The 114,298-nt window shown below is 43.9% G+C and overlaps 1 protein-coding gene across 1 annotated transcript; it reads left to right on the forward strand.

The window, feature by feature from the left end:
- Positions 1-18,909: 18,909 nt before the first annotated feature.
- On the forward strand, positions 18,910-113,755 carry LOC149463082 (transmembrane protein 178B). Its single transcript, XM_089675798.1, has 4 exons — positions 18,910-19,418; positions 91,804-91,917; positions 98,634-98,771; positions 112,481-113,755. The coding sequence occupies exons 1-4, from the start codon at positions 18,992-18,994 to the stop codon at positions 112,723-112,725; spliced, it is 924 nt and encodes a 307-aa protein (XP_089531924.1). The 5' UTR covers positions 18,910-18,991; the 3' UTR covers positions 112,726-113,755.
- The last annotated feature ends 543 nt before the right edge of the window (positions 113,756-114,298 follow it).

Here is a 114,298-nt window from a genome sequence, read left to right on the forward strand (position 1 = left end):
TTTCCCAGCAGACTGTATGAGAAGGGGAAAACAGCAGCCAGAGGACAGACCTCATTGGAGGCCAGCTGTGAGAACCTGGAAGAGTCCACCATCTCCAATGATGTAACATGGCATGCGACAGCAAAGCAGCAGATCGCAGCAGGACAATGCTGGATTCGATGGGCTTGTGAGTATGTTTTTTGAAGGTAAACCTTCAAGTGGAGGATTGGTGAAATTCCTGTTTATGGTGTTTTATGGTGTTTTTTTGAGGGCACAATGAGCTTTAAAGGCAAAGTCCACCTTGGGGGACAAAGTTAATAAATGCACTGACAATGATAAAATAAAAAATTGTTCATTTACTAAATGTTTGCATACTGGCCATTGCAGCTGTAATCGGTGCGACCCAGAGACCTTCCCATCGCTTACCCCCAGCATGAGGGGTAAGGATCTTCTGTGTTGAGACTGGAGAAAGACCCAAGTGGAGTGAGGTCACCACCCATGGTTCATGTTACACCCTAAATATGAGTATACGTAGATTAGAGGAACTGAATTTATTCTTTCTTGAGAAGAGGAGATTGAGGGGGAATATGATCTCCATGTATAATACATAAGGGGGGATATGATCTCCATGTATAATATATAAGGGGGGATATGATCTCCATGTATAATACATAAGGGGGATATGATCTCCATGTATAATACATACGGAGGGATATGATCTCCATGTATAATACATAAGGGGGGGATATGATCTCCATGTATAATACATACGGAGGGATATGATCTCCATGTATAATACATAAGGGGGGGATATGATCTCCATGTATAATACATACGGAGGGATATGTGATCTCCATGTATAATACATACGGAGGGATATGATCTCCATGTATAATACATAAGGGGGGATTTGATCTCCATGTATAATACATAAGGGGGGATATGATCACCATGTATAATACATAAGGGGGGATATGATCTCCATGTATAATACATAAGGGGGGGATATGATCTCCATGTATAATACATAAGGGGGGATGTGATCACCATGTATAATACATAAGGGGGGTATGATCACCATGTATAATACATAAGGGGGGATATGATCTCCATGTATAATACATACGGAGGGATATGATCTCCATGTATAATACATAAGGGGGGATATGATCTCCATGTATAATACATAAGGGGGATATGATCTCCATGTATAATACATAAGGGGGGGATATGATCTCCATGTATAATACCTAAGGGGGATATGATCTCCATGTATAATACATAAGGAGGAATATGATCTCCATGTATAATACATAAGGGGGGATATGATCTCCATGTATAATACATAAGGGGGGATATGATCACCATGTATAATACATAAGGGGGATATGATCACCATATATAATACATAAGGGGGGATATGATCACCATGTATAATACATAAGGGGGGATATGATCTCCATGTATAATACATAAGGGGGGATATGATCTCCATGTATAATACATAAGGGGGGAAATGATGTCCATGTATAATACATAAGGGGGGATATGATCTCCATGTATAATACATAAGGGGGGATATGATCTCCATGTATAATACATACGGAGGGATATGATCTCCATGTATAATACATAAGGGGGGGATATGATCTCCATGTATAATACATAAGGGGGGATATGATCTCCATGTATAATACATAAGGGGGGATATGATCTCCATGTATAATACATAAGGGGGGGATATGATCTCCATGTATAATACCTAAGGGGGATATGATCTCCATGTATAATACACAAGGAGGAATATGATCTCCATGTATAATACATAAGGGGGGGATATGATCTCCATGTATAATACCTAAGGGGGATATGATCTCCATGTATAATACATAAGGGGGGGATATGATCTCCATGTATAATACCTAAGGGGGATATGATCTCCATGTATAATACATAAGGGGGGATATGATCTCCATGTATAATACATAAGGGGGGGATATGATCACCATGTATAATACATAAGGGGGGATATGATCTCCATGTATAATACATAAGGGGGGATATGATCTCCATGTATAATACATACGGAGGGATATGATCTCCATGTATAATACATAAGGGGGGATATGATCTCCATGTATAATACATACGGAGGGATATGATCTCCATGTATAATACATAAGGGGGGATTTGATCTCCATGTATAATACATAAGGGGGGATATGATCACCATGTATAATACATAAGGGGGGATATGATCTCCATGTATAATACATAAGGGGGGGATATGATCTCCATGTATAATACATAAGGGGGGATGTGATCACCATGTATAATACATAAGGGGGGTATGATCACCATGTATAATACATAAGGGGGGATATGATCTCCATGTATAATACATACGGAGGGATATGATCTCCATGTATAATACATAAGGGGGGATATGATCTCCATGTATAATACATAAGGGGGATATGATCTCCATGTATAATACATAAGGGGGGGATATGATCTCCATGTATAATACCTAAGGGGGATATGATCTCCATGTATAATACATAAGGAGGAATATGATCTCCATGTATAATACATAAGGGGGGATATGATCTCCATGTATAATACATAAGGGGGGATATGATCACCATGTATAATACATAAGGGGGATATGATCACCATATATAATACATAAGGGGGGATATGATCACCATGTATAATACATAAGGGGGGATATGATCTCCATGTATAATACATAAGGGGGGATATGATCTCCATGTATAATACATAAGGGGGGAAATGATGTCCATGTATAATACATAAGGGGGGATATGATCTCCATGTATAATACATAAGGGGGGATATGATCTCCATGTATAATACATACGGAGGGATATGATCTCCATGTATAATACATAAGGGGGGGATATGATCTCCATGTATAATACATAAGGGGGGATATGATCTCCATGTATAATACATAAGGGGGGATATGATCTCCATGTATAATACATAAGGGGGGGATATGATCTCCATGTATAATACCTAAGGGGGATATGATCTCCATGTATAATACACAAGGAGGAATATGATCTCCATGTATAATACATAAGGGGGGGATATGATCTCCATGTATAATACCTAAGGGGGATATGATCTCCATGTATAATACATAAGGGGGGGATATGATCTCCATGTATAATACCTAAGGGGGATATGATCTCCATGTATAATACATAAGGGGGGATATGATCTCCATGTATAATACATAAGGGGGGGATATGATCACCATGTATAATACATAAGGGGGGATATGATCACCATATATAATACATAAGGGGGGATATGATCACCATGTATAATACATAAGGGGGGATATGATCTCCATGTATAATACATAAGGGGGGATATGATCTCCATGTATAATACATAAGGGGGGATATGATCTCCATGTATAATACATACGGAGGGATATGATCTCCATGTATAATACATAAGGGGGGGATATGATCTCCATGTATAATACATAAGGGGGGATATGATCTCCATGTATAATACATAAGGGGGGATATGATCTCCATGTATAATACATAAGGGGGGGATATGATCTCCATGTATAATACCTAAGGGGGATATGATCTCCATGTATAATACATACGGAGGGATATGATCTCCATGTATAATACATAAGGGGGGGATATGATCTCCATGTATAATACATACGGAGGGATATGATCTCCATGTATAATACATACGGAGGGATATGATCTCCATGTATAATACATAAGGGGGGGATATGATCTCCATGTATAATACATAAGGGGGGATATGATCTCCATGTATAATACATAAGGGGGGATATGATCTCCATGTATAATACATAAGGGGGGGATATGATCTCCATGTATAATACCTAAGGGGGATATGATCTCCATGTATAATACATAAGGAGGAATATGATCTCCATGTATAATACATAAGGGGGGATATGATCTCCATGTATAATACATAAGGGGGGATATGATCACCATGTATAATACATAAGGGGGGATATGATCTCCATGTATAATACATAAGGGGGGATATGATCTCCATGTATAATACATAAGGGGGGATATGATCTCCATGTATAATACATACGGAGGGATATGATCTCCATGTATAATACATAAGGGGGGGATATGATCTCCATGTATAATACATAAGGGGGGATATGATCTCCATGTATAATACATAAGGGGGGGATATGATCTCCATGTATAATACCTAAGGGGGATATGATCTCCATGTATAATACATAAGGAGGAATATGATCTCCATGTATAATACATAAGGGGGGATATGATCTCCATGTATAATACATAAGGGGGGATATGATCACCATGTATAATACATAAGGGGGGATATGATCACCATGTATAATACATAAGGGGGGATATGATCACCATGTATAATACATAAGGGGGGATATGATCACCATGTATAATACATAAGGGGGGATATGATCACCATGTATAATACATAAGGGGGATATGATCACCATATATAATACATAAGGGGGGATATGATCACCATGTATAATACATAAGGGGGGATATGATCTCCATGTATAATACATAAGGGGGGATATGATCTCCATGTATAATACATAAGGGGGGATATGATCTCCATGTATAATACATAAGGGGGGATATGATCTCCATGTATAATACATACGGAGGGACATGATCTCCATGTATAATACATAAGGGGGGGATATGATCTCCATGTATAATACATAAGGGGGGATATGATCACCATGTATAATACATAAGGGGGGATATGATCTCCATGTATAATACATAAGGGGGATATGGTCTCCATGTATAATACATAAGGAGGGATATGATCTCCATGTAAAATACATTAGGGGGGATATGATCTCCATGTATAATACATAAGGGGGGATATGATCTCCATGTATAATACATAAGGAGGGATATGATCTCCATGTATAATACATAGGGGGATATGATCTCCATGTATAATACATAAGGGGGGATATGATCTCCATGTATAATACATAAGGGGGGATATGATCTCCATGTATAATACATAAGGGGGGATATGATCACCATGTATAATACATAAGGAGGGATATGATCTCCATGTATAATACATAAGGGGGGATATGATCTCCATGTATAATACATAAGGGGGGATATGATCTCCATGTATAATACATAAGGGGGGATATGATCTCCATGTATAATACATAAGGAGGGATATGATCTCCATGTATAATACATAAGGGGGGATATGATCACCATGTATAATACATAAGGGGGGATATGATCTCCATGTATAATACATAAGGGGAGATATGATCTCCATGTATAATACATAAGGGGAGATATGATCTCCCTGTATAATACATAAGGGGGGATATGATCTCCATGTATAATACATAAGGGGGGATATGATCTCCATGTATAATACATAAGGGGGGATATGATCTCCATGTATAATACATAAGTGGGGATATGATCTCCATGTATAATACATAAGGGGGGATATGATCTCTATGTATAATACATAAGGGGGGGATATGATCTCCATGTATAATACATAAGGGGGGATATGATCACCATGTATAATACATAAGGGAGGATATGATCTCCATGTATAATACATAAGGGGGGATATGATCTCCATGTATAATACATAAGGGGGGATATGATCACCATGTATAATACATAAGGGGGGATGTGATCACCATGTATAATACATAAGGGGGATATGATCTCCATGTATAATACATAAGGGGGGATATGATCACCATGTATAATACATAAGGGGGGTATGATCACCATGTATAATACATAAGGGGGATTTGATCTCCATGTATAAATACATCAGTGGTTCATATAGTGAACTCGGTGTAGAGCTATTCACCCTGAGGTCATCACAGAGGACAAGGGGGCACTCTTTATGTCTGAAGGAAAAGAAATGTAATCTCCAAACATGGAAAGGTTTCTTCACAGTAAGAGTTGTGAAAATGTGGAATAGAGTCCCTCAAGAGTTGGTTCTGGTCAGCTCAGTGGATTGCTTTAAAAAAGTCCATTTTTAATGGTTGAACTGGATGGACTTTTGTCTTTTTTCAGCCAGACTAACTATGTAACTATGTACATTGTACCATGGTGTAAAAGTGAACTAAGCCTTTAAATAGCTTGTTAGAGTTACCAAAGCTCCTTCCACGTATCCTGATCCTTTCCTTGTGCTACAAAATTGCCCCTCATTAGCTGCGCTATTCCACTTTTTTTTCTCAGAAAGAACATTAGCAGGAATTAACAGTAAAATAAAAAGATTAAAGTAACAGTACACAAATAATAAAATGTGCAAAAAAAAAGGGAAAAAAACACAAATACAAAGAACACTAAGTGAAATAAGTAAAGTAAGTTAAGAAAAAAAGTAGATTTTTCAAGAACATTTTGCCTAAGGAACTCATTGCCCTAAATCCAGAGGTATTGCTTTGGTGAAAATTTACTGATAAAATCTAAATTTTTGTGGCAAATCACCTTTGCCAAAATCACTTTATCATACATATACTATATATATATATATATATATATATATACTAAATCTGACATTGTTCTGCAGATTAATATTTTACCCACAACAGTAAAATCAGTCTGTATATGCAGTAAAGCATGCTTGTTATACTCACTGTGGAACTTAAGGGGTTAACCCTCTGCATTGTGTAAAAAGGCTGTTTGATCCTGTCTTCTCTGTTGTTCCCCTTCTTTTACTTTCCCTAATCCATCTGCTAATAGTACAGAGCTCTAGGAGTCATTCTGCACATGCTCAGTTTAGTGTGTATTGCTAGAGTTTTTTTTTTTCTTTGGGAGGGTGCATGTGATCATCACAGGGCCAATCAGCACTGTCTAGACAGAGGGTCAGGGATTATGCAGCCTCATAGGGCAATCATAGGAGAGCCGTACTTTGAGATTTATGAAAGACACAAAAAGACTTACAAAGAAGGGTGACATTGTCCAGCAGTGATTGTTCTGTTAATGTTTCCTATGGACGATCCTTCTATCATTTTTTTCCAGATAAACAATTGATAGACTCATTGTCAGCCTGTTTTACTGTCAGATATTAATGGAGAAACATTGACTCACTGATGATGGCCGAACACTGTGACCCATAGGGGGGTTATCTACTAAAACTGGAGGGTGCAAAATTTGGTGCAGCTCTGCAGAGAAACCAATCAGCTTCCAGGATTCATTGTCAAACCTTAATTGAACAAGCTGAAGTTAGAAGCCGATTGGCTACCATGCACAGCAGCTCCAGATTCTGAGTGCTTCAATTTTAGTAAATCTGCCACATAGACAGACTGAAGTAAAGTGTACCTAAACCCAAAAAGCTGGAAGTCCTGTGAATAACATGCTCCTTATCTCTGGATGGCTACGCTCACTCTTCCACTGTATCTATAGAGTAGACCATGGCTGTCACACAGGCTGAACTTTAAACATGTCTTCCTTTGTTAATCTCCATTTTATGCAGGGGGGGGGGTTATTATGCCAGAAACGGAAACCTCCACATCAAAACACAGCTCCTTCGATGAAAGCAGAATATAGTTGCATAAAAACAGAAAATACACCCCTCACGGTGTAGATGATTGATTTAAAACACAATTTAATAGCATAGAATCCCACTTACAAGCATACATATCTTAAAAACATTCAATATAGTCACCAAATGGCATCAAAGTTCACAACTTCCGGTAAGGTTGTGCACGATGACGTCACAGGGAAGGCTCCGTCCAACACGTTTCGTCATAAGAGACGTCTTCCAGGGCTAAGTGCTTTTTCTATCCCATAGACAGCACTGCCGCATTGCAAGGGAATATTTGTACTTTTGCTGTCGTTGGGCTTTAAACTGTAATTTGTAACTTTCAGGCTGGATGACTATCTACCTTTTATGCTGCCTCTCCTGCTTTTTAAGCTTGACTTTATACCTGTTCCTTCCAGCCCCATGACTTTCCTGTTCTCAGGTGTTTCCTGTGCTCTTTGGGCTTCCATGTAGACACCCTTGATGTGTGATGTTGTGCACATGCTCCTTGGTATTGTGGCACTAGGGATGAAGGTGATCCATGTGACCATAACATGAAGGCATTTCCCAGCTGCTGGACGCACATACACTGTTGTATGTAAAGCTGATGTGGGAGGGCTGGAGGCATGCAAGGTGCTATCAGTTGGATGAGGGACCCAGTAATGCTGACGTGGGCAGTCATGTGACCACTACAGTGCATGCTATTCATACTCCCAAACTGGAAGTTGAAGTAGTAACCTGGCTCTATAAGAAAGAAGTGCCTTACAAAACAGTGAGATTGGGGATGTATTAACAAAAGTACTTGATGCAGAAGGTTGCCTCGGTTTTGTTCAGTGGCTTCCAAACTGTGGCCCCTGGGCCAGATGCAGCCCTTTGCTTGCCTTTATCTGGGCCCCGAGGCACCCCTGCTTCCACTAATAGGAGACACCATTCCTCTTACTGTGACCAACAATGAGACACTGTTCCTTCTACAGATACCAACAGTAGGACAAAATTCCTTCCACTCCCACTATTTAACATTGGGGCACTATTCCTTTCATTGACACCAATGATAGGGCAATATTCCTTTTAATGACACTGATGAAGGCATGCCATTTCTCCAAATGAACCAACGATGGGCCACTATTTCTTCCCCTGACACCAATGGTGGGACACTGTTTATCCCACTGACACCAAGGATAAGCCACTATTCCTTCCACTGACACCAATGATGGGGCACTATTTCTCCCACTGACACCAATGATGGGGCACTATTCCTTCCACTGACACCAATGATGGGGCACTATTCCTTCCACTGACACCAATGATGGGGCACTATTCCTCCCACTGACACCAATGATGGGGCACTATTCCTCCCACTGACACCAATGATGGGGCACTGTTTTGGCCACTAACATCAAGGATGAGCCATTAGTCCTTCCACTGGCACCAATTATGGGGCACTATTTCTCCCACTGACACCAATGATGGGGCACTATTCCTTCCACTGATACCAACGAGGCACTATTTCTTCCACTGACACCTATGATGGGGTAGTATTACTCCCAGTGATACCAATGGTGGTACAATACTACTGACACCAATTATGGGGCACTATTCCTCCCATTAATACCAATAGTGGGGCACTATTCCTCTCAGTAATATCAATGATGGGACACTATTCCTCCTCCAGGTGCTATATCATTTTATTACTCCCACTGACCACCAAGTTTGAGGAAGTGGGGTCAATTTACTGAAACTGGAGAGTGCAAAATCTGGTATAGCTCTACATAGAAACCAATCCGCTTCCAGGTTTTATTTCCAAACCTTTATTGAACAAGCTGAAGTTAGAAGCTGATTGGCTACCATGCACAGATGCACCAGATTTTGAGCAAACCAGTTTTAATAAATCTCCCCCACTGCTTACTCTTCCTGATGCTCGGCATTATCTACTCCCACTGGCCACGGTCTGGCACCCCCTAAAGTCTGAAGAACAAACTAACCCTTGCTTTAGGAGGCTTGGAGACCCCTGGTTTAGATGAATCCTTTCACATAAAATAAATAGAGGAGGGTTCAGATCAACTTTAATGGGTCAGTCCAGCTGAGATTGATATTTCGGTATTTGGTTGATTTTGGGGAGTTAAACAACGTGACCTTTTCTTAAACCTCTTGGGGACTCTATGGATGAGTAATTTCACCCAAATTTTAAAGACAAAATCTGTCTTTTTATTGTGAAGCCAAGTTAGGCAAAATCACCCAATCACCCTTACTGGAGAGAGGAGTTCCCACCATCCCTGATGAATTTATATAATACAGAGTGTCGGGAATGTAACAGGAGTAGCTGGAGCTAAAAAGGGTAATGAGCATGAACACCCAAAACTCCCAGGTGAACGGGAACAAATTCCCTCTGTTTACTTTCAATTTCTAAGGACTACATACCCCATGGTGCCTTGCTTCCTGCAAGCAGCAATTCCTGTACTGACGCCACCTCCTGAAACTCCTCCTCTCGGCACCTCTATAGTTCAGAAGGCAGGCTCTGTGAAAGGTGTGACACAGCAGTGCCTGCTACTAGACATAGGGAGAACATGTCACCGAATTCAAGGAATTACATGTGTCCTTGTTCCTTATCAGGACAGTTTACACTACTGCATTGTCCGGATGTGCATTGAAAAAAATACGACATGCAGTACCTTCTTTTTTTAGCGTGAGATGTGATGCAACCTACTGCATCAGCAACAAAAATGAATGAAATGGCACTCTTCAATAAAGTTCTAACGAAAAAAGAAAAAGTAAACAGTGCACTGTGAGACTAATATTCTATAGATAGTATACTTGATGATGTATAGGATAGACTGAGACTAGTATTCTACAGTATAGATAGTATAGCAGATGAAGTATAGAATACAGTGGGGAAAATAATTATTTGATCCCCTGAAGATTCTGTAAGGTTGCCCCCTTGAAATGAACGGTCTATCATTTTTATCATAGGAGTATTTAAATGGTAGTGACAGAATATCAACCAAAAATCCAGAAAAAACACACGATACAAATGTTATAAATTGAGTTGCAGTTCAGTGAGTAAAATAAGTATTTGATCCCCAAGCAAAACATGACTTAGTAGTTGGTGGAGAAACCCTTGTTGGCAAACACAGAGGTAAGACGCTTCTTGTCGTTGGTTGCCAGGTTTGCACACATCTCAGGAGGGATTTTGTTCCACTCTTCTTTACAGATCTCCTCTAAATCCTTAAGGTTTCTTGGCTGTCACTTAGCAACTCAAAGTTTCAGCTCCCTCCATAAATTCCTTATAGGATTAAGGTCTGGAGACTGGCTAGGCCACTCCATGACTTTAATGTGCTTCTTCTTGAGCCACTACTTTGTTACCTTGGTGGTATGTTTTGGGTCCTTGCCATGCTGGCAGAGCCATCCATGACCCATCTTCAGTGTTCTGGCTGAGGGAAGAAGGTTCTCAGCCAAGATTTTACAATACATGGCCCCGTCCATTGGCCTTTCAATGCAGCAAAGTTGGCCCCAAAGCATAATGTTTCCACCTTTTCCACCGAGTCAAGTTCATGTGAAAGAGCTCAATTTCAGTCTCATCTGACCACAGCACTTTCTCCCAATCCTATTCTGAATCATTTACATGTTAACTGGCAGACTTCAGATGGGCCTGTACATGTGCCTTCTTGAAGAGGGGGACCTTGCGGGCACTACAGGATTTCAATCCATGGTGGCGTATTGTGTTATCAATGGTTTGTTTGGTGACTGTGGTCCCAACTGCCTTGAGATCATTCACCAGCTCCTCCCATGTGGTTCTGGGCTGATCCATCACTTTTATCATAATCATCCTTACCCCATGAGGCGAAATCTTGCATGGAGGTCCAGACCAATGGCGACTGATGGTTATTTTGTATTTCTACCATTTGCAAATAATCGCTCCAACAGTTGTCTCCTTCTTCCTGTAGCCCATTCCAGCCTTGTGCAGGTCTACAATCTTGTCCCTGACATCCTTTGACAGCTCTTCGGTCTTGCCTATGATGGTGCCCAGGAAAGAGATTCTGTGAAGAGATGTTTTTTATACATATAACAAGTTGGCATTAGGAGAACCTTCTTAAATTGACAGGACTAACCTGTGTACCACATGAGCACATCATTCATCAGTCTGTAGGAGCCAGAATCATTGGTTGGAAGGGGATCAAATACTTATTTTACTCACTGAACTGCAACTAAGTTTATAACATTTGTATCATGTGTTGTTTTCTGGATTTGTGGTTGATATTCTTTTGCTATCATTTAAAATACATCTATGATAAAAATTATAGACCCTTCATTTCTTTGTAAGTGGGCAAACTTAAAAAATCTGCAGGGGATCAAATAATTATTTTCCCCACTGGAGATCATGCAGGGATGAGAGAATTCGGAATGCAGAGATATCCGGCAGATCCTGCACTGTTAGGAATGCAGAGATATCCGGCAGATCCTGCACTGTTGGAATGCAGAGATATCCGGCAGATCCTGCGCTGTTAGGAATGCAGATATATCCGGCAGATCCTGCGCTGTTAGGAATGCAGAGATATCCGGCAGATCCTGCGCTGTTAGGAATGCAGAGATATCCGGCAGATCCTGCGCTGTTAGGAATGCAGAGATATCCGGCAGATCCTGCGCTGTTAGGAATACAGAGATATCCGGCAGATCCTGCGCTGTTAGGAATGCAGAGATATCCGGCAGATCCTGCGCTGTTAGGAATACAGAGATATCCGGCAGATCCTGCGCTGTTAGGAATGCAGAGATATCCGGCAGATCCTGCGCTGTTAGGAATGCAGACATATCCGGCAGATCCTGCACTGTTAGGAATGCAGAGATATCCGGCAGATCCTGCACTGTTAGGAATACAGAGATATATCCGGCAGATCCTGCACTGTTGGAATGCAGAGATATCCGGCAGATCCTGCACTGTTAGGAATGCAGAGATATCCGGCAGATCCTGCACTGTTGGAATGCAGAGATATCCGGCAGATCCTGCACTGTTAGGAATACAGAGATATCCAGCAGATCCTGCGCTGTTAGGAATGCAGAGATATCCGGCAGATCCTGCGCTGTTAGGAATACAAAGATATCCAGCAGATCCTGCGCTGTTAGGAATGCAGAGATATCCAGCAGATTCTGCGCTGTTAGGAATGCAGAGATATCCGGCAGATCCTGCACTGTTAGGAATACAGAGATATCCGGCAGATCCTGCACTGTTAGGAATGCAGAGATATCCGGCAGATCCTGCACTGTTAGGAATACAGAGATATCCGGCAGATCCTGCACTGTTAGGAATGCAGAGATATCCGGCAGATCCTGCACTGTTAGGAATGCAGAGATATCCGGCAGATCCTGCACTGTTAGGAATACAGAGATATCCGGCAGATCCTGCACTGTTAGGAATGCAGAGATATCCGGCAGATCCTGCACTGTTAGGAATGCAGAGATATCCGGCAGATCCTGCACCTACCTCTACATGACACTTGGTGTGCCCCAACCCTCAATGGGCCGTCATTCACAGAACCATCTTCTTCATGGCTCATGGCAGAACATCTCTACAGGAACACAGTGAATGCTTGTACCTTACTTCCAAGCACAGGGTCCCCTCATTGTTTCTACTTTCCTAAAATATGGCCTCCCTGTCCCAGGAGATAAATAACACATGGGGGGGGGGGGGATTAGTGAATTGACATTAATGATTTATCGTTCTTTTTGCAGTATTTACCTCACATATGATATTTTACTGTACTTCTAAAAAAATAAAAATATTACATGCAATCATCGTTAGTGAATTGACCCCACAGCCATAAAGATGTAAAGACAACCATACACTATACAATCTAGGTGTACAGAGATATTTGGCAGATCTTCCAGTACAGGGCTATGTAGATAGGGTTGGAAATCTAGCTCAGAGAGACAGATGTCAGTGTATGATGGGACGGACAGGTGTCGTGTATGATGGGACGGACAGGTGTCGTGTATGATGGGACGGACAGGTGTCGTGTATGATGGGACGGACAGGTGTCGTGTATGATGGGACGGACAGGTGTCGTGTATGATGGGACGGACAGGTGTTGGTGTGTGATGGGACGGACAGGTGTCGGTGTATGATGGGAGGGACAGGTGTTGGTGTATGATGGGACGGACAGGTGTCGTGTATGATGGGAGGGACAGGTGTCGGTGTATGATGGGACGGACAGGTGTCGGTGTGTGATGGGACGGACAGGTGTCGGTGTGTGATGGGACGGACAGGTGTCGGTGTGTGATGGGACGGACAGGTGTCGGTGTACGATGGGACGGACAGGTGTCGGTGTACGATGGGACGGACAGGTGTCGGTGTGTGATGGGACGGACAGGTGTCGGTGTGTGATGGGACAGGTGTCGGTATATGATGGGACAGGTGTCGGTGTATGATGGGACGGACAGGTGTCGGTGTGTGATGGGACAGACAGGTGTCGTGTATGATGGGACGGACAGGTGTCGGTGTATGATGGGACGGACAGGTGTCGGTGTATGATGGGACGGACAGGTGTCGGTCTATGATGCGATGGACAGGTGTAGTGTATGATGGGACAGGTGTCGGTGTATGATGGGACAGACAGGTGTCGGTGTATGATGGGACGGACAGGCGTCAATGTATGATGGGACAGGTGTCGGTGTATGATGGGACGGACAGGTGTTGGTGTATGATGGGACGGACAGGTGTCGGTGTATGATGGGACGGACAGGTGTCGGTGTATGATGGGACGGGCAGGTGTCGGTGTATGATGGGACGGACAGGTGTCGTGTATGATGGGACGGACAGGTGTCGGTGTATGATGGGACGGACAGGTGTCGGTGTATGATGGGACGGACAGGTGTCGGTCTATGATGCGATGGACAGGTGTAGTGTATGATGGGACAGGTGTCGGTGTATGATGGGACAGACAGGTGTCGGTGTATGATGGGACGGACAGGTGTCAATGTATGATGGGACAGGTGTCGGTGTATGATGGGACGGACAGGTGTCGGTGTATGATGGGACGGACAGGTGTCGGTGTGTGATAAGACAGGTGTCGGTGTGTGATGGGATGGACAGGTGTCGGTGTATGATGGGACGGACAGGTGTCGGTGTATGATGGGACGGGCAGGTGTCGGTGTATGATGGGATGGACAGGTGTCGGTGTATGATGGGACGGACAGGTGTCGGTGTATGATGAGACAGGTGTCAGTGTATGATGGGACGGACAGGTGTCGGTGTATGATGGGACGGACAGGTGTCGGTGTATGATGAGACAGGTGTCAGTGTATGATGAGACAGGTATCAGTGTATGATGAGACAGGTGTCAGTGTATGATGAGACAGGTGTCGGTGTATGATGGGACGGACAGGTGTCGGTGTATGATGAGACAGGTGTCAGTGTATGATGAGACAGGTGTCGGTGTATGATGGGACAGGTGTCGGTGTATGATGAGACAGGTGTCAGTGTATGATGGGACGGACAGGTGTCGTGTATGATGGGACGGACAGATGTCGGTGTATGATGGGATGGACAGGTGTCGTGTATGATGGGACAGGTGTCGGTGTATGATGGGACGGACAGGTGTCGTTGTATGATGGGACGGACAGGTGTCGTTGTATGATGGGACGGACAGGTGTCGGTGTAATGATTTATCTTTTTTTTTTGCAGTATTTACCTCACATATGATATTTTACTGTACTTCTAAAAAAATACAAATATTACATGCAATCATCGTTAGTGAATTGACCCCACAGCCATAAAGATGTAAAGACAACCATACATGATGGGACGGACAGGTGTCGATGTATGATGGGACGGACAGGTGTCGTGTATGATGGGACGGACAGATGTCGGTGTATGATGGGACGGACAGGTGTCGGTGTATGATGGGACAGGTGTCGGTGTATGATGGGACGGACAGGTGTCGTTGTATGATGGGACGGACAGGTGTCGGTGTATGATGGGACGGACAGGTGTCGGTGTATGATGGGACAGACAGGTGTTATGTATGATGGGACAGACAGGTGTCGGTGTATGATGGGACGGACAGGTGTCGTGTATGATGGGACGGACAGGTGACGGTGTGTGATGGGACAGGTGTCAGTGTATGATGGGACAGACAGGTGTCGGTGTATGATGGGACAGACAGGTGTCGGTGCATGATGGGACGGACAGGTGTCGTGTATGATGGGACGGACAGGTGTCGGTGTGTGATGGGACGGACAGGTGTCAGTGTGTGATGGGACGGACAGGTGTCGGTGTATGATGGGACGGACAGGTGTCGGTGTGTGATAAGACAGGTGTCGGTGTATGATGAGACAGGTGTCGGTGTATGATGGGACGGACAGGTGTCGGTGTATGATGGGACGGACAGGTGTCGGTGTATGATGAGACAGGTGTCGGTGTATGATGGGACGGACAGGTGTCGGTGTATGATGGGACGGACAGGTGTCGGTGTATGATGGGACGGACAGGTGTCGGTGTGTGATGGGACAGGTGTAGTGTATGATGAGACAGGTGTCAGTGTATGATGAGACAGGTGTCAGTGTATGATGGGACAGGTGTCGGTGTATGATGGGACGGACAGGTGTCGGTGTGTGATGGGACGGGTGTCAGTGTATGATGAGACAGGTGTCAGTGTATGATGAGACAGGTGTCGGTGTATGATGGGACAGGTGTCGGTGTGTGATGGGACGGGTGTCAGTGTATGATGAGACAGGTGTCAGTGTATGATGAGACAGGTGTCGGTGTATGATGGGACAGGTGTCGGTGTATGATGAGACAGGTGTCAGTGTATGATGGGACGGACAGGTGTCGTGTATGATGGGACGGACAGATGTCGGTGTATGATGGGACGGACAGGTGTCGGTGTATGATGGGACAGGTGTCGGTGTATGATGGGACGGACAGGTGTCGTTGTATGATGGGACGGACAGGTGTCGGTGTAATGATTTATCTTTTTTTTTGCAGTATTTACCTCACATATGATATTTTACTGTACTTCTAAAAAAATACAAATATTACATGCAATCATCGTTAGTGAATTGACCCCACAGCCATAAAGATGTAAAGACAACCATACATGATGGGACGGACAGGTGTCGATGTATGATGGGACGGACAGGTGTCGGTGTATGATGGGACGGACAGATGTCGGTGTATGATGGGACGGACAGGTGTCGGTGTATGATGGGACAGGTGTCGGTGTATGATGGGACGGAAAGGTGTCGGTGTATGATGGGACAGACAGGTGTCGGTGTATGATGGGACGGACACGTGACGGTGTGTGATGGGACAGGTGTCAGTGTATGATGGGACAGACAGGTGTCGGTGTATGATGGGACAGACAGGTGTCGGTGCATGATGGGACGGACAGGTGTCGTGTATGATGGGACGGACAGGTGTCGGTGTGTGATGGGACGGACAGGTGTCGGTGTATGATGGGACGGACAGGTGTCGGTGTGTGATAAGACAGGTGTCGGTGTGTGATAAGACAGGTGTCGGTGTATGATGAGACAGGTGTCGGTGTATGATGGGACGGACAGGTGTCGGTGTATGATGAGACAGGTGTCGGTGTATGATGGGACGGACAGGTGTCGGTGTATGATGGGATGGACAGGTGTCGGTGTGTGATGGGACAGGTGTAGTGTATGATGAGACAGGTGTCAGTGTATGATGGAACAGGTGTCGGTGTATGATGGGACGGGTGTCAGTGTATGATGAGACAGGTGTCAGTGTATGATGGGACGGACAGGTGTCGGTGTATGATGGGACAGGTGTCGGTGTATGATGGGATGAACAGGTGTCAGTGTATGATGAGACAGGTGTCAGTGTATGATGAGACAGGTGTCGGTGTATGATGAGACAGGTGTCAGTGTATGATGGGACGGACAGGTGTCGGTGTGTGATGGGACAGGTGTCGGTGTATGATGGGACAGGTGTCAGTGTATGATGGGACGGACAGGTGTCGGTGTATGATGGGACAGGTGTCGGTGTATGATGGGACAGGTGTCGGTGTATGATGGGACGGACAGGTGTCAGTGTATGATGGGACAGGTGTCGGTGTATGATGGGACGGACAGGTGTCAGTGTATGATGGGACAGGTGTCGGTGTATGATGGGACGGACAGGTGTCAGTGTATGATGGGACAGGTGTCGGTGTATGATGGGACGGGTGTTGGTGTACAATGGGATGGACTGGCCGTTGGTCAGTGTATGATGTCGTGGACAGATGGGTGCCGGATGTATAAGTGATCCATGTGTCGAGTGTATAGGCAATCCATGTGTCGGGTGTGGAGTGTCGGTTGTATGGGTGATCCATGTTTTGGGTGTATGGGCGATCCATGTGTCGGGTGTACGGGCAATCCATGTGTTGGGTGTATGGGCGATCCATGTGTCCGGTCTATAGGTGTCGGGTGTATGGGTGATCCATGTGCCCGGTGTATAGGTGTCGGCTGTATGGGCGATCCATGTGCCCGGTGTATAGGTGTCGGGTGTATGGGCGATCCATGTGCCCGGTGTATAGGTGTCGGGTGTATGGGCGATCCATATGCCGGGTGTATAGGTGTCGGGTGTATGGGCGATCCATGTGTCGGGTGTATAGGTGTCGGGTGTATGGGCGATCCATGTGCCGGGTGTATAGGTGTCGGGTGTATGGGCGATCCATGTGTCGGGTGTATAGGTGTCGGGTGTATGGGCGATCCATGTGTCCGGTGTATAGGTGTCGGGTGTATGGGCGATCCATGTGCTGGGTGTATGGGCGATCCATGTGCCCGGTGTATAGGTGTCGGATGTATGGGCGATCCATGTGCCCGGTCTATAGGTGTCGGGTGTATGGGCGATCCATGTGCCTGGTCTATAGGTGTCGGGTGTATGGGCGATCCAAGTGCCCGGTATATAGGTGTCGGGTGTATGGGTGATCCATGTGTCGGGTGTATAGGTGATCCATGTGCCGGGTGTATAGGTGTCGGGTGTATGGGCGATCCATGTGCCGGGTGTATAGGTGTCGGGTGTATGGGCGATCCATGTGCCGGGTGTATAGGTGTCGGGTGTATGGGCGATCCATGTGCCGGGTGTATAGGTGTGGGGTGTATGGGCGATCTATGTGCCGGGTGTATAGGTGTCGGGCGTGTGGGCGATCCATGTGCCGGGTGTATAGGTGTCGGGTGTATGGGCGATCCATGTGCCCGGTGTATAGGTGTCGGGTGTACGGGCGATCCATGTGCCCGGTGTATAGGTGTCGGGTGTATGGGCGATCCATGTGCCCGGTGTATAGGTGTCGGGTGTATGGGCGATCCATGTGCCGGGGCTGCAGGCTCCTCCCCTCCCCCCTCCTCTCCATCCTCAGTGATCGAAGACGGTCGGTGGGGCTGAGGCTGAGGCCGGTGCCCGGGGTGTGATCCCCTCTCCTCCGGTGTGATGAGGCTGCTGGCCGGTGCCGGTCTGTGCCTCGCCCTGGCCGCCCTCGCCCTCCTGGCGGTGGCTCTCAGCACCGATCACTGGTATGAGACGGACGCCCGGAGACACCGGGACCGGTGCAGGAAGCCGGGGGGGAAGAGGAACGATCCGGGATACATGTACACCCCGGGCCAGCATCTCCCCCTCCGGGGGGAAAAATCACGGAGCGCCCGGGGAGGAGAGCCGCTGTCCAGAGGAGTCCGCCTGATCTCCAGGGTGGGGGAGGTGTCACACCGGGAGTACCGGCACCGAGAGATCCCCTCCCCCCGCCCGTACATGGCCATGGACAGCCACTGCACCCGCCGCTTCAACTCCACTGTCTCCGGGCTCTGGAGGAAATGTCACCGGGAGGGCTTCGACAAGGACACGGAGGAGCTCATCCTGAAAGGTGGGGAAACCGATGTACTACATACCGGAGACAGGGGACCACCTATAGTACATACCGGAGAATGGGGGGACCACCTATAGTACATACCGGAGAATGGGGGGACCACCTATAGTACATACCGGAGACAGGGGGACCACCTAGACTACATACCGGAGAATGGGGGGACCACCTAGACTACATACTGGAGACAGGGGGACCACCTAGACTACATACCTGAGAATGGGGGGACCACCTAGACTACATACGGGAGACAGGGGACCACCTATAGTACATACCGGAGAATGGGGGGACCACCTAGACTACATACGGGAGACAGGGGGACCACCTAGACTACATACTGGAGACAGGGGGACCACCTAGACTACATACCGGAGAATGGGGGGACCACCTAGACTACATACGGGAGACAGGGGGACCACCTAGACTACATACCGGAGAATGGGGGGACCACCTAGACTACATACCGGAGAATGGGGGGACCACCTAGACTACATACCGGAGACAGGGGGACCACCTAGACTACATACTGGAGACAGGGGGACCACCTAGACTACATACCGGAGACCGGGGGACCACCTGGACTACATACCGGAGACCGGGGGACCACCTGGACTACATACCGGAGACCGGGAGACCACCTAGACTACATACCGGAGACAGGGGGACCACCTAGACTACATACCGGAGACAGAGGGGCCACCTTGACTACATACCGGAGACGGGGACCACCTAGACTACATACGGGAGACAGGGGGACCACCTAGACTACATACCGGAGAATGGGGGGACCACCTAGACTACATACCGGAGACAGGGGGACCACCTAGACTACATACCGGAGACAGGGGGACCACCTAGAATACATACTGGAGACAGGGGGACCACCTAGACTACATACCGGAGACCGGGGGACCACCTGGACTACATACCGGAGACCGGGGGACCACCTGGACTACATACCGGAGACCGGGGGACCACCTGGACTACATACCGGAGACCGGGGGACCACCTAGACTACATACCAGAGACAGGGGGACCACCTAGACTACATACCGGAGACAGAGGGGCCACCTTGACTACATACCGGAGACGGGGACCACCTAGACTACATACCGGAGACGGGGACCACCTAGACTACATACCGGAGACAGGGGGACCACCTAGACTACATACCGGAGAATGGGGGGACCACCTAGATTACATACCGGAGACTGGGGGGACCACCTAGACTACATACCGGAGACAGGGGGACCACCTAGACTACATACCGGAGACAGGGGGACCACCTAGGCTACATACCGGAGACAGGGGGACCACCTAGGCTACATACCGGAGACAGGGGGACCACCTAGGCTACATACCGGAGACAGGAGGACCACCTAGGCTACATACCGGAGACAGGGGGACCACCTAGACTACATACCGGAGACAAGGGGACCACCTATAGTACATTCCGGAGACAGGGGGACCACCTAGACTACATACCGGAGACAGGGGGACCACTTAGACTACATACCGGAGACAGGACCACTTAGACTACATACCGGAGACAAGGGGACCACCTAGACTACATACTGGAAAATACATCCATATGGGGGGGACCACCTAGACTACATACCGGAGAATGGGGGGACCACCCATAGTACATACGGGAGAATGGGGGGACCACTTATAGTACATACCTGATAATAGGAGGACCACCTATAGTACATACTACATATGGGGCCAACCTACAGTACAGGAGAACAGGGGACCCCTCTGAGTACATACTGGGAAATACATACATATCGGGGGGGGCACCTATAGTATAGTACAATCCTGGAGAATGGGGGGGACCACCTGTAGTGCATACCGGAGAATGGGGGACCACCTAAAGTACATACTGGAGATTAGGGGGACCACCTTTAGTACATACCAGAAAATAGGGGAACCACCTATAGTTCATACTACATACTGGAGAGTAGGGGGACCACCTATAGTATATACCGGAGAATGGGGTGACCACTTATAGTACATACCAGAGAATAGGGGACCACCTGTAGTACATACTACATACCAGAGAATAGGTGGACCAACTATACTACATACCAGAGAACAGGGAGCACCTATACTACATACCGGGAAATACATCCATATGGGAGGGGGACCACCTATACTACATACCAGAGATTGGGGGGACCACCTATACTGCATACTGGAGAATGGGGGGACCACCTATAGTACATACTACATACGGGAGAATATGGGGCCAACCTACAGTACATACCAGAGAACAGGGGACCCCACTGAGTACATACCGGGAAATACATCCATATCGGGAGGGGGGCACCTATAGTATAGTACAATCCTGGAGAATGGGAAGAACCGTCTATAGTACATACCAGAGAATGGGGGGACCACCTATAGTACAATCCTTGAGAGTGGGTGGACCACCTATAGTACAATCCTGGAGAATGGCGGACCACCTAAAGTACATACCGGAGAATGGTGGAACCACCTATAGTACATACCTGTTAATAGGAGGACCACCTTTAGTACATGCTGGAGAATAGGGGGGCCACCTATAGTTCATACTACATACTGGAGAATAGGGGGACCACCTATAGTTCATGCTACATACTGGAGAATAGGGGGACCACCTATAGTACATTCCAGAGAATAGTGGGACCAACTGTAGTACATACTATATACCAGAGAATAGGGGGACCATCTATACTACATACCGGAGAATAGGGGGACCACCTATAGTACATACCAGGCAGTGTGATTATATCAGAGTGGAACCTCACATACCTACCAGAGATTGTTTCCATAGACTGGTGGGATCTCATGTAGTACATACAGGAAAGGGGTGACCACGTATAGTACATACCAGAGAATAGGGGGACCCCCATAGTAAATACTGGAAAATTGGGGGACCACCGACGGTATATACAAGTGAATACATCCTTATCATGAGGGGCCTCACATAGTACTTACTGGAGATGGGGACCACCTATCGTACATATCGAAGAATAATAATATAATGAATAATGAGAGTATTCCTATAAAAGGGGGCCGTCTATAGTACATACCAGAGAGTATTCCTATAAAAGGGGGGCCGTCTATAGTACATACCAGAGAGTATTCCTATAAAAGGGGGACCGTCTGTAGTACATACCAGAGAGTATTCCTGTAAAAGGGGGACCGTTTATAGTACATACCAGAGACTGTGTCCATAGAATCAAGGGGACTCCACACAGTAAATACCAGACAGTATTCATGTAATGGGGGACCACCTAGAGTACATACTGGATAGTGAGTTCACAGAGTGGAGGGTCCATTTATAGTACATACCAGAATGTATTAGAATATTGTTATCATTGGAGGAAGGGGATCATGTAGTGTATACAGGACAGTATTATATCCATAGGGAGGGGGGGGTCCACCTATTTAGTACACACTGCAATGTATACATACCATAAGGGGCCCACCTATAGCATATACTGTAATTTATCATCTTCATAGCAGGGGGGTCCTCTTTTATTGCGTACTGTAAGGTATTATTTACAGGAAATAGGAGGTTCTCCTACAGTTCATACTTACATTTATTATCTTCATAAAATAGAAGGTCCATCTGTAGTGCAAACAGGAATTTACTGTCCGCCAGGCACTGGGGCTTCATCAATAGTTCATACTTACATATACTATCCGCTGTGGAAAAGAAAAATCTATAGTGCACACTGAAATATATTTTCTTCCGCCTATAGTGCATACTGACACATTCTGTCCTCAGGTAATAGGGGATCCAATTGCAGTGCATACTGGCATCTACTGGCTTTAGGGAATAGGGTTTCACTTATGCTTTCTGATATTTCTTGTACTGAAGGCATAGGGGATCCAGCTGTAGTGCATGTTGATACTAACTGTCTTCTGGGGTTGAAAAGTCTAACTGTAGTGCATATTGGTATTCATTGTTTATTGGCATATTTGGTCCACCTATGTTGCATGCCAGCATTTGTTATTTGCAAGGCCTAGGGGGAGTCCATGTGTTGTGCATATTGATATATACTCTCTTCAGAGAGTGTGTGGTGTACCTATAATGCATGCAGGCATATATTCCCCTGTAGAAATAGTGTGTCCATCTGTAGTTCGTATTGAAAAATACTTTCTGCAATTCCCCATGTTTTGGGAATAAGGAACCACCCTCACAATACTTTTTATATCTTCTAGTAGCAGAGGAACCACCTTCACAGTACTTTCTTGTTTGTCATCTAGTGGTAGAGGAATCGCCTCCACAATACTTTCTATTATGTCTTTTGTGACTGAGGAACTAGCTTCACAATACTTTCTATTACGTCTTTTGTGACTGAGGAACCAGCTTCACAATACTTTCTATTATGTCTTTTGTGACTGAGAAACCAGCTTCACAATACTTTTTATTATATCTGCTAGTGGTAGAGAAATCGCCTTCAAAATACTTTCTATTATATCTTCTAGATGTAGAAGAACCACATCCACAATACTTTCTTGTGTATCTTCTAGTGGTAGAGGAATCGCCTCCATAAGATGTTCTATTATATCTACTAGTGGTAGAGGAACCACCTCCTCAATAGTTTTTATTGTATCATCTGATGGTAGAGGAACCACCTCCTCAATAGTTTTTATTGTATCATCTGATGGTAGAGGGACTTCCTTTCAAATACTTTCTATTATATCTTCTGGTGGTAGAGAAACCACCTCACAATATTTCTCAGTATATCTTCTAGTGGTAGATGAGCCACCTTCACAATACGTAGTATTACATTTTCTAGTGGTAGAGGAACCACCTCCAAAATACTTTTTATTATATTATCCAATGGTAGAGGAACCACCTTCACAACACTTTCGAATATATCTTCTAGTGGTAGAGGAGCCACCTTCACAATACTTTAGAATATATCTTCTAGTGGTAGAGGAGCCACCTTCATAATACTTAGTAATATATTTTCTAGTGGTAGAGGAACCACCTCCGAAATACTTTCTATTATATGTTCTAGATGTCGCGGAACCACCTCCACAATACTTTCTTGTATATCTTCCAGTGGTAGAGGAATCACCTCCATAATACATTCTATTATATCTACTAGTGGTAGAGGAACCACCTCCACAATAATTTTTATCGTATCATCTAGTGGTAGATGGACCGCCTTCAAAATACTTTCTATTATATCTTCTAGTGGTAGAGAAATTGCCTTCAAAATACTTTCTATTATATCTTCTAGATGTAGAAGAACCACATCCACAATACTTTCTTGTGTATCTTCTAGTGGTAGAGGAATCGCCTCCATAAGATGTTCTATTATATCTACTAGTAGAGGGACCGCCTTCAAAATACTTTCTAGTATATCTTCTAGTGGTAGAGAAACCACCTCACAATACTTTTCGGTATATCTTCTAGTGGTAGAAGAGCCACCTTCGCAATACTTAGTATTATATTTTCTAGTGGTAGAGGAACCATCTGCAAAATACTTTCTATTATATGATTCAGTGGTAGAGGAACCAACTTCACAGTACTTTCTATTATATCTTCTAGTGGTGTAGGAGACACCTTCATAATACTTGGTATTATATTTTCTAGGGATAAAGGAACCTCCTTCACAATACTTTCTATTATATTATCCAGTGGTAGAGGAACCACCTTCACAATACTTTCTGTTATATCTTCTAGTGGTAGAACAGCCACCTTCACAATACCTTCTGGTATACAGTATATTCTAGTAGTAGAGGAGCCACCTGTGATGCATCCTGGAGTATATTGTCTTCTAGGAGCAGAGGGTCCACTGATACAATATTTTCTCCACTGTACATAGTAAGATCATTTATGCTGTTTGCATTGGGATAGGTTTACTTTGTTGGCTTTGTGAGGACCACCCATACAGCATATCAAGTAGCACATTTCCATCTGGTGGTAGGAGCTTCAGCTATATGTAAATTATTTCTAAGTTGAGGAGGTCCTGCTATAAATATTTTGATATATAAGTAGTCTTTCTATTTAGCATATCCAGTTTGAAAATGTATTGGTATATAGTCTGCTGAGATAGGTTGTCCACCTCTGCTGTATGTCCTAGGCTAAACAGGGCTCTATATAGGAGAACTATGTATAATGAGATATTAAGTCTAGTGAAAGGGGTTTAATGTGTGTTGGTATATAGTCTCTTAGTATATTACGGATGGTATATGCAGGAAATGTGGAGTTTCCTGCTGAGGTGTTTTATATAGCTTATAGTGGTATGTAGAATATGGGACCACCAATACAATGCATCTAGGATTACACAGTGTCATCATGTAGAGGGTCAACCTGGATTATGTATGCTGGAATGTATACCCTAGGGTGTTTAGGGCTCAATTATACAACCTAATGGTATGTGGAGTCTTGGTATAGAATATCCTCCCCTACACTGCATACTGTGATATATGAGAGAATGCTATAGATCCACCTGAATAATAAATGCTGAGATTTATAGATACAGGAGCACTAAGACACTTGCACTTGTAGTCCTTCATCCCAACACAGCATGGTTGACTATCTGGCTAGGTCACAGCGATGGTTTTAGAATGATATGTAGTGTATCTGGGACAATATAAATGCTAATGCATGGTCTTCTATAAAGATGTCTTGTAGGGCATGGTCGGTGTTTCATGAGATTGTCCTCGGGCTGTTGCACCTTTTGAAATGAATGAGAATGTCATGTTCAATCTGGGACATGAAGAGCCTGTGCCTAATACACAGCGTATGTGTGGAGTAATAATGGAGATGATGAATAGGTAGGTGTGAATGGTTCATAACATTAGGGTATATGAAGCTGAACACTGTCAATATAGCAGGGGAGGAGACATCTTCAGGCTTTTAATGTGTGTGGGGTCTACTGTGTGCACGTCTGTTAATGGGGAATTCATGTTTATGGGAGTTGCAAGTCAGGCCTGATGTATTAGGATCTTACTACATGATCATTAGACATTGTAAAGGCTTTAGTGTGGTCTTCAGTGATAGCAAGCTGCATCTTTGTAAGCACTGTTTGATTTTGTCTGAATCAACTGTGGGTATAGGGTCCTATATATGGCGGTTTGAATTTATTTATATATTCATTTTTTTTATTGGATGACCTAGATGGACTTATGTCTTTTTTTTTTTTTCAAACTAACTATGTAACAGTGTGTGTGTATATAAATATGTGTGTGTGTATATACAGTATCTCCGAGAAGTGAGTACACCGCTACCCCTCACATTTTTGTAAATATTTTCATATCGTTTCATGTGATAACACTGAAGAAATGACACTTTGCTACAATGTGACGTAGTGAGTGTACAGCTTGTATAACATGTAAATTTGCTGTCCCCTCAAAATAACTCAACACACAGCCATTAATGTCTAAACCGCTGACAACAAAAGTGAGTACACCCCTAAGTGACAATGTCCAAATTGGGCCCAAAGTGTCAATATTTTGTGTGGCTACCATTATTTTCCAGCACTGCCTTACCCCTCTTGGGCATGGAGGTCACCAGAGCTTCACAGGTTGCCACTGGAGTCCTCTTCCACTCCTCCATGACAACATTACAGAGATGGTGGATGTTAGAGACCTTGCGCTCCTCCACCTTCCATTTGAGGATGCCCCACAGATACTCAATAGAGTTTATGTCTGGAGACATGCTTGGCCAGTCCATCACCTTTACCCTCAGATTCTTTAGCAAAACAGTGGTCGTCTTGGAGGTGTGTTTGGGGTTGTTATGTTGGAATACTGCCCTGCGGCCCAGTCTCTGAAGGGAGGGGATCATGCTCTGCTTCAGTATGTCACAGTACATGTTGGCATTCATGGTTCCTTCAATGAACTGTAGCTCCCCAGTGCCGGCATCACTCATGCAGCCCCAGACCATGACACTCCCACCACCATGCTTGACTGTAGGCAAGACACACTTGTCTTTGTACTCCTCACCTGGTTGCCGCCACACACGCTTGACACCATTTGAACCAAATAAGTTTATCTTGGTCTCATCAGACCACATAACATGGTTCCAGTAATCCATGTCCTTACTCTGCTTGTCTTCAGAAAACTGTTTGCAGGATTTCTTGTCCATCATCTTTAGAAGAGGCTTCCTTCTGGGATGACAGCCATGCAGACCAATTTGATGCAGTGTGCGGCGTATGGTCTGAGCACTGACAGGCTGACCCCCCACCCCACCCCTTCAACCTTTGTAGCAATGCTGGCAGCACTCATACGTCTATTTCCCAAAGACAATCTCTGGATATGACGCTGAGCACGTGCACTCAACGTCTTTAGTCGACCATGGCGAGGCCTGTTCTGAGTGGAACCTGTCCTGTTAAACCGCTGTATGGTCTTGGCCACCATGCTACAGCTCAGTTTCAGGGTCTTGGCAATCTTCTTATAGCCTAGGCCATCTTTATGTAGAGCAACAATTCTTTTTTTTCAGATTCTCAGAGAGTCCTTTGCCATGAGGTGCCATGTTGAACTTCCAGCGACCAGTATGAGAGAGTGAGAGCGATAACACCAAATGTAACACACCTGCTCCCCATTCACACCTGAGACTTTGTAACACTAACGAGTCACATGACACCAGGGAGGGAAAATGGGTAATTGAGCCCAATTTGGACATTTCCACTTCGGGGTGTACTCACTTTGTTGCCAGCGGTTTAGACATTAATAGCTGTGTGTTGAGTTATTTTGAGGGGACAGCAAATTTACACTATTATAAAAGCTGTACACTGACTATGTCACATTGTAGCAAAGAGTAATTTCTTCAGTGTTGTCACATGAAGAGATAGAATAAAATATTTACAAAAATGTAAGGGGTGGACTCACATCTGTGAGATACTGTGTGTGTGTGTGTGTGTGTGTGTGTATATATATATACAGTGGGGATCGAAAGTTTGGGCACCCCAGCTAAAACGTTGTATTAATGGGCATAAAGAAGCCAAGGAAAGATGGAAAAATCTCCAAAAGGCATCAAATTACAGATTAGGCATTCTTATAATATGTCAACAAAAGTTAGATTTTATTTCCATCTTTTAAACTTTCAAAATAACAGAAAACAATAAAATGGCGTCTGCAAAAGTTTGGGCACCCTGCAGAGTTAATATCTTGTACTGCCCCCTTTGGCAAGTATCACAGCTTGTAAACGCTTTTTGTAGCCAGCCAAGAGTCTTTCAATTCCTGTTTGAGGTATCTTTGCCCATTCTTCCTTACAAAAGTCTTCCAGTTCTTTGAGATTTCTGGGCTGTCTGTCACGCACTGCTCTTTTAAGGTCTATCCATAGATTTTCAATTATGTTGAGGTCAGGAGATTGTGAAGGCCATGGCAAAACCTTCAGTTTACGCCTCTTGATGTAATCCCCCGTGGATTTTGAGGTGTGTTTAGGATCATTATCCATTTGTAGAAGCCATCCTCTCTTTAACTTCAGCTTTTTCACAGATGGCATCAAGTTACCATCCAAAATTTGCTGACATTTTATTGAATCCATTTTTCCTTCTACTCGTGAGATGTTCCCTGTGCCACTGGCTGCAACACAACCCCAAAGCATGATTGATCCAACCCCATGCTTAACAGTTGGACAGAGGTTCTTTTCATTAAATTCTGTGCCCCTTCTTCTCCAAACGTACCTTTGCTCATTCCGGCCAAAAAGTTCAATTTTAACCTCATCGGTCCACAGAACTTGTTTCCAAAATGCATCAGGCTTGTCTATATGTTCATTTGCAAAGTTCAAAGATGATTTTTGTGGTGAGGACGTAGAAGAGGTTTTCTTCTGATGACTCTTCCATGAAGACCATATTTGTACAAGTATCTCTTTATAGTGGAATAGTGTACCACAACTCCAGTGTCTGCCAGATCTTGCTGGAGGGGTCGTGCAGTCAAACGTGGGTTTTGAATTGTTTTTCTCACAATCCTGCGAGCTGTTCTGTCTGATATTTTTCTTGGTCTTCCAGATCTTGCTTTAACTTCCACTGTTCCTGATGACTGCCATTTCTTAATTACATTCCGAACAGAGGATATTGACATGTGAAAACGCTTTGCTATCTTCTTATAGCCTTCTCCAGCTTTGTGAGCGTCAACTATTTTCAGTTTCAATTTTCTAGACAACTGCTTAGAAGAACCCATGGTGCTGATTGTTGGGGCAAGGTCAGATGAGTCTGGGCATTTAAAACCTTTGAGATTGACATCACCTGGTCTTCCCAGACGATGATTGAGAACAATCCATGACACTGGCAGGTCTCAGCTTTGCAAAGGGGGCAGTGCATGCTATAAATTCTGCAGGGTGCCCAAACTTTTGCAGATGCCATTTTTTTGTTTTCTGTTATTTTGAAAGTTTAAATGATGGAAATAAAATCTAACTTTTGTTGACATATTATAAGAATGTCTAATCTGTAATTTGATGCCTTTTGGAGATTTTTCCATCTTTCCTTGGCTTCTTTATGCACATTAATACAAATTTTTAGCTGGGGTGCCCAAACTTTCGATCCCCACTGTATATATATATATATATATATATATATATATATATATATACACACACACAGTGCCTTGAAAAAGTTTGTGTGTGTGAATTTTAGAACTTTTAGGACTCATTCACACTTGCTTTGGCCTTTGAAGAGCGATTTGTGTTCAGATTGCTCTTCAGAGAGCATTTGACAGGCAGTAAAGAAGTGTTTTATTGCAGCCACATTGCCTGTCTTAACACCTCGATCCACACAGTTGCTAGGTGCTTGCAGAATGGCCCCATGCGCTCTAATGGGTCACGCTCAGTGGGCGCTACACTCACCGAAAGTGACAGGGGGTATATTTCCTGCCACAGCCATGAAGCAAAGTACTGCTACCACGGCATGTGTACAACCCTGGCCACTGTGGCTAAAGCAGAAGCGTTTCAGGGGAAGGAAAAGATGCAGCTCACCCACTAGTGCAAACAAGCCCTTAAAGTGGTAGTAAAGTCTGTATGTAAACTTGTACCTACAGCTATACTTACAGTCAGGCTTACCTGTAGCTACAATGAATATCTGCTAAACAACAACTAAGCCTTACTGTATGTATTGAATAAATCTGATGTGGCAATCATCACTTTTGATTGGAGAGCCTGCATCTCCCTACACACCAAAAGGCCGATGGATTAAAATGTAACTTTTTTTTTTTTTACATTTAATATAAAATAGTACGTTTGGCTATAACTGTATACACCTATATCCATAAGGCACCATTTAGGAGATATTCACATCGGCAATAGCCAGTGATGTCACCCGCGCATGCGCAGTGATGCTCTGCATTAAAGGCATACAGTATGCCATGTAATGCAGAGTGCTGTTCTGGAGCCACAGTTCCCACATGCATGTGCAGGAGTGGCGTCATCGTGGCGCCAGCCATTCAAGCAGCCGGAACCTGCGGAAAGAAGACCAGGTGAAGGAGAAGATGGAAGCGCTGGGGGAGCCATGACATTGCTGCGCTGGAGGGCTTTGTTTGCAGGTAAGTCTACCATATTATACTAGTATACGATGCATGGTAGTACATTGTGTCGAAAACTTGCAGGGGACCCATTTATTTATTTATATTTTGGCAGTTTACTACCGTTTATATAGTTCATTCATTAGGCTCCATTCCCACCTATGTGACTTGGGAACTTGTGCAACATTGTATGCCTTCCCTCAGAGAATGACGACACACGATGTCCTCGTAGGTGCACTGCTGTGCCATTCATTCCTAATAGCACTCCATATACACCAACCAACACGTGTGCTAAATTGCACAACAATACGCTTGGTAACTTATTGTTGTAGTGCGATGTGATTGAAAAAAGAAAAAGAAAGATGCCTGCGCTTCTTTTGTGCAATTGTCGCAAATAGGACAGCCCATTGAAACAAATAGGCCCCCCTAAATGCGTCGCACCAAAGCCCCCACGCACTGTCACACCTGCATAGGTGTGAACGGAGCCGTCACATGATTCTTATGACGCACCAAGTGGGATAGGAATTTAGAGCATTGGTGAAATTAATATTTCATACAGGTCAGTTTTTATATTTTCCTGATTTTATTGAAGAATATCGAATGTTAAAGCAGCCAAGATCACATTATAGAAGAACTGGCACGAGAGCGAATACAGAATATTATTTTATGCTGCATGTTCTTGACCTGCGTTGTCCTGGTATTCAGTCCAAGAAACAGAACTGCATATCCTTCGTAGATGTCTTTTATCTTTCCAAATAATATAACGGGGTTATTTGTTAAATAAAGTCAATAGACGAGGAGGGGGGTCTTTTCCAGAATCTTTTGCCTTAAGGTTTGTGTCTCTTAGGAGAAAAGCTGTGTGGTTTTCCAGATTTAGGTCATTCTTTTATAACAAAGGCTCAAACCACATGTGAATATTCTGAGTGTATTACAGGCCAAACAACTGTTTTACTCCCCCCCCCCCCCTTCACAGACAAACAGACACATGAGCGCACGCAATCCACAATCCACCCCCAGCTTCATCATCCACTTAGAAATACATTGAAAACAACCGGAAAGCCGCGCTCCGTGAGATCTCACTGACATACAGAGATGGTGACATCCATTTCTCAACCCCCTAATGAGGTGATATTTTAAGAGGTGGTCAGAGAGTGAAACAGACAAGGAGAAAGGAAGGGAAATATCTGTTACTGAAGAGGAGATGCAGTCCCCATGTATTCTATTAACAATGATTGTGTTATAATGAAATCAGCACTTAGTACTCCAAGATTGCATAGTTGATACTGTTAGATTTCTATGGATGTGAGAGTGAAGAGAATCAATCAGGTATGAGCAACCAGTCTTTCTTGGTGAAGAAGAAGAACTACAAGACCCAGCATGAGGATAGGGGCATGCTGGAACATGTAGTTCCTCCTTATTTTTTTTAGGTGCCAGGGTAGCACAGGAAAGAATTTTAGATGATAGGCCATGGGACTTTCACTGCAATGACAACAGTTCAACTATCACTAGACAATCACAGTGTATGGGGCAAGTGATGTCCAATTTTAAGTAGTGGGCTTGACAAAGAAATGTTCCAGTTTGGTTTTGAATGTATCTGCAGGCAGGTCCTACTTCGTCCGGGAGCCCCCAGAGCAGATGTCTATGGTGCAGAATATGAACTGCCCATTGCTGTCCATGGTGCTGAACATGAGCAAATCCACTATCCATAGATGTCCATGGTGGTGACATGAGCACAACAGCACCCATGGATGTCCATGGTGCTGAACAGGAGTACAACACCACCCATGGATTTCCATGGTGCTGAACAGGAGCACAATACCACCCATGGATGTCCATGGTGCTGAACAGGAGTACAACACCACCCATGGATGTCCATGGTGCTGAACAGGAGTACAACACCACCCATGGATGTCCATGATGCTGAACAGGAGCACAATACCACCCATGGATGTCCATGGTGCTGAACAGGAGTACAACACCACCCATGGATGTCCATGGTGCTGAACATGAGCACAACAGCACCCATGGATGTCCATGGTGCTGAACAGGAGCACAACACCACCCATGGATGTTCATGGTGCTGAGCATGAGCAAATACACCATCCATAGATGTCCATGGTGATGAACATGAGCAATACGCCACCCATAGATGTCCATAGTGTTGAACATGAGCAGTACGCCACTTATAGATGTCCATGGCGCTGAACATGAGCAATGCACCCCCCAAAAGATGTCCTTGTTGATGAACATGAGCAATACACCACCCATAGATGTCTTACATAGATAAAATGGAAAAATGCCACATCCCTATTATAAGTACACTAAAGAACAAGGAGGGAGGGAAATAATCCCATCTCTGAAAAATTAGAGAATGTTTGAGGCACAACATCTACATGAACAATACACTACCCATAGATGATGTCCATGGTGCTGAACAAGAACAATACACTACCCATAGATGATGTCCATGGTGCTGAACAAGAACAATACACTACCCATAATTGATGTCCATGGTGCTGAACTAGAGCAATACACTACCCATAGATGATGTCCATGGTGCTGAACATGAGCAATACACTACCCATAGATGTCCATGGCGCTGAACATGATCAATGGTATGGAATGGTACAAAAAAGAGAAAATATCCAGTGTTCGGCAGTTGTGTGGATGAAAATGCCTTGTTGATGTCAGAGGTCAGAGGAGAATGGGCAGACTGGTTTGAGAAAATAGAAAGGCAACAGCAACTCAAATAACTACCCATTACAACCAAGGTATGCAGAATACCATTCCTGAATGAACAACACGTCAAACCTTGAAGCAGATAGGCTACAGCAGCAGGAGACCACACTGTATGCCATTCCTGTTAGCTAAGAACAGGAAACAGAGGCTACAATTCACACAGGGTCACCAAAATTGGACAATAGAAGATTGGATAAATGTTGCCTGGTCTGATGAGTTTCAATTTCCTTAGAGATGGTTAAGTGTGAAAATCCCAGTAGATTTTTTTAGAAAAGAGAAGAGTTGGCTCACTCTGGGATGGCTGCCATCTGAAGTGGTTATTAGTCACAGACTTTATTGGGACTTATGGACATATAACACGGGATACAAGCCAATAGTGTGCTGATATTTTTTCTTTTTATTGATCAGCAGTTTTTGAAATACTCAGACCGGCCCATCTGACACCAACAACCATGCCACGTTCAAAGTCACCTAAATCCCATTTCTTCCCCATTCTGGTGCTCGGTGTGAAATTCAGCAAGTCATCTTCACCACATCTAGAAGCCTACATGCATTGAGTTGCTGCCATGTGATTGGCTGATTAGCAATCTGTGTTACTAAGCAATTGAACAGGTGTACCTAATAAAGTGGCCAGTGAGTGTAGATGTCCACGGTGAGGAACATGAACAATACACTACCTATAGATGTCCACAGTGAGGAACATGAACAATACACTACCTATACAGTAGATGTCCATGGTGAGGAACATGAACAATACACTACCTATAGATGTCCACAGTGAGGAACATGAACAATACACTACCTATAGATGTCCACAGTGAGGAACATGAACAATACACTACCTATACAGTAGATGTCCATGGTGAGGAACATGAACAATACACTACCTATAGATGTCCACAGTGAGGAACATGAACAATACACTACCTATACAGTAGATGTCCATGGTGAGGAACATGAACAATACACTACCTATAGATGTCCACAGTGAGGAACATGAACAATACACTACCTATAGATGTCCATGGTGAGGAACATGAACAATACACTACCTATAGATGTCCATTATTATTATTATTATTATACATTATTTATATAGCGCCAAAGGGTATGCTCAGTGCTGTACAGTAGCAATGTCCACGGTGAGGAACATGAACAATACACTACCTATAGATGTCCGTGGTGAGGAACATGAACAATACACTACCTATAGATGTCCATGGTGATGAATATGAACAATATACTACCTATAGACGTCCATGGTGATGAATATGAACAGTACACTACCTATAGACGTCCATGGTGATGAACATTAACAATACACTACCTATAGATGTCCATGGTGATGAATATGAACAATACACTACCTATAAATGTCCATGGTGAGGAACATGAACTATACACTACCTATACAGTAGATGTCCATGGTGAGGAACATGAACAATACACTACGTATAGATGTCCATGGTGAGGAACATGAACAATACACTACCCATAGATTTCCATGGTGATGAACAATACACTACCTATAGATGTCCATGGTGATGAACATGAACAATACACTACCTATAGACGTCCATGGTGAGGAACAGGAACAATACACTACCTGTAGCTGTCCATGGTGCTTACTATGACTAATATACTACCTAAGGCTGCCCATGGTGATGAACGTGAACAGTCCATAGTAATAGTAGATACTGGCATCAGGGTCTCAGTGTTGGTATCTTTCAGTGTAGCAAAGCTTAGTCTGCAATGTAGGATCCTGGTGTACTAGAGGTTGGTATGCACTCAAAGCATTAACTTTCCCATGTTAGGAGACATTGGAAGGTCTTTAGACATCCATGCTCATATACTTTACAGGAACAGTATGCTCCACATAGCTATGCTTGATATTAAGTGAGAACTATACACTGTCCATAGCTGTCCTTGGTACTGAACATTATTGGTGCACTGACATGCAGTGGTCCTGAACGTGAACAATACAGTGCACATAGCTGCCCACAGTTCTAAATGCAAAGAGTGCTGAACAGTACATTGGGTAATGATGGCAGTGGAGCTGTACATGAATAGTACATAGCCCATGGGGGCCACTGATGATGCATATGAATAGTGCCCCAACTGCCCATAGCTTTCTGTGGTACTGTACATGAACAATCCACTGGCCATAGCTGTCTACACTTCTGATCAGTACATTGTCTATAGGTGACAGTGATACTGAACACGGACAATACTCCTGAAAATGAACATTGCCCTTAGTTATTTATGGCCATGAACAATACAGTGCACATAACGGGCCAGAGTAATGAATGCAAGTAGTGCTGAACATTACAAGTACACTGTGTACTGTCAGTGGAGCCAACCATGAACACTACACAGGCTTTAGGTGTCACTGATGCCGAACATGAACAATGCACTGCCCATAGCTGTCCACGGCACTGAACATGAACAGTGCGCTGCCCATAGCTGTCCACGGCACTGAACATGAACAGTGCGCTGCCCATAGCTGTCCACGGTACTGAACATGAACAGTGCATTGCCCATAGCTGTCCACGGCACTGAATATGAACAGTGCACTGCCCCTAGCTGTCCACGGCACTGCCCATAGCTGTCCACGGCACTGAACATGAACAGTGCACTGCCCATAGCTGTCCACGGCACTGAACATGAACAGTGCACTGCCCATAGCTGTCCATGGCACTGCCCATAGCTGTCCATGGCACTGAACATGAACAGTGCACTACCCATAGCTGTCCACGGCACTGAACATGAACAGTGCACTACCCATAGCTGTCCACGGGACTGAACATGAACAGTGCATTACCCATAGCTGTCCATGGCACTGAACATGAACAGGGCACTACCCATAGCTGTCCACGGCACTGAACATGAACAGTGCACTACCCATAGCTGTCCACGGCACTGAACATGAACAGTGCACTACCCATAGCTGTCCACGGCACTGAACATGAACAGTGCACTGCCCATAGCTGTCCATGGCACTGAACATGAACAGTGCACTACCCATAGCTGTCCATGGCACTGAACATGAACAGTGCATTACCCATAGCTGTCCACGGCACTGAACATGAACAGTGCATTACCCATAGCTGTCCATGGTGCTGAATATAGAGTGCACTACCCATAGCTGTGCATTGTCCTGCATGAACATTGCCCATAGTTGCGCACATACCTATCCACATTTATGAATTCAAATAGTGCTGAACATTACAAGTAAATTGTGTAATGATGTCAATGGACCTGAACATAAATAGCACATACAATAGTCCATAGGAGCTGAACATGAACAGTGTACTGGCCACAGCTACCATGGTAGAGGATATGAACAATACACTACCTAGGTGCTGAACATAAAAAACTAGTAGATACTGGCACTAGGGTCACGGTGTTGGTACAAGCCTAGTGTGCAGTGTAGGATCCTGGTGTCCTAGAGGTTGGCATGTGGTTGCCTTTCCAGTGTTAGGGTTACAAGCAGGGTTAGTTAGAAGATGGATGGGTAGAGCAGTGCACATGAACAACACAATGGTACCATCCATCATCATATACATGAATAGTGACCTGCCCATTGGTGACTTTGGTACTGAACATACACTATGTATTGCCCATAGCTCTCCGTTGTCCTCACATGAACATTGTCCACCATTGCATGGTGATGAACGTGACCTATACAATGCACATAGCCGCCCGCAGTTCTGAATGCGAATAATGCAGAACATTACAAGTATGTTGTGTAATGATGTCAGTGGAGCTGAACATGAACACTACATAGTCTATAAGTGCTACAGGGGCTGAACATGAATGGTGCACCACCCATAGGTGTTCATTGTATTGGACATGAACCATGCAGTGCCTATAGCTGTCCACAGTTCTGAATGAGAACAGGACATTGTCCATAGGCTTCAATAGTGCTGAAAATGAACCACCAACCATAGTCTCAGCCCTTTTCTGTGCACATTCCTGAACATGCCCAGTACATTATTATTATTATTATACAGTATTTATAAAGCGCCAATAGTTCGCTCAGCGCTGTACATTACAGAGGGGGACAGAACAATAACAATACAATACAATGCAAAACATGAGGAGATCGAGGGCCCTGCTCTTTTTCGAGCTTACAATCTAGGAGGGAGGGGATGGTGGCACAAGAGGAGAAAGCTGTGGGGGATGGAGTGGTAGGAAGAGTGGAGGAGGTCAGCAAGTTAGCAGGGGGTGGGGTAGGCTTCCCTGAAGAGGTGGGTTTTCAGGGTGCGCCTAAAGGAGAGGAGAGTAGGTGATAATCTGATGGGTTGGGGCAGGGAGTTCCAGAGGATGGGTGACACCCTGGAGAAGTCCTGAAGGCGGGCATGGGAGGAGGAGACCAGGGAACTAGAGAGAAGGAGGTCTTGTGAGGAGCGGAGTGTGCGTGTTGGGTGGTATTTGGATATTAGGTCAGTGATGTAGTTCGGGGCAGTGTGGTGGACAGCTTTGTACGTCAGTGTTAGGATTTTGAATTTGATCCGTTGCGCAGTCGGAAGTCAGTGGAGGGATTGGCAGAGGGGGGTGGCGGAGATGGAGCGGTTGGAAAGGTGAATGAGTCTGGCTGCCGTATTCAGGATCGACTGAAGTGGGGATAGCCAGTGGCGAGGCAGGCCAGTGAGAAGGGAGTTGCAGTAGTCGAGTCGTGATATGATGAGAGAGTGGATGAGCTGTTTAGTGGTTTCTGGGGTTAGGAACGTGCGGATTTTGGCGATGTTGCGGAGGTGGAGTCTGCATGAGTTTGTTAAAGATTGGACTTGGGGCTGGAAGGATAGGTTGGAGTCCAGAATGACACCAAGTACTCTGGCCTGCAGGGCGGGTTTGATGGTGGCGTTGTTGGATGTGATGGAGAAGTCAATGGGGGGTGGTGTCCGGGCTGGGGGGAAGACAAGAAACTCGGTCTTGGAGAGGTTCAGTTTAAGGAAGTGGAGCGACATCCAGTCAGATATGTTGCTCAGTAGGTGTGTGATTCGGGCAGAGACGGAGGGGGTGAGGTGGGGGGTTGAGAGATAGATTTGTGTGTCGTCGGCATAGAGGTGGTAGTTGAAGCTGTGAGAGTGTATGAGGAGGTGTAGATGGAGAAGAGAAGAGGCCCAAGGACGGAGCCTTGAGGGACCCCAACAGAGAGGGGGAGTGAGGGGGAGGTGGTAGCATTATAGGTAACGCTGAAAGAGCGTTGTGACAGGTACGATGAGAGCCAGGAGAGAGCAGAATCTCTGAGGCCGAGGGAGTGTAGTTTTTTGAGGAGGAGGGGGTGGTTGACTGTGTCAGTACATTGTCCTCAGTTGTAGGTGGTGCTGATCATGAGCAGCACACTCCCTATGGTTGCCCATGGGAGTTACCAGGAACAGTGCACTGTCCATAGATATCTGTGTTAGTGAAAATGCCAAATACACTTTCCATATCAGAGTATGATACTAAATGGAAGTGAACGCACACTCTCTGTAGCTGCTCCTTACTCTGAATGTACACAGTCATAGATGACTGGAGAGTTAAATACCCCCAACACACTTTCTGTAGCCGTCCATTATAGTGAATATGATCATTATACCATGCAATGCTATCCATGGTGCTGCCCGTAGGTGTGCATGATGCTGGGAATGATCAGTACATTTCAGGTGCAGAAAGTGAACATACAGGTAGCATAAACGCACAGCTCTAACAAAGGTACTGAATGGTTACCTATAAATAAACACTTATTTCAGAACGCAGTTTTTCTGCAGATCTGTGTATTAACCTTAGGGAACCTTGCACCTCATTTACAGCAATGCAATGTGATCGTTACCTACCTTCCATGAGTAACATGATTCCCCTAACTGAGCTATGCACGTTTCCTGGGCTAATTGTACTTTGTACAAAGAAATCATGTCCTTGACTTGAACAAAAAGGTGTGAAGACACACAAGCCACATATGTGCTGATTAACTCTTTAACTGCTTTTTCTTATCTTTGTTTAATTGTTGAGACAATGGTGACATTTGAGAAGTAGATCATTATCTGTGATTCCTGGTGTAAATCAGCTTTGCCTCATTCATCAAGTGCTGGTGACTTTTCTTCTGCTGATGGAATTCAAGTGTGTGTGTTTTTAAAATAGTTTTGGGATTTGGCATAGTCATAAATATATTCAAGGTTTATATATATATATATATATATATATATATATATGTATGTATATATATTTTATATTCAAGACTTTGGATGTGAACAAGAGAGGACAATATTTATGGAGGCATATCATTCAGCTGACTCAGGAGGATCAATTAAAAAAAAATAGAAATCTAAACTATCATTTTAATGGTGAATACAAACTCATATTGTTTGATAACTGCACTGCAACCACATTGTCTCTTACAATAGTAAACGATAAGTTCACCTTTCTAAGGCTAGGTTCACATATATGCTGTTCGGTATATCGCATGTGATTCGCACAGGAGCTGCACCGCAGTCCTGTGCAAATCACTTGCAAATTTTGTATGGCTCAAATCGCACCGCATCCGCACCAAAAAGGTGCAGGACCATTTTTTGGGTCCGCACTAGAATCAGATCACATGGGTATTCACAGCTATGCGATCCGATTCTGCACATCGCACTGCGTTTTGCGGACCAATTTCGGGGTGTTGTTAACTCAACATACACACATGCAGCTGTTCGTATGAACGGGGTGCGATTGTGATGCGGTGCGGAATTCACACAGAAAACACTGCGAATTCTGGACCACATCAGTGTGAACCCGGGCTTTCTTTTGTGGTATTTAATCACTACTGGGATTTTAAATTTTTGCTAAGCAAATGAAAGAAAAAACTGAAAATTATGGGGAAAAAAAAACCTTTTTCTTAATTTCTGTTATACAATTTTGCAAATAAGTAATTTTTCTTCTTCACTGATATGTGATGAGGCTGCACTGACAAGGCGCGATTGATGGGCACCGATATGCTTCACTTATGGGTGGCACTGATCTGCTGCACTGATGAGGAGGCACCGATGAGTCTGCACTGATAAGGCGGCATTGATGGGCACTGATAAGGCAGCAGTGATGGGAACTGATGAGGAGGCACTGGTGAGACTGCACTGATAGGGCAGCAGTGATGGGCACTGATGAGGAGGCACTGGTGAGACTGCACTGATAGGGCAGCAGTGATGGGCACTGATGAGGAGGCACTGGTGAGACTGCACTGATAGGGCAGCAGTGATGGGCACTGATGAGGAGGCACTGATAAGGAGGTATTGATGGCACTGATATACTGCACTGATGAAGCTGCACTGATAAGGCAGCATTGATGGTCACTGATATACTGCACTGATCATTAGGTCATTGATGATCAGTGCCCTGATTATCACTGTAAATGTCCACTTTCACAGGATAGCCATTTATCAGCTTTCCTGATAACCAGCATTTGTTTACATGTGATCAGCTGTGATTGGACACAGCTGATCACATGATAAAGGGCCGCTGTGATTATCCCTTTTCCTCAATCTGTGATTAGCTATGCCCAAAGGAGCGCACAGAGCGTACCTGACACCTGCAAAAAAAATGTGTTTTTATTATTTTTGTAAAAAGGTGAACATATCCTTTAAAGCCCAAATCTGTGAACATTTTAAATGATCCCTTGCAGTGGGGTTGCACCGGCACTGCAAGGGCTAATAGCCTGTTGTGCCTAGGGAGAGTAGAAATATTTTACTTGATCCTCCACTCCCTCGGCAGATGGTGCTCCTCCACGCACTGGTGGTGGACTGTCCCTCAATGCCTTCATATCTAATGCAGGGCTTTGGATCCTGCATTGGTCTTGATTACTTCAGGACCTTAAACTGCTGGAGCATGGGTGGGGGAGAAGAAGCTGTGGGAACTGGTCTAGCTGCTGGGAAGAGCAGAAGATTGGGTAAGTAAATCTTTTTTTTGTTGTCCTAGACCAGGGATGTCAAACTCCATTTCTTCAAGGGTCATATCAGCATTACGGTTGCCCCCAAAGGGCCAGTTGTATCTGTAAGACTTAGATGTCCAGAGCACCCCACCTCCCCTTATATCAGATGTCAAGAGCCCTCCATCAGAAGTCAAGAGTCTCCCATCCTCCCTTACATCTGATGTCGAAAGCCCCCCACCACCAGAAGTCAAGGGTCCCCCACACGTCTTTACATCACAGCACCCCCTTACCTTGTACTGCTGCTGGGAAGAAACGGGGAGGATCTGGGAAGCAGAAAGTGCAGGGCCTGGAGGAGGACCAGAGGAGGACTTGTGTCAGATGTCAGGCACTGCTGAATGCTGAGACCATGGTAGGCAGAGGTGCAGCTTCCCAGAGAAGTGCAGGTTCTGTAGGAGGAGTTCTGTCCTCCTCTCTGCTGCTGAGACAAGGTTGGAGCAGTGATAAGGGGGGCACCGCAACTGCAGGGGAACTTCAAAGGCCACATGAAATGGCCTAGTGGGCCAGATTTGGCCTCGTGTTTGACACGTTCCCTAGACCAAAAGGAGCAATTACCTCGCTAGCACAGCACCACTGCAACGGATAATGTCTTAGTTGCCTGGAGTTGGGCTTTAATCTTCTAAACAGCAAATGTTCTGCTTTCTCATGGTGGGACCCGTTCGGTGATTTTGTGATTTCAAGTGTCCTACTTGCTTACAGAGGTGCTTGTGCATTGCTTTACAGTCCTTGTTACATCAATTTCCATAGTCATTGTGTGATATCAGCAATGCTGAGTCAGGCTGGCGTGTTCTTATCACAAATACCTATTCAGTGCTCTACACATCTTCAATGAATCCCTCTCTGACAACCAATATGTCTCAGCACTGATGATATCAGAGAAGTGCTACAACTTCAAACACTTCCATGGAAGATAAAACAAACAATGGAATGTATTGCAGCTTACCAATCCTTAGGCTCCATGTACACTGCAGCTGATAAACGCACGTTCAGGAGCTGTTCTGCGTTTCTTTCAGTAGCCCCTGAACTCTCCCTAATGTTTTCCTATGTGTCCATGTACACATCGTCGTTTACAGGCAGCTGAGTTTACAGTTGTTTTTTTGAACGTGCCAAACTTGCGTTCAGGAGTAGATTTTATCAGCGTTTCAAATTCCAAATGCTTGTAAACACGGCTAACTGCATTTCTAAGCGTTTGTGTTTGGAAATTTTTTTTAACTCTTCCATTTCCAGATGCTGTCCAGAGCCTTTTTTTCATCATGAAAAATGTATGTAAAGGTACTCAAATGAACCCGGTACACCATACGTTGAGGTTTCGATGAAAGAAAATATGTTGGACACAGCTGCAATAATTTCTGCACAGAAATGAGCTGGAACAATTCCAAACACCACACACAAAAAAAAAAAAAGACAGATAATCTCAACACATACTGCTCTCTCTGCTTCTACTCTCTCTATTTCTCTCAAAATGTGTGAAATAGTTCTTTTTTTACTGTTTTTCAGTGCATTCTGGGCATTTGGGAAGGTCTCCTGAGGTTATCTTTAAAAAACGCTTCTAAACGCAAATGCTCATAAATGCGGTATGCAAATGCGACTAAACAGACGTTTTAACCTACGTTTTCCAGCAGTCAGTTTCCATCGTTCAGAAGTGTCCCGTATACATGGAGCCTTACAGTAGAATTCCTGCCTATCCGTAACTAGATCTTAAAAAGCCCCCCCCCCCTTTCTGCTACCTATCCCATCTACCCTATGTAAGAATAGATGTGTGTACTTACCTATCTTCAGGCTCCACTGATCCGGTCAGGTGATCCTGCAGCTTTGGCTTTCCTGTGTCAATGAGCAGCTGGGCTATGGGAGCCTATGTGTGACATCACTACTTGGCCATTTCCCAGCCGCTGTTGAGCGCTCTCTCCTCTCCTGCGATTGGCCGCTCACTGACACCGAGGATTATGTAACTGGACTGGGGTGGGCTTAATCTAGGTAAGTATATGCATCTTTTTACATAGGTTAGTGAGCATACCGGCTAAGACCAATGTAAGTATGCATATCTCATATCTGACTGATCCCTGTGGAAGCTGCAAATCACGTAGTAGTTGCCAGAACTGGACTGCCGTGCTGTTACTATCATTTGGCTATAGTGCAGCAGTAAAGTGGTTATTCCTGGTATCTTTTGCGCATTTTGTCCAGATCTGTGTAGCAATACAGCATATACGAATGCTTTTCCTTTGTGGAGGAACTTCCCGTCATAAAGACCAGTCACTACTGCCCTCTCTCCTTGTCCAGGGTGACTGGTCTTGTCTCCGCCCCCTCCTGTAGTTTTCTGCAGGCAGTCTGCAGTGGGTGGAGTCTGCTGGGTCCCTCCCACAGCTGTGCTCTCTGCTCAGGCTTTGTATAGCTCAATGATGATGTCACCACTACTTGTATTACTGGTAAAGAAGCTGGATAACTTCTTCAGAAGTAGAAGTGCGCAGGAGTTAGTGATCAGAAGGCAGTTAGTGAGACATGCTTGCCTCTGTCCTAACAAAGTGCTCCTGTATGTGCCCAGCATGTCTGCCCTGTACTGCTAGTTTATTTCATTTCTTGTCTGTGGATAGCTTTAGGCCATGGGTGCCCAACCTGTGGCCCTCCAGTTATTGCAGAACTACAAGTCCCATCATGCCTCTGCCTTTGGGAGTCAAACTTTTAACTGTCAGCCTTGCAATGCCTCATGGGACTTGTACAGGTGCACTTTGTTAGGATAGAGGTTAGCATGTCTATGAGCTCCCTGACTGCCTTCCGATCTCCGACTCCTGCTCACATCCAGCTATGAAGAAGTTCTCCAGCTTTACAATGCCATTGGAATGCAATAAAAAATAAATCTCCAGATCACCCCTCAACTTCTCTGTAAAGCCCCCAGAATGTGGTGAGATCAGGAGCTGATCCTTTGTTATATTACATCGTGATAATAACAAGAGCTACTTTGCCCAGCTCATACAAGCATGCTTACCATTGCCGTAATCCTTTTCTTTTTCTCTCTTTATTTTTTTTTTTTTTACTTCTTCCTTTTTTTTTTTTAGCAGTCTACCTGAATCACACATTTTAATCAAAACTAGTCCAATTCCTTCAAAATTTTTTCTTAAAAGTGACAATAAACAATATCCTTAAAGGGTAAGTTCACCTTTTGTAACATGTTACAGCTATATTCAGGGTGTAACATGTTACCCCCCGGTACCCCAATGTGACAGCTAGTGGGGGATCGTCTCCCCTTTTCCTCCCAACTATCACAGTTTTAGAAATTGTGTTCTGTGAATGGAAAGACTACAAGTGCCGACTTCCTTTGCGGCTGTCAGTTTGTAGTTCTCAGTTAACGACAATGGCGCTGTTGAGTGCTGTGATAGTTCATTGATTCTTCCTGTCGGTGTAAAACTGCCTCCCCGTACGAGGTACGAGCAGACAGCTTACACCGACAGTCTGCAGGAGACCTGCGTGGCACCAGTGATCTGCTGGTCACTGTGCAATGCTTTACAGCACTGGTTTCAAGCTGGTGGCCCTCCAGCTGTTGCAAAACTACAAGTCCCATCATGCCTCTGCCTTTGGGAGTCATGCTTGTAACTGTCAGTCTTGCAATGCCTCATGGGACTTGTAGTTTGGCAACAGCTGGAGGACTGCCAGTTTGACACCCGTGCTTTACAGGCTCCTAAAGCAAAAAATATATAAAATGCACATCCCATGACTGATCCCCTTGACAACTACTATTGAGACGAAATGTACGTTGGGGCGGGAAGGAGTCTGTGCTGACATCACCCATTCTTGCTGGAGCAGGCATCAGTGGCGGTTATACACTACTGCACTGTTTGTATGGGAATATTCTAAGTAGTTTTTTGGCTTTTAACAAATCTTTTTAGTGGTACCTCACTATTGGAGATTCATCTCTGCCTAACCGCTTGCCTACCGGGTACTTTCACCCCCATCCTGCCTAGCCCAATTTTCAGCTTTCAGAGCTGTTACACTTTGAATGACAATTGTGCGGTCATGCAACACTGTACCCATATGAAATTTTTATCATTGTTTTCACACAAATAGAGCTAATTTTGGCGGTATTTAATCACCACTGGGTGTTTTATTGTTTACTAAACAAATTTTTAAAAAAAGACCGAAAATTTTGAAAAAAACGTTTTTCTTAGTTTTTATTATAAGATTGTGCAAACAGGTGATTTTTCTTCTTCACTGATGTGTGTTGATGATGCTGCACTGATAGACTGCAATGATGGCCACTGATGAGGCAGCACTGGTGGGCATTGATGCAGAGGCACTGATGAGGCTGCAGTAATGGGCACTGATAGGTGGCACTGATGGGCACTAATAGGCAATGATGGGCACTGATAGGTGGCACTGATGGGCACTAATAGGCAATGATGGGCACTGATAGGTGGCACTGATGGGCACTAATAGGCAATGATGGGCACTAGTAGGCAATGATGGGCATTGATAGGTGGCACTGATTATTATTATTATACAGTATTTATAAAGCGCCAATAGTTCGCTCAGCGCTGTACATTACAAAGGGGGACAGAACATGTGACAGAACAATACCAATACAATGCAAAACATGAGGGGATTGAGGGCCCTGCTCTTTTGAGCTTACAATCTAGGAGGGAGGGGATGGTGGCACAGGAGGAGATAGCTGTGGGGGATGGAGTGGTAGGAAGAGTGGAGGAGGTCGGCAAGTTAGCAGAGGGTGGGGTAGGCTTCCCTGAAGAGATGGGTTTTCAGGGTGCGCCTAAAGGAGAGGAGAGTAGGTGATAATCTGATGGGTTGGGGCAGGGAGTTCAAGAGGATGAGTGACACCCTGGAGAAGTCCTGGAGGCGGGCATGGGTAGGAGACCAGGGAACTAGAGAGAAGGAGGTCTTGTGAGGAGCTGATGGGCACTAATAGACAATGATGGGCACTGATAGGTGGCACTGATGAGCACTAATAGGCAGCACTGATAGACGACACTGGCTGGTGACACTGATAGGTGGCACTGACTGGCAGCACTGATGGGCATAGATTGGCAGCACTGTTGGGCACTTTTGGGGCTACACTGATAATCAGGGCACTGATTATCAGTGTAGAAGTCTCCTTTGACAGTTGCTGGTTATCGGCAGTACTTTCTCATGCTGTGACATCGTGAAGAAAGTACTGCCAATAACCAGCAAGTGTGTTTACATGGTGATCAGCTGTGATTGGACACAGCTGATCACATGGTAAAAGGCCACTGTGATTGGCGCTTTACCATGTCATGTAATCAGGTGTGTCCAAAGGACACAGCGATCACAGAGAGCACCGGGTGCGCTGTTCTATGAGGACATCCTATGACGCCCCTCCAGAACTGGACAACCGCACTGTAGCCCTCATTCGGCTATAGCGTGGTCAGGAAGTGGTTAAACCAAGTCCCTAAAAACACTAGGAACAGGAGATCGCAGTACCGCATGTATTCCCTTGGTGGATGATCCGGATCGAAACCTATACAGTTTCATACTGTCAGACCACCTATAATTTGGGGTCTGTGTATCTGGTAAGAGGCTGTGTGTTATGGTGATGGATTCACATCACTGGGGTATTTTAGAATGATGGATACTCTAATTCATGGTGAATTCATTTACTGAATTATATAGACTAAGTCTGAATATTACACAATGAATTTTAAAGCAATTATTTACTCAAAATCTCTATATGGGTGAACATTTTAATTGAGATATACACAGCACAACTATTTTTGGTGTTTATTTTTAGGACATATTGTATTATATGTGGTGAATGCAGCGGTGGTGAATTTATTGTATGTTTATTTATTTTCATGTACTAAGCACAATTTATAGACAATTTTTTGTTTTGACATTTTTTTTTACCTGCAAAAAAAGTGAATTTATTATTTTTTGTTAAAAGGTGACATTATCTTTTAAAGCAGTTCCTTCGTCAGGTTTAAAAAAAAAAAAAATAACAGTCAGCAGCTACAAATACTGTAGCTGCCGACTTTTAATAAAAGAGCACTTACCTGTCCAGGGGTCCGGCTCTGTGCTCACAGTCCTACCCCCAGTCTTCGGATCCCCGGCGCTGCCATGTCTAGTGTGTGAAGTCACATGGAGTCACAGCCGACTTCCCACACATGCCAGCGCTGGGGACCTCAATTGCCACACTGTGCCGTGTGAATGGGCCTGCAGCCCCTTGGAACCTGTGATGTGTCCCAGAAGGTTGCAGGTGGAGGGGGAGAACTTCAGGAGGAATCGCCTGATCAATTCCAGTGTAAGTGGGATGGGGTATCTGAGAACTAGATACCCGCTCCCCACACAAAGTTCCAAAAGAAGAAGACGATGGGGGGGAGGAGAACATAAAGCAGAACTTCCCCTTTAGGGTGAAGTTCTGCTTTAATCTCAGAAAATAATTCATACACATCCACTACCTAATGGTCCTTTAATCTATATTTCATGACATTGTGTCGTATTGTGTTTCACTGCCTCTTTGTAATGTCCTCTATTAGCTCCCGAACCTCTCCTTTTATCCCTCACTTCCCTTTGTTTGGAATGAGCAGTGTGAGTTGAAGTCATGTGTAGTGCTGTATGCACAATAAACATCCCATAGCCCATCTCAGGCGTGAGATGCTCCTGCATACAGTAGGATCATGGAGAATGAACATATCCACCCTCTAACAAGAAGTCAGATCAAAGCAACAAAAAAAAGGGATTTGGAGAAGGCTGAGAGCAATAGAAGGGACTTTTCTGAGTTATGAATACAGCATATACACTATATTACCAAACGTATTGGGACGCCCCTCCAGATCATTGAATTCAGATGTTCCAATCACCTCCATGGACTCAGGTGTATAAAATCAAGCACCTAGGCATGCAGACTGCTTCTACAAACATTTGTGAAAGAATGGGTCGCTCTCAGGAGCTCAGTGACTCCAAGCGTGGTCCCGTGATAGGTGGCCACCTGTGCAATAAATCCATCCATGGAATTTCCTTGCTACTAAATATTCCACGCTCAACTGTTAGTGGGATTATAACAAAGTGGAAGCAACTGGGAACAACAGCAACTCAGCCACCAAGTGGTAGGCCACGTAAAATGACAGAGCAGGGTCAGCGCATGCTGAAGCGCACAGTGCGCAGAAGTCGCCAACTGTCTGCAGAGTCAATAGCTAAAGACCTCCAAACTTGGTGTGGCCTTCAGATTAGCACAACAACAGCGCATAGAGAGCTTCATGGAATGGGTTTCCATGGCCGAGCAGCTGCATCCAAGCCTTACATCACCAAGTGCAATGCAAAGCATCGGTTGCAGTGGTGTAAAGCATGCTGCCACTGGACTCTAGAGCAGTGGAGGTGTGTTCTCTGGAGTGATGAATCACGCTTCTCTGTCTGGCAATCCTATGGACCTGTCTGGGTTTGGCGGTTTCCAGGAGAACTGTACTTGCATGATTGCATTGTGCCAAGTGTAAAGTTTGGTGGAGGGGGAACTATGGTGTGAGATTGATTCTCAGGGGTTGGGCTTGGCCCTCTAGTTTCAGTGAAGGGAACTCTTAAGGCATCAGCATACCAAGACATTTTGGACAATTTCATGCCCCCAACTTTGTGGGAACAGTTTGGGGATGACCCCTTCCTGTTCCAACATGACTGCTCACCAGTGCACAAAGAAAGGTCCATAAAGACGTGGATGAGTGAGTTTGGGGAGGAGGAATCTTGACGGGCCTGCAGAGTCCTGACCTCAACCTGATAGAACACCTTTGGGATGAATTAGAGTGGAGACTGTGAGCCAGGCCTTCTCCTCTGACATCAGTACCTGACCTCACAAATGTGCTTCTGGAAGAATGGTCAAACCTTCCCATAGACACCCTCCTAAACCTTGTGGACAGCCTACCCAGAAGAGTTGAAGCTGTTATAGCTGCAAAGGGCGGGGCCAACTCAGTATTGAACCCTAAACACTAAGACTGGAATGCCACTAAAGTTCAGATGCTTGTAAAGGCAGGCCGACCAATACTTTTGGCAATATATAGTGTATATGAGAGCTGTTTTACTCCTCAAGGGATATGTATATCTGTCTATCCAGTCCTGATATTCACAGTCTAGTGATCTGACTTTGATAAAATGTGCACAAGATGAGTGGGGAGAATTCAAAAATGTGTTGGAGAGGATGTGGAGAGGAGGGCACGGTGTTTCACATATGGTGGCAATGTCCAAAAATTCAGGTTTTCTGGAAGACAATAGTTAATTTAATAGAAATAATAACTGGAAAGGACATAGGGTTAGACCCAACCATGTGTCTCCTACATAATGTTGAGACAACAGTAAATAAATATAAAGAATCAGGCGTATGGTACTACTTAAGTGCTGCAAAAGGGTTGATACCCAAGTTTTGGCGGAAGACAGAGGTGCCGATGGAGGAGGATTGGATCAATAGGGTAAACCTGATTAGTAGAATGGAAAAATCTTATTATATGCAGGAAGACAGGTTGGAAATATACTATTCGCGATGGGAAAAATGGGAAAAATCAGGATTGAAAGAGAAATATAGAAAATTTTAAACTAGGAAGTTATTTAAAGTTATTGGGCCTTGAGAGATTGGAGATCTTGCAGAGGGGAGGGAGGGGGAAGGGGGTAGAAATGGGTTGGGAGGGGGGGGAAAGAAAAGAGGTAATTAGAGGGGGCAAAGTAGAAATTTATTGATTATTTATATGTATTGTGTCTCTTCTTATGGAATTTTTGTAATAATATGAAAAACTAATAAATATTTAAATTAAAAAAAAAAAGAGTGAGTTTGGGGTGGAGGAACTTGACTGGCCTGTACAGAGTCCTGATTTCAACCCCATAGAACACCTTTGTAATGAATTAGAGCGGAGACTGTGAGCCAGGCCTTCTCCTCTGACATCAGAGCCTGACCTCACAAATGCGCTTCTGGAAGAATGGTCAAACCTTCCCATAGACACCCTCCTAAACCTTGTGGACGGCCTTCCATAAGAGTTGAAGCTGTTATAGCTGCAAAGGGCGGGCCAACTCAATATTGAACCCTACGGACTAAGACTGGGATGCCATTAAAGTTCATGTGCGTGTAAAGGCAGGCTTCTCAATATTTTTGCCAATATAGTGTACTTGAATATACACAGTCAGGTCCATAAATATTGGGACATCGACACAATTCTAACATTTGTGGCTCTATAAACCACCACAATGGATTTGAAATGAAACGAACAAGATGTGCTTTAACTGCAGACTGTCAGCTTTAATTTGAGGGTATTTACATCCAAATCAGGTGAACGGTGTAGGAATTACAACAGTTTGCATATGTGCCTCCCACTTGTTAAGGGACCAAAAGTAATGGGACAGTTGGCTTCTCAGCTGTTCCATGGCCAGGTGTGTGTTATTCCCTCATTATCCCAATTACAATGAGCAGATAAAAGGTCCAGAGTTCATTTCAAGTGTGCTATTTGCATTTGGAATCTGTTGCTGTCAACTCTCAAGATGAGATCCAAAGAGCTGTCACTATCAGTGAAGCAAGCCATCATTAGGCTGAAAAAACAAAACAAACCCATCAGAGAGATAGAAAAAACATTAGGCGTGGCCAAAACAACTGTTTGGAACAGTCTTAAAAAGAAGGAACGCACCAAAAGACCCGGAAGACCACGGAAAACAACTGTGGTGGATGACCGAAGAATTCTTTCCCTGGTGAAGAAAACACCCTTCACAACAGTTGGCCAGATCAAGAACACTCTCCAGGAGGTAGGTGTATGTGTGTCAAAGTCAACAATCAAGAGAAGACTTCACCAGAGTGAATACAGAGGGTTCACCACAAGATGTAAACCATTGGTGAGCCTCAAAAACAGGAAGGCCAGATTAGAGTTTGCCAAACGACATCTAAAAAAGCCTTCACAGTTCTGGAACAACATCCTATGGACAGATGAGACCAAGATCAACTTGTACCAGAGTGATGGGAAGAGAAGAGTATGGAGAAGGAAAGGATCCTAAGCATACCACCTCATCAGTGAAGCATGGTGGTGGTACTGTCATGGTGTGGGCATGTATGGCTGCCAATGGAACTGGTTCTCTTGTATTTATTGATGATGTGACTGCTGACAAAAGCAGCAGGATGAATTCTGAAGTGTTTCGGGCAATATTATTTGCTCATATTCAGCCAAATGCTTCAGATCTCATTGGACGCCGCTTCACAGTGCAGATGGACAATGACCCAAAGCATACTGCAAAAGCAACCAAAGAGTTTTTTAAGGGAAAGAAGTGGAATGTTATGCAATGGCCAAGTCAATCACCTGACCTGAATCCGATTGAGCATGCATTTCACTTGCTGAAGACAAAACTGAAGGGAAAATGCCCCAAGAACAAGCAGGAACTGAAGACAGTTGCAGTAGAGGCCTGGCAGAGCAACACCAGGGATGAAACCTAGCGTCTGGTGATGTCTATGCGTTCCAGACTTCAGGCTGTAATTGACTGCAAAGAATTTACAACCAAGTATTACAAAGTGAAAGTTTGATTTATGATTATTATTCTGTCCCATTACTTTTGGTCCCTTAACAAGTGGGAGGCACATATGCAAACTGTTGTAATTCCTACACCGTTCACCTGATTTGGATGTAAATACCCTCAAATTAAAGCTGACAGTCTGCAGTTAAAGCACATCTTGTTCATTTCATTTCAAATCCATTGTGGTGGTGTATAGAGCCAAAAATGTTAGAATTGTGTCGATGTCCCAATATTTATGGACCTGACTGTATATGTGTTTTAATGTAGTTTAATGTCATTTACCTGCTACTTCTACTTCTACGTCTAAGTGGGCCATATACCATAACGCATGTTCAATTAAAAATAAGCAGCAATCTGTTCTGTGATAAAACACTTCAATTTCATGCCTGTCCATGTCTATAACCATCAGGCAGTGAAAAATATACAGTCCCTTTGATGAGTATGTGTGAACTGAAAAAAATCCATCTTATCCCTTCTCAGGCTTTGGGAGCTCTTCCTGTTCTGCAGGTAGGTGTAATGTTCCTCATCACGTATGTGATGGAGGAAGTGGACACAGACATGGAAAATTTCAGGGTTTGGGGCCATAAAAAGAAGGAAGGGAGGTAATGATGTTAATTGATTACAATAAATGAACCCTGCATCTTACATGGTGGGGGGAGCGTGGAGCGCAACGTGAGCAGCTTAGAGAGGAGGCTGTGGAGGATTATTCGCACCACTGGAGGGGCCCTGCAGGAGCGTAGAATAAGGTGAGTATTTCTCCTAACTGCTACACACCTAGACATAATGAGCTTTTAACTCTTGCAGTGCGGAGAGGAGGGGCCCACTGCAAGGGTAGACTCCTTGGACTCCTAAGGAGGGAGGGGAGGGGTGCTAAAACCACACAGTTGAGCTATGTTTTTACCAGCCCCCATCCTCTCCTCCTTTAGCTGCACAGGCTGGGGTGTACACATGCAGCGGCCATGATGCTTTCCTTCGCTCCTGTGGCAGGAATTATAATTCCGCCAAACAAGACCCATTCAAGTGAATGTCATGCAGTTGTGGCACAGTAGTGCACCATTTGAAAGTCCTCTGGCTGCCTATCAATGCCTCTGAAAAGCGCTTTGAGCATGGATCGCTTTGCAGAGGAGTGGCATTCCTTGCCATTAGATTAAACAAGCCATAAGACAGCTGCTTATGTAAAAATTACCTATTTTTCTGTTAGAACAATGTTCTAGTCTCCAAACTGGGGCTACAGTCCAGATGCAGCCCTTTGCTTGCCTTTATCTGGCCCTTGAGGCACTATTCCTCTTATTGATACAAGACATTATTTCTCCTACTGATACCAATGATGAAGCACCATTCTTTCCTCTCGCACCAATAGTGGGGCACTGTTCCTACCAATGGCACCAACGATGGGGCAAACTTTCTTCCACTGATATAAATGTTGAAACACTATTCCTCCTACCAACACCAATGATGGAGCACTGTTACTTTCATGGACGCTAGTGATGGGACACTATTCCTTTCACAGACACCAATGATGGGGCACTATTCCTTTCATGGACACCAATGATGGGGCACTATTCCTTTTCACAAACACCAATGATGGGGCACGATTCCTTTCATGGACACCAATGATGGGCCACTATTCCTTTCATGGACACCAATGATGTTGCACTATTCCTTTCATGGACACCAATGATGGGGCACTATTCCTTTTCACAAACACCAATGATGGAGCACTATTCCTTTCATGGACACCAATGATGGGCCACTATTCCTTTCATGGACGCCAGTGATGGGCCACTATTCCATTTAGGGACACCAATGATGGGGCACTATTCCTTTTACAGACACCAAATTCCTTTTACAGACACCAATGATGGGGCACTGTTACTTTCATGGATGCCGATGATGGGGCACTATTGCTTTTCACAGACACCAATGATGGGGCACTATTCCTTTCACAGACACCAATGATGGGGCACTATTCCTTTTCACAAACACCAATGATGGGGCACTATTCCTTTTATGGACACCAGTGATGGGCCACTATTCCTCTCATGGACACCAATGATGGGGCACTATTCTTTTTACAGACACCAAAATCCTTTTACAGACACCAATGATGGGGCACTGTTACTTTCATGGATGCCAATGATGGGGCATTATTACTTTTCACAGACACCAATGATGGGGCACTATTCCTTTCACAGACACCAATGATGGGGCACTATTCCTTTCATGGACACCAGTGATGGGCCACTATTCCTTTCATGGACACCAATGATGGGGCACTATTCCTTTTACAGACACCAAATTCCTTTTACAGACACCAATGATGGGGCACTGTTACTTTCATGGATGCCAATGATGGGGCATTATTACTTTTCACAGACACCAATGAAGGGGCACTATTCCTAAACACCAAGTCCACTGGCCTTAATCTGGCCCTACTGAAGTCTGAAGGACCGTAAACTGGCCCTTTGTTTAGAAAGTTTGGAGACCCCTGGTCTAGAACATTGGTCTCCAAACTGCGGCTCGAGGACCAGATGCGGCCCTTTGCTTGCTTTTATCCAGCCCTTGGGGCATTATTCCTCCCACTGTCAACATCAATGGGGTATAGTTCACGCCACTGACAATGAGACACTTTTCCTCCCACTGACACCAATCATGGGGCGCTATTTCTTTCATTAATACCATTGATGGAGCACTATTCCTCCCACTGACACCAAGGATGAAACACTATCGATACTAATGATAGGGCACTATGACTCCCATTGATACCAATGATGGGGCACTATGCCTACCATTTATACCAATGAATGGGCATTGCTTACTCCCACTGACTCCAGGACATTTTCTTCTCCCACTGGCCACAATCCAGCCCTCCTAAAGTTTGAAGGACAGTAAATTTCTTTTTGTTTAGAAAGTTTAGGGACCCCGGGTCTAAAACATAGTAAGTGAAAGGAACTCTTATAGAGATGTATTGTAGGGGCTGGCATTTGGGGGCAAAACCAACATTTAGCAATTTCAGCCCCCCAAATGTCACTAAATGTAATTTTTCTGAAATATTACCTTAGCCTGTTGCTGTTTTCAGGCCAGTTCACACTTCAGTGATAGCAATCGACACAATCAAATGTGTGATTCAATGCAATTCATTTATTAGGTTATTCATTTGAATGAGCTGAAATCGCTCTGGATTGCACAAAAAGGAGTGCATGCATTGCTTTTAAAAAAACGCTCCAAAACAAATTGCATGGGACTGTTGTACCATGTGATCTGGTGCAGGAAAAAGCACTGATTGCGATCTGCGTATGGGGTATCGTTAAGAATGTGTTAACACCTACAGCACAGCACACTGCGATTTGAATGTGGTGCGAGAAATGCACACTGAACGGTGCTCTGTGTGAACCCGGCCATTACTGTGACAGGTGCACTTGAATTAATCATTCATTCCAGGCAATACGTGAAACCCAATTAGCATCAGCATATGTGTGTGCATATGTGTGTGTGTGAATACCACCCCCTGCATTGCAGTGCAACTTTAGCCAGAAAAACCTGATAAAAATAATGTTCTTTAGCAAGGAACATACGTTCCACATTAATAATTTTGCCACCAAAATGAGTGTGTGCTGTAAACTGCTTCCAGCATTGCTCCTGTTTCTTCTTGCTGGAGGCTGCCATTTTTCTGAAGCCCACAGTCCCGAGCAGCATTAAATCTTTACGTTGTCAGCAGATCAGCCTCTAGTGGCTCTGATTTTAGGCACAGTGCCGAAAAATAGAGAACAACTGAGCATGTGCAGAGCAGGGTGAGACTGGATTTTATTGCATTTCCGGATTTTAAACAGTATAGGCACTTATTTTTAACCCCTTGGCGCTGGCACCTCCTGGTCCTTTAAGGGTTTCAGAAGCCGGGATGTGAGGCAGGGTTTTAGGGTCATGTGACCGCCGAGATTCGCTGTCACGGCGGTCACATGATGGGGAAAGGTCCCAATCGAAAGAGGAGATTGGGACCTTTCTGTGAGTACCGGACATGTGTGCGGGGCACGTGCTCTCAGCACATATGTTTTTCTTAATTGCACGCAAATGTGCAGCCGCTCGGCGTCAAGGCCCAGACGCTGGGAGGCCGCACATTTGCGTGCGGACGGCGCGAAGAGGTTAATGTTTTATATATCCATACCTGCAAAAGGAGCCAACCTGAAGGCATCTAGGACTTAATTTTCTGGCTAAAGTTCTACTTCAAAACAGGTAAGTATAAGGGGGGCTCCCAGGTCTCCAGATTACCAACAAAAGGGTACTGGGGTAGACTGCTGCAATACAGCTGAAACCCCGAGCAGGAAGGCACCTACCTGAATTATGGGGTGCGTCTCTCTGTCTGTCCGCACAGCCGTGTCATCCATTCACAGGGAACTTTGTAGATCACGCTAGCACAAGTGCACTGAAGTCACCGCACTTGCAGTCCATTATTTACTTCCTCCAGCCCCAAAATGATAGGTGCCTGTGTGCTGCACCCACGATGTACTAGTCACAGTTGCAATGCTCTGCAGGCTTCAGTGAAAAAATGTCATAAATGTGCAATTTTTTTTTTATATAAATGTGGGCGCATATATTACATTTTTGCAAAAAGTAGACTGTGGCTTTAAAATCCATGAATTATTTTTATCATGAGTAAGGCAACATTCACCATGCTCCTAAAATATAAAAAAAGGGAGAGTTGAAGTCCAAGACAAAAATGGGAAACACAGGATATTAATTGCATATGTCAGAGGGAAGTATAAGGTGTAAATTACACTTAAAGTGACACTAAAGCTCCTTTTTTTTTCTTCAAATAACAAACATGTCTATACTTATCTGCTCTGTGCTGTGATTGTGCACAGAGCAGCACCAATCCTCTTATTTTCTGGCTTACCCTGGCCCCTCTCCCCCAAGCAGTGGCCCCAGGGTAAGCTTCTCACCCTGGGGGCACCACTGCACGCCTCTCCCTGTGCCACTGCTCTTTGCATCCATAAGACACATAGAGCCGTGGCTTGGCCCAACCCCCGCTCTCTCCTCATTGGCTCACTGGCTCAAGGGCTTATAGGGGCGATGGTCAGGTGTCCACAAACTTTGAGCCATATCATATCATAATATTGGTATATACTGCAGTATATCTAAGTTGGAAACCCAGCATTTGTATCTCGTGACAACTATAGCTGTCCAGGGTACATAAATTGTTACAAGCTATGCGTGACAACAAGGTTTTTAAAAGTTGACACACCCTGATAAGTATTATCCGAGTCATATTCAAACAGGAAATTTTGGAATGTAGATTTCCTTTATATGAGACATTTTTGATTATTATTTAAAAGGTGATTTATTTCTGAGCTCACAGACGCAATCAAATGCATACCAGCGTATGTTTCCTACCAATGAGCATTAATCCCTAATCCTTCATAATCCACTAACTGCTATCCTTTTTGCCCTGGCTCCAGGATAAAGATAACTTGCAAGGATGCCAAATTTGTTCTCTGGCTCTGACACGTGCCAGGCAACTCATTGGCCTTTTGGCAGAATCAGGTTTATAATTAAACATGCTTGAGAAGAGCGACCTAGGTTCACTCCATCTAAATAGCTGCAAACATTTGAATGTTCATGCCAAAAAGTCTGTGATATTTTATGGTAGGCTTCTCTACGTCTCTATGGTTTGTGATATTGTAGTATGGTAGGCTTCCCTACGTCTCTATGGTTTGTGATATTGTAGTATGGTAGGCTTCCCTACGTCTCTATGGTTTGTGATATTTTAGTATGGTAGGCTTCCCTATGCCTCTATGGTTTGTGATATTTTAGTATGGTAGGCTTCCCTATGCCTCTATGGTTTGTGATATTTTAGTATGGTAGGCTTCCCTACATCTCTATGGTTTGTCATATTTTAGTATGGTAAGCTTCCCTACGTCTCTATGGTTTGTGATATCTTAGTATGGTAGGCTTCCCTACGTCTCTATGGTTTGTGATGTTTTAGTATGGTAGGCTTCCCTACATCTCTATGGTTTGTGTTATTTTCGAATAGTAGGCTTCCCTAAGTCTCTATGGTTTGTGATATTTTAGTATGGTAGGCTTCCGTACGTCTCTATGGTTTGTGATATTCTAGTATGGTAGGCTTCCCTACGCCTCTATGGTTTGTGATATTTTAGTATGGTAAGCTTCCCTGAATCTCTATGGTTTGTGATAGTTTAGTATGGTAGGCTTCCCTACGTCTCTATGGTTTGTGATATTTTAGTATGGTAAGCTTCCCTGAATCTCTATGGTTTGTGATATTTTAGTATGGTAGGCTTCCCTACGTCTCTATGGTTTGTGATATTTTAGTATGGCAGGCTTCCCTATGCCTCTATGGTTTGTGATATTTTAGTATGGTAGGCTTCCCTACGTCTCTATGGTTTGTGATGTTTTAGTATGGTAGGCTTCCCTACGTCTCTATGGTTTGTGATGTTTTAGTATGGTAGCTTCCCTACGTCTCTATGGTTTGTGATATTGTACTATGGTATACTTCCCTACGCCTCTATGGTTTGTGATATTTTAGAATGGTAGGCTTCCCTACGTCTCTATGGTTTGTGATATTTTAGAATGGTAGGCTTCCCTACGTCTCTATGGTTTGTGATATTTTAGTATGGCTGGCTTCTCATATGTCTCTATGGTTTGTGATATTTTAGTATGGTAGCTTCCCTACGTCTCTATGGTTTGTGATATTTTAGTATGGTAGGCTTCCCTACGTCTCTATGGTTTGTGATGTTTTAGTATGGTAGCTTCCCTACGTCTCTATGGTTTGTGATATTTTAGAATGGTAGGCTTCCCTACGTCTCTATGGTTTGTGATATTTTAAAATGGTAGGCTTCCCTACGTCTCTATGGTTTGTGATATTTTAGTATGGCTGGCTTCTCATATGTCTCTATGGTTTGTGATATTTTAGTATGGTAGCTTCCCTACGTCTCTATGGTTTGTGATATTTTAGTATGGCTGGCTTCTCATATGTCTCTATGGTTTGTGATATTTTAGTATGGTAGCTTCCCTACGTCTCTATGGTTTGTGATATTTTAGAATGGTAGGCTTCCCATATGTCTCTATGGTTTGCGATATTTTAATATGGCTGGCTTCCATATATCTCTATGGTTTGTGATTTTTTACTTTAGTAGGCTTCCCTATTTCCCTATGGCTCTATGGTTGTGATGTATTAGTATGGTAGATTACCCTTTGCTTCTATGAATGCCACCAGCTTCCATAAGTCCTTTCCAACAGCTAGCAGAGGACATTTCTGTCTGATCACATTTAGTGGACACCATTTGTGAATGCACTGGTCACTTCCTCTTAGTGCTCTCATTAGTCACCATGCATTGGGGCAGCTGTCATCATTACTCAACAAAGCATAAGATCACAAGACCATTCTTACACTAGAACAGAACCCCAGCCAAGATAACAAGATAATAATTGCCCATTAAACATAAAAAATACTGCTTTTCTGTCACAAGACGCCCCTAGTCTGAAGACCAGAGTTTTCCAGCCTACTTCTTCCAAGTCCCAGAAATCCTGAACCCACCCCAATCTGTGACTGGACAGTGAAAGGAGAAGCAGCACAGTGATGAGTTCATCTCTGTCCTCCTATCAGCATGCTTCTTTTCAGCACATGAACTGATTGGCTCCTTGTACTGCTTCTTCCTCTCACACTCCAGCCCTGCTGTACAGGGGTAGCAGAAAGCTGATGCCAAGTTTAACTCCATTACTTATACTGCTTGTATTTCAAACATATATTTAGAATGTATTAATGATTACAGAGCTACATTCATTTGTGCATTTTTTTTATCTGCATGGAGTTCAAATTTAAAGCCCAACTTTGGCAAAACTAAAAGTACGCAGCCCGCTGCAAGGGTTAGCTGCTTGTTTATGTCTAGGGCAGCGGTTCTCAACCTGTGGGTCGCGACCCCTTTGGGGGTCGAACAACCCTTTCACAGGGGTCTCCTAAGACCATCGGAAAACACATATTTCAGATGGTCTTAGGAACCGAGACAAAGCTCCTCTATCAGTTTTCAGGCGGGTCCGCCCACATGCAGATACGTCCACATTTCCCTGGACGCGATGTGTGTGTGGGATGACATGCCGCCCCTGTCATCTGGCCACATCCCCGGGATCACAAAACAGCTCCGCCTCCTCACCAGTGATTGGTCGCCGGAACTGTAGCTCAGGAGAGGCACACAGGCGGCCAATCACCGGCGAGGAGGAGGAGCCGAGCAGCAGCGCGAAGATCAAAGTAGATCGAGCAAGGGAGTGGCCGGAGAAGGAAGACAGCTGACAGGTAAGTGTCTGTAGCGTGCAGATGGTGCTGCTGCAGCCAGGTATGCTGGCTGTAGATGGGAGAGGGAGGGAGCGAGCCCAGGCTGGAGCAGGAGTCAGCAAGGTAAGTATCATTGGTGTCAGTAGGAGGAATAGTGCCCCATCATTGGTGTCACTAATACCAATGATGGGGCACTATTCCTCCCACTGACACGAATGATGGGGCACTATTTCCCACCCCACCCCCCCACTGACACCAACGATGGGGAACTATTCCTCCCCCCACTGACACCAACGATGGGGCACTATTCCTCCCCCCACTGACACCAACAATGGGGTACTATTCCTCCCCCCACTGACACCAACGATGGGGCACTACCCCCCCCACTGACACCAATGATGGGGCACAATTCCCCCCCACACTAGTATCAATGATGGGGCACTATTCCCCCCACCCCCCACTGACACCAATGATGGGGCACTATTCCTCCCACACTGACACCAATGATGGGGCACTATTCCTCCCACTGATACCAATGATGGGGCACTATTCCCCCCACCGACACCAATGATGGGGCACTATTCCTCCCACACTGACACCAATGATGGGGCACTATTCCTCCCACTGATACCAATGATAGGGCACTATTCCTCCCACTGATACCAATGATGGGGCACTATTCCTCCCACTGATACCAACAATGGGACACTATTCCTCCCACTGACATCAGTGATGTGGCACTACTCCTCTCACCGACACCAATGATGTGGCACTACTCCTCTCACCGACACCAATGATGTGGCACTACTCCTCCCACTGCAAAATTACAGTTATGAAGTAGCAACGAAAATAATTTTATGGTTGGGGGTCACCACAACATGAGGAACTGTATTAAAGGGTTGCGGCATTAGGAAGGTTGAGAACCACTGGTCTAGGGGATGGGAAAAGCTTACTTAACCTATCACCTCCTGGCAAACAGCACTCCCCTGCACTTCAGCAGTGGACTGTCCCTTGGTGTCATGTCCATTGCAAAGCTTAGGGTCCTTCATGAGTCTTGATTACATTACAGGACCTTAGACTGCCAGAGCATAGGTGGGAAGAGGCTGCGGGGACCAGTTTACCAGCACAAAGGAGCCTGCGGGAGCGAAGGATCAGGTAAGTTCAAGTGCTTTACCTGGTTGCCCCAGACATTAAATGAGCAGAACTGTATCCTCGCATCAGTCCTCTCCCCCTTTTCTGCACCGCCATCTTCAAAAATCCAGAGTGTGCGCAGATAGGCCACAGGTTTCTACCAAGTATCTGGTACCTGGCAGAGACCAGTGACACGTCTGTGCATGCCCTGGGGATTTCTGTTCATATGCACCGATGCAGCTACTTTTTATTATATGGTCATTGTAGCAAACTGTACATCTGTGCTCATGCTCAGCAATCCCCCAAACGTTCACGGACATACGTATACAGGCACCGCACATGCACCCTCTGTATCACAGCTTCCTGGGATCGTTGTGATGAGGCAGTTCCAGGAGGTGGCAGCGGCTGTCAGAATCATGTCAGAATAGCAGCAGTCTGAGATTTGTCCATTCGCACTGTAGTGTGAATGGCGGTATCTGTTACATTTTTCTATGTGTTAAATGTTTCTAATTTTTCTTTGGCCAGTTTCAGTCAGTCAGTCTTCTACATTAAAAATGGAAAAAACATTCTATGTATCATCGTTGTCATCGAAATTCTAGAGTACTGAAACCATTCACAGCAATCCTTGGTGTGGGGAGCTTACAGTTTATTGTCTATCACAGTTATACATTTACCTGAGGAAATGCTCAGAAGCCAGGTAGATTTTTGGATTGTGGAAGGAAAGGGAAACACCCAGGGGAACCCACCAATACACAGGGAGATCTTTCACATTCTTTATATTTAGGGTCTGTATTGAGATATGAGAACAAGGCCTCCATATCAAGCATTTAGACCCCTGGTGCCCAACCTGCAGCCTGAGGTTGTATGTGATTCTCGGGGTTTATGCAGACACTGACTGATCTGTGTATCTCTGTATTGCCCTGTTATAGTACTGAATTCTAGCAGTCTCTTGAGCATGTCCCCAGTCTCCAACAACTCCTACAGCATGCTCACAGTCCGACAGTCTCCTGCAGTATGTCCTCAGTCTCTGACCATCTCTTGTATCATGTCTGCAGTCTCTGACCATCTCTTGTATTATATGAGCAGTCTCTGCCCATCTCATGTACCATGTCCACAGACTCTGACCAAATCATATACTATATCTACAGTCTCCGACCATCTCTTGAATTATGTCTGCAGTCTCTGGCCATCTCTTGTAATAAATCCACAGCCTCTGACCATCTCTTGTATCATGTGTGTAATCTCTGAGCATCTCATATACCGTGTCCACAGCCTCGGACCATCTCTTGTATTATGTGTGCAGTCTCTGACCATGTCTTGTATTATATCCAAAGTCTATGCCCTTTTCTTGTATCATGCTTGTAGTCTCTAAACATCTTATATACCGTGTCCACAGACTCTGACCATCTCTCGTATTAGGTCTGCAGCCTCTAACCATTTCTTGTATCAAGCCTGTAGTCTCTGACCATCTCTTGTATTAAACCCACAGCCTCTGATTATCTTATTTACCATGTCTACAGACTCTGACCATCTCTTGTATTATGTCTGCAGTCTTTGAGCATCTCTTATACCATGTTCACAGTCTCTGATCATCTCTTGTATTGTATCTGCAATCTCTGACCATCTCTTGTATTATATCTGCAGTCTCTGCCTATCTCATATACCATGTCCACAGCCTGTGACCACCTCATTTACCATATCTACAGTCTCTGACCATCTCTTGTATTGTATCTGCAATCCCTGACCATCTCTTGTATTGTATCTGCAATCCCTGACCATCTCTTGTATTATATCTGCAATCTCTGACCATCTCTTGTATTATATCTGCAGTCTCTGCCTATCTCATATACCATGTCCATAGACTCTGACCATCTCTTGTATTATGTCTGCAGTCTTTGAGCATTTCCTATACCATGTCCACAGACTCTGACCATTTCCTATACCATGTCCACAGACTCTGACCATTTCCTATACTATGTCCACAGACTCTGACCATCTCATATAGCATGTCCACAGTCTCTGATCATTTCTTGTATTATATCTGCAATCTCTGACCATCTCTTTTATTATATCTGCAGTCTCTGCCATCTCCTATACCATGTTCACAGACTCTGACCATCTCATATACCATATCTACAGTCTCTGACCATCTCTTGTAATAAATCCACAGCCTCTAACCATCTCTTGTATCATGTGTGCAATCTCTGAGCTTCTCATATACCATGTCCGCAGCCTCTGACCATCTCTTGTATCATGTGTGCAGTCTCTGAGCCATCTCTTGTATCATGTGTGCAATCTCTGAACATCTCATATACCATGTCCACAGACTCTGGCCATCTCTTGTATCATGTGTGCAGTCTCTGAGCATCTCATATACCATGTCCACAGTCTCTGAGCCATCTCTTGTATCATGTGTGCAATCTCTGAACATCTCATATACCATGTCCACAGACTCTGGCCATCTCTTGTATCATGTGTGCAATCTCTGAACATCTCATATACCATGTCCACAGACTCTGGCCATCTCTTGTATCATGTCTATAGTCTCTGAGCATCTCATATACCACGTCCACAGACTCTGACCTATCTATTGTATCATGTCTGCAGTCTCTGACCATCTATTGTGTCATGCCCTTAGTCTTTTTATATACTGTGTTGTATGTCTGCTGTCTCTGACACTGACTATTCACTGAATTTTATGTGCGACCCTTTGGTGATGGTTGGGGCTGCACTTGAGGCTACCCAAATGAAGAACGTTAACCACCACTGATTAAGTCACTGCTCTAGTATTGTGACATTTCTGTCATATCAGACAGGTGCAGGATAACTACCGGGAGCTTCTGCTTGTATGATCCTAAGAATACAAAGTATTCCCATATGCACCTTTTGAAAGAAAACAGGCATTGCAGAAAAAATGAAAAATACATGGAGGATCTGATACTTCTGCCTTATCGCTGGGGTCATCCAATTAGGATGCAGTAACAAGGTTTGAAGTGGTGGATACTGTGACCTGGGGAAAGGGGGGGAGACAAAGACCCATCTTGTGTTGCCCTGCTCCTTCCCTGTGACATGTGAATGCACGCATCCCTTTTCCCATTGGGGTTACTCGTTTCTTTCTTTCTGCCTGGTTTCTCCCCATCTGTTCAGCTGTGATGATGTACCCATAAAGACAGTCAGGCTACAGGTGCGGTCATTGGTGCATTTAGGTTTTGTACTGCCCTAGGCAACACAAAAATCAGGTGTTACCCACCCACCCCCATGCAGAGGGCCTTACATTGACCAACAACACCTCTGCCCACTTGAGAGAGCCTTTTCCCCCGGCTCACCTTCACAGCTCCGGACATCCCCGGGAACAAGAGTTGGGCTCTCCATACACCATCAAGCAGCCCAAAACCTCTCTCAGATCCCACCTGGTCCCCATGCCACATGTGTCCCTTCTTCCGTCCCTTCTTCCGGGGGTTGGTGCTGCCCCCATGAAAAATGCCGCCCTAGGCAAATGCCTTGTTTGCCTTGTGGTAAATACGCCCCTGGGTGCGGTACTGATGGCAGGGTGGTATATGAGATTATGGAAAGTAGAGAGTAAATCCCGGTTCACACTGAAGCGGTGCGGGATTTGCAGCGATTCCTGTGCATTTCTCGCACTGCATCACAATCTCACTCTGTTCATGCAAACCGCAGTGCGATTGGCTGAAACAGATAGTATGGGTGTTTGCACCTTTCTCCTGCAGATGCAGTGCAATTTGAGCCATACAAATGAATGGGCTCAAATTGCACTGCAAAAAAAATTGCATGTAATTTGAACAGGAGTGTGGTGCGATTCCTCATACACAGTTCCATGCACTGCACCAGGACCTAATGCTAAATACTTTCACACATATTACTAAAAATCACATATACAGTATATGACGATGTTTCCTTACAGGAAACTACCAGCACAGCTAGTTTGTGTTGTTCTGAGGTTCACGGCACAAGGGATCCCCACCTCTCATGACACCCTTAGGTTGCTTTCATACTATCGGTATCATTTACCACCATCTGAAAAATCAAATCCACGCTGGAACGCTTTTCAGAGGGTGGTGAAAGCTATTTAGCAGGCACTCAGGGGGTGATATTGCCACCTCCTGATGCCAATTTTACCTCCTGATGCCAATTTTGAGCTTGCGATTGCAGCATGGCCCCCCATTCACTTACAAGGGGGAGTTTGGCAGGTGGTGCCACCTGTCAGTTTCAGCATGTAGTGTTAAAATTGCTGTGCCGCAGTGCAAAGAATTGTGACTGCGGCAATGTGTACTGCTCTGATCAGCGCCATGTCCCCTTGTAGGTTGGCCATTGGATTAACCACCTGTTCTTACCGCCCCCTATCCCCCTCAGCCACCTGTGTGAAGGGAATCTTAAAAGTGGGGCTAGGGGTTGCTTGAGCTGTGACTGATTGACCTATCATCTGATCGTGCCTGCATAGTTCCAGGGCCAATGCCACCTGCAAGAGCCAGCAGCATGAACCCAATGATTGTTTTTGCATGGAAGGGGGCATTGTTTCCCATTGGCCACCAAAAATTGGTTTTAGAGGGTTTCTTCGAGACCTGAAATTATTTCAAGGGTTCTTCTGGAGTAATTTCACTGTCTGTGCAGAAAGCATGACCCTTTATACAGTATGAATGGACACACCACAAGGTGGTTTTGCAAGTGTGATATTATTTTTATTATTATACAGGATTTATATAGCACCAGCAGTTTGCTCAGCGCTGTACAATATAACGGGAGACAATACAGCAACAATACAGTTCAATACAAGAGGGATAGGAGGGCCCTGATCCTGGGAGCTTACAATCTAAGAGGGAGGGGCTGGTGGTACAAAGGGTAGTAACTGTGCAGGATGGACTGGTAGGAGGAATAGAAGATTCCATTATTAGCTGAGGGCAGGATAGGCTTCCCTGAAGAGATAGGTTTTCAGAGATCGCCTAAAAGTGAGCAGAGTAGGCGATAGTCTGATAAATTGGGGTAGAGAGTTCCAGAGGATGGGAGAAGCTCTGGAGACGAGCATGGGAGGAGAAGACATGGGAGGTAGAGAGCAGGAGGTCATGTGAGGAGCGGAGAATACGGTTTGGGTGATATTTGGAGACAAGAATATAAGATTGCGGGTCCTTATTATAGACCATGATGGTGAAAAACGCTGTGTTCAGCATGAAGTCAACACTTGTCATGAAAGCATTCTGTAAATAATTTCCTTGTTTTGTTTTACATACATTTATATTTCTATCCAAATTTCCATTCAGATGAAGCTGTTCAGGAAAAGTGACAATGGCCGGGACCAATTATATAGTGGGCCACACAAGTTTCCATCTGATTGCACAGTTTTCCAAATACCCCCTTTACGCGTAAGATCCAGAAACACGCACAAATCACATGGTTTTATGAACGTCCCTGCAATGTTGTCCTTATAGGAGGCGTGCTTCAGTGCGATTCATTGTTAATGGTACCCCAAGTGCACCTTTCTCATGCGCATGTAAAATTGCACACCAAGCGCAAAGTATCGTGTTTTGGTTAAAAATAGGTGCATAGACTTCTTTGGCATGATTGTTGCACATACAGCAGACCAATGAACTTGCCCGTACAATTGTATGTAGGGCTGTGGGTTTACCAACAACTGTGTGTTACGGGGTTTTATTTGATTAGAAATAAACCACAAATTGTCAAACGCGAAGGCCGGTGGGCCGAATCAGGCCTTGTCATGTGACCCTTGCTCCTAGTTTTGCAGCTGTAACGTGACAGAACTCCATTTCACCATCTCTGACTCTCACCCTCCACTCCTGCTCCCCACTGTCACTTGTGAACGCAGAAGACTTCTGTATTTACAAGGGACAGCTTTGCTCCCAGAACTAACAGATCCCTGCATGCACAGTGGGGACAGATCTCTTGAATATCTGAGAGATAACGATCTCCCTGCAAGGCGAGACAGAGCCGTCTACACAGCGAGGTACAAGAGCTGAGCCAGGAAAGAGAGAGAAGTGCGAGGAAGCTTTGGGGGGGGAGGGGGGTTGGGGTTGCACACCCCTGAACTCTGTACTCTGTGCATAGGGCACCCCTGGAACTACACTCTGTTCATAGCACACCCCTAAACTCTGCACTCTGTATGTATCAAACTACCAAACCCTGTATGTATCGCACTACCAAACCCTGCACTCTGTTCATAGCACACCCCTGAACTCTCTACTCTCTACGTATCGCACTACCAAACCCTGCACTCTGTTCATAGCACACCCCTGAACTCTCTACGTATCGCACTACCAAACCCTGCACTCTGTTCATAGCACACCCCTGAACTCTCTACTCTCTACGTATCGCACTTCCAAACCCTGCACTCTGTTCATAGCACACCCCTGAACTCTCTACTCTGTACGTGTCGCACAACCAAACTCTGCACTCTGTTCGTAGCACACCCCTGAACTCTACACTCTGTACGTGTCGCACCACGTAACTCTACACTCTGTACGTGTCGCACTACTGAACTCTGACCTCTGTACGTATCGCACTACTGAACTATGACCTCTGTACGTATCGCAATACTGAACTCTGACCTCTGTAGATATCGCAGTACTGAACTATGACCTCTGTACGTATCGCAGTACTGAACTCTGACCTCTGTACGTATCGCACTACTGAACTCTGACCTCTGTACGTATCGCACTCAGCGGCGCACTGACCATTTGCAAACTCGGGTACTGCCCGAGGTCAGTAGGGGGCCCCATGAGATGCCCCTGGTACCTTTTCCATAGGCTTTTTTGAGTTTGGGCAAGGACACAGGGGCCCCATGATCTCCTATTGCCCGGCGGCCCCATGAGATGTCAGTCCGCCCCTGATCACACTACTGAACTCTGACCTCTATACGTATCGCACTACTGAACTCTGCACTCTGTACGTATCGCACTACTGAACTCTGCACTCTGTACGTATTGCACTACTGAACTCTGACCTCTGTACGTATCGCACTACTGAACTCTGACCTCTGTACGTATCGCACTACTGAACTATGACCTCTGTACGTATATCGCAATACTGAACTCTGACCTCTGTACGTATCGCAGTACTGAACTATGACCTCTGTACGTATATCGCAATACTGAACTATGACCTCTGTACGTATATCGCAATACTGAACTCTGACCTCTGTACGTATCGCAGTACTGAACTATGACCTCTGTACGTATCGCAGTACTGAACTCTGACCTCTGTACGTATCGCACTACTGAACTCTGACCTCTGTACGTATCGCACTCAGCGGCGGACTGACCATTTGCAAACTCGGGTACTGCCCGAGGGCCTGAGGTCAGTAGGGGGCCCCATGAGATGCCCCTGGTACCTTTTCCATAGGCTTTTTTGAGTTTGGGCAAGGACACAGGGGCCCCATGAGTTGTCAGTCCGCCCCTGATCGCACTACTGAACTCTGACCTCTATACGTATCGCACTACTGAACTCTGCACTCTGTACGTATCGCACTACTGAACTCTGACCTCTGTACGTATCGCACTACTGAACTCTGACCTCTGTACGTATCGCACTACTGAACTCTGACCTCTGTACGTATCGCACTCAGCGGCGGACTGACCATTTGCAAACTCGGGCACTGCCTGAGGGCCTGGGGTCAGTAGGGGGCCCCATGAGATGCCCCTGGTACCTTTTCCATAGGCTTTTTTGAGTTTGGGCAAGGACACAGGGGCCCCATGATCTCCTATTGCCCGGCGGCCCCATGAGATGTCAGTCCGCCCCTGATCACACTACTGAACTCTGACCTCTATACGTATCGCACTACTGAACTCTGCACTCTGTACGTATCGCACCACTGAACTCTGCACTCTGTACGTACCGCACCATTGAACTCTGCACTCTGTACGTACCACACTATTGAACTCTGCACTCTGTACGTACCACACTACTGAACTCTGCACTCTGTACGTACCACACTACTGAACTCTGCACTCTGTACGTACCGCACTATTGAACTCTGCACTCTGTACGTACCACACTATTGAACTCTGCACTCTGTACGTACCGCACCATTGAACTCTGCACTCTGTACGTACCACACTATTGAACTCTGCACTCTGTACGTACCACACTACTGAACTCTGCACTCTGTACGTACCACACTACTGAACTCTGCACTCTGTACGTATCGCACTACTGAACTCTGCACTCTGTATGTAGCACACCCAAGATACAACAAGCCCTTTGAAGGCAACCATACTGCTGATGTGATCTGCGATTACATTGAGTTGACACCCCTGATAAGCTAATCAGACTATTTAGGTACATTTTCTGTTATGTTTATTGGTAAACATAACAGAGTTTGTACAAAGACTGTACAGTCAGGTTGTATTGTGTGTGGCCAATCTAAAGTGAAACTGAATGCAATATGTGAAGATCTGCTACTTTATTGGAAAAAATAAGAATTTATAATTGTGCCTAAGCAGTACCAAGAAAGCCGTACCACTTGCTTAGAATAACTTAAAAATAAAAAAGTAGTGCAGCTCCTGGTATGTGAGGGTGGCTAAGCACTCCTGTGCTCACAGCTTCATAGCTGTATATCTGCACTGTGAGATCTAAGGCACTGCTGCCTCTGACTGTTAATTTTAGAATGAGATTTGGTGAAGTCACTATTGTGCTGCTCACTGTTTTCCTGGCTGGAGATCCTGACATGAGGGAGAAAAACCCTGCCTCTACCAAGATGCCCACCTTTATGCAAAGACACAGTGCAGAACAAGGCATGACAATCAGTAATGGGGAAGTGTCAGGTACAGTGAGGTCAAGGCAATACTGATGACTAGTCATTTGCCCTCTGTCTGCCTTTTCTTGGGCACAGCTTTTAGAGCTCAGTTCCTCTGACCAGTTCCCATCCGCCCCCCCCCCCCCCCCCCCCTGCACATTTACTGCAGGGAGGCAGCATGGGCAGGCACAGTCATGTATATATATGTGACTGCCTGCTTCCAGGTCTGTGGGTGTGCCCCCCGCTGACTCACGCTATGACTGGATACAGCACAAGCTTGGCAACTGATTTCAGCCAATGATTTCGGTTGATGTCAGCTGATTGCCTGTGTCCAATCACACACAGAGTTGTGTGTTTATAAACCACAGGACTCTGTCTACAGGGAATAGTGATCTGGAAGTTTTTTCTCCAAAGTAGTAAAGTAAAGTAAAAGCAACACACATTACACATTGTTAGGCACACAGTCAACCCTTTGATTGCCCCAGATATTAACCACTTCCCAGCCAGTGCCATTAGTACAGTGACAGTGTGCAGTATTAGCACTGGTCACTGTATTAGTGTTACTAGTGATGTCAGTGTCCCTCTCAGCCAGTGTCAGCTAGCGCAAGATTGCCCGCCACACTATCACTGTCCCACTATGTCGCTGATCACCACCATTACCAGTATAGCATTATAGCTGCGTAAATTCCAGTATATATCAGTATACCATAGTTTTTAGAAGCTATAAATTTCACACAAACCAATACACTTATTATGATTTTTTTTTTCCAAAGACATAGCAGAATACATTTTGGCCTAAATTTATGAAGAAATTTGTTTTTTGTTTTTTTTAATTGGATGTTTTTTTTAACAGAAAGTAGAAACTTTTTTTTTCTGTTTTTCATTTATATAATAAAAAAGCCCAGTGGTGATAAAATAGCACCAAAAGGAAGCTCCATTTATGTGAAAAAATTATAATAATATTATTATACAGGATTTATATAGCGCCAACAGTTTGCTCAGCGCTTTACAATATAACGGGAGACAATACAGCAACAATACAGCTCAGTACAGAAGGAATATGAGGATATAAATTCCATTTGGGTACAGTGTTGCATAACCACGCAATTGCCAGATAAAGTTGCCAGTGCTGAATAGCAAAAAATGCTCTGGTCACGAAGGTGTAAAACCTTCCAGAGCTCAATTGGTTAACATTTCCATGGTGTACGATCAGTTGCAGTGACAGTTTTTGTTTCTTTAACCTAAAACATTAAAGCCATTTAATTTGAGTTTTTGCATTTTCTTTTAGAAATGGGAGCTGGGGAAATGTTTGCATTGTTCTGTGTATTGCCCTGCCCATGGGCACCTTCATTTTTGTTAGTTATAAATTGTATAGAGCGGTTACGATTTTTCCAAAACTGAGCTTTTTGCCCGGAGTATCCAGATTGCTCCAGGAAGATAACAGAAGCCATCTGATTGCTACAGGAGACTGCCACAAATTTGTCTCCAGCTTTTTTTTTGGTCAAATAAATCAAGTCAGGTTTTGTTTGAACAAGGCTAATGTAGTGTAGACGCATCCAAAGGCTAAAGCATTTTTCTTCCTTTGGGTCAATTAAATATTTAAATGATCGCTCGCAGGATGACGTCATCTAGTTAGACGTTGGATCAGTCTTTCCTCTTGTTCGGGCCATTTAAGGAAACTGGCATCAGTGTTTCCAGGCCACAATATGAATAGCTGTTTCATACTCATGGTATGATGCATTGCATTACATGGGTACGCCGAGGGCCGGGTTTGGCAGCGCTCCCAATATGTCTGAGCTAAAGCTCCCATGATGCCGCAATGCTCCTAAGGCAGGTCGATAATACCTATGAATGGGCACCGTTCCCAGATCAACCAGTTTAAAACTGACACTTATAAAACACTCATGCTGAACTGTGTGTAGAAATAGGACTGTGGATACAATGATGCACGAAAGCTGGAGGAAAGCCGGAGCGGTTGTCCATAGGAACCAATTGGGTTTTAGATTTCATTTTTTTATGAACATGAAAAAGGGAGCTCAACTGATGCTCTGGTTTTCTTTGGCTGAATGTTACTAAAGTTGTTTTGAAATGCATGGAGAGGAATCTGGTAGCTGTAGGGTAGCCTTTCTTAATCCTAATATTATGGAGGAACCCATAAAAGAGAATTAAGGTCTTCGGTGAGGTGGTCGATGGGAAGAATGCTCCTTACATTGGTGGTCAATGGGAAGAATGCTCCTTACATTGGTGGTCAATGGGAAGCATGCTCCTTACATTGGTGGTCAATGGGAAGCATGCTCCTTACATTGGTGGTCAGTGGGAAGAATGCTCCTTACATTGGTGGTCAGTGGGAAGAATGCTCCTTACATTGGTGGTCAGTGGGAAGAATGCTCCTTACATTGGTGGTCAATGGGAAGAATGCTCCTTACATTGGTGGTCAATGGGAAGAATGCTCCTTACATTGGTGGTCAGTAGGAAGGATGCTTCTTACATTAGTGGCCATTGAGAAGATTGCTTTTTACATTGGTGGTCAGTGAGAAGATTGCTCCTTACATTGGGGATCAGTAGGAAGGATGCTTCTTACATTTGTGGTCAGTTTGGAGAATGCTTCTTCCATTAGTGGCCAGTGGGAAGGATGATTCTTACATTTGTGGTCAGTTTGGAGAATGCTTCTTCCATTATTGGTCAGTGGGAAGGATGCTTCTTACATTTGTGGTCAGTTTGGAGAATGCTTCTCCCATTGGTGGCCAGTGGGAAGGATGCTTCTTACATTTGTGGTCAGTTTGGAGAATGCTTCTCCCATTAGCGGTCAGTGGGAAGGATGCTTCTTACATTTGTGGTCAGTTTGGAGAATGCTTCTTCCATTAGTGGTCTGTGGGAAGGATGCTTCATACATTGGTGGCCAGTGAGAAACAAATTCTTAACAGTGGTATCAGTGGAAAGAATGCCCCCTACCCCCACCCCTTTTTATACATAGCTATAAAGATCATTGTGTCAGTTGTTACATATATGAGAGGCAGAGACTGCATATTGCTCAATAAACCCCTAGCAAACTCTCATGTGGCCCTCGGAGCCTTCTGACGTGGCCCTCAATCTAAAACTAGGGAAGCACATGTCCAGGGTTGGCAACCCGTTGATCGCGATCTGGGCTTGCCGACCTGCCATCCTAGAGCATCAGTGTGCACGGAGCTGGCGCCAGAGAAAGCAAAAGCTACATAAGCTGATGCTTCCTCTGTAGCGCCGGCTCCTGTCCCAGGAGGAGTGACACCAAGTGCACTTCTCCTGGGACTAGGGATGCACCAAAATTTTGGTGGCCGAAAACACCCCTATCGGCCTTAGGCCGATATGAAAATAAGCATCGATACAGGTGCTGAAAATAACCACGCCCCTCACTACCGCCCCTCACCACTGCCACCGCCCGCCGGTTCTGAGCCTTACCTGAGAATTCACTGAACGATCCCAGCGCTGGGCATAGAGATAAGTGAAGGAAAGATGTACTCCACTCATATCTATGCCCTTGGAGGACCGGAGCATCGTCACTTCCATTTACGGTGACTTGTATACAAGGCCATTTTTTTTTTTAAAGCTCTAGATCAATGCTTATTTTGATCTAATGCTTTACATTGTAGAGGAGAGAGGAAAGAGGACCTGTCACTACTTATTTCTATCACAAGGGATGCATGCATTCCCTGTGATAGGAATAAAAGTGATTACAATTTTTTTTTTTTTTTTTTAAAAAAAGTAATTGTGTACAAAAAAAATTTAATATATTTTTTGAAAAAAGTTTAAAATGCCCCCATCCCCCTTGCTCACACGTAGTGGTGAACACATACGTAGGCCATGCGCACATATGTAAACCGTGTTCAGACCACACATGTGAGGTATGGCCACGAACGTCAGAGCAAGAGCAATAATTCTAGCACTAGATCTCCTCTGTTACTTTACACTGGTAACTTGTAGAAATTTTTAAAGTGTCACCCATGGAGATTTTTAAGTACCGTAGTTTGACGCCATTCCACGAGCATGCACAATTTTAAAGCATGACATGTTGGGTATCTATTTACTTGGCATAACATCATCTTTCATATTTTACAAAAAAAATGGGGTATGTATTGTGTTAAAGTGTATTTTTTTCCAAAAATATTTATTGAAAAATATATTAATTTTTAAAAACTGTCAATTTCAGTTTCGATTTTCGGCCAAGTGCATCCTTCATTTTCGGTTTTGGCACCAGAATTTTCATTTTGGTGCACCACTACCTGGGACCTTTCTAGCAACCTGGAGAGCAATGTCAGCAGAAGCTAGAAGAGGAAAAAACAACACATACACTGCACTTTTACAATGGGCATATTTGCACCTATTAAACAGTTAACAACTCTAGTAAGCTGCTTTCACACTGATCTGCGGGTGCAGCGCAGTGCACTTGTGGCTTTCCTGGGGGTTAGCTGCACTGAGCCGTGAACTTCAATTATGTCCTGCCGGTTTGGTGTGCTTTCAGAAAGTGCAGTATACCCATAAGATATAATAGAAGTTCATTATAAACCACAGCGCATCAGTGTGAAAGCAGCCTTATAGGGGGCTCTGGACAGTATGGGCTTGCTTACATTTGCAGTTTCTGGGGTGGTATAGCCCCATAGTTTAGATGTGTTTTTACCAAGCCCACCCCCCAACCAATGCGGTAGTGTCAGGGGTTGCAAGGACGACTCCATGCCATGCTCCAGGGGGCCCCTGTGCCCCTCCTGTCATATTCTGTTGTACACTTGGACAGGCGAGGCATAGGGGGCAGCTTATACAGGAACCGATCCTCTGTATTTTCTTCCTGCAACCACTGAAAGCTGACTTCTCCTCCTCTCCCTCCCAGCAGCAATCAGCAGCTGCAGGAGGAAAATATTCATTATGATATTCGAAATAAAACATTTTGAAAATCTGAATGGTTTCATTTTATTGTGGCCCAAATCACTTGAGTGGCCCTTGCTCTTGAAAGGGTCGAGCACTCCTACTCTGGAGGAACCCTAGGATTCTACAAAGTCCTGGTTAAAAAAAGGTTCCCCTAGGTTTTTCAACATTGGCTCCAGTGATATAAAAGTGAAGATGGTGGCTGGGTGATCTACCCACCAGCGCTCTATTAACAAGGTCTGTGCAACTGGGTTCCCACGTCCTTTACTTTTCATTTCTTGTTAGTTATCTTCAGAGTTATTCTTCATAAAGTGTCTGTATCCGAACAATGAACTATTTTGTGCCTTTTGGTCTTTTAATGATACCATTGAAATAGTTTTGTTGCATCTCTTCAATAAGTACCTGTTGATCCTGCCAGTAATCTAATGAGCTTCTAAGTTCCTGTGAACTTTACTTTGTCATCAGCCCTGCCCAGGTCAAGTACAGAACACCTCCCCCATATTTTAGGGAGAGGGGGTGTGTTCTGTAGTCCAAATCAGAAAAGGAAGAGCCTGGGGTGAAAACGTGGTTCTTTAGATATACTACAGTGGGTGAGATTTGTTGCCCTAGGATGGGAATTGTGTTACTGACAAGATTACTAGGTGAAAATAAAGATTAAGGCTTGGTTCACACCTATGCAGCTTGCTTTTGATCCTTTTCCTGCAGTTCTCTTTGCGTTGCATTTTGCGCTTTTGCACATGATTTTTTTATGCGTTTGGCATTTTTTTATGATTTTTTTTGTTGCCAATTTGTTGTTGGGCAGATTAACTGCTTTCCCGCTGCCCTATAGTAGAACTACTGCTACGGGGCGTCAGGGCTGTGCAAAATCACTATATATATATACACACACACACACACACACACACATATTTACACACACACGTGATTGGTCATTTCCGGGTAGGGGGCATGCGCGCCGCCCTACCTTTGCCACCATTGATGTCTAGGCATGTCAATCACTGGGTCCCAATTTGAGATTTCCCACTGGCACCTGGCGATTGCCATGCAAAGCTGACAGGGGAAAAGACCTGTGTGTAAACAACACAAGTCTCTCTCCTGCCAGCAAGGACATACTGTTTTGTATTTCTCTGCACAGCAGAGAAATACAAAACAGCATGTCTCCGAGGTAAAACACACACAGCACACAGTTAACCCTTTGATCACCCAAAAGTTAACCCCTTCCTGCTTTTTATTAGCATTGACCACTGTATTAGTGTCACTGGGGATGTCAGTGGCATTTAGTCAATTTTTCCCCCCCAGTGTCAGAATGCTCGCCGCAGTCCCACTATAAGTCACTGATCGCCGCCATTACTAGTATGACTAAAATAAAAAATTCCAGTATTTTATTTCTATATATATATATATATATATATATATACATACATACATACATACACACATACATACACACATATACATACACATACATACACACACACCGCCATTTGTAGACGCTATAACTTTCACATAAACTAATTGTTTACACGTATTGGGAATTTTTTCAGCAAAGATATGTAGCAGAATACATTTTGGCCTAAATTTTTGACAAAATTTGATTTTTAAAATTTTTTTATTGGATGTGTTTAAATAGTAAAAAGTCAAAAATATATATATATTTTTTTTTATTAAATTGTCAGTCTTTTTTTGTTTATAGCGCAAAAAATAAAAACCGCAGAGGTGATCAAATACCACCGAAAGAAAGTTCTATTTGTGGGAGAAAAGGATATAAATTTAATTTATGTACAGAGCTGCATGACTGCGCAATTGTCAGTTAAAGTAACGCAGCGCCGTATCGCAAAAAATGGCTTGGTCAGGAAGGGGGGTAAATTCTCTGGAGGACAAGTGGTTAAAAAAAACACACTACATGCTTTTCTGCAGCATCTCTGTTGAAGTCTATTGAACCAAAAACCACTGTTTTGCAAAAGTCCCTGACCCTTTCAAAAAAATGCAGCAGCTGAAAAAGCATAGATGTCAATGTGTCCCATGAGAAACTATGTTAAATGGACTGCAGTGCGTTTCTGGAAAAAGCATAAAAAACCGCATAGGTGAGAACGAGGCTGAATGGGCACTGACAGCTCACCCCCCACGGAGGTAAGTACAGCAGGCCACGGCAGGGGGAGGGGTAGGGTTTTAGTTCATCTTTTTATTTTTTCTGAAAAGGTGAACTAACCATTTTAACCACTTCAAGTCCGGACACTTTTACCCCCTTCCTGCCCAGGCCAATTTTCAGCTTTCAGCACTATCACACTTTGAATGACAATTGCGCGGTCATGCAACACTGTACCCATATGAATTTGTTAGCATTTGTTTGAGACAGATAAAACTTTATTTTGGTGGTATTTATTCACCACTGGGATTTTTATTTTTTTTGCTATAGAAATGAAAAAGTCCAAACATTTTAAAAAAAAAGTGTTTTTCTTATAAAATTTAGCAAATAAATAATCTTTCTTCATAAATCTTGGCCAAAATGTATTCAGTTATCTTTTTAGTAAAAAAAAAAAAAATAACCCAAATTAGTTTACAGCCAAAAATTATACATTTTTTGTTACATTTTTATATTATTTATGTTTTGTTTTGTTTTTTTACATATTGTCACCATAGTGACACTGTACTACTTGTGGGGGGTGATGAAGATTTTTTTTTTTTTTACACTGATTGCTTTTACACCCATAAAGGCTGTAAAAGCAATAATTTCTCCTTCTCTCTGGCTGCATTCTTGCAGCCATTGAGAAATACTGTGTGAGCTGTGATTGGTCACAGCTTGTCACATGGTACAATGGATGACCTTGTACTATGTGATCTCTGTGATCATTCACAGATTTCACACGTAGTAAGCAATGATGTCAGAAGTGACATCTTGCTTACCATTCTTCATGTGATCATTGATTGGCCAATCAGTGATCACATGATCGGGACCGCACACAGAGGTCCCATACAACAATCGGTGTTCCAAGGGAGCGCACACAAGCAGGGAGCGGGGAGGCCATTTATAAACGGCCACCCGTCCTTGCGCTGCTCCGTTTATATACATAGGGCGGACGGGAAGTGGTTAAACATTGTATTGCTGTCTGTATCTCAGTAGTGGAGATTTGCCCTCTATATCTCCTTTTGCCAGGACAGGAAGTGAGCGGAAATTTCTTCGGCGTGCAACACTTCCAGGAGTGTCAGATTTAGAATAATAGGAAAGAAAGAGCGGCCAATGTCTAAAAGAATGCACTTTTGATGGTGGGTTAAGAGGTATTTATTGAGAATATCAAAAAGTACATCAAACCAACTCTCCCTTCTTCAGGGCTGTTGCTGCCCGCTATTAAATAGGAAAGATTCCCACACTGGTTGTATATTTTCCAGGTTTTTAGAGGAAAAATGTCCAGAGTGATGGCTGTCATTCCAGGGTCAGATTTCTGTTCCTCACTGTATGCTGGGCTCCCATCCTCTGACCTCTACATTATTCCAGGATTCAGCAGGATCCTAGGGGTTGGATGCTGTAGAGTCCCGTGGAAGCCGCAGCACTGGAAAGCAGGAAAGGTATTAGACACGGGCCACCACAGAGATCTTTATAGTAATTTGCTGTTTCAGGGACTTTTCTTTTGGATTTTTTTTCAACCTTTCAGGGTCGCTATAAAAATAATAATATTTTGTGTGATACTGAGAAACTCGATATACACATACCAAGTAGCTTGCTTTATAAAGTTGGGGCAACTAATATTATCACAGCCTTGGGGCGCTGGTGTTTAATATACGAATTAGCGACTATGACAAAGTGTTAATTGGTGAATTCGCTGGGAAGAAATATACTTAACATGCTGGATGTAGTTGCAAAAAAGAGAGAGATATGCAAATGTATATTTATTACCTACCTCTGTTCTTAAAGGATGCGCTCACCTTTAAAGCTGAGGTACAGGGATTGATTGTATTGTATAGTTACAATGGTCCATATTCATATTTGTGGGGTCACGGTGGAAGCGGGGGGGATCACTGTAGTAGTTGGTGACGCTAAGGTGATGGCTGCAATCTTTCAGCTCCTGTGCTGAGCAGCTGCCCTACTGCATAGTGAGCATGGGGTCGCTCGCTTGGCACAGCCGCCATTCACAGAACACCATGTAGTATTTTATTAAAGCACACAAGGCACTTTCTGATTGAATGAGGTGGAGATCGTAACATCACCACCCCAACTGTCCACCTAGTCCAATCAGAGAACACCTTGTGTTCAATGAAAAAAAAAAAATACAAGACATTCTGTAAATGGTGGCTGCCCCGAGCAAGTTCACTATGCAGACTTGCTTCTTCTTGACACAGGACCAGACTGTGACTATTACTTTAGTACCAGTGGTACTACAGTGATTCTCTGCTTCCATGGTGGTCCCACAGGTATGGAATATGCACATACTCACATTGGTCCAAGGCTGGACCGCTGTAACTATACAATACAAACTGTATTTGAAGTTCATAGTTACATAGTTAGTCTGGCTGAAAAAAAGACAAAAGTCCATCCAGTTCAACCATTGAAAAAAAAAAAAAAATTTAAATCCTATACCCACAGTTGAGGAAGGCAAAAAAACCCAGCAAAGCATGATCCAATTTTCTCCTGCAGGGAAAAAAAATTCCTTCCTGATTCCCCGAGAGGTTCAGCTTTATTATAAACTGTATTTTCGTACCTTTTAGAACCGTGGTCTCTAAACTGTGGCCTTTTTCTGGCCCGTGGGGCACGATTACTCCCACTGACATTACCAATGGTGCATAATTCCTGCCAATGACACCAACAATGGGACACTATTCCCCCCACTGACACCAATGATGGGACACTATTTCTCCCACTGACACCAGTGACAGGGCACTATGCCCCCCACTGACACTAATAAATGGGGGACTATTCCTCTCATGGACACCAGGGATGGGGCATTCTTACCAACACCAGGATATTTTCTATCTTCGCTGACCATAGGCCAGCCCATCTCAAGTCCGAAGAATAGTAAACTGGCCCTGTCTTTAGAAAGTTTGGAGACCCCTATTCTCAAACCATGAAAGTGCAAGGCTAAAGGGCAGACATAAGGCTGTGTGCATAAATAGAACTGAGGATACAATGATGTATGAAGGCTGGAGCTGTTATCCACAGAAACCAATTGAGTTTTAGCTTTAATTGTTTAGGAATGTGAAAAAGGGAGCTCGACTTTTGTTCTGGCTTTCTTTGCGTTTATGTTACTAAAGTTGTTTGGAATGCTTATAGAAAATGCTTAGGGCAGCCTTTCCTAACCCTAATAATATGGAGGAACTCCTAAAATAGAATCTAGGTTTCGGGGAACCCCTGCTAATACTTACTTTATCTACAGATCACATTACATTAGTGTGGTGGTCTTTGGGAAGAATGCTCCCTACATGGTGGTCAGTGGGAAGGATGCTTCTTATATTAGTGGTCAGTGGAAAAAAGTTCTTATATTGGTAGTGAGTTGGAAGAATGTGCCTTACACTAATCGTCAGTGGGAAGAATGTCCCTTATATTGGTGGTCAGTGAGAAGAATGTCCCTTACATTGGTGGTCAGTGAGAAGACTGTCCCTTACATTGGTGGTCAGTGAGAAGACTGTCCCTTACATTGGTGGTCAGTGAGAAGACTGTCCCTTACATTGGTGGTCAGTGAGAAGACTGTCCCTTACATTGGTGGTCAGTGGGAAGACTGTCCCTTACATTGGTGGTCAGTGGGAAGACTGTCCCTTACATTGGTGGTCAGTGAGAAGACTGTCCCTTACATTGGTGGTCAGTGGGAAGACTGTCCCTTACATTGGTGGTCAGTGGGAAGACTGTCCCTTACATTGGTGGTCAGTGGGAAGACTGTCCCTTACATTGGTGGTCAGTGGGAAGACTGTCCCTTACATTGGTGATCAGTGGGAAGAATGCTCCTTACATTGGTAGTCAGTGGGAAGAATGCTCCTTACATTAGTAGTCAGTGGGAAGAATGCTCCTTACATTGGTAGTCAGTGGGAAGAATGCTCCTTACATTGGTAGTCAGGGGGAAGAATGCTCCTTACATTGGTGGTCAGTGGGAAGCATGCTCCTTACATTGGTGGTCAGTGGGAAGAATGCCCCTTACATTGGTAGTCAGTGGGAAGAATGCTCCTTACATTGGTAGTCAGTGGAAAGAATACTCCTTACATTGGTAGTCAGTGGGAAGAATGCTCCTTACATTGGTAGTCAGTGGGAAGAATGCTCCTTACATTGGTAGTCAATGGGAAGAATGCTCCTTACATTGGTGGTCAGTGGGAAAAATACTCTTTACATTGGTGTTCAGTGAGAAGAAAATTTCTTACATTGGTGGCCAGTGGGATGAATGCACCCCCTTATATATAGCTACAAAGGTCAGTTGTGTCAATGGTTACATATCTGGAAGGCAGAGACTGCATACTGCTCAAGAAACCCCTAGCAATCTCTGGAGGATCTCTATGGTTCCACAAAACCCTGGTTGAACAAAGGCTGTCCTAGGGTTTTTGGCATTGACTCTAATGATATAAAAGTGAGGATGTATGGTGTTCATCTTTTCTTTTTTTCTGATAAAGTGAACTTACACTTTAAAGCTTCTGTCTAGGAATAATTTTTTAAGTCTGGGAATAGAAGTGAAGGATAGGAGTGAGGGTTTGTGTATGCTCCGTGATGGTCTTAAAGCTGAATTATGGGCATAAAAATGTTCTTTCAAATATACTCCTCAATAGTTATAGAGGATATATATCCAATTTGTGTGTGCAAACACCCTAGCAAACCTAGGTATTGCCATATAGAAGCAGCAGTGACATCATCATTGTGCTGTACATAGCCTGTGCAGAGAGCAGAACTGGGGGGGGAGCAGGTCCTTTCCAATACTGGCTGTCTGAAGAAAACTACAGGAGAGGCAGAGACAAGACCAGTCACCCTGCACAAGGGGAGAGAACACCAATGACTGGTCTTGATACAGGAAGTCCTGGACAGAGAGAAAAGGTTTCACACTGGAACACTGCACAGACCTGGAAGAAATACAAAAAGTACACCAAGATTCAAGTAGGAGTACATGACTCTTGTATTTTGATGATGTTTGCTTATCACGGAGTTCAGCTTTAACATTTTCTATCAGTAATATGGATCTTAAAACAAAAAACACAGCTACCATGGCCATAGGATTTCCATCTGCGTCAGTGTATGGTGTCCTTTAAAATAACTGGGCCAAGCCAGGACATAGACTAGGGGTGTCCAATCTTTGGACTTTCCTGGGCCACATTGGAAGAAGAGGAATTGTCTTGGACCGCACATAAAATACACTAACAATAGGGATATCTGATGAGCAGTAAATGTCGGGCAGAACAAAAGTTAACGATCACGGATATAGATAGTGTACCTATCTGAGTAATATATTTTTTTAACCACTTCCAGACCGGACACTTTTACCCCCTTCCTGACCAGGGCAATTTTCAGCTTTTAGCGCTATCACACTTTGAATGACAATTGCGCGGTCATGCAACACTGTACCCAAATGAATTTTTTACCATTTTTTTGAGACAGATAAAGCTTTATTTTGGTGGTATTTATTCACCACTGGGATTTGTATTTTTTTGCTATGTAAATGAAATGTCCAAAAATTTAGAAAAAAAGTGTTTTTTTTATAAAATTTTGCAAATAAATAATATTTCCTCATAAATCTTAGCCAAAATTTATTCCGTTATCTTTTTAGTAAAAAAAAAAAATCCAAGTTTATAAGCAAAAATTTTAATTTTTAAACTTTTTTTTTACATTTTTATATATTTTTTTTTTTTTTACATACTGTCACCCTAGCAGTACAGTGTCACCATGGTGACACTGTACTACTTGTGGGGGGTGATGAAGATTTTTTTTTTTTTTTTTTTACACTGATTGCTTTTACACCCATATAGGATGTAAAAGCAATCATTTCTCTTTCTCTCTGTGTGCATTCTTGCACTCATTGAGAAGTACTGAGTGAGCTGTGATTGGTCATAGCTTGTCACATGGTACAAGGCTTTTGTGAATAGCCTTGTACCATGTGACCTCTGTGATCATTCACAGATTTCACACGTAGTAAGCAATGATGTCAGAAATGACATCTTGCTTACTACTTTGCATGTGATCACTGATTGGCCAATCAGTGATCACATGATCGGGACCTCGTACAGATCGGTGTTTCACTGTGTCCGGAGGACACAGCGGGCACCGGATCGCGGTGCTGCGCGCTCCCAGGGAGCGCGTACAAGCAGGGTGCGGGGAGGCCGTTTATAGATGGCCACCCGACCCTGTAGTGCCACCGTCCGGCCGTTTATATACAACGGCCGGACGGGAGGTGGTTAAATATATTTTATTATTAAAGTAAAAGGGAGCAACATCAAACTAGTGCGATATTTGACACGGTTTTGATAAATTAACACATCAGTATCTGGTTGGATGGATGTAGTCTCAATGAATTATCAAGGTGCTCATCAGATATTTTGGTTCTAATTTTGTTCTTTGTGTGCTACATCCTTGAAAATAGTTGCTCATAAAAATAGGCGCTGCTGGAAACTGATGACATGAATAAGGCGTGATTGGGAAGAGTGGGAGATTTTTTGGGGGGGATGATAAAACTTGTAAAATTCCAGTAAGGAGACACTGTCAAATTTTTCTTTGGCTGCAAGCGTTCACTAAGTGTAAATGCATTTTGCAACATTTTAAGTCAGTTTACCATTTGTGTTGGGCCGCATTCACAGCCGTCTTGTTTGGACACCCCTGCCATTGAGGGTAATGATCCTTCCTACCTCCATACTCTGAGTCAATCTCCATGTGATTATAACAAAAGGCGCCCAGTACCTAAAGAGGATAATGTTTAACCATTGCCAGGCTATGATAGAACCACGGCTGTCATTTGTCTGCATTGATCTGAGGTCGGTTGGGACATCTGATTAGGAGAGGGAGAGGAGACAACATTCAAAGTGAACTTCCCCTTGAAAAGTGTTCTGGTTGCTGCATTTGCTCATAAAAAGATTTTGCATTGTTACATAAAAGTACAACTTTGTGAATGCACTTGTGTGTGCTCTCCTATTAACCAGCTAACCAAGCCGCTGTGTAATATATTGCTGCGTGAGGCTCTCTAATTGGAAATTTCTGTGTACATCTGAGGTCCACTTCCAATGCAGTGCAGACAATAGATATGTTGATACTTGTGATTAATGGGGTGTCCAAACAGCCATTATAAAAAGCCTCCAACCAATATTCCATGAGGCTAAAACCCAGTGTAATACTCCAATAGTAGAGAAGACGACTAGATTATCATATGGGCTCATCTGGATGGAGCTGATGAATGCAGATGGGAGAAATTAATAGACCGTCTCGACTTGGACTGTTTGGTAGGGTCATTAGTTCACAACCCATGCCGTGACATTTCCATCTAGAATCCAATTACAAATTCTATTTCGACACCGGATTGCGGAATGCCGCCATTATAAACATCCTCGTCTATTGCACTGGATGAATTTCAGACTCTTTAAATCTAATCTCCAGGCAAAATGCTAAATACACAGCTAAGTGCATATATGCAAGTTGTCTTACCTGGCAAAATGTGTGTTCAGGCTTCTTTTGGTCCAGGTTCACCTTGTGGGTAACATTGGCATGTTAGTGACCTCACTTTTCCTCACAATGGTTAAACGTTGTAGCTTGGTCAGCAAAGTTCCTCCAGCCTGTTGATTTAGCACAGTAGTGTCAATGATGAGGACATCACTGTAACAGAACCGACCCAGACTGCGCTTGATTACTTCGGTTAGACTACCACTTCCCCGTCCGAACATTGACAACAGACACCACAGCCGACCATACAAGACTAGATGACTTTATTTGAACACAGATACAAGATATATACACTCAGGGGACAATCCCCCCTCCCTGCATAATGACACAGGGCGGGGCAATCTACATTTAGGAACAAGAGACACACAGATATTCAAACTTCACACCAGCAGGAGGGAGGGCTGCTGGAGACACCCCCCTCCACTAAGCACATAAACACATACATCCCATAATAGGTTGCTCCCAAGCCAGACAAACAATAGAACAATTGGATGCAGCCATATAACATTAAACAATCAACAACCCCCACCCCACCTACCTCCTAAACATGTCTACACAGTCTGAGACAAAGCCCACACAATATTAGGACAGATCATCCTGTACCCCTAACAGGGTGATTTACACATGAGGGATATGGGGAGCTGAGACAGGGGTCTCCCCACCTCTCCAAAGTGAGCTGGGTTCCATGGACCCCCCACCCAAAGTGACTCCCGTCACAATCATTGCTCTGTCCTGTTAGCAAGTTCTAAAGCCAGCCATACATGGATTGAAATTCAGATGGTTCAGCAGGGACTGGCTGAATTTTGATCCATGTATAGGGATAGTGGATATACAGAAGTCGACCAGCCTGTCAGATAAATGTCACTTGATCAGCACTGCAGGCTATAGCCACCACTGCTGATCATGTATTCTACACAAGCACACTCAGCAGGAATGATTCCTCTATCCACCTCGAATGTGACCTCGAATGTGTGGATGGGGGAATTGGATCAACCCACTGGTTGAATGAAAACATTGAATCATCTATTGGCTGCATTAGGGTCACCATAACCCTTACAACCTGATTGTACACTCTTTGCACAATCAAATTTAGATTTACCAAAACTGTGTAATATAAGGACCTACCTAAACTAACCAACCACTTTGTACACAATCAGGCAGGCCCTTGCACCACATACCTGTTGGTAGATCTAAAGGAGTTTGTACAATCAGATTGTAACGTGCGGTCAGTTATAGTGTTATATGGAAAGCAAAATGCAATGCAAGCTCAAGCTGGACATAGACTGATCAAAATTCGTCTGGTTCAGCAGAGACCAGCCACATTTTGATTGGCATTTGGCTGTCCCTGTTCGATAGAAGTAGATTGTTAGCTGGACTTCTGTCAGACAAGAATGTTGGAAATTTGTTTGTCGATCAGCTGCTGCAGCTGCTTATCAGTGTATTCTGAGAGCGGAGCAGAGAGAACCTGTTTGTTATATTTGGGTTTAGAATTTTGGGTTTACAATCCCTTCAAGTATAAATCTTTACCAGTATATCTCCCTGTAGCTCTGCTTTAATAAAACATCCAGCCTCCAGTGTACTGGCAGCACATGCTGAGACTTCTAGTTCTACTGTAGAATCTGAATGACTGGTCCTGTTCTAGATAGGAAAAGCAAACACTGCCCTACAGACAGTAAGGAAAGTCTTCCCTGCTGAATGCATGTTTATTGTTAGGAAATTCCCTTTAATAAAATGATTGCTATAATTGATGTCTTCTCTGTCCCTATCAGCCAGTGTCTGTAAAGCCTAGTACATACAGTTAGAAAATCAGACGAACAATCATATACATTTTATGATTATACCTACTATTGGGGTTCTTTGTGCTCAGTTTTTCTGGGGGATTTTTTACTGACACTAACAGCTGCCCCCTATTCCCCATTCATTCACTGGAATATGTGAATGAATAAACTACATGTCCCACCCACCACTGTAGCAGATGAACTTGTAGTATTAATGAACTGTGAGCATGCTGATTAGCACGCTTGTACTTTATTCACACTGCCTGCAGCTCAGGAACTGTCTGCCATACAGAGATATGAGCAGAGAGCTCTAGGCAGTGTCTGCAGGAGCCTGAAATTGCACCCGCTATCCATTGATTGCAGATGCAATGCTCTGAAAGTTCCAGTGAAAAAAAAAAAAAAAAACTATTAAGTGCACTTTTTTCCTGCAAAAGAATGTGCATTTGTTGTTTTTCTTCACAAAGGTGAACTTTCCCTTTATTACCTAAGTGTAGATAAAATAAAAAATAGAAAAATCAGTACTAGGGACATAACTTACAGTCAGTAGGCTGTGCCCCTTGTGCTGATTCCTCTTCTGTTAATAGAAATTCTTCTCTGTTCATTACAATTTCTATGAATGAAATTGCATGTATGAATGGAGGGGGCAGAGCTATCAATCATCCACCCCATCCTCCATACATAGATCCTGTTTCATTCATAGAAGCTGTAGTATGTTTTTTGTGAATGGAGGAGGTGGGCAGAAAGGGTGGGGATAGTCGGGCTCTCTTGCGGAGAGTCTGTGACAGCCCCTTGGTTCTAATAACCCCTGCTGCGCTAACCTTCCAGGTGGTAAAAATGAACAGAGAAGGATTTCTACTAAGAGAAGAGGAATCGGCACAAGGGTCACATCCTACTGACTGTAAAGTATATCCCTCATGCTCATTTTTCTGTTTTTTAATTTAGCTACACTTAAGATGAAACCAGTGCAGCTCCCACAAAGTTTACAGCTTATCACATATATACAGTAAAAGATAACAAAGTATAGATTAAAGAAGCATGACTGCTTCTGTATTTAGTCTAATAGTACATGGGTACCTTATCTGGTAATTGACAAGTTTAATAATGTTGCTTGGAATTTTTTCATTGGATTTTGCCAATACCTCTGAATTCCCTTAATAAAATAATACAATGGGTTAGTTGTCTGACTCAATAGTGTTTACAGCGGTGGTGGCCAACTTACTCAAAATAGGGGCCTTGAGTGTGGCCCCTACCAACCTTAAAGGGCCACATATAGTATTCGATGAATGTAATGCTACAAAAAGCTGTCAGAAACTATAGACATGCTAAAAAAGATGGTCAGAGACTGTGAGCATGCTAAAAGAGATGATCTGAACTGATGGACATTCTAGATAAGCTGGCCAAAGACAATGGGCATTCTAGATAAGCTGGCCAGAGACGATGGGCATTCTAGATAAGCTGGCCAGAGACGATGGGCATTCTAGATAAGCTGGCCAGAGACGATGGGCATTCTAGATAAGCTGGCCAGAGACGATGGACAGTCTACGTAAGCTGGTCAGAGACGATGGACATTCTACGTAAGCTGGCCAGAGACGATGGACATTCTACGTAAGCTGGCCAGAGACGATGGACATTCTAGGTAAGCTGGCCAGAGACTATGGACATTCTAGATAAGCTGGCCAGAGACGATGGGCATTCTAGATAAGCTGTCTAGAGACGATGGGCATTCTAGATAAGCTGGCCAGAGACGATGGACAGTCTACGTAAGCTGGTCAGAGACGTTGGACATTCTACGTAAGCTGGCCAGAGACGATGGACATTCTACGTAAGCTGGCCAGAGACTATGGACATTCTAGGTAAGCTGGCCAGAGACTATGGACATTCTAGGTAAGCTGGCCAGAGACGATGGACATTCTACGTAAGCTGGTCAGAGACCATAGACATTCTACGTAAGCTGGCCAGAGACTATGGACATTCTACGTAAGCTGGCCAGAGACGATGGACATTCTACGTAAGCTGGCCAGAGACGATGGACATTCTACGTAAACTGGCCAGAGACGATGGACATTCTACGTAAGCTGGCCAGAGACGATGGACATTCTACGTAAGCTGGCCAGAGACGATGGACATTCTACGTAAGCTGGCCAGAGACGATGGACATTCTACGTAAGCTGGCCAGAGACGATGGACATTCTACGTAAGCTGGCCAGAGACGATGAACATTCTACGTAAGCTGGTCAGAGACTATGGACATTCTACATAAGCTGGCCAGAGACCATGGGCATGCCACATGCGTTGGTTAGAAACTATTGCCATGCTACATAAGCTAGTCAGAGACAATGGACATGTGAAAAGAGATGATCTGAACTGAAGCCATGCTACAGAAGTTGGCCAGACACAGGACATGCTTAAGGAGACAGTCTTTGACTGGATACACATTACATGAGACTGATACAGATCACTGCTATTCCGGGCCATTTACAAATCAATGCTTCCACACTCGTGCTCCCTACAGCCCCATTTCAAATTACATGTGCCACATTTGATAGTTCTCTCAGCGTAATCCCTTATAAAAGATAAGAGGAAAAAAGAAAAAAGGGATAGACAGCCAGAAAAATATATGACAGTATAAAGGGAGTTAAACCAAACCGTTTAATTACTAGAGTCAGTTTAAAGAATATATTTCCTTTGCTGGCTTGAGAAAGCACCAAAACACAGAATCCTGTGTGCAGGGGTCCCTAGGGCCACACAATAAGGCCTCATGTACACAGGATGGGTTTTTTTTTCCTCCCCTGTATCCCTTTTCTCCAAAGGAGGAAAATACAGCTTAAAAAAACATGCCTAAAGCCACAAATTTTGATACACGCTTATGAATGTTCATTTCAGCACAATTTAAAATGTAAACATTTTATTGAATCCATCCACAAAGTCATATAAAACAGGTTAGTACCATCAACAAGCAAAGTCCCTTATTGCGTTCATGCATATTTATGCGTAATTGGTGTCAATGCATTCTATTGGCTAAAATATTAATATAATCTGGCCTTTAGAATGCATTGACGCAGAAATGCGCCTAAAAGTGTTTGTGTGCTAATGCATATTTGGCATTTTTTTTCCCCAACACTCCTCTTCTGAATGCACAAGTAATGGGGTTTTTTTTCCTGCCGCTAAGTTTCTGCAAACGCCTGTGTGTGTGTATGGATACATAGGCTAACGCAGAGGGGTAATATATATAATAAAATATTATTCTGTTTGAGGATAGAGAGGTTCATCCTTAATGCTAGCAGCTACTTACAACCAAACGCTCACCGGTCTTCTCTATTTTATTTATTGTTAACACAGAGGGGTGTTTAGAGGCAGGAAAAGTCCTGATTCCCCTATATAGATCTTTAGTTAAACGATAAATTCACCTTCTAGACAAAAATAATAAATGCACATTTTTTTTGCAGGTAAAAAAAATGTGCATTTATTATTTTTGCCTACAGGAGCCTGGAAAGCATTGCACCAGCAATCAGTAGGTCGCTGATGTCATGCAAGTCTCCTGCAGACCTGTCAGAATATCTGCTTACTGTACGGGATGTACAGTCAAGCAGATATTCTGACAGGAAGCTTCAATGAACTATCACAGTGCTCCACAGTGCCGTGATGGCTCATTGAAAACTACAAGCCCACAGCCGCTAAGGCTGCCGGGACTTGGTTCATTCATTCACAGAAGCCTGTGAATGAATGCATCATTCATTCATAAACGCTAATGCAAAAACACAAAAAAAAAGCTGAAAAACTCATGTTTTTAATGTGACTTTACACATCTAACGTTACCAGCGTTATCAAAACACCCCGTGTGCATGGAGACTAAAAAAGGCGAACTTACCCTTTAAACCTCATTTAAAATATGGTGTCCAGTTCTGGAGACCTCACTTACACAAAGATCTTGATGAAACAGAACGCGTCCAGAGATGGGCAACAAAAACCGTGAAAGGTCTGAAGGATAAAGGAGAGACTACAGGATCTTAATATCTCCAATCTGGAGAAAAGGAAGAGAAAGGGCGGACATGACTGAAACCTTTTAAATACATCACGGTTCAGGAGGGCTGTATTTTTAATATGAAGCCCAGATCAAGAACACGGGGACATGACTTCAAACTAGTAGGAGGAAAGTTTAAAACTAATCTTAGAAAGTCCACGCAATCAGACAGAGTCCTGAAGCAGTCATGATTTATTTATTTCAGGTACTTATATATCGCCGTCAATATACGCAGTGCTTTACATATATTTTGTACATTCACATCAGTCACTGCCCTCAAGGGGCGTACAATCTAAGGTCCCTAACTTACATTCATAAATACACATACTAGGGACAATTTAGACAGGAGCCAATTAACCTACCAGCATGTCTTTGGAGTGTACCTGGAGGAAACTCACGCAGGCACGGGGAGAACATGCAAACTTCAGGCAGGTGGTGCCATGGTTGAGATTTGAACCAATGACCTGAGTACTGCCAGGCAGAAGTGCTAACCATTTAGTCACTGTGCTGCCCATGATTGATGAAAGCGTTTCAAAAATTGTGTTTGAATAACAGCTGCGCAATTTCCATGTGACATACAAACTTGAGATGATCGCCATTTCATTCTCTAGGATCTTTGCTAAAAAAAAAAAAAATGATAGAGAGAGAGAGAGACAGAGAGAGAGAGATAATGTTTGTGGGTTATAAGCAGGGGCGGACTGACAACTCATGGTGCCCCCGGGAAATAGGGGATCATGGGGCCCCTGTGTCCTTGCCCAAACTCAAAAAAGCCTATGAAAAAGGTACCAGGGGCATCTCATGGGGCCCCCTACTGACCCCGGGCCCTCGGGCCGTGCCCAAGTTTCCAAATGGTCAGTCCGCCCCTGGTTATAAGTAGTTTTCTAGAACAAAATACTAATTTAAGTGCCAGAAAATGCGGATGTCACCAAATCAAGAGGTGAGGACATCTTCCAATGGGCAATATTGTTTCTGTACCAACTCAAGGATGAAAATTCCCCTAACTTTGTGGAGATTTCCTCTCATTTCCTGTTGTGTTTCCAGGACAGGATGTAAAGTGAAGGGAAATCTTTTAGTAGGAAAAGACAGTACAACATAACTTCATAAGGATTTTAACCCTTCCCTACTCTATCCAAAGCTAAATTTAAAAAAAATGTGTCTGTACGTACACTTTAAAGCATCATTGGATCTCATGGGATGTTTTAGCCAACAGAAGTTTGCTCTGTTCTAGTATTTTTAAAATTTTTGTAAATAGATGTTTTTTATTGGTTTATTTTCCTTCTGTTTCAGGACTTGTTCAGCGATGTACTCCAGTCCGATATCACTACACATCATCTTCACTGCCAACAAACCTTCCACTCAATGTCACCAAAACCATCCGGCAGGATGAATGGCACGCACTCCGTAAGTATCCCCTCACCCCGCTTCATGATCTGGATGATTTCTGGTCCTTTTGCTGTCAGGATTTGGGGTTTAAGGCTTTGTTTAATAAATAGGTGTAGTATATATATCCTAAGGTTATTGTGAAATTTTATTTCAGATCCCTGCCGGTTTCATTTTTAAAGATATTATAAACATCCTTTCCTATGGGTTAGCAACATCTACCACAGTGCCAGATAAGCAGAAAGAAAATGTAGGCCAGTGCAGGGCTTGTAAACCAGCACAGCAAGCTATGCCTGTTTCCCTCGGTGATGACTCTTGACTAGCACAAATAGGAGGAGGCAAAGTCTACTGTCCAACAAAGACGCAAATTGCAATAAAAAACTAACAGAGGCTCTAGGTACACTGTGGCCCACGGGTCAGATATGGCTCTTTATCTGGTCCTCATGGCACAATTCTTGCTACTTCTGTAATAGGGAACTATTCAGTCTACTGACACAAATGCTAATAATCCTTTCACGGACACCAGCGATGGGGAAAAATTCCTCTCCTTGACACAACTGATGGGTCACGAATCCTCCTAATGCCATTGATGGGCTACAATTCCTCCCATTGACACCATTGATGAGACACAATTCCCCCACTAACACCATTGCAGGGGTACAATTCCTTCCATTGACACCATTGATGGGGTAAAACTCCACCTACTAATACCATTGATGGGGTACAATTCTCCCATTGACACCATTGATGGGACACAATTCTCCCCACTAACACCATTGCAGGGGTACAGATCCTTCCATTGACACCATTGATGGGGTACAATTCCACCCACTATTACTATTGATGGGGTACAATTCCACCCACTATTACTATTGATGGGGTACAAATCCTCCTGCTGACTTATTTAATGGGGCACTAATCCCCCCCCCCCACTGATGTCATTGATGGGGCACAGTTCCTCCTACTGACACCATTGATGGGGCACAATTCCTCCTGCTGACACCATTGATGGGGCACAATTCCTCCTGCTGACACCATTGATGGAGCACTATTCCTCCCGTTGACACCATTGATGGGGCACTATTCCTCCCACTGACACCATTGATGGGGCACTATTCCTCCCGCTGACACCATTGATGAGGCCCTAATCCTCACGCTGACAAAGTTGAAGGGGCACTATTTCAGCAACTGACACCAACATTGGGCATAATGCCTTCAACTGACACCATTAATGGAGCACAATTCCTCTCACTGACACCAACAATAGGGCAGAATTCCTCCCACAGACACCATTGATGGGGCACTAATCCTCCCACTGACACAACTGAAGAGGCACCATTTCACCCACTGCCACCAACGTTGGGGCATAATGCCTTCAACTGACACCATTGATAGAGCACAATTCCTCCCACTGACACCAATGATGGGGCATTATTCCTCCTCCCTCTCACCACAAGCACTAGGTTATTTATTTTTATTTTACTGCCATTGAGCCTGAGGTATTGATTACTCCCATGGAGGATTGATGCCAGGGCACTTTCTACACCCACTGGCCACAATCTGGCCCACCTAAAGACTGAAACACAGGCCCTTTGTTGGACATTTGTGGACCCCTGCTCTAACGCTTCTGTGCTGCTCTATCAAAAACAAAATAAGAAATCTTGGCTCAAGTTGAGCTTTAAAGGGCTTATAGGCCTAATATAAACCAATATTTGGTCTGTAAGCATGTTAAGGTAAGGCCTTTAATGGCTGGTTAATTTTATAATTTTAACAGCAAATTCAAAAATACAATCTGAGAGGTACTGGAATTGTGACTACAGTTGGGATTGTTCTTTTATGTTGTTTTCTTTTGAGCTGGGGTTGCTCAAAGGCTCTGTTTTGTAGAGTATTTTTATAAACACCAAGAAAACAAATTTTGAAAAAAAAAAACTAAAAAAACCCCTCAAAAACCATCATGACGTCACCATTCGCCTCTCAACCTCATCCAATCAGAGATTGCTTTGCATCCATAGAGAAAATGCAAAGTGTTCCTGGAATGGCAACTGAAACTGAATGAGCAACTTTCTGTGTTCAACGAGCAGCTGGACCACCGCTTGGCATGAGATCTGGAAGCAAGTGAGATCACTATACTAGCAGTATCTACTATAGTGATTTCCAGCCTTCAGGGGAATCCCACACGTATTTATTTTATTTATTTATTTCAGGTACTTATATAGCGCCGTCAATTTACACAGCACTTTACATATATATTGTACATTCACATCAGTCCCTAACCCTCAAGGGGTGTACAATCTAAGGTCCCTAACTTACATTCATACATACACATACTAGGGACAGTTTGGACAGGAGCCAATTCACCTACCAGCATGTCTTTGGTGTGTGGGAGGAAACTGGAGTACCCAGAGGAAACCCACACAGGCACAGGGAGAACATGCAAACTCCAAACAGGTGGTGCCGTGGTTGGGGTTCAAACCAATGACCCTAGTACTGCCAGGCAGAAGTGCTAACCATTTAGCCACTGTGCTGCCCATACCCATACTTACATTGATGCAAACTAGACTAATGTAACAATGTAAAAAGTGTTATACCTGGAATTCACCTTGAACCAATTTATCCAATCAGAAAGTATGTAAAATAAAAGTTGGATATTTTGCCATTTATCACATTTAAGTCTTCTTTAGCCTTGATAGAGTAATAGGCTTCACAGGAGACGTGGAGATTTCTAAATACATTTCTAATTTAATCTAAATAAATTTCCATTTCAGCGCAGGTATAACTTTTATAATGATATTTGTAAATCTTATTAGTTCCTCAGTTATATAAAAAAGTTGTTTTGCAAAAATGTAATAAACATGATCATGTTAATAAAATTAAAAAAAGTGTGTTCATTAAATTTTTGCTTTCGAGCCTACAGAGCATTGCAGCTGTGATCGATGCATCGAACCCGCAATGCCTAGGCTCCTGCATTGTTTATATCCCAGCCCTTGGTCTGTACAGAGGTATGGACCTTCTGTTATGGGCTGCAGAAAGTAAACAATGGACTGCAAGTGCAATGATGTCATCTCACTTGTGCCGGCATGATATCAGAGTCCCTGTGCCGTGGTGGCAGATGAGGCTTGTAGTCTTCTGCAAGCCATACATGGGTCAAATTCAGAACAAATTTACTAGAAAATTGGAAATTTCGTGTTTTGTAATCTGATGGAGCCACCATTGATTTTGAAATTCAAACAACCAAGCCTTCAATTACAGAAAAGAATTTGTGGCCAAGAATTTTATTTTCTTTCCAGGTCACAGGTTTCCAGGCTCATTTCTTTTTCATTTATATTTCTCACAGGATTCTCCCATCATTGATTTGAAATTCATTAGTTTTTAAAAAAATTTCCAACATGCCCACTGACTCAAATTCGATGGTTGCTCGAAAATCGGCTGTTGATGTGACCCACTAATGGTGCTAAATTCAAAATAAAATTCTTAGAAAAGATTTTCGAAAAAAAAATTCTTTCAGAATTCGACCCATGTATGGCTGGCTTTCCTGTTTACAGATCCCCAGGAATGGTGGACGAGGCTATGCAGGCAGGACCATACACAGTGGGGCTAAATGGGGGGGGGGGGGGGGGCGGTTGTAGGTTTGTGGCCATTTTTCATGCTACGTCTTAAATATGGATGTAACATGAAACATGGTATGCAGATGGACTGTGCCTTTAAAGAGTAAGTCCACCTAAAACTGATCATTCAGTGGAGAGGTTAACCATTTGACAGTTTCCTATATCTCTTAGGGACTTTCTTGTGGAGATCTCTACTCTGAGTTCCCGGACCTGCACACCCACAATGCCTGCTGAATTTTTCATTATTTCATAAAGCATGAACCAGGAGCAGGAACACACAAAGGTGCTATAGGAACAGAGCCGGGAATTGTGTCAGGTAGATATCCCCACTGAATTATCAAAGATGCCAAGGGCTGATTGATCCAGCCACACCATCTGTAACCAAACTATCATTTGTGGGTAAACTGGTCCTTTACAAATCCCCCCAGGCTTTGTATATACTGTACATGTGAACATAATCATCCTGGTAAAAAATCTGACCAGTAGGTTGATGTTTTAATAAATGTTTATCTAGTTGGAGTTTGCAGCTTGTTCCATATGCAGATTATGCTTCCTGCTTAGTAGCAGAGCACAGTGACTGTGTTGTACTGTTCCTCTTTCTCTGCAAGCCTCTCAGTCTGTTCATTGTGATTAAAAACAGTACAGAGTCTAAGTGGTCTAATTGCCTATAGATTTTTTTTTTTTTTGTAGATAATAATTGTTCAGTAACAAGGTGATTGTGGTGTCTTCCATAAAGAAGTAATTGGGAGGATAGAGGGAGAATTTCTATCTGGTCAATAGCTTGGGGGAAGGAGGACTGGGAACCTTTGGTCTGGGAAGCAAACACAACCAATGGATTCTTCAATAGAAGGACAATAGAAAAATTGCACCACACAGTGTGTGCCACGGTTCCATAGTGATGGCCATGGTATACGGTGTAAGCAGTCCTAAAAAAAAGTGGTTTTATTCTAGCACATCTTTTACATATAGTATATACTGTATGTATGCTAAAAAAAAAAACAAGCGGGATTTGAAGTTATTCTAAAGTCATTTTTTTTATGCCAAATATTTCATACTTACCCGCTCTATGCATTGGTTTTGCACAGAGCAGCCCCAATCTACCTGTTCTTGGGTCCCCCACTGGTGTTCCCAAGCTGGCTTTGTGTGGCCATTGACATACAGGGTGCGGCAAGGCTCGGCCTCTCCCTCCTCACTGGCTGTGATTGAGAGTAGTGGGAGTCAATGGCTCTCTGTCCAATGAGCGGGGTGACGGCAGAGAGAGCGCTTGATCAAAATCTGGCTCAGGTAAGTTTTGGGGGGGAGAGGGGGGCTGGGGGTGAAGCTGCATGCAGGAGGTTTTTTTTTTTACCTTAATGCATAGAAAGCATTAAGGTAAAAACCTTCTGCCTTTAGACCCACTTTAAGCAGATGAAGAAAAGTACAGGAGGAAGTACTTTTGAGAGCTGAACAAGATTACTGCCTCTCTGTGAAAATAATATAGACTCCCCTATATAAAATAATTTAATACCATGCCATCACTACAAATGATCCTTATTTACTCTTAGATTGTAAGCTCCAAGGATCAGGCCCTCCTAACCCTCTTGTATTGAACTGTATTGTCTCCCGTTATATTGTAAAGCACTGAGCAAACTGTTGGCGCTATATAAATCCTCTATAATAATTTAGCTTTGTTCAATAAATGAAAATATCTTCCAGCTTTGCTTTCTTTTGCAGTTGTCTGCATCTCAGAGCTCATAAAGGAGGTCCATGTTGGAAGCTCACAGGTCTGAACAGGCAGCAGATAGCTACAGGGCGAGGAAGAGGAATCTGCCTTCAGTGCTGTCCTTGGTGGGGGGGCACAGCTGGTAGTGGGAGCCTCTCCTGCCTCCACATTGCCCTGGATATCTCCAGCGCTGTGCAGGTCCAAGGTGTCAAACTGACCGTCTAGTCCTGCAGATTACACTGGAAGAGCGCCACTCTCCTCCTGTAGACAGAGGAGCTCTGCTGTCAGTGTGACAGCCGCCAGCTCTGTATCTTCAGTGCTGTGTGCACCTGGTAAAGTGAGCACAATGAACAGCTGTCAAAGTGGCAGCAGTGCTAAACTGATTACAGAACAAGAGCCACCCTCTCCCAGTGTTCTCTGCAGGACTGAGCTGTCAGTTTGATCGGTCACTGCTGCGCCTTGCGCTATCTTGGCCTCTATGTGCGGATGTGCAATCTCCATCCAACCTAGGTGGGGGAGGGGTGCACTTTTGCATCCATGCCCTTGCATACTGACAGATCTTATCCCAGCACTGGATCGTTATATAACACCCAGCATCTGAATGTGGGTCCTGCTCTTATTGGGATTTAAAGCGGAGTTCCACTCCCTCTGTAAAAAAAATAAAAGGCAGCAGCTACAAAAACTGTAGCTGCTGATTTTTAATAACAGCCACTCACCTGTCCCACCATGCCCCTGCAACAGCCCATTTCACCGGCCGTCCTGTATTCCAGGCGCTGGCATCTTCGGTGTGGGAACCCGGCTGTGACAGCTTGCGGCTTCACAGGCGGGTGCCCACTGCGCATGTGCGAGTAGCGCTGCTCTTCCTGAATGGCCCTGTCATCTTCTGGGACCTGTCACGTGTCCCACAAGACTACGAGGAGGGAGGATAGAAGGACAACCTCCACTTCTGATCACCCAGGCAATTGCAGCGGAAGTGGGAGTGGGTTCCTGTCAATTTCGGTACACTGTCCCCCCACTGGTCCCCCACTCCCCATTAATGATTGGCACCTTTAGGGAGCGGGGGACCAATCTTTAAAGCAGAACGTCTGGAATGAGGTAGTATTCCTGATAGATAGATAGATAGATAGATAGATAGATAGATGTCTCAATTGTACAGGCCTGGGAGGAAAAAGCACACCTACCTACCTACCCCACCCTCTTCCCCCAGTCCAGTCCTCTCCTCATCTGCAATATCCGAAATATGAAACAGCAAATGTAAAGGTCACATCTGATAAACCTGACAGTAATAACTCAAAGTAATACACAAATACACAATCATTTTCTGCTAATGCTGAACAGCTGACCCTGAAGTTGCCCCCTGACCAATGATGCAGTGACAATGTACATGCCATTAACTCTCTTGTGTCTTTTTTTTTCTCTCCCTCCCCCAGACCTGCGGCGGATGACAGCTGGCTTCATCGGAATGGCGGTGTCTATCATCCTGTTTGGGTGGCTGATAGGGGTGCTGGGCTGTTGTAAGCAGCATGACCTAATGCAATATGTGGCCGGGCTGCTATTTCTCATGGGAGGTAAGAGTTTTCACTGCTCTCTGGGTCAGCCAGAAGAAGCTAATTATCAGCTATTGACTTGTCTTTTAACAAAGAGATCATAGATGGATGGAGACTCCTCCAGATGAGCACGGAGGAGGAGGAGGTGGTGTACCGCAGTCAATTATTGAACCCCTTGGGAGACCATCTTTACTTGTTACGCTAGCTTTTATCCCATCAGCCCTTTGTATAGATATAATCTCTTGTCCGCCCCGCCACCCAAAAAAAAAATTCAAGGTGAAGAAATAAACTTTATTTAGGGCCCTGCACACACCTTGTTCAGGGGTTACCTGCCTGGCTGTGCAATGTGACAACATATAAATCCATTTCTCTCAACTCTAAAAGGTAATATTTATTATAAATGATAAAAAAATACGTTCCCCACTGCAAAACTCACCTTCTCTCCAGTGCTCTCCCCCCTCAGAATGTCAGCCTGTCCACTAGATGGCACTCATCTTGAGGGTCTGGTTCTCATTCAGCTCACCTCCTGTGAGCCCACGCCACCAAAGCACACCTCATGGGGGTTCACTGGGCTTCAAAAGAGGCATATAATAGAGAGGAATGGAAATATATTCCTGTGCAATTATTAGTAGTACATAGCATTAGTAAGCTATAGCATTAGTAAGACCTCATCTTAAATATACAGTACGGTTCATGATACCAGATCACATAATTTAGGGGGAGTACAACTGGGGATTCAATGGTGAAGAAGGATCTGGGGGTTCTGGTAGATCACAAGCTTAATAATGACATGCAATGCCAAGCTGAGGATTCTAAAGCGAGCAAAATCCTCTCTTGTATTAAAAGAGGTATAGACTCCAGAGAGAGAGATATCATATTACCCCGGTACAAATCATTAGTAATACCTCATCTGGAATATGCAGTTCAGTTTTGGGCACCAATTCACAAAAAGAACATTGGAGAACTGGAGAAAGTACAGAGAAGGGCAACCAAACTGATAAGAGGCATGGAGGAGATCAGTTATGAGGAAAGATTAGAGGAACTGAATTTATTCTCTCTTGAGAAAAGGAGATTAAGGGGGATATGATCACCATGTATAATACATAAGGGGGGATATAATCTCCATGTATAATACATAAGGGGGGATATGATCTCCATGTATAATACATAAGGGGGGATATAATCTCCATGTATAATACATAAGGGGGGATATAATCTCCATGTATAATACATAAGGGGGGATATGATCTCCATGTATAATACATAAGGGGGGGATATGATCTCCATGTATAATACATAAGGGGGGGATATGATCTCCATGTATTATACATAAGGGGGGATATGATCTCCATGTATTATACATAAGGGGGATATGATCACCATGTATAATACATAAGGGGGATATGATCTCCATGTATAATACATAAGGGGGGGATATGATCTCCATGTATAATACATAAGGGGGGGATATGATCTCCATGTATAATACATAAGGGGGGATATGATCTCCATGTATAATACATAAGGGGGGGATATGATCTCCATGTATAATACATAAGGGGGGGATATGATATCCATGTATAATACATAAGGGGGGATATGATATCCATGTATTATACATAAGGGGGGATATGATCCCCATGTATAATACATAAGGGGGGATATGATCTCCATGTATAATACATAAGGGGGGATATGATCTCCATGTATAATACATAAGGGGGGATATGATCTCCATGTATTATACATAAGGGGGGATATGATCTCCATGTATTATACATAAGGGGGGATATGATCACCATGTATAATACATAAGGGGGGATATGATCTCCATGTATAATACATAAGGGGGGGATATGATATCCATGTATAATACATAAGGGGGGATATGATCTCCATGTATAATACATAAGGGGGGATATGATCTCCATGTATAATACATAAGGGGGGGATATGATATCCATGTATAATACATAAGGGGGGGATATGATATCCATGTATAATACATAAGGGGGGATATGATCCCCATGTATTATGTATTATACATGGAGATCATATCCCCCCTTATGTATTATACATGGAGATCATATCCCCCCTTATGTATAAGGGGGGATATGATCTCCATGTATAATACATAAGGGGGGATATGATCTCCATGTATAATACATAAGGGGGGATATGATCACCATGTATTATACATAAGGGGGGATATGATCTCCATGTATAATACATAAGGGGGGATATGATCACCATGTATAATACATAAGGGGGGGATATGATCTCCATGTATAATACATAAGGGGGATATGATCACCATGTATAATACATAAGGGGGGATATGATCTTGATGTATAATACATAAGGGGGGATATGATCTCCATGTATATTACATAAGGGGGGATATGATCTCCATGTATATTACATAAGGGGGGATATGATCTCCATGTATAATACATAAGGGGGAGATATGATCTCCATGTATAATACATAAGGGGGGATATGATCTCCATGTATAATACATAAGGGGGGGATATGATCTCCATGTATATTACATAAGGGGGATATGATCTCCATGTATAATACATAAGGGGGGATATGATCTCCATGTATATTACATAAGGGGGGATATGATCTCCATGTATAATACATAAGGGGGAGATATGATCTCCATGTATAATACATAAGGGGGGATATGATCTCCATGTATAATACATAAGGGGGGGATATGATATCCATGTATTATACATAAGGGGGGATATGATCCCCATGTATAATACATAAGGGGGGATATGATCTCCATGTATATTACATAAGGGGGGATATGATCTCCATGTATAATACATAAGGGGGGGATATGATCTCCATGTATAAATACATCAGTGGTTCATATAGTGAACCTGGTGTACAGCTATTCACCCTGAGGTCATCACAGAGGACAAGGGGGGCACTCTTTACATCTGGAGGAAAAGAGATTTAATCTCCAAATACGGAAAGGTTTCTTCACAGTAAGAGCTGTGAAAATGTGGAATAGACTCTCTCAAGAGATGGTTCTGGCCAGTTCAGTGGATTGCTTTAAAAAAGTCCTGGATTGTTTCTTAGATACACAGAATATAACTGGTGTCGGGGATCGTCGCGCCGCTGGTCCCGGCGCAGGCGCAGTACACCTCCCTGTACGCGAGCGCCGGGACTTGGCCGACCGCGGCAATCAGGTTCGCGCATGCGCAGTAGTGACCGCGGGCGCGCGCCTGGCACCAATGACAGCGCAGGGCGGGATATTTAAACGGCCCTGAGCTGTCATTCAGTGCCTTTTGGTCTTTTGTATCCTGTGAACCTGTCTGAAGTAAGTTGCTGACCCGGATTGTGCCCTGACCTTGCTGTTTTCTCCTGTTTTGACCCTTGCTTGCCTGACCTCTCTCCTGTATGCCCCCTATTGGATCTGACCTGCTGTTGCTGACCTGGCGTGTGACCCGACTATTCTCTGCCCGCTGCTCTGTACCGCACCGTCCCCATAGTTACCGACCCGGCTTGTATGACCCTGCTCCTACTCAGCCATCCATCCATCCGTCCCTCTCTACGGGGTCTCCAGACCTCCTCATACCTGGCTCTCTCCCGTGGGAGCCCCTGGCGAATACCCCTACCACTGACGGGTGTCCTCAGTAGCCACGACCTGGTCCTGGGGTACTCCAAGTCCATCCCCACCATCAGGGGCCCTGGTGAACAAGTACCCTGGGGCTTAGACTCCGTGCGCTGGGAACATCCGACCAGTGGAGTGCTAGTGGTACCGCCGGGCGGTCCCTTACAACTGGATACTAACAATTATAGGAAAAGTTGATTCAGGGAATATCCAATTTGTCTCTTGGGGATCAGGAAGGAATTTTATTCCCCTGCAGGAGCAACTTGGATCATGCTTTGCTGGGTTTCTTTTTGCCATCCCCTGGATCAACTGTGGGTATAGGATTAGAACTTTTTTTTTTTAATGGCTGAAATAGATGGACTTTTGTCTTTTTTCAGCCGGACTGACTGTGTAACTGTGTAACATAAAAGGATTTTGCAGAGCTGAAAAGGGTGCAGAGCAGGGCAATTCAATAGATAAGGATTATGGAGGACCTCAGGTATAACATATGGAAAGCTTTCTTTACAGTAACAGCAGTTAAAATGTGAAATGTCCTATTGTGGATACAGTGAGTGTTTTTTACACTTAGTTTTGTTGTCACTTTAGTCATAAAAGTATTTAAAAAGATAACTGCAGACTAGCAGATGGTTTGATATTTATTGAGTACATCTCATGAGTTTAAAATGAGAATATTGCATAATCTACTGTCTGCAGCCTGTGAGGAACAAAGCACACGGGTTATACAGTATGCATACTTACCAACATTATGGTCCCATATCCCGGTACACTGTTGACCTTGCCTATAGTTCACATTTCATCAGCCCACTTTCTACATGGGCGAGCCCAAATCACACCTACTTTATGGGTTGGTCTCACCCAGATCTCTCCTCTGAATTTGCAGGGACTGCCCATCACACCACTTTATGGGTTGGTCTCACCCAGACCCTACCTCTAATTATGCGAAGACAGTCCACTCACAATGAATGCCTTTTTTGAGTTACTGCGTATGTTCAGTAACTCAAATATGGTTGATGCTGTGACCCCAGGACATGGCCCAGAACACAGCATGGGGGACAGAGAGAAAGATGCAAAATTATCCCAGGAAATCCAGGTTAGTTGGTTGGCATACAGTTGCAAGAAAAAGTATGTGAACCCCTTGGGATTATGTGGTGTTTTGCATGAATTGGGCATAAAATGTGCTCTGAACGTCATCTAAGTCACAACAATAGAAGAACACAGTCTGCTGAACATAATACTACACAAACATGTTGCCATGGTTTAATTGCACATAACATAACATGTAAACATTCACAGTGCAGGGAGGAAAAAGTATGTGAACCTTTGGACTTAATAACTGGTTGACCCTCCTTTGGCAGCAATAACCTCAACCAAACGTTTCCAATAGTTGCAGATCAGACCTGCACAACGATCTGTAGTAATTTTGGACCACTCCTCTTCTCAAAACTGTTTCAGTGTAGCAATATTCTTGTCTGGTGTGAATCACTCTCTTAAGGTCATGCCACAGCATTTCAATCGGGTTGAGGTCAGGACTCTGACTGGGCCACTCCAGAAGGCGTATTCTGTGCTGTTGCAGCCATTGTTTTGTTGAATTACTTGTATTCTTTGGGTCATTGTCCTGTTGCATCACCCATCCTCTGCAGAGCTTCAGTTGGCGGACAGATGGTCGTATGTTTTCCTGCAAAATGTCTTGATAAACTCTGGAATTCATTTTCCCATCAATGACAACAATCCGTCCAGGCCCTGAGGAGGCAAAGCAGCCCCAAACCATGATGCTCCCTCCGCCATGTTTTACAGTGGGGATGAGGTTTTGATGTTGGTGTGCTGTGCCTTTTTTTCTCCACACATAGTGTTGTGTGTTCTTCACAAACAACTCAATCTTGGTTTCCTCTGTCCACAGTATATTCTGCCAGTAGTGCTGTGGAACATCCAGGTGCTCTTTTGCAAACTTCAAACGTGCTGCAATATTCTTGTTGGACAGCAATGGCTTCCTCCGTGGTGGCCTCCCATGTACTCCATTCTTGTTTAATGTTTTCCTTATTGTAGATGTGTCAACAAAAATGTTAGCATGTGCCAGAGATTTCTGTAGGTCTTTAGCTGACACTCTGGGATTCTTCTTTACCTCATGCAGCATTCTGCGCTGTGCTCTTGCAGTCATTTTTACAGGACGACCACGCCTAGGGAGAGTAGCAACAGTGCTAAACTTTCTCCATTTGTAGACAGTCTGTCTTACCGTGGACACATGAACATCAAGGCTTTTGGAGATACTTTTGTAACCCTTTCCAGCTTCATGCAAGTAAACAATTCTTGATCGTAGGTCTTCTGAGAGCTCTTTTCTGCGAGGCATGGTTCACATCAGACACATCTTGAAACCAGTAAACCCAAAACAGGTGTGTGTTTTTTAAGGGCAGGACAGCTGTCAGCAACACATCCAATATCGTCACACTGATTGGAGTCAAGGTTGGCTCACTCCTGGCTCCAATTAGCTCTGGGAGAAGTCATTAAGCTAGGGCCTCACATACTTTTTCCTCCCTGCACTGTGAATGTTTACATGTTATGTGCAATTGAACCATGGCAACATCTAATGTTTGTGTAGTATTATGTTCAGCAGACTGTGTTCTTCTATTGTTGTGACTTAGATGACGTTCAGAGCACATTTTATGCCCAATTCGTGCAAAACTCCACGTAATCCCAAGGGGTTCACATACTTTTTCTTGCAACTGTATATGGTCATATATGTACACATTCTGTCCTCTCAAGTAAATGATGACCAGCACATCCGAATGTAAATCAATATATAGGGACAAGTTTGCATGAAAATGTTTAAATTTGTGCATGGCCCATGTCCCAGAATTTGTCAAGGTTCATCAAACAAGGTATCAGAAATGTATGTTCATTCCAGCAATATAACACTGGGTATGTCAGTCATTCTTGGAACACTTCTTTACTGAGATGTGACACCTAAAGTGAACCTGTGCATTCCAATACAAAGCAACAGCTTCACCTAAAGAAGCACACAAAGTAGAAATAAAGACAAAAGTAAAAGTAGAGGCAAACACAAAAATGACGTTCAACATAATGATGCAGTCTTTCAGTAGCATTAACACAGCAGTTTTATTTCTCTAAATCCCCCCTGTAACATAGTTGTATTAGGTGTTGGTCCTGCCAGTATAGGTTATCTTATCACTTCCTGTAATAGGGACACCTCTGTTGAATCTGTTACTTGTTCACTGCATGGGCAGACCTACCTCTCTGGCAGCATTAATGGTATAAAGTAGTCTTTCTTGACCTTTTGTTCCCAGAAGAACCATTGAAAGAATGTTCAGTTCTCAGGGAACCCCAATAAAAAAAAACAATTTATTGGGAATCAATGGGGAAATGCCCCTTACTTTGGCTAGTTAGAAGAATGCTTCCCTCACAGTGGTGGTCAGAATGCCACCCTTTCAGATAGCTACAAAGATCATTGGAGTCATGCTGACTCTGCCAAGTGGCGTTGGCCTTGAAACTATGCAGACACCATCAAATGGGAAGTCAAGTAGTCACAGCTCAAGGAACCCCTAGCAACGTCTGCAGGAACCCTGGGGTTTCATAGAGCTCTGGTTGAAAATGGTTGGTGTAGGAAGGAACCTTACATACATGTGGGAAGGAATGACATTCAATTAGAAAATAATCCACAAAGTCATGTCCCTTGGCAGTAATGCTGCAGCCTGCCAAATGTCTTCATTTTTCAGTCCCCTCCGCCGCCACCACCACCATACACACAAGGCGATGGAAAGTCTAGCACCTCCTTCAGCCCAAATTCCTTCCTTCTGCCCAACACTGCCCATATTCTCTGTTCTCAAGGCAACAATGGATGCTGCCAAGGAGGTCTTGTCTCATGAGACTTGAGACAGATACAACACCTCCTGCACTCAAGGACCCAGATCAGTAGAGGACCGATGGACCAATATAAAGTATGGAAGTTCCTCCAGTACCGATCAAAGGTTGTGCAGCTCTAATGCAAAAGCTGGGGAAGCTCGATATAAAAACTGTAGTAAAGAACAAAAAACAGAGCGCACTAACCTTTCGCATTACCTCAGTAAGCAATTCGTAGATTTATTGATATATTAAATATACTCACAAGAGTAGCAATACAACAGGCATATAAATTCCCAGAAACAAATCCCTGAATTAGGTGACATGTGCGAATCCCATCAGAAGGGGAGACTCTCAGGATGAAGCTGACGTGTTTCAAAAGGGGGTCCCTTCTTCATCAGAGCTAATCAGACAGAGAGCCCTCCAATAAATAGTCCACATCTATGTGTGAGCCTTCATAAATGGGCAGAACACACAGCCCATAGAAGGTGGGGGCAATGTTTCACAATAAACATGTACAGTGGGGCAAAAAAGTATTTAGTCAGCCACCAATTGTGCACGTTCTCCCACTTAAAAAGATGAGAGGCCTGTAATTGGCATCATAGGTAGACCTCAACTATGAGAGACAAAATGAGAAAAAAAAATCCAGACAATCATATTGGCTGATTTGGAAAGAATTTATTTGCAAATTATGATAGAAAATAAGTATTTGGTCACCTACAAACAAGCAAGATTTCTGGCTCTCACAGACCTGTACCTTCTTCTTTAAGAGGCTCCTCTGTCCTGCACTCATTACCTGTATCAATGGCACCTGTTTGAACTTGTTATCAGTATAAAAGACACCTGTCCACAACCTCAAACAGTCACACTCCAAACTCCACTATGGTGAAGACCAAAGAGCTGTCGAAGGACACCAGAAACAAAATTGTAGACCTGCACCAGGCTGGGAAGACTGAATCTGCAATAGGCAAGCAGCTTGGTGTGAACAAATCAACTGTGGGAGCAATAATTATAAAATGGAAGACATACAAGACCACTGATAATCTCCCTCGATCTGGGGCTCCACGCAAGATCTCACCCCGTGGAGTCAAAATGATCACATGAACGGTGAGCAAAAATCCCAGGACCACACGGGGAAACCTAGTGAATGACCTGCAGAGAGCTGGGACCAACGTAACAAAGGCTACCATCAGTAACACACTACGCCGCCAGGGACTCAGATCCTGCAGTGCCAGACGTGTCCCCCTGCTTAAGCCAGTACATGTCCGGGCCCGTCTGAAGTTTGCTAGAGAGCATTTGGATGATCCAGAAGAGGATTGGGAGAATGTCATATGGTCAGATGAAACCAAAATAGAACTGTTTGGTAGAAACACAACTCGTCGTGTTTGGAGGAGAGAGAATGCTGAGTTGCATCCAAAAACACCATACCTACTGTGAAGCATGGGGGTGGCAACATCATGCTTTGGGGCCGTTTCTCCACAAAGGGACCGGGACGACTAATCCATGTACAGGACAGAATGAATGGGGCCATGTATCGTGAGATTTTGAGTGCAAACCTCCTTCCATCAGCAAGGGCATTGAAGATGAAACGTGGCTGGGTCTTCCAACATGCCAATGATTCCAAACATACCGCCCGGGCAACGAAGGAGAGGCTTCGTAAGAAGCATTTCAAGGTCCTGGAGTAGCCTAGCCAGTCTCCAGATCTCAACCCAATAGAAAACCTTTGGAGGGAGTTGAAAGTCCGTGTTGCCCAGCGACAGCCCCAAAACATCACTGCTCTAGAGGAGATCTGCATGGAGGATGGGCCAACATACCAGCAAAAGTGTGTGCCAACCTTGTGAAGACTTACAGGAAACGTTTGACCTCTGTCATTGCCAACAAAGGATATATAACAAAGTATTGAGATGAACTTTTGATATTGACCAAATACTTATTTTCAACCATAATTTGCAAAATAAATTCTTTCTGGATTTTTTTTCTCATTTTGTCTCTCATAGTTGAGGTCTACCTATGATGCCAATTACAGGCCTCTCTCATCTTTTTAAGTGGGAGAACTTGCACAATTGGTGGCTAAATATTTTTTTGCCCCACTGTATATACAGAAATTCACTGTAGATATGTGAATACACATAAAAACATGCTATAAAGAAGATGACATTTTGTGCGCATGTTTGAACAGTAGCTAGTAGATTGATTGGTGAAAACATGACCATTATTAAATATAAAAAGTAATATATAAAAAGTGTACATACACTTTTTATATATTATATTTTATATTTAATAATTGTCATGTTTTCACTATAATCAGTGAGACCTGGATAGTGATTGGTGGCAATTTAGAGGTCAGAGAACAGCGCTACGAATCAGGTCAATTCTGGAATTAATAGGACAAAGTGGGGGAAACAGGGGGGCCCCGGGGTATGACCTGAAATATGTGAAAAGTCTACAGGAATCTGGACAGGTTGTGGAAGTATGCAAATTCTTTAGCAGATAAAACATTTCACTTACCTGTATTTTATCTGAGCAGTCAGCTGTTTGTCTTTAATAAAAAGACAAATCCAGTGACTGGGAAGAGCCGCTTCGCCCAACACCTATCTTACCAGCAGTTTAGCAGGAGGGTACGCATATAATCCCTTTAAGTAATCTATTTTTTCTTCATTTTTATTTTTTTTTTTAAGATCAGTGAAAGATTTTTTTTTGATGTACATAATCAAACCACTGTGTACTAATAATTAAAGTGTACCTCTACTAAATTTTACACTTTTAAAAGATCTGCGTGCTATTACATGTATTAATCAGAACCCCTTGTCCTGTTTGCCACTCCAATTTGTGATTTGGTTTCACAGTTTCCCAGTGTTAGTGGGGCCTGGCTTATGGCTTGCTAACAGCCATTTTACACTGAGATGTCTTTAGTGGCATTAAAGCCTCTTCCACACCAGTGGACCTGTGTCACTATGTACATAACAGTATATATCACAGAGCAGCCATATTTGTATTATTCAGGCCTTTGTTTTCCGCTTATAGAGCTGCATACTTTTTTCTTTTCTCCCCTCGCTGCACATCTATCAAACTGGATCTGTATGGCTGAAAACTAGACTTTCTTCAATCTCTAATGTACAAGAAACAATGTGGGTGTTTTACACCAACATGTATTTTATGCTTCCCAGTATCACGTGAGAGTAGCCCTTTTACATTCATGGCAAGCAAAGGTCCTTAGAACTTAAAATAATAACATGATTTAATCATTTTTACTATCAATTTGTGCTGTGAAAATCGAACAACGGGTCCACATAAGTCAAATCAATAAAGGATACTGATAACAAATGGAGGGGATAATGAGCTGAAGTAAATGTATAGGATTTCAGCGAATTTCTGCGGCTCTATCTTCCTTCGGGGAAGAAGAGATGAAGTCCACCCTACACAATACAAGTCAGTACCATCAACAATCATTGTCTGAGATCCCATACGTTCTGGACTTCAGGCACAGAATCCTGTAAAAGTCTGAGATTCTGAAATGCAGCAGTTGGGTGCTGTTCTGAGTGGTACTAACGTAGGGCCATATGTGGCCAGGGCAATTGCTCGGAACACAGATTTCTCACTGGAATCTGAGACTCAGGAGCTAAACACCCTGAGTGTGCACGAGGTCTAAATGCCACACTTACAGCAGCTGAATACTGTAGATCACTGGTGTCATGGCACTGGCTCTGCCAAGTGGCATTGGTCAGGAACTATACAGGCACCCTTAAATGGGAGGTCAGCCAGTCACAGCTCAAGGACCCCTACTGTTCCACACAACCCTGACTGAGAATGGCTGGTCTGACCCCTCATCACTCATTTAACAGTAAGAAAAAAAAAAGGTTTGGGCTTAGATATACTTTAAAGCTCAGGTCTGGGCAGACAGTGTATCTGACATCAATTAGTCTAAGTGATGTTAATGATGAATTTATTTAGAATTCTAACTGCCACTTGTTTATAAACGGCCTTCCTTAATCTCTTAGTTCATCAGCTGGAGTTTTGTACAGACTGACAGCTCCATCACCACCTGCCATCATACTACAACTTCCAGAATACACTGCACCAGTGGTACATGCAGGATGTGGTAAATATAGTGTTCATAGAGACTGGAATTGGCTTTAGGATTGCACCCTTATTTCTCATAAGTAATTAAAAGTGAAGTTTAGTTTAAAAAAAACTAAAAACACGCTTTATATATACAGCTTTAGCTGCATTACTTACCTGTAATGAAGTATGTCCCATGATGTGCAGGCTGCTGAAGTCTGTAGAATTCCTAAGTGTCGGGCTGCCCTGTCCTCTTCCTGCTGAACTTCCGACACTGGGGGGGGGGTTAACAGCTTCTGGTCTCTGGGCTTAGCTGCACCGAAGATGATCCAGCTGGAACACCCCACCTCCTTCCTGTCAGTTCATCTTTGGTACAGCTAGGTCCAAAGACCCAACACTCTTAACCTCCACAGCACTGAAAGTTCAGCAGCAAGAAGAGGACAGGGCAGCCCTGCAGTGAAGAATTCAGCAGCCTGCACATCGTGGGACATACATTACTTGTAATGAAGTAGCTAAAGCTGTGGAGGACAAAAAAAATGCTTTTGAACCAAGCCTCATCTTTAAAGGGTGTGTGTTGGAGACTAGACTAGCAGGGTGCAGGAAAAGGGAACCTCAAAAGTGGTCAACCAGCAATGGCACATGCAAAAAAAATGGACTGTTATGCCCGAGCTAAACAGGAGTATTTTCAGTAGCTCAGTCTTGCTAACTAAATCACTAGCGAATCATTTGTAAGAGTAGCGAACAGTAGCTTCACAGATCGAACAAATAGCTCCCTAAAGAGTAAACTACAAAATTATTATGTAGCAGTGATGACTCTCGCATGATCGCACAATGCTCCAGTTGTGTTTGACTGATCGCCACTCAATGTTATTACATGTTTGCTCTATAGAGGGCCATTCATTCCTGCTGTGTAGTGATCTATGTCTAGCAATTTTAAAGGTGTGCTTGAGCTACTAAAGATCTTCCGTATAGCTCTAACCTTAAAGGATAGGTTCACCTTTCCAAAATGTTACACCCGTATTAAAGGTGTAACATGTTCAACATGCACCCCCTCTCCCCATGACAATGGGCCCCGGGGGATCTTCTCCCCGCACCTGCTGTCGCAATTTGGAAATAATGTGGCCGTAGAGGACTTCGCCCACATGGCCGCATCATTCTTCCAGATTCCTGTGAATGAATAGACTACAAGTACTTTCAGCCATTGCAGCAGACGGCTTGTATTTCTCAATGAACTACAAAGGCGCTGGTGAGCGCTCTTTTAGATAGCTGATCTTCCAGCTCTCAAGTAACTGTCTGCTGCATATGAGGTACAGGCAGGCGGCTGTCCTGAGAGTCTGCAGGAGTCTGACATTGCACTCACGATCTGCTGATCATGGGTGCAATGCTCCACAGGCTCCTTAAAAATAAAATAATACGGTAAATGTACATTTTTTTACATGCAGAAAAATTTGCATTTATTTATTTATTTTTTTTCAAAAGGAGAAATTATCTCAGGCTGTCCTGAGAGTCTGCAGGAGCCTGACATTGCACTCGCGATCTGCTGATCATGGGTTCAATGCTCCACAGGCTCCTTAAAAATAAAATAATAAATGTACATTTTTTTACATGCAGAAAAATTTGCATTTATTTTTTTAATTTTTTTTCAAAAGGAGAAATTATCCTTTAAGCTGTCCATATACAACCCTGCTGCCACCACCCAGTTCAACAAATTTCCATTGAGGATTAAAAGGAGTCGCTGGGAAAAATGTTGGTGCAACAGTGACTGTTACCAATCAGCTGCAGTCTCTTGTTGGGTATTTTGACTGCTGCAGGTGCTGACTCAGAATACAGTAGCCAGCGTGGGGAGGTTTATCCATCCATACTGTTTAGTGTGGATGGAGGTTTCCATAGTAAATAAAAGTACTGGGATATCTTGGCACATAGTTCAGCCAAGTAAATACTATCTATTCCATATATGCAAGCAAACCATCATTGCAGGCAGCATGTTTTTCCTGTGCCAAGATTTCATCTTTAAAGCCTTTAAACATATGGCAGTGCTAAGGGATGCAATGATGTGCTACATACAGTTACCATAGCAACCAATCAAAATTCAGATTACATAAAAAAAAAAATCACCTTGCATTACAATTATAGTTTAAAAAAAAAAAAAAAAGAAATATCATGCCTTTCCGTTCTCTCTTTTCAGGAACTTGCTGCATTATCTCCCTCTGCACCTGTGTAGCTGGCATCAATTTCGAGCTGTCGCGATACCCACGCTCGGTATACGGTTTACCCGAAGACATCAGCCACGGGTATGGCTGGTCCATGTTCTGTGCCTGGGGTGGGCTGGGACTCACCCTCCTCTCCGGATTCCTCTGCACTTTGGCACCATCCCTCAGTGCTTCCCAGTCTGCCGTCCACAAGCCACGGCAAGAGAACGGAGCAGTGTGACCGAGAACAGCGGGAGCAGACGTGACCAGTCGTCCCCCCCCCCCCCCCCCCCCAAAAAAGAAACCTTAAAAACTAAGAAAAAAAAAAAAGGACACACACTATCAGACTGAGGGACCTGTATCCTGCTGAGGAAGTTGTCCTGTTCAACTTGTGTTTGGTCTGACCGTGTGGTTTGCTTGTGATAAGTTGCTGAAGTTTGAACCTCATGTTAGCAAAAAGGGGACTGTGGGACAGTGCGAAACGGGGACATGTTGTTCACCAAATGGAACAAACCATCACTTTTGGTGTTTGGACTATAGATGATGGGCTACAAGAGAAGTTGAAGGGATAAGGACATCAGTTAGATGCAGATGTCAGAGTTCCAGAATTTTCGAGAAGATTCCAGTCCGTAACTTCTAAAGAAGCTCCTTGTACAGAGACGTTAATGAGTATGGAGCGGTCCGCAGTGTTTGGGGAATTTTATATACACATACATACATACACACACACACACACACACACAACACACACCTATATAAATCTATATACGTATAATAACAGGTAACCAATTTTTACGTGTTTTAATACAATCCACAAAAACAGCAAAAATTACACATCCATAATTAATTCCCAATTCCATTTCAGTTCTAGATTTCACCCCGAGTGCAGTGCCACGGCACTCAGCAGGGACTTGATGACATTAAAAGCATACAGACCTCCTGCCGTGCCTTCAAGTAGGTCCCATGAACCTACGACTGACTCAGGCTCCACCAGAGATGCTATGGGAGGAAATAATAATATATACATTGCGATAATAGGGCACTCAAGCAGACACGTCACAATCAGATGGTCCAGACATTGTAAATGATTGACATGCCACACGGGTTGGGAGTAAAGAAGGTTAAAAGGGGGAGGTGGGAATTTTTAGTGGTTCCAGATCACCTTGCTGAGGTGATGTGATGTCATGTACATGTGGTCCAATCACAACTTAAAAAAGAAAAAAAAAAAAAAAGCACATAATAAAAATTGTTTATTGGCGTTTTTGATAAAACTACTGTATGCAAAGTATCATTTATTCCATTTGTTATTCGAGTACACAGCACTAGTTTTTTGTTATTTTACCTACAGGTAAGCATTTGGGAGATATTCTCTCTTTTATTTAAGCCGCTGCATGTGCTCTAAAGGAATGGCATACCCGTGCTGTTCCTTCAGAGCTGCATGCCATGGCCCGGGACTCCCAAGCATGTGTCATCGCGGCCCGGCCTGTCAGACGGCTGAAGCTCAAGAACCCGGAATGAAGACGGGTGAAAATGGAGGCCTCTGCAAAGGTGACAGCGTGCCGCTGGAGGGCTTCGTTTTCAGGCAAGTTTTACATAGCGTGCGATGCATTAACATTACCTTACAGGGAACTTTTAAATTTTTTTTTTTTGCTTTCCTGCAGTTTACTACCTCTTTAAGAGCAGCCTTTCACCACTAGAGTTCCTCGAGAGGTTGCTAGGGGTTCCTTGCGCAATTTCTGCCGCTCAGTAAAGTAACTACTGGCACCAATTATCTTTTTATTGACCATCTATAAGGCAGGGGAATTCTTCCCACT

Source organism: Staurois parvus, unplaced genomic scaffold, assembly GCF_062004578.1.
Source record: "Staurois parvus isolate SC_StPar_1 unplaced genomic scaffold, SC_StPar_1.0 ptg000159l, whole genome shotgun sequence".
Lineage (NCBI taxonomy): Eukaryota > Metazoa > Chordata > Amphibia > Anura > Ranidae > Staurois > Staurois parvus.

Bases quoted from the DNA above. Each gene is read 5' to 3' on its own strand.
- LOC149463082 (XM_089675798.1), top strand. From the start codon at position 18,992: ATGAGGCTGCTGGCCGGTGCCGGTCTGTGCCTCGCCCTGGCCGCCCTC. The intron at 19,419-91,803 runs GTGGGGAAACCG...CTTCTGTTTCAG, and splicing joins GGAGGAGCTCATCCTGAAAG to GACTTGTTCAGCGATGTACT. The intron at 98,772-112,480 runs GTAAGAGTTTTC...CTCTCTTTTCAG, and splicing joins GCTGCTATTTCTCATGGGAG to GAACTTGCTGCATTATCTCC.